This window comes from Astyanax mexicanus, chromosome 11, assembly GCF_023375975.1.
Source record: "Astyanax mexicanus isolate ESR-SI-001 chromosome 11, AstMex3_surface, whole genome shotgun sequence".
NCBI lineage: Eukaryota > Metazoa > Chordata > Actinopteri > Characiformes > Acestrorhamphidae > Astyanax > Astyanax mexicanus.
Genome location: NC_064418.1, coordinates 37,375,898 through 37,488,458, shown reverse-complemented (window position 1 = coordinate 37,488,458; position 112,561 = coordinate 37,375,898). Strand labels below are relative to the sequence as shown.

At 39.0% G+C, this 112,561-nt stretch overlaps 4 protein-coding genes across 9 annotated transcripts; 2 read left to right on the top strand and 2 right to left on the bottom strand.

The window, feature by feature from the left end:
• Positions 1–26,329: 26,329 nt before the first annotated feature.
• Positions 26,330–35,791, top strand: ihha (Indian hedgehog signaling molecule a). The gene is made up of 3 exons (XM_007259944.4): positions 26,330–26,719; positions 29,601–29,862; positions 33,624–35,791. The coding sequence occupies exons 1-3, from the start codon at positions 26,420–26,422 to the stop codon at positions 34,301–34,303; spliced, it is 1,242 nt and encodes a 413-aa protein (XP_007260006.3). The 5' UTR covers positions 26,330–26,419; the 3' UTR covers positions 34,304–35,791.
• On the bottom strand, positions 35,498–44,868 carry slc23a3 (solute carrier family 23 member 3). The gene is made up of 12 exons (XM_007259945.4): positions 44,521–44,868; positions 43,153–43,289; positions 42,854–42,924; positions 42,503–42,576; positions 42,090–42,271; positions 40,391–40,490; positions 40,041–40,242; positions 38,068–38,321; positions 37,618–37,723; positions 37,323–37,490; positions 37,090–37,185; positions 35,498–36,328 (listed from the first exon to the last, which is right to left on the bottom strand). The coding sequence occupies exons 1-12, from the start codon at positions 44,659–44,661 to the stop codon at positions 36,090–36,092; spliced, it is 1,770 nt and encodes a 589-aa protein (XP_007260007.3). The 5' UTR covers positions 44,662–44,868; the 3' UTR covers positions 35,498–36,089.
• Positions 44,869–48,993: 4,125 nt separating this feature from the next.
• On the bottom strand, positions 48,994–69,550 carry LOC103039763 (myc box-dependent-interacting protein 1). 5 transcript variants are annotated; one of them, XM_022680223.2, is made up of 20 exons: positions 69,259–69,550; positions 64,737–64,817; positions 64,411–64,465; positions 64,225–64,319; positions 62,432–62,527; positions 62,212–62,322; positions 61,943–62,035; positions 61,756–61,841; positions 60,671–60,746; positions 60,525–60,580; positions 60,282–60,326; positions 59,651–59,717; positions 58,238–58,360; positions 58,047–58,133; positions 57,838–57,855; positions 53,348–53,761; positions 52,980–53,018; positions 52,794–52,856; positions 52,536–52,637; positions 48,994–51,877 (listed from the first exon to the last, which is right to left on the bottom strand). In XM_022680223.2, the coding sequence occupies exons 1-20, from the start codon at positions 69,343–69,345 to the stop codon at positions 51,776–51,778; spliced, it is 1,896 nt and encodes a 631-aa protein (XP_022535944.2). In that variant the 5' UTR covers positions 69,346–69,550; the 3' UTR covers positions 48,994–51,775. The 5 variants fall into 5 exon arrangements, with proteins under 5 accessions (XP_022535944.2, XP_022535945.2, XP_022535947.2 ...); XM_022680224.2 differs by having other exon boundaries at positions 53,348–53,758; XM_022680226.2 differs by lacking the exon at positions 60,282–60,326.
• Positions 69,551–72,188: 2,638 nt separating this feature from the next.
• On the top strand, positions 72,189–107,225 carry tmem198a (transmembrane protein 198a). Of its 2 annotated transcripts, none has more exons than XM_022680229.2 (5): positions 72,189–72,646; positions 98,500–98,803; positions 101,197–101,772; positions 104,472–104,743; positions 105,327–107,225. In XM_022680229.2, exons 2-5 carry the CDS (start codon positions 98,635–98,637, stop codon positions 105,477–105,479), a joined length of 1,170 nt encoding a protein of 389 aa, XP_022535950.2. In that variant the 5' UTR covers positions 72,189–72,646; positions 98,500–98,634; the 3' UTR covers positions 105,480–107,225. The 2 variants fall into 2 exon arrangements, with proteins under 2 accessions (XP_022535950.2, XP_007260001.3); XM_007259939.4 differs by having other exon boundaries at positions 72,189–72,649.
• Positions 107,226–112,561: the final 5,336 nt, after the last annotated feature.

Below are 112,561 nucleotides of genomic sequence, written 5' to 3'. Positions count from 1 at the left end.
GAACCGAAAAAAAGAGTGATAGCATAAAAAGCGAGACACATTTCAAAGTAGCATAAGATCTGTATTCTTCAGATAATGTTTAAAAAAAATGAAGACATTATACAATCTCTAATCTTCTCTCCAGATACATATTTAACAAAACAGACTGAAATGCAGCCATTGTCTTTCCTAAGAACCCCCTGAAAGAAAAACAATTATTTTATAGAGGGACCAGACAGAGTATTTATTTCATGCAAAAGGAGTACAATGGACAGATTCTTAGAAAGCTGATAGTTTCAAGTTTTTGGTTCTGTAATTATCTGTAAAGCATGTACAAGGGGTTTAATGGATCTATAAATAAAAGAATATGTCTTTGTGAACACAAAGAAACATTTTTTAATTCAGTCGCTGTTTGTGTTGCCATGGTTCTATGCAGTACCTTCTCTTTTTCTCTCTTCTCATCTCAGTATATTGATCTAGCATGAGTGAACAGTTTACAGATTTCCTTCTTTAGTATATTCTATACCCCCACATGTTCCATTTAAATTAAATTTCAGTGTAAATGTGTTATCAGGACATTTTTACTGGGAAATACAGTTTTTTCTGCAGAATCATTCAACCTCTCTTTTCAGTGTTAAATGGGTGAAAAGTATATATATATATATAAGGAAATCGGTAGTGCAGTGACGTCAGTGTTCTGTCCTATTTGCTAGAGTACACTCTTTTAGCCAACTTAGTTTGCTCTTCTTTAAACAAACACTAACTGTTATGTAATTCATGAAATAACTACTATCTGCGTTCAGCCTGGCCGGTTTTCTCTCCTGAAAGTCGAAACATTAGGATTTTTTCTTGTTGCTGGCAGATACCCAAACTTCCCTTTACAGTACAAACGCAGATATCTAGAGGAGTATAATGTTATTACCTATTATGAGAACTGTATCATAAGAGCACATTATAAGAAGTATCACAGAATTATTTTTTTTTTTAGGCAGCGATAAGAAATTGTCTAGCTTTTAGTAGCTTTATGTATTTAAAATCATATTAAATTCCTATAAATCTTTCTTGATCCCCCCAAAAAATTAGATGTTTTGCAATTTTCACTAATAACAGCTTGTCTAATTTTGTTTATGCTCGAACAAAAAAATCCACTGCTTTGACCTTAGTTCAGCCATAACTCCCCTGAAATGCTGTTAAAAAGGTAATGGTTGTACAGTGATTAAGGTAATCTGATTGTTGTGGGCTAAAGTCCTAGCAAGACTAGCCAGAACTTTGACCCCTTATGAAAAACAGCAATTACACTATTATTGCCCCTCGGCTGGGGCCTTCAGACAGGGCTGGTTAACAGAGAAGTCTTGTAAAAAAAAAAAAAAAAAAAAAAAAAAAGGTTGCTTTTGCTTTAGGATTTGTTGAAACTTTTTATTTATAAATGCAAGTACAATTAAGTTTAATTATGTGAATGTCATGCTTAGTATTAAATTAATTTGAATAAACGGGCATGTTGTTAAAGGAGGCAGGATTGCTATTTTCAAACGAATGTTAAAGTGTATAATAAGTCTCCAGACATTGAGAAATTGATAAATGATACCCCTTTGTGTCAGTAGCAATAAACTGCAGTCTATTCTGTCAATCTAGCTTACAGTACATTCCTATAAATGGACTACATATGTGAATGTGAGAGCTATTCACAGTCGTTTGAAAACCGAGTGCGGGGTGCATTTCACAGTGTATAATGAGTTCAGAGTGTGAGTTGAGGTGAGCCGAAGGATTTGGGTTTGTAGGCGAGTGTCCTGGCAGAGAAACAGCTGTGGACTGGCAGCTCCTAACGCATGTGTCCTACATTATCTAATGGCAGTCCTGCTCACTGTTCTAAGTACTGTTACAGTGAGTTGCGTTCTGTGCGCCCTGCTTCTCTTTTTGCTTCACTCTCTTCCAACGGGAAGCTTGTTGACAAATTAAGACGTGTCATTTCAGTTTAAAGTGCAGTGCATGGATTGCAGCAAGCATTCTTTGAGCACATAGCAACACACATACACACAGTCTCAGCGTATAATAAGCACTGTCCCGGCTGTGCGGTTTGTGTTTCCACCATGTGCAATCGTGGAGAAGCCACATGAAAAGGCCTCGGTATTAAAGGACAAGTCTTGGTTGGGAGGGATTTTGTCATGCAACAAGAGTGTGTTTTTCACTCTTTTCTCAACTTTTTGGAGAAATTCAGCCACCGCCGCATTCGGCAGGCAAACCGCACTTTTCTGCCTCTCCAAAGACCCTCACCACCGGAAAGGCTTTTTTATTGCCCACTGCTTTCAATTAAGGGCTCATTATGTAAAACAGTTTAGTCACTGGAAAACACCTGTTTTAAGTATGTTGCCTATTTTGCAATATAAGGACTGATAAATACATATTAATGATTTGGACATTATTATCATTTCAAAGGATCTGTTAACTTAAATGTTAAGTTAACTGGTCATCAGTTTGTGGCTTTTTCTCATTTTTTACAGATGTTTGATCTTGACTTTTTTCAACCTTGAGCAACCTTGAACATATGAAGGTATGTATGTTTCTATCATAGCAATTATTTGTGTTTTTGCAAATTAACTCATACATTCATCAGCAAATCTTGTATTTTCTTTTTAGTAGAAACACTGAATTCATCTTCACACACTCCCACTCTTACCATCATTTGTTTGATCATAGAACTTTAATCTTTAAACTCGATTCTTAATAAATGTGCTATCTATCAATCAATCAATCAATCAGTCTGTCCACCCACCCATCAATCAATCCATCCCCTCATTCCTCCATCTATCGCCACCTGCTGCCTATAGCACTTCAAACAGGCGAGAAAGACAGAAGTGCATGAAGACAAGAAGGATCCATTATTACAGAGAATCCCAGAATAGACATCTTTTTATTACAAGCCGGTCCAGTGGTGGTGGTGAGGAAATTACAGGGAGCTCTTCTCACACATAAAAAAGGTCGCAATGCTGAAACCAGGAACCTCAATAAAGGCTGGATTAGAAAATCTTTAGTTTTTACTCCCCCCACTTTTTCTTGAGAAAAAAAAATCATCATTTTTTTTCCCTCTCTTCAGAGTTTTGTTTTATGTTGAGCTGCAGCAAGCTGTTTTGTGGCTTCTCTCTCAAGCCTGTGGTAGGAAAATACGCTCACTTGTGGTCAGCTGGGATGCCACTCCTGAACTTAACATCTGTTGAGAAGAAGATGTTGAAAGGGACGGAGACATGGCATGAAAAAAGCTGCTAATCTCGTGTTCAGATTTTCAAATTTGTGTCATGTGTTGAGTTGGAGGACAAAAACGGCATCCTCGGGCTGACTCGGAGTGAGGAAAGATCACTGGGTCTTTAGATCTTGGAGCTCTTCATGGTTCCATCTTTCTGTGGCAGACAAGTGACATCAAAGAACTGACAAGGAGAAAGAGCTAGTAAGTGGTTCTTCACCCGAGATATGCGTCCTCTCCTTGATTGGGCTTTGAGTTGCTCCATAAATAGCTGGTCGTCTACATGCAGTAATATGCAACATGTGTAGCTTCAGCTTTAAGTGAGCCAAGCGACTTCATCTGAGGCTTTTTGTGGGCATTAGTCAGACTTGAAATACTTTACCTGGAATATGTCCTCTAGCTAGTTCTAAGTTACAAGTGTGGTGTGGTAATCTTTCGTCAGACAGAGTGGCATTCAGAGAGAGCGGCGTGCCACAGAGGCTCCAGGTAAAGATGCTGCTCTGGCTCTGATCTGAGAGCGGTGTCTTACGGGAAGCCTAACACTAACCATCACGTCAGAAACCACTAAACAGGCCTCAGATCAGCCAGCAGCACAAGGCAGCGTCTACCACCACCGCTGCTGCCACAGTCTGGCGGTAGTGCTGGGCATTGTGGGCCACTCCCTACATGCTGCTAATTGGTGTAATCACTGCAGTAATGAAGTATAGCGGTTTCTCCAAGTGTGATTACAGGTCGTCAGCTCCCAGAGGAAATGAGGGGTTGGGGAGCAGAAGAATTCTCTGTGATATGCATGGGTGTTGTTGCACTTTTACGGGACGTGCGAGCGAGGCGTGTGCTGTTGTTTTGACGCTGCTGCTGATGGTGGCCACTGTCAGGCATTCTGTGGGGAAGTAAACAAATCGTTCTGTGCGGCTGCAGACGGCCTTTGATATCCACCAGCTTCTTTGTTCGAGTTCTTATCTCAGGGCATAAGACTCTGCCACTTTCTACAGGATGTTGCGCCTGTGTGTGCGTAAGTGATGAAATTACATCCGAATAAAGGAACACAATTGGGAAGTGCCACAAATGGCACCATGTCCAGTCCAGACTACACTCATAAAGATAACAGCACTTCAAAGAATTCTTTTCGTTAGAACGTTTAGTTACATAAAGATCCACGCTTGTAGTTGAGCAGGTTTTCTGTGAAGCATCTTTAGACCTTTAAATAGTTCTTCACACTCACACATCACTACTATAAACATGTTTTTAAGAATGCATGAGTTCACTAATAAAGCGCACAGTAAACCTGAGTATTGTTTGATATCATACCAAATCTCTCCAACCAAAATCTGAGAACTGGAGCTTTAATTACACTGTCCAATTTAGTGTTCAAAAATTAAAGTACTTTATTATTAACCCATATAATTAATGAATCCATCGGCCATTATCCTCCTCTAAGGGTCAAGCAACTGGCCTTTCATGGACTTTTCCATGTTGCCATTTTCATTGCTGGCATTTAACCTATTCAGAGGAATCAGTGAGTCAGATGTAGGCACATCTATTTCCAGTTGCTCTAATGTGGTGTCATCTCTGTTTATTTTTCTGAGCCTCACTTTTCTCTGGCAATTCTGAATTACCTTTAGTATGTGAGGATGATAAAACCTAGCCTCATTCTACAGACCTTAACACAAACACCTAGCTACATTTAGGACAGCTTACTGACCAATGTTTTTACATGCAGATGATGAAATAGGACATTCACCATCAAAGCCCACTGTGTGGTATTTCTGGAGAATAATTTTCCTCCATCTAAAATGCAGAAAAAGGCGTCTTGTTTGCAGGTTGTTTGCTATGGTCAGCTTGTCCTCAAGTGAAGAAGAACAAGCTAAGTCTTCTGTGTGCTCCCTTCCGACCCGGCGTCAACCCCACACTCCCTCTACCCTCAGACTGCGGGACCTAAATAGGAACAATATAGACCTTATGGTGGAATCAATGCACATTGGGGGAGGGAGAAAGAGGGAGGGGAAAAGAGAGAGAGAGAGAGAGAGAGAGAGAGAAGAGGCGGTAAGGAAGTGATTCATAGTCTTTATGGTTGTCGAACGTGTTTATGAGGACAGCATTATGAGAAGTTCAGCTGAACTGTAATTGCCTGATAAATCAGTTGTCAGGCTGTGCTGCGTCAGTGACAACGCTGAACCAAAAAGCCTTTCAGAAGAAACTAAACCACTCAAAATAAATTCATACTAACTTTAGGGTACAGTAACACAGTACAAGTGATTCAACATTCACTTGCTATCATTTTTCTGTTCAGTAAATGATTGTATTGATTTTTATTTCCCTATAACCATATTTCAGAATTTTGCTATGCCATTGCCACCCCTACCTCCAGCTCAAGGGCCATGGGTGGCAATAGTTTCGCCACAGTTTAATAGCTTTAGTGTTCTCTTTAACTACACCAGAGTGTGCTACTTATCTACAACCATTCACACTGAATCATCAGCTTAGAGTGACTCTGTAAAATGGGGTACTTCATGTGGTTACAAGCAATTTAACAGGTTTTATTCACCTCACATAAACACTTTGAAAGTTTGGTTAATTTGAACCATTTCATTAAGTTGATTAAAACCAGTTAAATTGCTAGCTGCTACCAGATACCACATGTTGCCACTTCAGAAGGCTGAGTCAGTGTAGGTCTTGTGAACTAAGAGATAAAAAGAGCTAACACTTTAGATAATAGCTGAACAAGATATGTATAATTGTATATTTAAAATGCTTGCCAAATCATGTCGAACACCCCTTCTAATGAATGTGTTCAGCTGTTCCTAAAACAGATGAACAAATCCACACACATAGGTTGGCAAAAAAAATGGACTCTCTGGAGTAGAACCTATTGGTACCCTGTCTAATGACAGACCTGTAAAGCATGTGTGTTTCATCCCATACTTTTGGGATGAGTTAGGATGTTGGGGAAGAGGTGGAGTGATGATCATTCAACATTCTGACCTCACTAATGCTCCTGTCGCTGAATAAAACCAAATCCTCACAGAAATGCTAAAATATATAGTAGCAACCTTTCATGGACTGTAGTGATAATCACTTTTTAATACCCTTGATTTCAGCAGAAACTATAAATGAGCATTTCTATCCATATATAGTGTGTATATTGAATGTAAACATCTGAAGAAAAAAAAGTCTGATAACTGACTCTTATATTTCACAGTTTTTAATAGAAATATAGTAGTGAGTCAGAGCAGTAGTGGCTCAATGGTTAACCCTCACTGCTCCCCAGATGCCACAGTGAAGGCTGCCCACCCCTCTGGGCACATGTGTTCACTACAATCTGTGTGTACATGTGTTTGTGTTCTCACTAGTGTGTATGTGAATATTCATGGACGTGATAAAAGCAAAGGCCAGGTTTAACTGTGTTTCCAGCAGAAGTATGGTGAATATGGTGGCTCTCTGGGCCTACCAGGGGTGGAGCTAATCAGAGATAGTCTTTGTCTTTTTTTAGTCATTTTGGTGACTAACATTTTTTTTTTTACGTTCAAATGCATCAGTTCAGCCTGTACTGCTGTCATTATGTTAAAGAGGGGGTGTGTCTTAGTGCTCTCCCAGTGGCAGACCCAACTAAGTTTAAATATAATACATACTGTACATTTATTTTGAGCTCCATTGCTTTGTCCATGTGTGGGAGTCTCCAACATTGAATGTTGATATAACTTTTCTGTTTGGACATGAAAGTTTTAGCCAGATACTGCCAGTCAGGATCATTACCTTCCACTGCGCTGTCCACTATAGGTGGTAATGACTTATTTGATATATTCCCAGTATAAATGTGCCACTGTTGATTGAGCACAGCGTTATAAATAGAATGAACCATCCATTTTTCCACTACTGGGCCTTGCCATGAGCACGTTGGCCAGTGTTTAACCTCATTCACAAGATAGTACCTCACAACTTATAGAGGCGTGGATATTCCCATTCAGCTTCTGTGGTAACAATTCATCTGTTATCCCATGACTTTTGGCATGTCAGTGTAATTTGTGAACAAAAACAATATTTAAATAAAAAGTTAATACATTACCCAACTAAGGTGATGCAGTAATGAATGAGCTTTATAAATGTGGAGTAAATTCACCTTCACACCTTCCTCTGCATGTTTAGCGAATGTAGGAATAGATTCCTAGGAAATTGTGCTTTCTGTCTATCTTAGGCCTTCTAGTGGCGATGCTTCATGCTGCAAAGGTCAATATTGACCCATAGGTAATTATAACTCCCTCAGCACGACAGGCCTACCATCAACAGCTAGGTGTGTAAGCCGTCTGATTTGGATAACCTGATCAAGGGAGACTGAGATTTAATTTTGTTTCAATCAATATTTATCCCTCACCGCTGAGCTGCTGACCCCTGCTTTACTCTCTTGGTAAATTAGGAAAATATAAGAACTAAGAAATATTAAAAAACTGCTTGCAAAAACGATGCCTTTTCATTTTCTGTAAGATTGGGGCACTATATTATCTGTGAGATCCCACTGTCTTTATATTGTAAGAATATTACCCTGCTTGTGCTTCCTTCAGTGTTCACACTCTCTCAGATGCAGAGTCTATGAAGAGGAGCAGAGCTTTCGTTGCATTTTCTCTTTTTTCTGCCTTGTCAATCAATGGGGAAAAAGTAGTTAAATCTCTCTGTTAGCCATACATGTAATTACAGCTTGCCAAAATGTTACTAAATATGCCCTCGCTGGGTTTCTGGTTTTGTTTTTTCCTCCCCTTTCGCCTTTTGAAGGAGCTCTAATTGGTGGAGACAGTGTGTCAGGATTAGAGGCTGAGAGTTTTAAACCCCAACACCCCCCGAAACCACACAGTACCCCCTGCTCCCCCTGCTCAGAGCGCCAGGCTTGTACTGCCGTCTTTGTGAAGGCTGTACGGGGGCTGTTTGTGTTCACTGTGGTCGGCCTCTCAGCACCTACCCAAACGCAGCAGCAAATATACCCCTACTCCCACTGTACAGGCAGGTATCTTGGACAATCTTTCCACACTTTATTCAACCAGACTTTTGACTTTCGCTTTTACACTGACTAGACCTTCTTCCAGGTACAAAACAGCAGCTCTCTTCAAGCTGTTTATCACCATCACACCATTTACCCGATTTGCGCACTGACCAGTTCACTGACGGCAAGACAAAAAAGGCAAACATGTACAGAATTGTCCATTTCAGTCGGTATACATGTGTATTTGTACAATAATCTGTGTGTTCTTAAACGTCTTAGTGGCAAAGAGTTGGTGAGTTGGTGACCACAAGAGGTTCATGTGTCATTAAGTCTCTGAAGTCAGAGCGCTCAGTACTGTGTGGTTTAACCCATAAATGCATAGGTGTTTTGCCAAATGTTTGCACATGCCTTGACTCATATGGTGACCATATACTGGTTTTCAGAAAAGAGGACAAAACAGGACACTGGGGACTCACAGACGTCCACTGTAGTTGGGATGCTGTGGCTGGAGGACTTCATGAAGGCCTAAATTGTGGGATCGAGGCAATGTTGATATATACACCCTACATAACCTAAATTCATAATCATTCAGTTTCTTTCAACTCATGTTGTACAACTAAGAAAAAAAATAAACATAGAATTATTATTTCTATACCAAAATATAAACATACATACGTCATTTAACAAAATATCACAGTTTCACTGGACAATGTGTGTGTCATTTACACACTAATTACTTATACTAATTTAGTGTTAAATATAAAATATGTATTATAGATTAAAGTATTAAAGTTGAGTATACTCAGATATCCAAGATACATATTATGGATAGGATGGACAATATTATTATCCAACAATGCAATGCAAAATGCATAGCGAAGAGCTACTTACAAAAAAGCTGAATGACAATGCGACTGCAGCGGCATTGGTGGAAGAACTTTCACGTATGTAGGCATAACTTTCTGTTAGTAAAAAATTGGTTAGTACATTTAAATGTTGTATGCTAAGTAACCTGCACAAACTGCACTCTAAAGATTAGTAAAGTTGCAAGAAAAAGTATGTGAACCCTTTAGGATTACTTGGATTTCTGCATAAATTGGTCATTAAATGTGTTCTAATCTTCATCTAAGTCACAACAATAGACAAACAACTCTGCTTAAACTAAAACCACACCAAAGAATTATATGTTTGCATGGTTTTATTTAAGTGAGTGACAGATTTATTTAGAGTTTTACACCAGGAGCATCCTGATTAATATCTCATAATGCTAAGGTTTGTCAGTGTGCTCTGTGGGTTGGTTATTTTCTTATCATGATTTGTCTGTATTTGTGTTTACTAGACCTATCAGTGTTTGATAAGGGCAGGATTTACCTTAGTTCTATCTATTTTTCTTAGTGTTTCAATTCATTTTTATTGTGCAGCTCTTTTGCAGAAAGAAAACAGGGAATATAAAAATAGAGAGTAAATAGGCCATTGATATGTCCTTAAGAGACTGTCCTAGAACATCTTCATCCTGGTGGTTTGGTAAATTGGAGAAAAGCATTTATGTTCTTTTTGGTTAGCAATGGTGTGTGCAGTGCTATTCTGCCACGGATTCCATTCTTTCCCAGTGTTTTCCTGATAGTTGAGTCATAAACACTGGCAAGAGAGACTTGCAGTTCTTTACATGTTGTTCTTGGGTTCCTTGTCACTTCCGAGATGATTTTTTCCGGCTTGGTCTTGGAGAGGCTTTGAGAACACATACACTTCTGGGAAGATTAACTACTGTTCAAAATATTCGCCATTTAGACAATATGGCTCTGATTGTAGTTTGGTGAAGCCCTAAAGCCTTAGATATGGTTTTGTAACATTTTCCAGACTGAGAGCTGTCCACAGTCCTTTTTGAGGTCTTCAGAAATCTCTCTTCTTTGTGGCATGTTGTGCATGACTGGACAACTAAGTACAGATTTAGATTGGACAGGGTTAGCTAAATCAAGGCTGGTTGTTAACTGAAGCACTCACTCTGGTTACTGATCACTGATTACCTTATCTTTTTCACATACACAAAATAAGTCACTGCACATCAGAATTTTTTTTTAAATATTGTTTTATCTTTGATTAGACACAGATGCTGTTTACTATCAAGAACTATATATACAGAATGGGGGGGGGAGAGACCACTTAATGATGATGTTTTTCAAATTGAAAACCTCTGGAATAAAATCAAGAGGAAGATGGATGTTCACAAGCCATCAAACCAAGCTGAACTGCTTGAATTGTTGCACCAGGAGTGGCATAAAGTTATCCATGGAGGAGAACATGCCAAGATGCATGAAAACTGTGATTAAAAAACAGGGTTATTCCACCAAATATTGATTTCTGAACTCTTAAAACTTTATAAATATGAACTTGTTTTCTTTGCACTATTTGAGGTCTGAAAGCTCCGCATCTTTTTTGTTATTTCAGCCATTTCTCATTTCCTTCAAATAAATGCTCTAAATGACAATTTTATTTTTCAATTTGGGAGAAATGTTGTCCCAAATGTCTAAACAAAAGTTTGTAACATTGCGGTATTCAGCCAAAAGAGCACTAGTCTTCAGTAAGATATTAAAGATCAGAAAGATATTTAAAGAATATATAACCTGTGTGTTCACTGTGTATGCCAATAACAAACCAAGGAAATGTTATGCTATATATTTCCCACTGTCAAATACTTAAAACTAATTGATAAGCCAGTAATTTGGCCATATTTGCTAATGATATGAGATGTGCAGGTAATTGGTTCAAACCAAATGACCTTCAAGGTATCAAGACAAACTGATAAGATCTGGTAATAATGAAAATACTAATTGTCAACAACACTGAAATGAGCACAGACAACAGGAAGTCCTCTTATATGTAAGTCAGTTTAGTGGTGGCACCCTCCATCTCTGATGTCATGTATGGCAGATCTGTAGGTGCAGGACAGGTGTATGAGTGCAATCAATCAGAGTCTTTCATCACCTCCTGCTGCCAGCGGTGTCGACTCAGCGGCCGCTCCGTGTGAGGGGGGTGCTGTGCTGCTGGTGCACTTCTGCCTCCTCCACTTCACTCACTTCCTGCCCCAGGAGCACGGCCTAAGCAAACACGGCAACACAAAAGCCTCACAGAGCTACAGCCAGTGAGCCAAACGCAGAACAGTGTGTAGACCTCAAGTCCTCTGTACTGTCATAGTTCCACCACTGAGGCCTCTTGTGACACGAGAGTTTGAAGGAGCACCAATGACCTATACAAATGACCTTGGCTGCTAATCGACCGTGCTATAAGTTTTTGTATCAAAAATAGAAATAAACATTGTAAACTTTCTATATACAATGAGAAGAAAGAGGGCTGTTGCCTCAGGGCACACAATATAGTGTTGAAACCTACTGTCCTTTGCTATGTGATCAACAGCACGGCTCTCCATTAGATCATGGACTCGTACGCTGACCATTTGTTTGGGGCAATGTTCAGTAAAATTCAATGAAACAATATGAGCAATCAGTAAAATCTTTGAGAGCAAGCTACCACAATTGTGCGCTTGGCACAATAAACATATGAACAATAACGGAGCATGTTTGAGTGTTAGGGTGTAAAGGCCGCTTGTGCCCGCTGCCCTACAGGGCCGACCCCCTGCTGAGAGCATGGAGCCATGCCTCTTTGTGAGGGCAGACAGAATTTCCCACATCCATCTATCAGGCTCAGCACAAGTTCTGATCCTGATCTTCAAGTTCTTCAACAACGGTGGGCATAAAGCCCCTTCACTCAAGTGAAACAGGCTAATGCTGCAAATGAGTCATTTGAAGGTTCTGATTTTACTTGTTTCAGATATATCTATATATTTCTGACATGATGTACTTAGTCCAACCCTTGTGAAATGGAAGTGTACATAAGAGCATTAAAAGAATCTTCAAATTAGGTAAAGAATAATAAAATTGCATTTTCAATTTAATATACTTAAATACACATTAAATGTTCTTTCTCTGTATTTCCATAACATGTAATTTTTATTTAAAGCAACATACTTAAAATTATACATTGTGTTGAGAGAAAATATATATAGTGGCAATAAATACTGCTTTAAGAGCCCTTTAGTGTATGTTTTTTTACACAATATGTGCATCAATACGCAAAGTAGTACATTTACAATATACTTTGAGTTTATTAAAATAGTGTGAAAATGTTTTTTTTCAGGTTAGCTTTACAGGTCTCGCCACCCAATGGTGAAAAACATGGTGACACCCCTGTTCCCTACTAGTGTCGCATAATGTGCCGTATAATCCGGTGCGCCTCGTGTATGAAAATGGACCAGAAAATAGACATTTATTGATAGTCTGCCTAATTATTTTTTATAAGTTTACTCTTAATGTAATCGGAACATTGGGATCTAACGACTATTTAGCAGTCAGAACACAAAATTAACCACTGTCTCACAACAATCTTTACCTGTAAACTTTACATATTTACATATTTTTTTACACCCATAAATTACATTATGTGGATGTTCTTTAAATTTGATGTACACGTACATCTCATTTACAAATCTTGTTCTTTTTTCAGCAGCTTTAAAGTAAAACATTTTTGGGGAACTAAAAGTGGTTTCTATGGCATTTTTCAAATTAAAGTTGCATTGAAGATGCATAAACATTAAAACTGAATATACAGTACACTGTTTTGATAACATGAAATATAAAAAAACATAATTAGCTCAGAGTTTCTGTGTTTTTCTTGCTGGGTCTTGGGTACAGTAAAAGTGTTACAGTCTGTACAGTACTAATTAACTGGCCCTGTATATGACTTTGGCGCCATGATCTTAGTAACAGAGGGGTGCGGCAGCATCTCACTCACTTCTGTCTCTTTTTCACTCCTATTTTTTCTTCCTAGCTGTGTTGCAATAGGGTTCAGTGGACTTGGAGCTGTGAAGGGATCCAGGAATGAAAGGCTAATGGAGGTTATTCGCCCGGCCGGCTTTAGCTCTCTCTCTCTCTCTCACTGTCTCAGTCTACCTCCCTTACCCTTTCTCTCCCTCCCGTTTCCTCTGCCCTCTTCCACGCTTCCCCTTTATTCAGGTAAAACATTTACAGGCACTCAGTCAATAAATGTTTAAGCTGTTTGTCATGTGAACTTGTGCAGGTAATGCAAAACCTGCCCCTTTGTGGAGCTGTGGAAAGGTCCAGACAGAGGAACGATTTCATAAGAAACAAGGAACACACAGATGTCCCAACACTTTTGTCCATCTAGTGTATATTCAATTTGTGTGGAATTTCTGAGTGAATAAGTCTTGAGGAATGTTCTTGTGTGTAGAACATTTAATTAGCAAGTATCTAGTATGTAGAATTTTTTTTATAAATTAATGATTTCATTCTCTTATCTGATTTGTCCTGCCCAGAGCCTTCCCTGATTCTTCAGGCATAAGGTAGGATTACTGTATTTTGGTATAACACACATTCATTCACATACTCATGAGGGCAAATAAATCTGGCCGGTTCATCTACCATTTATTCTATAAATATGGAGAAAACCCAGAGATAAACTGGTAACAGCAGTCCAGGAGAGTCCAGGCCAGGACTTATGTATCATGACAGGGGGTCCAATTCAGTATATCACCATATACTGCGATACTGTAAGAAAGTCAATGTATTACTATAATCAAAGCAAATTTAAAGAAAACTGCCATAGTAAAAATACAAAGTGTCCTATTTATAAAAATCTGAGTATAATGTTATAGCGTATATATCGTTTCCACCACCTGTATCACTAAGAATGTATCTGAACAGTGCTATACAAAAGGTTTTGTGTGTCCAATGCCAGGAGTGAACTCCTACCTTTAAGCTGGGTTAGATCTGGCCTGGTACACTTCGGCACAGCTGGACATGGAGCTGACCAGAGTTTCTATCTGGCCTTTAGACCACATAAAGTTAGAGCATTCTCTCTAGTGCTCTCTCTCTCTCTCTCTCTCTCTCTCATACACACACACACACACACACACACACACACACACACACATCTACTCTAAAAATACCAAGCGCAGCAAATACAGGGATTATATAAAAGCTCAAGAGCACAAATATATAAATATAAAGTACATAATGAATTTATTGATATTTGCTTTTTCAGAGTTGAGGGAGTGGCGTAGCAGTGGTGGACCAGAGCGGCCCTGGCACTCTTTAAAGTGGTACGCTGGGCTGTGGGAATGTGCGCTTTTGGGTCGCAGCGCCGAGCGATGGAGAGGAATCCTGGCTCTTACTCACAAAACATCTCCGATTGCTCTGCTTGCCCATTCAGACTATACCTTTCATTTCCAGAACTTTCCATAACACACCAGCCACCATATTAAGTGTCAGGTTATTTCTGCACTTCCTCTCCAGCACTCTTTCCATCTCTTGACCTTTCTCCGTTTCACTCACTCTCTTTCTTTTTGATTCTTTTGCCTCTTTTTCTCTCTTCCTCTTGCTCTCATTCTTCTCCTTTCAATTTACAGAAGTCTAATTTATGTTCAGGAAGGGTGTTTCTGAGGGGATAGAGGACATGCTGATTAAAGCTGAGGAGACAATGGCATTAGTCACTATTATTCCCACTGATTAGGAAGCCAAAGCAGTGAATTCTGTTATTCACCTCAGAAGTATTAAATCTAGCGTGATTGAGCTCCGGCTGTTGACGCGTCAAAGCTGAGAAGATCAGAGAGCCGTGTTTTGGTTTCGGTGCATCTGGACACTGCTCTCTGATTGCGCTTGTCTGCTTTAAATCACTATTGATGACAAATTGGGGCTGAGGTGGGGCCCTTAGCACACGCTAGCTGGGGCCAGCGGCAGCCACTGGTTTCAGCGGCTGCATGGGAGTTGCCATTATTACTTCCTTCAGATTTTAATCTTTTGTGAACATGAAGTTTGTTCAATGAGTCCCCTCCACTTTCCTTCCTACGCTGAATTCAACTTTCAATTGTCCACATTCTGAGTCCACGCTGAAACCCTCCACCCATGACTATATGTGGAAATAAAGTTCAGATCCCTATTAGTAGATATCCTCGATAGGGAGTGAACGTTCTCCGCTCTCTGTCTCTCTCTGAGTAACAGCTCTATTCTGTGTGATTCTGAGCTGATGAATTAGTTTTACTTTTTAATTTACTGACGTTAATTTATGATGTTAGCCTAAGTAAATTACTGTAGTGTTAATTCTGTGTGGTTGTTCAATTCCGAGCCATTTTTCCTTAAGTGCCTGGTGAAGTGGTTGAGTGATAATTTCCTTTTCACAAATTCTGCAGCTCTGAATATAACTCTGCTGGGATGGAAATCAATAAATCAAAGCTGTGTTAGCAGAGTAAATATTACCTTACTGTAAATATCCTGACCAGTGTCATTGCTGTAACTCAGCCCTTGTGGGCCTCCTTTCCTCACCTCTTCATAAGCTGATAGATCTACGGTCTGATTTAAACATAATAACACATATGTGTGTAATGTGCATCTACGAGTACACATGCATGAGCCGTGAAGACAGACAAGCTGTCAGCAATGAATCACACTGTGGTTTCTGGATGATTTAAGCGCCTTCCTGAGTCCAGCCTACAGTCAGTCTGCTTCTTCTTTAAGAAATCTTCCAGAGTTCCCTTTGGTGATGTGTGAGCATGCATTCATTGCTGTGTGGTATTTTTGTCCATTATGGTGCTAGGTGAGCACGTCTGTGGCGTGCCGGTGTTTACCCGTGGTCAGGCTCCGCTATACTGCGTCTGCTGTGAGACCACTGCTACATATAGGTAAGGCAGGGAGTGAGGGGACCTGAAGACAGACGCGAGCGAGGCTAAAATTAGGGCCAGATAAAGGGCCTTCTATGTTTCAGGGCTACGGCCATAAACAAAATATCAGCGTCTGAATGACCATCATGCGCATTACCTAATGAACTAGCGTAGCAGTGTAGGTTCACTACAGAGCTGGAATTAACTCAGGCCTCAACTTCTCCTACACTGCTGAACTGAACCGGTCATTGCTTAACTTCTGATGACCACTTTCTCATTCAGGTCTCACCATCTGTCAGCCACTGTAACTCATCCCATATACAACTTCCTGCCAGTTCGTAGGCAAAGAGCGAGAGAGAGAGAATGGGTCGTGCGTGTCCATGTCGTATGGGTTTTGTCTCGTGATCCACTGTGGGATGCCGCTGTCACCCCGGCTGTGGCTAGCTGCTCTGGTGCTGCTGCAGGCTTCAAAGGCTGCAGGCCTGCCCACAGCCCTAATTAGAGGGTCCCTGCCCAGAGCTGGGGACAAGCTAGCGGAAAGTGTGCGCAAGTGCACACACTACGCTTCGGTAGCAGCGGGCCGACATGGGCCGTAGGAGAAGGGAGGAGTATCGACCTCATCACATCTGTACCATGATTCTCGTAGTCTCTCTCTCTCTCCCTCTCTCTCTTTTCTCTTCTTTTCCTACATATGACACTGCACCTTAGATCTATCTCCTTTCCCTGTGCATTGTCTGTGAAGGCAGTTTAGGACAGATGAGAAAAGCATATTCATTATAGTTTCACTATCAATGTTTTTTCTAACTATAAGGTACACCGAATTATAAGACATTATTAAAATACATTTTTTCTCGTCTCTTTTTATACATAAGGTACACCAGATTATAAGACGCATTATGCAACACTAGTAAGAAACAGGAGTGTTGCCATGTTTTCCTTCTAATTCAGCAGGTCTTGTTGCTGGGTGGTGGTTGTAACTAAGTTAAGTAAAGCTAAGTTAAGTAAACAAAACTGTAATTCTTAAAAAAAACATTTATTTTAAAATCAAACAAGCTCTGAATGTTAATCTACACAAATTTCTCTCCTGAAAACTGTTTATTTGGGTGAGTAAAGTGCTTCTGTTTATTTACAGTAAGCTTACATTTCCAGATTTCCACTAGCATTAGCATTAGCGACTAACGGCTAAATGCCACCTGACAGCACTACACTGAGGAAACCTGAGTGTTCCACTAAGCCAGGGCTGGTGTTTATTCCTGTGTAGTTTTTAACACGGTAAACAAGCACACTACAGTCCGATATACTCACCTCTGAACTGTGAATAAGCTAGCGCTTAGCGTGGTTAGTTGCTAATGCTAATACTGCTCCAGCAGGGCTAGCCGGGGTTAGCAGCAGGCTACAGGCCAATAATACTCACCTCTGAATGGCAAAAGAGCTAGTGCTTAGTGGGATTAGCAGCTAATGCTAATACTGCTCCAGCCTCAGTGCAGGTGATCTAAACTGAAACTCCTGTATAATGATGTAGTAGTATCTCTTTACTGCCCCCCCTAGTGTCCATCCTTTAGTCTTTGCTCAATATCTGTTATCAGATTAAAGGTCTCCTCACACTATTTACAATTTTTCAGATTAAAATTTTTTTACATAGTTAGTGGGACTTTCAAACCAAAGCTGATGCATTTTTATCTAAACACTTACCTCTTGTGATCTGTAAATTGAACAAAAAATATTTTTAGTTCTGTTTTTTTTGCTTTCTATCTGCTCATGTTTTTTGTTTAATTTTGTTATCTCATTCTAAAAAATATGCCTTGGATATTTTCATATGCCTTTTTAACATCATCCAAAAACAAAAAGACAAATTAACAAACCAAAAAACATTAATATTATACCTAAATCAAAATAAAATTGTAATAGCTGTTATATATTTTTAATAGTGTCAATTTTAATAGCTTTCCAAGATGGTGGTTGCCTTCACTGAACTCATTTCCATGATTCAGGGCTCATCCCCAGTTGGGAAGTGATAAGATATTCACTATAATATAAAGTTAACTGCTTATTAAAGAAAGCTATGAGCTATACATTTTGCATAGTTGTTTAATCTTATTATTGAGTTTTATTTAGTTTTCTGCCTGCATTTTAATTAGCAAAATAGCCCATGGAAATAAGTAGAAATGCTCTACAATTTTCTGTCTTTTTAATTGTCTAAATGTTAAATTAAGATTGTTTGTAGTCGGTTCTACTGCTGGACTGTAAAAAAAAACTTTTATTGTGGTTATTTCTGCATCTGCAGCGCCCTCCCAGGTTTAACTGTGCTATAGGTGTGGATGATGTGTCCGTGTACTTTCGTATGCAGAAAATTACAATATGCAGATCAGTCAGTCAATAATGTTATTAATATTGATATTTTTTATATATTAATATTATTATTACCTTCTGCATTTTGTGGTCAGTGTGTTGCTGGTTGTAACTTGTGGCCATGCTAAAGCTAATTATTCTCTGACATCTTAATACTCATTTGTTTGGCCTGAAACAGTGAATTGATTGGTCAGCCACATCTCTACACATAATTGCAACCTACAAAGTTTTTGTAAATTATTTTTTTTCCCCACTATATCACGCAAATAAGAAACTCAAACACAAAGAGAATAAAATAAAAATGCTTTATTTTAAATGACCAGAATGCTTTGTTTATAATTTAAGGTTGCAACCTCAAACGATTGCTCTGAAACACACATGTCCCTTTTTCTCATTCCTTTTTAGCAGTATTGTGGATGAAAAACAACAATGGAAATAAGCATTTATTGTGCTTATTAAGTGCTTATCTGTGTTTTAATCCTTAATGATTTAAAGTGAATAATGCCTGTTGTTTAGGGTATATACCTTTAAATAAAAAAAATAATAATAAATTCAATTCAATTCTAGGTTTAGCATCTAGGTTTAGGTCTAGGTTCTAGGTCTAGGTTTATTCCAGTGCAACCATACAACAACATTACAAAGTGTCAATTGCAATAGTGGACATGTACACTGTTTAAAGCATATCCATCTTAACAGTCAATTAATAATAAGACAGATAATAGGTCCTTTAGAGTAGAACATGTGGTTCTTTTATAGCGCAGGTCCAAAGAAGCTTTTTTGAGGCCCTTAATTGTTTGACTGAAGTTAACGTCATTGCTCCCAAATGAACTGTCAATAAACTCCAAGACAAAACAACACATTCATATATTCCTTTCCAGTGTCTGTGTGACCTCTGACAGCTCCACAAGCTATCATCTCCTTCCTTTCCAGCAAAGCGTCCTGCTCCGTAATCAGGCATTGTTCCCTGGGGGAGGAGGGGGTGTTTATGTCAACGTCGGGCCCTTCCGTTTTGATGTTACCTCGGTTTTCTAGCTGTTTGACCATATTGTCACAGCCTATTTAAAGGAAATAGGCTGTTAGCCAGCACACAGCTGGCAGAGCCAGCAGTGGTGTAGTAAAATATAAATATAATAAGAACGTTTTTGAGCTGGTGAATCCATTCTGAGCAGTGAAACATCACCACAGCAACCACAGCTGTGGCATGCGTGCAGGAAAGAAAAAATAAAAACAGACCAGGCATCTGAAGCCTGAGAGAGGGAGCTAGCAGAGGCTGAGAACAGTGATGTGTAGCATGTGCCTCAGGTTTGTTGTTATTGTTGTCATTAGTGTAGCCTGCTTCACTACTAGTGGCATCTGAAGTTGCTAATCCGCTATCACATGCTATTTTCATTACATTATTTTCATTATTTGCAGGCATGATGACTCTTTCTGACGTCATATTTATTATACAGTCATTATGCAATCATCAGCGATTGTGCATCTGTTTACCCATGACTCTAAACAAAAAACCTAGTTCAGTTTCCCTGAAATCATTGAAAGAAATAGAATACAACCAGTTAAGGCCCAGTCCAAAACCAAGTGCCTACACTGCAAAGCTGAACAAATCATCTTATTAACGGTCTTTAATTTAGCTGTAAGAAATAGAGACTCAAGCCACTGGAGGTGAGGGAGGATTTTTGGGTAACCAGAGGAAAAAGTGAAGGTGGTGCTGAAGGTACAGCAGCAGAAAGAGAAAGCGAGGGGGCAGCTCCCACAGGCTGCCATTGATGCATTGAGTTATTCAGGGCTCTGGACTTTAGGCCTCAATTACAGCCATTTGGCAGGAGCACTAACGCAGAGAGACGCGGCTGTGGCAAGTCCGGTCCGCGCTGCCCGACCCTGTGCTCGTCCCCTGGGCAGTGCTTTGTTTTTTTAGCAGGCGGCTAGCTCAGGACGCTTTTAGCCTCTGCTTTTAGACGTCTTTGGTATTATTTTTTCCCTGCTCGCTCCAACTGCAACGGCCTCAACCACTCAGGGCACTGGAGTGCTTTGCGGAGGGAACGGAGTGATCAGTCACTGACGGTGTGCAGCGATCTGTACGCATGGATTCTATGACATCGCTGAGCTCAGCTCCAACCAAAACAAGGGAACCTCTTCTGCCCTCGGTTTCAGGGCAGTTGTTTAGAATGGACATGTGAGCCAGCCTAAACTGTGATGCAGACTGAGTGCAGACTGGAACTCACTTGGACCTCTAAAGACGCCCAAAGATTATGTGTAAAAAAGGGGCCTGACCTAAATGATGGATATTCTCAATGACTTGAAGAAAAAGTAAAAGAGGAAAGCCTGGGATCCAGGCAGCAAACAGAGAGAGGGAGGGAAAATAAAGGGTTTATCATTTAGTCTGAGGGTTCTGCCCCTCTTCCCTCGAGGTTGTTGGGGACAGCAGGAAGTGGTGAGGGTAAAGAAGAAAAAAACAGCAGCTATTACCTTGAAGAGAGGGAAAAGGCCGTTTCAAACACCGAATCCCACCGCAGTCCACAAGAACGCCATTCCTGCAGGACGAAAACAACTAAAAACAGAGTTGTTTACCAGTTAATAGCAGAAAAACACCAATTTGCCTATGCTTGCTCTCTCTCTCGCCCTTCTCTTTCTCCTCCTCCTCCTCTTCCACTCCCCTCACTGCTCCCTCTCTTTTCCCCGTTGTACCCTTTGTTGGTTAGTTCCGTGGGTAGCCCTGGTGCCCATGTGAGAGCCCAGTGGACCCAGAACGCTCGCCCCACTGACAGCAGATGAAAGGCAGCATGGCTGGCATTATTTGAAAGGCACCCATCTCCTTCTGTTTTGGCCCCGGTGTCCTCTTATTTCACAGGGGCAAATTAATAACTCCGCTACATCAATGGACTTGTGCTAAAAGGGCCTGGGCTGGTGTCTCAGCCACCACCATCACCCCAGCCTGAGGATGCAGCGCTGCCTTTAAGGCCGTGGGCTCTTCTCTTGAGGGCAGAAGGGATTTCTGACTGGGATCCGACCACTTCTGAAGCATTGTCAACAGCCAAGTTCAATAGGCAGGCCGGCAACGAGCCATGTCTTTATTTACAACCCTCAAAGCGAAGAAGACACGCTCCGTGGGATCCACACGCTCTGTAATTGTGTCTCTGTGATCTCCAGATTGGAGCTGCAAAACAAGTCCATGCTCTCGCTGCATTCCATGCGTGCATATGAAGTTTCTCTCACTTCACCCACCTCCAGCTGAGGGATGCTTCAGAGTGGTCCTCTCCTGCCTCTCTGAGTGATGCTGGAGACTCTGGAGCTATTCACCTGAGTCAATTGAACGTTTGATATCTGGCAAATAATATCAGGCTCATTAACCTGGTGACAGAGAGTGTGAGAGAACATGAAAGCATGAATTTATAATCGACTGAATAAGTGAACGGGTGATTAAGCAGACATGCATTCAGGCAATCATGCGTAAATGAGAGCACCCTCTTTTTCTTACCTGATACTTTAGCTCTCTGTTCCAAATGAGGACATGCAGACCTTTCCAGGCCTGAAATACTTTATTATTTACCTGTGCAAATAATAAAAATATAAATCAACCCCAGACCCCCAAACATCTGTAAAATTTGCTTTTGAAATGGGCACAAAACCACAAGCTACTTTCTGGCAAATATTTGAGAAGCTAATTTGGAAGACGTGGGGCTGTTTGTCTTCCTCGGTTCTTAGAAAAATAGAGCTAACAGAGTGCAAGTGTCACAGATCGAGCCTTTCTTGAGGCTCTTGCCGCTGGCTGACCGACGTGCAGAACCATCCACACAGGCCGCACAGTCCTCCATCTGTGTAAGTGGAGCATCCTCTCTCTTTCTGTCTGCCTCTCTATCTCGCTCTCTCTGTCTTGCTCTCTGCAGTCGAAAAAAAGCGCTGCTCCTTGTGAAAGGCTTCTCCTAATTATACTCTGCCCTCTCCCCTTACCTGCTCCATCCGCAATTAGAACAGTGGAGCCCTCAGGAGAGTCCCACCGCTGCCCATCACCTCGGCACAGCATGCCGCACACTGCAGCCCTGAGCTTCTTAATGGGGTGGAAAGATAAAACTAGGCCTTGTTGTATATATATATATATATGTGTGTGTGTGTGTGGTGTGTGTGTGTATGTGTGTGTGTGTAGCAGATCTTGTGTGACAGAATTATACATTCAGTCCCAGAAATCCTCACCTCAATTAAATGTTTCAAATAGCATTGGTGATTATACATGTCTGGCCAGTTCAATTCCCATTTCGCTAGAATATTTCATTAAAATCTATACATGCTTCTTAAGCATTTACAGGATCCCATTCTGGGGTGGGTATTTGGATGTGTAGGGTCCACAGTTATGTTAAACCTGAACAAAGAGTCTAAAATGACCAGAGATTGAGGTAATGCCCAAACAGCACATAACATACAGTACTAACATCTAACATCTAAAATTCTAATCATTTTCTGAGGGTTTACAATTATTGGGGTCAATCTTACCCTAATAAATACTGAAAAGGTTAACCTAGAACTCAAAGTTAATATTTTTGAGGATAACAGGAGGGTAAAACTACTGCAAACAAATGTATAGCAAACGGGTTCTATAGTTTAGAAGTGTAAAAACAGGTTGTTTGACAATAGTTGCAGCTCAAATGGGTAAATGGTTCTTGGTTAAATATTTTTTCTGATATAATTAGTATTAGTAGTTGTAGACGTAGTTTCTCATTTGTGAAACAACCATGTGGAAAAATACATATTGTAGTCGTGGAAAAGATGTAAATTTGTTTTAGAAGGGTCAAATTATTGGCATGCATCAAACAGAGAAAACATCTAAATAGATTTCTAAAACGACTAAAATCAGGTTAAAAACTGTCCAACGCATTTTTAAAAAGTGGAAGGACAGTGGAAAGCATCATCTTCAAGGGTGGAATGTGGTCAGAAAAAAATTGTGACCTTGAATGATCATGATTGGCGATCACTTAAACGCTGGTGAAATCAAATCATAGAAAAACAACATTAACTCAGGAATATGTTTAATAGTAAAAGTAAAAGCATTTTTACACAAACAATGCAAAGGGAACTTAAAGGATGTGTATTCTTAAGAAAGTCACTTATTAGTGAGGCTAAATAATGGCACAAAGGTATACGTTCAGTAATGTTATTTGCCCAAAAAATGAAATCAGTTGACTACCTGAATATACAACTAGGCTATTCAATCAATAATTGTTTTATTTCCTGATGGCACGGGCATAATCCAAGATGACAATGCCAGGATACATGGGGCTCAGATTGTGAAAGAGTGGTTCAGGAAGCATAAGATCATAATTTTTACACATGGAGTGACCACCACTGGGTCCAGACATGAACTCCATGAGAACCTTTGGGATGTGCTGGAGAAGATTTTGCGCAGTTGTCTAAATCTCTCATCATCAATACAACATCCTGGGGAAAAATAAAGGCAACTCTGGTCAGATATAATGTTGTGACATTGCAGAAGGTTGTCGAAATGATGCCACAGTGAATGCATGCTGCAATCAAAGCTAAAGAAGGTCCAATGCAATAATAGAGTGACCTTTTTTGGCCAGGCTGTGTATAATGAAGTATAGTGAAGTTCTGTGGCAGGCATGGCAGTAAACGGAATCCGGCATTGCAGGATCACAGGGCACACAGGGTCATATAATATAAAGTTTTAAAGATGCCAATCACACAGCTGATAAAATAGCCAGTACCTCCCACTTTTGTGCCCAACAGGCAAATATATCATTAATGTTAACTTGACTGGCTATACAGTGACATGCCAAAAGTCATGGGGCAGGTGAATAGTAATGTGTTTTATGGAAGCTAAAGAATGAAAGAATGCTGCACTGACCTGCAGGATATGCATGTGGATCCTCTTCTATACAAAGACAATACCAGTCAGATGCCACCAGTCATGATCATTACAACCCACTATGCTGTCTGCTTTGACATATTTTCATTACACATGTGACACTCGGGATCCTGCACAACTAAGAAATTGAATGTCATACATTTGACACTCATTATCTAGCCTCAATCAAACTTTCAAATTCACACTTGTGTGATCATTTAAATAACATACATGACATGTCAGTGTATTGTTACTTGGAAAATAAGATTTATAACAGCTGACACTACATACAGTGAGTGAGTAGTGTCCCACCTTAATTACTGTGCAAGTCACTTTGGATAAAAGCATAAGATTTAGGTAGGCCTTTGCACTTGATTACCATCATGTCCCAAAAAACATTAATTTAAACTTAATTTAATTTTAACAAACTGCCCCTTACAGTGTGCCATAATTTATTGATGTGTGGACCAATAGAAAGTCTCCAAAATGATCTGAAATCGTTTTGAATTGAAGTTTTATCTCTCTTCTGTAAAGTTGTGGATTTGGATATACTTGTTTTTCATCAGACAGCGATGGTATGCATGTCAGCGATGATCCTAGTTAGGTCAGTAATTGGACCAGGAAGAGTAAATATGGGCTCCCTCTGGGTTGTTTACTGTACATGGGGCCTTGATAAAACCAATATAAGACAAATGTGTTCTGTAGTGATGGGGCTTGGAGCATATGTCCACCTGAAACCCATCCTAGCTCATTGTTTTCTGTCATGGTGGCAGGGCAAGTGTATCACACAACACTTGTGAAAGTCCTTGAGCAAGGCTAACACTTTATTCAATGACCTGTGTAAACTGATTCTATCCTGCAGGCACGTAACAGTATTAGACGTTAACCTGATGTAAAATTTCTGTCATATGAGGTCACGACCAACATTCAACCTAAAATTAACGTCTATTGACATTGGTGGCCAGCTGGGTAACTTGATCAGTTGTGAGAGTGCTTGATTAAAGTAGCAGAAAACAAAACCACCTTCCTTGTGGTAGACTAGGTCTTAATTCACTGGCTGAGCATTCCCACCACTTTACACCAATAAGAGTCTTGGTTGAAACTCCTACCTTTGCATTGCCTACACAACACATAACTGTAAGACACCTTGGGTAAGACTTCTAACACTTTATTCACCTACGTGTGTAAACTGATTCTAATGTAAGTCACTCTGGATAAAAGTGTCAACTGTAAATGCAAGCATTGTAAGAAGTGGTTAATTAGAGTAGTGGATAACACTGCTTTCCTTGTGGTAGTCTAGGGATTGACTCACTGGCTGAGCGTGTCCACAACCCTACACCTGTAAGAGTCTCGGACAAGACTTATAACACTACCTGTGTAACTGGATAAATAATAATTATCAAATGTAAATGTGAGAATTTCTACTTGATTAATTGATGATGAATTGTAAGAAATGGTTTACTAAAGTAGTGGAAAATAACACCACCTTCCTTGTGGTAGACTGAGTGGGGCTCGTGTACCTGTGTAACTGGATGTCTGTATGTGTGGACACGTGCGCGGTGTATGTTTGGGTTTGTATGTATGCATGTATTACCTATTGCCTTTCTATAAATGTAAGTGGTGCCTGTGTGTTATCTGGAACACGTTACCTGTGTGTATGTGTGTGTTCGTGTGTGTGTCACTGCACCTCTCCGCACCACTGACCTGCTCCGCGCGCTCCCGCGGGTAGGAGTGGCACGCGCGCGGGCAGGAAGTTGGTAGCCGGCAGGGCGCGGCCCTCTCACGCGCCAGCTGCGCTCCTGCGATCCCCTTCACTCCGCTGCTGGAGAGGACGCACCAGAGCGCGCCACAGAGCGCACGCACTCACACACACATACACTCATACACACACACATGCACTCATACACGTGCACGCGCTTCCACGCCACACCGCCTCCCTTGGTCTAAATAAACGCGCTCTCCTGCGGCTCGCGCTCAGTTCCTTCTGCGCGCTCGGCGCCTCTGGACCGGCGTTTCGTTTTAGGGTTTTGTTGCATGCTGCACGCGCTGCGACGCGCCGCTTTTACGCACCGACGATGACGCGGAGTGAGGAGACCAAGGAGGATTAAAGCGTGCGTCCTGCACCCCTGACAGTTCCTGAACCCCGCATTACCCGGTTTAAAGGGGGTTGTGGGGGGAGACCGGTAGCTCCGGGAGGGGAGTGAAGGACAGGAGGGCAGGGTGGGGGGGACAGGAGCAGGAGGAGCTGGAGGAGGTGGCGGTGGAGGTGCAGGCTGAGACCCGCCGCACCGTGGAGCTCCGGGCGGCATGCGGCTCCCCGCGCTACTGGGGCTCCTCGCCTCGTGCGCTTTACTGCTCGCCCCCGCCGCCCAAGCGTGCGGCCCCGGGAGGGGATACGGAAAGCGGAGGACCCCCAAGAAGCTGACGCCCCTCAGCCTTAAGCAGTTCAGCCCCAACGTGGCCGAGAAGACGCTGGGGGCCAGCGGTAGGGTGGAGGGCAAGATCACCAGAAACTCGGAGCGCTTTAAGGAGCTCACCCCCAACTACAACCCCGACATCATCTTCAAGGATGAGGAGAACACGGGCGCGGACAGGCTCATGACGCAGGTAAGAGAAGGTCCAGACACCGGGAGTCAGTCAGTGCTTCCAGTAAAGCAGCGTCACAACTGCTGCTGTTCGCCCTTTGCTCCCAGTTCATGCCTCTATTGATCTCCACAGACACCTGATTTGCTCTGATTTCTCTGTCTATTTTGCTCGATTGCTCTATTGCTCTATAGCACTGCTGTCATAAATTGCTGGACCCACTGTTTTGTTATCTTCTGCACCGTCCTGCATCATTGTCGTGTCTTCTTGTCATTTAAATGTATGTGTTGATGTGTCTCCTGAACTTAAGCACCTGCTCTAGCTTCTTCACTCATTCCCACCTCTCACCTCACTTTTACAGTATTATGCTCTTTATGACTTTATTATGTTGTTTTATTATGGCTTTCTTAGATTCTTAATTTCTTCACTTCTTCACTTCACTAAAATGATAATGTTTTGATTACTGAAATATAGCCAATCAGCTCAGTCAGTTCTTGTCAACAGAAGTAAACTAAACAGCAGTCAATTGTGACCCAAGTGAATATGTGTTAAGCCTGATTGAACTAATATCTATGTGGATATGATTATATTTTAGGTCATCTTACGTTTTTTGTCCTAAACTGAGTTGGCAAAGTATGAATTAAAGGAGTAAAATGAGTAAATGAGTCAAGCTAAAGTGAGAGATAAAGTGCAAGATAATTAGGTTCAAAAAGCAGGTCTGAGGTGTAATAACAGGAGTTCTGGCCCATAGAAGAGCCTAGCGGGGACCAGTGAAGGATAAAGGGCAGTGGGTTAAACAGTGAGTTCCCATGCAAGACCGAAGCTGAGAAACAGTGATGAAACAACTGCAAATATGACTTATCAGCTTATCAGAGTTATTTACAACTAATCCATAAACACTCCATAAGTGGACAACACCAATGACCATGTGTGCGCCGCCAGGAAACGAGTGATCTCTCAGACTCTTAACAAACAGACATGGTGCTGTTCAGACCAGCGTATTGAAAACAGATTGATCGACATGACTGTGTGGTTTGAACCTGAGCTGTTACAGCCTTCTGATTCCCACAACACCTGATCCCTGTTCACACACATACCTAAAAATAAAAGTGATGCCCTGGTTTCATAACGAAGCGTGTTTGTTATAGAGATGTGAAATATGTTGTAGAGTGATATTTCAGTTGGTCAAGAGCCTTTGTATGAAGTTGAATGTTCTTTAGACGTTGTTTAAAAAGTTTTTACACTCTTTATCTCTATTACATACAGGTTTTTCACTAAACCATAATTGGTGGCTTTATGATACTGCTTACATTGTATTTTCCATTGTGGTCGCTTGTGATGCAAATGATAAATGATTAATAAAGTGTTGAAAGTATATAATGCTAATTTATTGAATTAGGTGAACCATAGTTTCGATCTGACACAGTAAGAAAAAAGCTTTCTACCCTAATATATTAGGTTTATGCATTTATTAGTGTAATATAAATGAAAAATCAACACATCCAAAATGATTTTCTCAAATACATCATATGTCATACTTATGTGATAGATATTTAATTCATTGTGAGCATTTCTTGACATTTTAGTCTATATTTACTGACTTAAAAGAACAGGGGTTTCATATTTTATATTTATACTTATATTTATAATAATTTATATATATATATATATATATATATATATATATATATATATATATATATATATATATATATATAAAATATAGTTTTATCTCCTTACACTTTTGAAAAGATTTTAGTACTAAATAAGGAACACTAAAGCACCTTACATACATAGACCTAGGGGCCATAAATCCTTTTACGATTACGAGAACACATAATAGCAGAATGCTTTGTGTTTATTTTCTTGGTATAACACATAATAAACAGTGCTGGAAATAACAGGCCACTATATTTGTGTTCTGTGTTTTGGCAGTGAAAACTTGTTTCCATAAGGAAAATGGTGACTGTCACAAGCAAAAAAAAAAAAAGTATTTTAGCTTTTTAAAGCATGGTGAATGAGGTTAAATGACACATGAATGAGGGTGGATCTCCTTCAACCATATAGAAACATTTTGTGGCGTAAAATAGTTTTTTTTCTGGCTTAGACAGTCTTTATGACTTGCTGAGAGAATTGTGAAAGGAAGTTCACATACTATAGAAATAGCTTGCATTATACATAAAATACAACATAATTACTGTATAAGTTTATTTGTCTATTAGTCTTTTGTGCTAAAGCTAGGGGGCTACTGTTTTTAAATAAGTTTGCCGTCTCGTCTTCTGCATAACTTTTGTGATACAAGTTCTGTATGTTTTATCTGTCCTCTTCTAACTTTGATCCCATAGCGCTGTTCCTCTCTAAAGGGAAAGCTACATTCTTTGTGTTGCTATGATCATGAACTTTGGCCGTCTCTGGCAGTGACCTTTTGCACTTTAACGATTACCTGTTGATCGCATGTCTGCATTTTTTGCAGTGTGACTGTTGTGACTGTCTTTTTTTCTGCTGCAACTTTCCCTCCACTTGCTTGTTTGGTTGCTACAGTTGTGCCATTCATTGGTATTACTGATTAAAATAGTTCTAATGTTAAATGTGTATTTTATTTCCCAATTGGAGAACAACATAGTACTCATTTGGGTAGTTTCTTAGATAGGGATTAAGCCTTGTCTTGGACTATACAGCACTTTGAATTGAGATTTTCCATTGAAAGAAAAACATAGTCTAGAAATAGTCTTAATCTCTGGCCCATTACCTTCACCACTGGTTGTGTGTTTGTAATTTTGGAAACTCTTCTGTTTTATAGGCCTAGTTTATTCTACAGGAGGCTACATTTTGTCTTAGTGGTGACACAGCAGGTCTGCAGTGTTCTAATTTTGACTAACTCTGACCTTAACTCTTTCTTCTGCAGCGCTGTAAGGACAAGCTGAACTCCCTGGCTATCTCCGTCATGAACATGTGGCCAGGCGTGAAGCTGAGAGTCACTGAGGGCTGGGATGAAGATGGAAATCACTTTGATGACTCTCTGCACTATGAAGGCAGAGCGGTGGACATCACCACCTCTGACCGCGACCGTAACAAGTACGGCATGCTGGCCCGGCTGGCGGTGGAGGCCGGTTTCGACTGGGTCTACTATGAGTCCAAAGCACACGTTCATTGCAGCGTGAAGTCAGGTAAGAAACAAGACTAAAACTGTATGCTGGAGCACAGTTCTAAACAAGTTAGTCCAAAGTGTCGGGTGCAGATACTATTGATCCAGGTTTATTACCTTCTCATAGTAGTACACTTTCTTCCTCACAACTACAGCGAGTATACCCACTGGATGAGACATAAGCTAAAGGGAGTCTGCTTTTAGTTAAAAAGCATCCTTTATTTTATTGCTTTTAGGTTACAGTTCAAAAGTTAAATGAATATTCCAAATGATTTGTAGTTTTTACCATTGAGTTTTATACTAAAATCTCTCAAAAACTAGACTTTGTTGCTGAAACACTTTAATTTGTAAATCTGTATATTAGTATACAGTAAATCAGCTACACATTAGCTATGGTGATATTTACACACAGACAAACTAAAACATTCTGAAATATCTTATATGTTTTTTATTTTCATTTTTTATCATTATTAGATGACTGTTTATGGTATTCACACTGTAGGAATGTAGTTACAGAACCTACATTACTATGTTTGGATGGAGGAGATTAATATATTTTGCATAAAAATATATTATTTTTTAAATATATTAGTATATATCAGCTTTAAATGAGCTATGCTGAAATTTACACATTCTGACAATTTTCTGAAATGTTTTTCATTTAGATTTTTTATCCTTATTAGATGATTGCTTGGTATTCATATTGTAGTAATGTAGTTACAGAATCTACATTACTATGTTTGGATGGTGTAGATTCATATATTTATTTGTTTGTTTGCCTAAAACATATATATTAAAATCTATTTATTTTGAGACTAGTACTGTCTCTTAAGTCAGTAGGTTGGCTATTCCAGTAATGTTTTACATTCGTTTTAGTTAGTTAGCCTAAAAATGTGAAAAATGGGAAAAAAAATTGAGTCTAGTCTTATAACAATAACTATATTGATATTATGTCCTAAAGACATCTTATCCTGACTAGTAAACCAGTAAACTACATTGGCCAACCTGTGTAGTGCGATTCAAATGAAAGTTGCTCTGGAAGAGAGCATTATCAAAGTTTTTTCTTATGTTATTTTTTTTATCGTATATTTACAACTATAGAACATTAGAAGCCAAATATCAAGATCAGATTTCAGATGATGTTTACAGCATGAATAATTGACATCTATAAAACTGCACGGTTGAATTTTTACGTTTGTTGATGTCCATCTGGGCTAAAACTCCACAAGCCATTTTAGAAGATGCTCATATTGATCACAGGTGCTCAGAGGTGTGGCTCTGCAGTAATGGTCCAGGAGGCTCAGGTGTGTCCTGATGTGGAGACTGTGGTCAGTTGTGTGGTCAGTTCTCATTAGCTGAGGTGAGATAAGTGGGAGACTTGGGCGGCAGGTTGATGACCAGGTAGCAGACCACATCATTAGACCATAAACCACTACCTGTACTGATGTCATCTGGGAGCAAATTACAGACCCGGATAGAGAGAGTGGAGTTCTTTTTTTTTCTGTTCTTTGTTTTTGCCCTTTCCTATTCCTACGTGGTCTCTGTTATCTGAACCCTTTTATAGTTCAGCTGTAGTGTTTTGCTGGAGATGTTGGCCCGATCTTTAAGTTTGTCAGGAAGCAGAAGCGACCGAAGAAACCTTCCATTTCCCCATCGTTTCCATCATGTTTATTTTTGTGTATTTTTGTCAGTGGAATGTGGGTTTTGCTCAATTCATTCAGCAAAAATGTCGCGTTAGTACATTCTGGACTCACACTACTCATACACACACACACACACATAGAAAAAGCTGACCCTATAACCTCTGGCTTTTTTTGTCTTAGCACACCACTCGAGTCTAAGAAAGTGTCAGATTTGGGCCCCCGCTGAGGAATGGGACTTCTGTGTGGCTGTTGTGAAGCACTTTTTTGTTATCGCTCTGATATGAAGTGCAAACACTGGCAAGACCTGTTGTCTGCGCCTACCTTATCAAAGTCCTTTATAGGTGTGTTCTTCAGCCCAGGGTGCAGCACTGCTGCTGCATGGCTGGGTATTTGATTAAATGATACTTGATTAATGTGAAATTGAATTTGTATGAAACGGCTTTGGTGGTCGGAAGCTTGGTCGTGATTCGGAGATCGGCAGATTAGATATGAAATAGGAAGCATTTGTCTCATGCGTGCAGTTCAAGCGCATTCCTGTGAAGCTCTTAGCTCTTTGTAGTGGTTGAAACCGAGTTTCATAGTGTGTACCTTTAGGTTTTAGAATGTAGGTGTGGCAAGGGCAGAGAACAGAGAGAGAGAGAGAGAGGAAGAGAGAGAGAGAGACCTCGGCCGACTATTCAAAAGTAGAGCAGGTTACTAAAGTGCTTTGAGATGATTAACCCGCTCCTTTGTTTCCAGACGGTAATTCTGTTTTTCCCTTTCTCAGATCTCTTATCTCAGCCATGTCTTATCACCTGGCCTTGGTACTCACCTTTCCCAAATATTTGTGTTGGACTCTACAGAGACTTGAGACTCTCATTCCAGGCCCTATAGCGTCTTACAGAGCCCGAACGGGTCCCTTCTGCCGGAGGAAAAAAAAAAGCAGAGCTCAGGCTCAGACCTGTGGTTATTTATTAGCTTATATTGTATTTTTACGTGGCGACTCGAGTCGAGTGAAGAGAGAAAACTAATTAGCTGTACGAATGGCGCTTAAAGTGTTTGCTTGCACACAAAGTTGTTTTGCCACTGTGGCGGACGCTCAGATTTATTGGTGTTTTACGTTTATGTTTACAATGAGGGAGAAAAGGAAGAGAAAAAGAGGGGGACAAACTATACGTGTGAGCTGAGAATATATACAGCATATGTAGGGGAAAGGAGACACAAATAAATCATGGGTTTATACATAGAGGTGTAACATATCAGATCCTATACTATAATAACAATATTGTTTGAATTTTTGAAATGATAAAAAAAATCTATATAGTGATAATAGCAGTATTTTGTTTGAAAGCACTCTATTTTGTATTTGGTTTGCTATGTACTGTGTTTTAAGTTTTTTTATGTATAATTTTGCAGTTCATATGCATGGATTAAATATTCTGCACTTAAATAAATAAATAAATCTTTCAGTTGTGATACATTATTTTTATGAAAATGTAACAATTTACCGGTTATATTTATACTACATAAACCTTTTTTAAAACCTTTATTTTGATGCAGTATATATATTCAATTATTCAATTTAATAACATAGCGTTTTTAGTTTTTAGAAAGACTATTGCTACCATAAAAATACCTTAAATTATTGTGATCACACTCCTACTTCCATAGACACGCTTTAACATTTAACATTGTTTTTTAGTAAAACGCTTTGTCAAACACTGTAGTGTGCTGTTAGTACAATTACGGTTCACTGTTTATTTATTTGTTTGTTTTTCGACATTTTTTGTTTTTGTCTTTAACAGGTGTGATTACTCATTTTAATTTTGGCTTTAAAAAAAATTAAAATAAATTATTATTTTGTCTTTTTGGAATGTCAGAATAAATTAAATGTCTTTAGTCAGAGGAGCTAACCCTGTTTAAGAAACAGAAAGCACTCACATCAATGACTATTACACAACTACAGATAAAAGGCTGCAATTTCTTTGGGTTGATTTAGTTTAGCAATAAACAACAAAGTGTAACAATTTTATCATAATAAATTATATGAATTAATGCAAATATGCCAATGAATAACTTGTTCAAATGAATATAATGTATACTGTACACTGTAAAGTTGCTCAGATGAGTTATATTCTGTCTCTTTCTCCCCCTGTCTCAGAACACTCTGTGGCTGCGAAGACAGGCGGCTGCTTCCCCGGAGGCGCTCTGGTCACTCTGGAGGACGGGAGCAGGAAGGCCATGCGTGAACTGCAGCCCGGAGAGCGAGTGCTGGCCTCGGTCCAGAGCGACGGCAGTGGTCAGCTCCTCTACAGCGAGGTCATCGCTTTCCTGGACCGCAGCCCTGTGGCCCGGCAGCAGTTTTGCACGGTAGAGACGGACTCTGGGGCCACGCTGAGCCTGACCGCCACACACCTGTTGTTTGTGGCTGAAGGAAACTGCTCGGGGCCCGCAGCTGCCGGCCGGCTCAGGACTGTGTTTGCCAGCCAGGTGCGGCCGGGCCAGTGCGTGGTTTCGACACTGGGGGCGGGTCTAGAAGGGCACCTGTCCCGGGTCAGCAGGGTGAAGATGCGGGAGGACATGGGAGTGTTTGCTCCGCTGACCAGCCACGGCACAGTGGTGGTTAATGACATTGTCTCCTCCTGTTACGCGGCCACAGACCAGTTCCGTCTGGCTCACTGGGCTTTCGGGCCGCTCAGAGCTCTCCATAGCTGGGGAGGGCCGATGGGCCACCAGGTTGAGGGAGTGCACTGGTACTCCTCACTGCTGCACTGGGTGGGGAGCAAAGTTCTTGACCCGAAGCACTTCCACCCATGGGGCATGATGGGTATGGACCGATGAGAGAAAGAGGACAGTGCATGTTGGAAGCAAAAAAAGAGACTAGAAAGAATCCACAGCATGGAATGGAGAACAGTATGAGAACAATAAAAAAATAAGCGATAAAAGAAGGTAGAGTAATGGTTCTAAAACAAGAAGAAGAAGAAGAAGAAGAAGGAGAAGAAGGAGAAGAAGTTCTGAAATGAAGGACAGAGTATCTTCTCACTCAACAAGACTATATTTCCTTTAAAGACTTGAAGGAAGCAGTAATTTTGTCGTTTTTTCCTCCCTTGGAGAATGGTGTTAATGGACGCCAACGTCAAAAATTCAAAAACCCATCTGTAACAAAATTCAATGCAACACTATTTAATGGAAAAATGGGTTTCTTTTACTGCCTACACACTGGAACATAATCGTTAAACACTCACAAACTCACAAACACGCACACACATTCATTTACATGCACCTAGGCCTGTCACGATAATTACATTATCAATTGATCATACAATAATAAATGGACACAAGAAGTCTAGCTGACCTCAATATTGCCTATTTTTTTTTATTTACATATTTGTTTACATATTTTATCGAGTTGTGCACCATCTAACATGTAGAAAAAACATGCAGCGCTTAAAATTTAATGCTCTTTAAGAATCACCATTATATCAATGGCAAAACATTGGCTTAAACTGAAAATACCAGAGAGTATAGTAGAAAAAATAGTTATCGTGACAGACCTACAGTACATGCATCACACAACATTTTTCTAGTGAATGAGGTAATGCAGCAGGTTTAAACTGCTCAGGTAAGCAGTGACTCAGCCTTAGCCTGTCTGATACTGTAGGTGTTCGAGTAGGATGAAGTTTATGGTTATATGGAGAGGAAGGATGGCAGGAATGGGGCACTCACATACACACAGACAAATTATTTCTGAAGAAAAGCTCTGTTATCTTTGGATAAGGCATTTTAACCATCAGAGTCAGAAATCAGAAAAATCCTGTTCTCAGCAGTCAACCGTTCCATATGTTATTTGTTACGTACTGTTCTTACTCTCATTTAGTCTCTCAGATTCTCAGTTCAGATTTAATCTTGGACCCATTGATGCTGTCAACGTTTCACGTTTCTTGCTGAAAAAGTTCTCTCTGTAACTTCATTAAGTATTTAATGTTCATGGTCATGTTGTACACTGTATTTCTACATATAGCATACACAAGGGGGTAAAACACACGCCAGTACACACAGTACTTTATTAGAGTTATTTAATGAAAATACTGAAATATATGATGTTATTCACTTAGTAAAACCATTACTTCAGTGAACAGCCTTATGTTATGCCATACAGTCTGTATTCCCGATGTATGCTTTATGGATTAATACTCCATATACAATCTGACTTGCTGTATTTACCTTTTTATTTTGTGGCATTATTCACTTTTTACCAGAAAGATGTCAGAAATTATATAATAAAATTATTTAAAGATCTATTTTTCAAAATTAAACAATATGGAAATACCTTGTTCCACTCCTTTTCTTTATTCTTGCTGTGGTTAAAGTGAGCTTTTTTCTTTAAAAAAATTGCCTTCTTTGGGGTCCATGCTACATTAAAGAAGACACACATTAAAGAAGTACAGAGTCTCTACAGACATAAGAAATGTAACTCAATTGTAACTCGGTTCTTAGTCTGGCTTGACCAGCCAGTAAATGTGATCACTCAAGGCTCATGTGCAAAATTGCTGCATTATGTCCATTATGTCCATTTTATATTGAAACTTATATATACAGTCTGAGTGGATATTCCATGCTTCATCTGTTACTGGGGCAATAAGGTGGACGTCTCTGGAGATGTTACCCTGGTTTTCTGCACGTCTGAGCTCCTGCAGGCACAGAAAGGTACGATTCGGAGTGCAGACAAGCCCATCACTCTTCTCACAACTTCTGGTGGACTGTACACGGCCTCCTGGCTTTGGCTGGCTCCTTCAAGCTGATCAGCGAGTGAATAAATCATCTTAGTGCTCTGATCTTGCTCCAAACCCCTCTCAGACAGGGTCCCTAGATGACAAGGAAGTATTATAAGAGACATTATAACCAGTCTTGTACTAAAACAGTACTAAAACAGTCAGCATAATTAGCTTTATAAATATATTTTCTTTTTTTTCGTGGACAGTGTACCATATCCATAAGATCAGTGGGTAACTGATCCCAGTTCCTGCCATCCTTCCATTAGTGGTGGATCAGTGGTTGGAACACTGGTTTACTAATTCTATTAATCTTCATACTCCACAAATGCTTAAACTGAGATCAACATTATGGGATTACCCTGTAGACCCTTAAATTAACACAGCGTTTATCGACACTGTCAACAACTCTAAGAGAGTAATCTAGCTTAAAAAAAAACAGTTAGCACTGTGTTGAAGCCTCTAGCTTCTTATAAAAAGCTGCTGAGACCAGCTGCTGTGTCTGTTAGCTTCAAGGCATTAAATTGACTGATTATCGTGGCTAACCCACAATTCTAGGCTTCATAACTCAAGATAATATCTTAGCAAACAGTAAGACTTACTCTTACTCTAAGGCAAGTGTGAACAACTGTCAGCGAGTAATCCAGCTTGGATTTCTGAGACAGTTATCATTGCAATTGTTGCAATGACTAGATCGTACTGGTGTGCATATATATATATATATATATATATATATATATATATATATATATATATGTTCACTGCACAGATAAATATAAATATAAAGGAAGATATAAAGGTGGAGGCCAAATTCCATCTGCGTCCATCACAAATTGAGAATTTAACTGTCTTTACCTGAAACTGTGTGTTCCAGAAAGAAGGCCAGGACGCCAACCACAAGCACAGGCAGCATCAGACAAGACTGCAGAAATACATCCAAACCGGGTACACCTAAATGTGGAAACATCCAGAACATTTAGATCCAGTACGAATGTATTCCCTCCCACACACTCAGAAGGCAGTGAACAAACAAACTGCATTACATCACAACTGTGTACTGTTAAAATCTAAAGGCTTTCACATCATACCTGTGTTGATGAAGCCAGGTCGGATACTGAACCAGTGGAGCAGCACTAGAGACATGAACACAGTGAAGCCTGTGTTGAAAAGGTTGCGTCCTGAGTCCACGTCTGTGTACTGGAGGTATGTTATTCCTGTCCCCGCAGCCACAGTGTAGGTCACACTCAGTACAGCACCTGGCCAGATATAAAAGGTGCAAAACAGCAGCTAAAGTTAGATACGCAGTGCAGTACAAAGCCCTACAGGCCACAGGCTGAACATAAGGAGATGGAGGGAGACCAAGCAAGAGAAGAAGAAGGTCACCGTGAATAGCCAGAGGAATTGAGGTAAGCAGCTGAGTCAGTCGCAGAAACACACCCAGAACCAACAGCATCACTCCGGCAAGCTGCACACTGCCCCGAGACCCACACTGAGAGAAAGAAAGACAGAGAGAAAGAGAGAAAGAAAACTACATAAGCATAGAGAAAGACTGCATGAGCAAAAACAAGCAGCCAATGCATGCTAAATAGGGCTGTATGATAAATTGTATTTTATTGCAGCTACATGGCTCAGAACTGATGGATAAGACAGGATAAGGCAAGGTTATTATTCACTTTCTGGGAAAAAAAAAACTGTGAGTAAAAAGTTCATGTTCAGCTGAACCATTGCATTATAACAGGAAACTGGGATGGGCGAGGTAGAAATCACTTAAAAGATAAAAGCCCAGATTAAACGAGGAGATACTGTAAGTGTGAGTTGAGACATTGATCCTACCTGGCTGAGCCCAAGTGTGCAGGCATTTGCCACACTGCTGCAAAGCCCCACTGGCGCTCCCATCAGGCCAGCTAGGACACTTCCCAGCCCCTCCACGCTTAGCCCTCTGTTACAGGCCTGTGCTGGAGGTGTGGGAGCTTTCAGGAGCCGGGCGGCGAGCACATACACTGCCTGTGAACTGATGGAGGAGGACAAGCCTGCGGCGACTCCTGCTGCAATGCTTCGGCCAGACAGCAGGGGGAGCCCTAGATCTCCTAGATCATGTAAAGGACATGTAGGGTCATCACACACGCTCATTACTTACTGTATTATTATACTTATTTATATATTTATACTTTTTCACCTGAAATTGTAACTACCACCCTTAGACCACACTTGGTACTCTGGTCTCCTTCCCTGAAAGCTGTTTATAGGGTAGAGCTAACAGTGCCATGGGAGATCTCAGAAGAAGAAGCCTATGAGCTCAAGAAACTGTGCTACACAGAACAAGCAGCAGATGCTCAACAAAGAGGTTGGAAAGCAAAAGTTTGTTTGGTTGAGGTGGGATGCAGAGGTGTTGTGGCCACTTCTACTAAAAGGCTGTTGAAAGATCTAGGCATCCATAGCCAGTCTCTGATGGGCTCCACTATGATCACTAGATCGCCGGTTCGTATCCTGTTCATGCAGCTTGCCATCGCCTACCGGAGCCCTAAGAAAGCACAATTGACCTTGCTCTTTCTGGGTGAGTAGATGGGGCTTTCTCCCCTCATCACTTCAAAGGGTGACATCCGCAGCACGAGGCGTCTGTGAGCAGATGTATCAGAACCGAGTCGCAGCGCTTTCCTCCAAGCGCGCTGTGATGCTACTCCTCAATGTTCAAAAAGAGGCGGTAGCTGACTTCACATGTATCGGAGGAATGTTCTAGTCTTTATTCTTCTGGTATCTAGGCATCACTAGTGATAGGGGGAGTCCTAATGAGTTGGTTGGGTAATTGGCCATGTAAATTGGGGAGAAAATGGGGAAAAATTTAAAATGAAATTATATATAAAAAAATCAGTCTCTGAAGTGGCCGAAAGAAGCAGCCAGTGGATATAGATCAAGCGAAAGGACCCTTGTTGGGCGCAAAGAGCGTCTACATGACCCATTTATTGTCATTTAGAGCATTTATTTGCAGTAAATGAGAAATCATATAATGCCAAGGAAACAAGTTCATATTTATAAACTTTTAGGGGTTTATGAATAAACAAACACTTTGGTGGAATAACCCTGTTTTTTTATCACAGTTTTTTATGCATGGCATGTTCTTCTCCATCAGTCGTACACACTGCTTTTGGATAATTTTATGCCACTTCTGGTGCCAAAATTCAAGCAGTTCAGTTTGGTTTGATGGCTTGTGATAATCATTTTCTTCTTGATTATATTCCAGAGGTTTTCAATTTGGTAAAATCAAAGAAACTTTTAAATTTTAAGTGGTTTCTTATTTTTGTCCAAAGCTGTATGTCCACTAGATTGGTGTAGAAAAGCAGACTGTTTCCCTGTTTCTGTTGTCATTTGTCGGCACCGCTCCACAACATTTATATCTAGTCAGTTGCAAGCATTAACACTGATCTGGTAGCAGTGGGTCAAGAATAGCCTGTCACCCAAAACATATCCAGACAAGACCTGTTCTGTTATGAGAAAGTGACCAGTGATGAATGAATTGCTAGAGGATAGCCAATAATCCCTGCATTTCAAAAGATGGGATATAATCTGATGTAACTGTTCACCAGTAAAGTGCATCAAAGCACAAAGCTAAGAATAAAAAGTTATGCATTTATGCAAACTCGATCAATAGACAAAATCGACCCTACATTTTTTCCAAGCTTAGTAGAAAAGCAAGAAACATCTCAGTTTAGTTAAAATTTAGTAAAACACAAGAGCTTACACTATTCCAAACACTCATCTTCCAGCTAAAACAACCGCTCTGAGCTCTGAGCTTCTAAAGGAGCTTTTACCTGGTACAGGCAGAATGAGCCATGGTGTGGTGGAATCTGTAAAGAGCAGTCTAGACGAGTTCAGAATACCCCTTTTCTCGGTTTGGCTTGCATTAAACCTAGTATTCTCTAAAAGCAGTTCAGGCACTGAGTGAGGACTGATGTGGCCGTAGTAGAAAAGAGCAAGAAACACAGCCCACACCAACAGCACAGACAGCAGCACCTGTGCAAAGGCAAAAAAATGCATAAACATGAGAGGTGCTAACAGCTAGTATCCTCTGCAGGACAATATTTAAACTTTCTAACCTGTAACTTCATGCCAAAAACACGAGATATAATTTGTACAGTTGATTGTAAAAGGTTGGACTCACTGAGAGCATGCTGAAGATGGGACACTGTGGGAATTTCAGGCAGGCAGGGAGAAAGCAGAAGCGCAGGTGCTGAGACAGAAACACCAGTAGAACCACAGTCCTGAAAACAGAGATACGTACAGTATATAATTAGTATTTTAAGAAAGTCTGTTTTATACACCTAATGATGGAGTTGGACTATTCTAAATAATGTAAATCTCTGTAAATGAAACATTCTTGTTGTGAAAACCTGAAATTTAACATAATCATCATTGGCATAATTTTCAGTTATTGGTTAAACCCAAGTCTCTGTGCACATATAATGTAAAAAAACAACACCTTTTAGATCAAAGTGTGTTTAAAAAAATATTTTTTTATGGTTGTAATTCAAAAAAATCACAGGGGTTCTGGCCACAGCAGCAAGAGGCGGGACCTTTCTGGTGACATCATCACAAAGCCTCATTGTTCTAAATGTGTGACCAATAGGCTACTAAGAAAAAGGTCTTAATAAAAAAGAGGACCCATCCTGCCTTAAATGCACCCTATTCTGTAAACTGTCATTACCCTATTATCTTTAAAAATAGTTAAAAAGTATCTTTTTTAACATCATTTAAATATTTTATTTTCAAAAAACTAATACAATATATATTGAATTATTGTTAATTATATTGTCCAAAGGTTTAGATGATAAAATAAACACCTAGTTTTTAAACTATGTATATTTTTTTGACATTACTTTTTTCCATTGACTTACTTGTAGCAATCCCTGTGCTGATGTAAAATATTTTTCTAACATAGTTTACTCATGAATGCCTCATTGTGATGTGCAGTGCTGCAGCACAGGCTGCCAGCAGGGGGGCTGATAGACAAAAGAAGAAATGGTAGAATTGGACTTTAAAAATCCAACTCCCAGAATCCCTGGTGGTGATTAGTGCCAACCTGCTGCACCTGTGCAACACTCTATATAAACCCCAGTCAAAGCAGGCTTCTCTGTTTCACCTTTGTAGAGGGATACCCGGTAACAGTGGGTAAAAGAAAAGCAAAAATTAAAAAGAAAAAAGAAGAAAAGAAAAGACAAAGAGACAAAAGAAAAAAGAACAAAGAGAAAGAAAAGAAGAAAAAAACAACACATGAGAGAGAAAAGAAAACAAACTACCAAGACAAGAAGTAAAAGAAGAGGGCTGAGCCACGCTAAGTCACTTTTTGAGTTTGATTGTGTTTTAGTTTGGTTTCTTTGGAGTTGAAATCTAGCTTTTGTTTGTCTGTGGCATGAATGCCACTTCCTTTGTTCTGTTTCCCCTCTTTTTTCTACACCTCTTCTGAGGTGTTTGTTTTCCCACTCATTCTCCAGTCTCCCCTGTGTAGAATCATGGTGTGGAATGTTGCACAAGCACAAGAACTTTCAAAAGAAGTGACAAATAAATAAAAGACTTATTACAGCATATTCATATAAGTAAATAATTTAATTTATTAATATATAGATATAATTATATTAATTATAAACATATATAATTAAATTGAAATCTTTTTGTTTTTTTGCACCAAAATCTACACCAACCTTAACAATCACTTTTTTTAAGGTAAGTATAAGAGATTAATATGTTTTTTAATATAATGCCATGCTACACTGATGTACTTATAATATACATAATATAAATTAAGTATTATTGTCTCTCATGAACCTAACAGAGGCAAAGTTTTCAGATATTCTGGCACTTACAGCAGAGCAAGGCCCCAGTGGTCCGAACACAGCAGAGCCGCCTCTCTGTAGACGGAGAAGCCCAGCATGCAGAGCACAGGGGTCAGCACCAGTGGACCACAGCAGCCTAGCAAAGCTCCACCCACACCAGACCAACCCACCAACAGCTGTACCAGCCCTGCTACCACAGCCATGCCCTGGAACTGGAACACACACACACAGCAATGAAGGTACACAGACACATAACACATACAGTCGATCTGATCTCCTGGTTTGGTATATATGCAGTATTTATATACAGAACAGCATTAATATGCCAGACTATTTGCAGCATGTCAGTTCATGCAGAAGAGAAAGCAGTGGTGAGAAAGAGAGAGATAGAGATAGTAAGGGGGTGGTCTGAGTGTTCAGGACCACGGACAGCAGTGCAGTACCTCTCTAACTGGGTGTGTTGGGCCCTCAATTTCATTTGATTTCTCACACTGCCCTCTGCAGACTGCTGGAGTCCCTACAGGAGATCAGATCCAGTGTTGGGTGTTACTGTTAGTGTTTATTTTTTTACTCTTAGTGTTAATTTAACACTAACAATGTTGATTTAACGCTGGTGAATTTACTGTGAATGATATCATGAAACTGTGATACTGTTATTGGTGTCGGTTTCACAGAAATTCACAACCAATATTCTCCAGCAATATTCTTTATTTAATTATAGCAATCCCCACATGAAGAAATGAAGCTGTAACTTTTGGTTAATGTTATGTGCATAGAAACAGAGCCTCACAAACCTGTCTGTGCAGAAAGCAGGACTAAGGCAGGAACCAGAAAGTCCAAAGATGGAGCCTGGACCAGTGGTAAACTAAAAATGAAGCAGATCAGAGTTGTAATTAAATGCAGATAATTCTGTTACGGCTTTGTTGTGGATGGTTTAAATGACTTTATCCTTATTAACTATAGTTGTTCTTTGTTGCCGTTAATGCTATTATTATTGCTTTAATGGTTTTGCAGCATTGTTTTCATTGGAGTGATGTCAATAAAACTGCCCTGAATCTGAATCAGAGAAAAAGAGAGGGTGGAGAGATTTTACCGTGTTCCAAAATAACTCTGCAGGAGTGTACAAATTCCTGAGTTAAAAAACACAGATCCTGCCATTCGTTCCCTCTCAGCTTCCTCCACCAACGCCCCCACCACCAGCGCACACAGAGAGGCCTGCACCAGAACATGCTGCACACAGAGAGAGAAAGAGAGATTGAGGAAGGTGATTATTATTAAACCCTCCAGTAAAGCAATGTAATTGTTAAGCTGTTTCAAAACATGGCTTTAACAACTTGAAAAACAATAAAAAAAATTTATTTAATTTGACCAAGTTTCAGCACAAAATCAGTCAGCAAGTCAGTGAGTCATTACTGTCACACCTTAACCCGTGTCCGTCTTGTGTTTCTTTTTCTGCTTCTGTCTTCCTTTCTCTTGTCTTGTGTTCCTAGCTATGTGCTCTGTAAGCACATGGCCTTATTTTCTTATTATCCTGTCTCTGCCTTAGCCCCGCCTTTCTCATTTGTAACCCTGCCCTCTCGTTACTTCCCCAAGGTGTCCCTTGTCTGTGTATAAATACTCCATGTGTTCCTTTGTTCTCTGTCGTGCTTTTTCTTCGACCCTGTTGTGTTCTACCCTGCTTTATTGTGAGACTGATGTTAGTTTGCACCTCCGTCCTGCTGTATTGTGTAAGTTTCCGGTTTGGTTTCTTTAGTTTGTTTGTTTCTTTGTTTGTTTTATACTCTTTGGTTTTTTTTTGTTCAGTTTGTTGACTTGCGTTTGCATCCTGCTTCTGAATTGTTAGAATTACAGGTCTCTACCTGACTTCAGTTTCAAACTAAAATAAGAGTTTGGGTGACAATAATACATAATACAGTATTTTTAGGTTTTGTGTTTTTTATTTATATGATAAAATAGTCCTCCATGATTCAACTCCCATACCAAAAACAGCACTGGATGAGCAAAATGTTTAAGGAGGTTGATTAGATTAGTTCTTATCCAGAATATGGCAAAAACAATATACACTTTGCTGGTCAAGCTGCATTTTTTGCCAGCTTGATTCAAAATCCACTTGTGTAAAATATTTCACAAATTGATAGTTTAAAATAAAATAAAAAATCATATAACTTAGTGTTTCTGTCATGTGTACCCAAATGTTTGTGAGGTTTTGTGAAGAATGTGACTTCTATGCACTGTTGATTCAGAGCCATTTGCAGCATGTTGGGGGTCTGATGCATTAGCTGCAAAAAAAAAAAAACACTGTACTATACAGTATAGCCTGTAAATAATAATATAAACCATCAAAAAATAAAAACTGTGCAGAGCTTTGTAGGTCAATTATTACCAGAATACAAAAAAAAACATGCTGAGAGAATTTTTTTATATGTACCCAGAACAAAAGTGCCACTCCTAAAAATCCTACCTGCAGAGCCAGAGCGATGTTCAGCAGAAATGGAGGACTGTAGAGCACTCTGAGTCTATTTAGTCTGTTTGCTTCTCCCACATCCTCAGAGTCCTGCTGACCACATATATCCATCCGCTTCTGTCTGTCCAGTGCCACCATTTCCTCCTCAGCTTTGTCTCTTAGCTTTCCCACTTTTTTCTTCTTCTTCTTCAAAGCTGTAAAACACAATTTCTTCACCTTCTTCTTTCTTTTTCTACTTTCTTCTTCCTTAAAGACATGCTCTAGCCTTTTCTGCAGTTCAGCCCTCACTCAGAAGAGTTTCTTTCCTCCCTCTCGCCTTCACACCATTTGTGTGGTTCTAAATCATAAGCTGACCTTTGACTCCAGCTTGTGAAACAGTAAGCAGCTGGTGATTGATAGGTGGAGTTTTCTATTTAATCATTATCTCATTGTCTAAAAATAACAGTGAAAGATTACGTAAAGACAGTAGCTTTTAGGATCATGTGGCCCTGGAGAGTCTGAGGGAGTTTCTGCTACTGTAAGCAGAGTGGGTACACGGTACACGGTAAAGTACTGCCTGTATATAAATAACAGTGTTATATATTAGACTTACTCAATTTAACCACTTTAAAATAAGGCTCCTTTATAAAAGGTATTTAAATAGTTTACCAAGGAGTTTATTATTGATTGTTTATTAGATTATAAAGCATTAATAAGCAGTTACAACATACACATGATTTCACATTCATTTATTCTGTTAAATCTCAGATCTAACAGTAGTAGATGCTTATCTTACTTTTCCATCAATCAGCATTAACATTTATGTTAATAACTTTATTTATTTAACTGTAATAACATATTAAACAACTAAACTGACTTTCTATATTCTTTTTTTTGGATATGTTAAAAAAGTTTTTTTCACTGTTGTTTTTTTCTATTTACAGTTGTGGTCAAAAGTTTACATACACTTGTAAAAAAACATAATGTTATGGCTGTCTTGAGTTTTCAATAAGTTCTACAACTCTTATTTTTCTGTGATAGAGTGATCGGAACACATACATGTTTGTCACAAAAAACAGTCATAAAATTTGGTTCTTTCATAAATTTATTATGGGTCTGCTGAAAATGTCACCAAATCTGCTGGGTCAAAAATATACATACAGCAACATTAGTATTTGGTTACATGTCCCTTGGCCATTTTCACGGCAACTAGGCGCTTTTGGTAGTCATCCACAAGCTCCTGGCAAGCTTCAGGTCGAATGTTTGACCACTCTTCTTGACAGAATTGGTGCAGTTCAGCTAAATGTGATGGTTTTCTTGCATGAACCCGTTTCTTTAGCACTGTCCACATGTTCTCAATGGGGTTTAAGTCAGGACTTTGGGAAGGCCATTCTAAAACCTTAATTCTAGCCTGGTTTAGCCATTCCTTTACCACTTTTGATGTGTGTTTTGGGTCATTGTCTTGTTGGAACACCCAACTGCGCCCAAGACCCAACCTTCGGGCTGATGGTTTTAAGTTTTCCTGCAGAATTTGGAGGTAATCCTTCTTCTTCATTATCCCATTTACTTTCTGCAAAGAACCAGTTCCACTGGCAGCAAAACATCCCCAGAGCATAATACTACCACCACCATGCTTGACAGTAGGCATGGTGTTCCTGGGATTAAAGGCCTCACCTTTTCTCCTCCAAACATATTGCTGGGTGTTGTGGCCAAACAGCTCAATTTTTGTTTCGTCTGACCAGAGAACTTTCCTCCAGAAGGTTTTATCTTTGTCCATGTGATCAGCAGCAAACTTCAGCCGAGTCTTAAGGTGCCTTTTCTGGAGCAAGGGCTTCTTTCTTGCACGGCAGCCTCTCAGTCCATGGCGATGTAAAACACGCCTGTGACACCTGTGTTCCATCAGCTTCCAAATCCTTGCAGACCTGCTTCTTGGTGATTCTTGGTTGACTCTTGACCATCCTGACCAATCTCCTCTCGGCAGCATGTGATAGCTTGCGTTTTCTTCCTGATCGTGGCAGTGACACAACTGTTCCATGCACTTTATACTTGCGTATAATTGTCTGCACAGTTGCTCTTGGGACCTGTAGCTGCTTTGAAATGGCTCCAAGTGACTTCCCTGACTTGTTCAAGTCAATAATTCGCTTTTTCAGATCCACACTGAGTTCCTTTGACTTTCCCATTGTAGCTTTTGTAGCTGAGTCTAATCACTGGGTCAAATGAGCCCTATTTAAATGGGCTCATGAGAAGTCAACAGCTGTAGTCAATCAGAATCACTTACAAGAAGTGAAGAGGCCATGACATGAAGCTAATTTGATTGACACAACTCGCTACATCACCAAAATTGACAAATTTTGTTGCTGTATGTATATTTTTGACCCAGCAGATTTGGTGACATTTTCAGCAGACCCATAATAAATTTATGAAAGAACCAAATTTTATGACTGTTTTTTGTGACAAACATGTATGTGTTCCGATCACTCTATCACAGAAAAATAAGAGTTGTAGAACTTATTGAAAACTCAAGACAGCCATAACATTATGTTTTTTTACAAGTGTATGTAAACTTTTGACCACAACTGTATATGTTTATTACGTGCTTATTAATATTTTTAAAGTACAACTTAATCTATAATCATTAATAAACTCTTTTATAAACGATTTAAATGTTTTTTAAAGGAGCCTTACAGTATTTTAAAGTGGTACCTATTTGAGTACTACATTTGAGTGTAGTGTTCAAAAGGTATAGTGCTAGGGTTGAGCAATGCAATACTGTAAACAATGATATATAAAAACCTAATAAAATACAATATACTGTACAAGATAATATTTTTGAATATAACATGTTTGAGGACACCACTTCTAATGAATGCATTCTTCTACTAATAAATGCACCCATTTCTGCCACAGATGGGCACACATGAACAGCTTATCAAATTCCTGACCTGTAGTGAACTATAGCTATAAAATAGGACTCTCTGGAGCAGATATCATCATACCATCCAAGACATTCACTAGATGCAATCAAATCGTCACAGCAATGCTCCAAAATTGAGACGAAGGCCTTCTCTAGACAGTTAAAACAGTTACTCCAACACAAGTAGAATAAACTCGGTATATAACACAAACACTATTAAATACAGTGTATTTTATACATACAGTATATGTAATATTGTGTAGTCACCTATTAAAAGAAACATATAAAAAGTGTTAGAATATATTTTGTTCAACATTTTACAGGCTGTGCTGCATACAACATAATGAAATAGATTAAGTAATTTTGTTGTAATGATCCAGGCGGTTGTCAATATTTTAGTACTTAATGTGACATGTTAAAAACATGTATCAGTGAATGTATTATGATAATGCTAAGATATCTTTATCATGCTAAATCCTCCTACTTGTTTTTGATAGTTTTATCTTTTTTTGATCACATTTTATATTTAATCACACTAGTGCAACTGACCACTTCCTGCTCTTTCTTAAAGGAGTGGGCAGAATGCCATGTTGCTTCAGCTCCAGGGCAAAAAGCATTAAGATGCTTTTGTTGAATACACAGTGAGAGCAGTTGGAAACATTAAAGAAGCAGCACTAAATCATCAACGAGACATATACTCAGTCCCACTAGTGATTCTACTGACTAGTTTCTTTATTTTATTAGAGACACCTAAAATTACATGTATATGATGTGTATCTTGTTTTTTACAGTCTCTGGACAGTACAATAACATTCTTCTATTTACATGTCCCAGTCAATCCAGTCAATATTAGCAGATTCTTGAGAACAATGTTCAAAAATCAGTGAGAAAGTTGAAGTTGAACCGGGGCTGGATACTTCTGTTGGGTGCACAAATTTGAGCACCTGTCTATTTTTTTTTGTTTATTTATTTTTACTGTTCAAATATTACTGTATGATATACAGCTCTGAAAAAAATAAGAGACCACTTAAAAATCAAGAGTTTCTTTAATTTTACCAACTTGAAAACCTCTGGAATATAATCAAGAGGAATGTGGATGTTTACAGCAATCAAACCAATTAAAGTTATCCAAAAGCAGTGTAGGACTGGTGGAGGAGAACATGTCAAGATGCATGAAAACTGTGATTAAAAAATAGGGTTATTCCACCTAGACTCTTAAAACTTTATTAATATGAACTTGTTTTCTTTGCATTATTTGAGGTCTGACAGCTTTTCTGCAAAAAAAATCTCTAAATAAAAATAATTTATTTGGAATTTGGAAGAAATGTTGTCCGTAGTTTATTTTACATTTACATTCAAACATATACCTATAAATAGCAAAATCAGAGAAACCCACTGAAGTGGTCTCAATTGTTTTCAGAGCTGTATTTAACTGAAACTGCTGACCAGAACAACCAATGATTTATCTATAACCTAATACTCTGTGACCAATAATCAAGCACTCTATTCTAACCAGTAAATCACCACTGCCCACATCCAATATATGTTATAAAAAAAAAAAACTTAGAAAAGTTGAACCAGGTTTAAACCAATGTTTATTAGCATTGATCTGACAGTAGGGTGCACGGCTGAAGAATAGGAACACTCATGGCTTATAGAGGCTTATGGTGGGCCTGGACCTCCAACCCACCTCAGCAAGAGAACATAAATAAATACACCAACACACTGTACATGAGGTTAAGCATGCCTCGGTCACATTCACACAATGGCCACACATATACTGTAGATTTGTTCAGAGAATATTACACATCTTCATCAGTGAAGCTCCACATAATGACACCATGTTCACATTTACAAGTGCACTGGCACAAAAACAGAAGCAAGTATACTCTCGTTATGCTGAAGTACAGGAGGGAAAAGTGTTCTTCCGCCCACTCAGTTTATTTACTAAGATCTAATCAAATCTTATCAACTAGAGCTATATCAAGTGTGTTAATTACTCACTTTTTTGCCTTTAAACACAAGTAATTTCATTTGCAGTGAAGGATACAAAAACAAACACACAAAAAACCTGCATGGTTGGATGAAACTCTTCCATGCTGGACCACATGAGAAGTGTCTCATTAAAGAAAAACAAAATAAGAGACAAAAATAAGCACAGGAATGGGCCTAGTTTATCTCCCCTCTTCATGGACCATGTCACCATACGGAAGGTTAAAGTTCATGTTAGCAGATACAGTAACACACAAGAGAAGTTAAGTTAAGTTAAGTTAAGCTTCCAATAGAACACGTGAAAAGAATCAACAAAGAACCAAAGCACAAGATACTCAGTATTCCTGTAGATTGTTTAGAAATTCAGTCAAGAATCCAGTCCATGGCACATAGGAGTTTTTTTTATACTATAAACACTCATCACTGTCTCCTCAACCCTCATTTGTCTCACAATGTACAAAAATAAAACTATAAATACAGTGTAACAGGATTCAATAAATATTATGCATATTCCTGGTTGTGGCTGAAAGTTGCACCATCGGAGGGAGAGCAGTTACTCAGCACAATTTGACAAAAAGCTTCCTCTTCCAATCACAACATGTCAATATCTTAGATACATCTTTAAGAACATGGTGGCAGAAGACATTATTGCATAATTACACATTTGGAGGAAATAGGTATTATAGGTATTCGCAGGTATTCAGTGTATTACAATAAATAATGGAATTATTTATACAATTTTGTGTTTTTACCCTCTGGAGTCTGAGACTTAATCAAATAACTATATATGTATTAACTATACCAAATGTAAGGGTGAAACTGAATATATTTTGGTGTGTTGTGGGATCAAAGTAAGTAAAAAAAGGAATGGTTCAGTCTATGAGTCATGCTGCACGCTGCAAGTCAGGCCAGAAACATTTTGGTGCTTTAACATTGCTTTGTTTGTTTGCAGTAACTGTAAATATGTTTAATTTTAGCTGGAAAAAGAATATTAGCATTTTTTTTAGCATTCGTGTTGTTTCATACAAAAAAACACTTGATTAGATATCATGTTTAATTTGTAAGCTCCAAAACTGCAAATCCAAACTCAGTTCCCTCAAAAAATAATGGCAGACTTGAAGGCAGCATTAGGTTGCAAAATTTGATGGTTCATTCATTAAAACTTTAATATTTATATCAAAATGACTGATTCTCAGCTGCAGCAGATTAACTTATTCTCTCTAAGCTGTAGACGCAATGGATGTCGTCAGACTACCTTGGACGTGCATGAAAGGCTTCAGATTCCAGAGGGTTAATAAGCACTACATAGCAAGGAAACTGAGAAAAATAAATAATAGAATATAACAAACAGCACAACATCTCTGAACACATTTACATTGTCTACACAATAAATAAGTGGAGGGCCAGGCTGGGCACAGTGTTAATGCTTAGTGTTCTCTGTAATCCTGAGCAAAATACTGTATATGTTCTTAAGTGTACAGAAGAGCTGCATATGCGTCAGTGGCTGTATGAATACATTTCAGTGTTTGTGTGTTTTTGTTTTTTTGTTGGTTACAATGTGACACATTTACTGTGAAAGTAAGTCTGCAGGATGGAGTGTGTGAGTGTTCTGGTATATTGGTATATTGTTATTTTGTTGATATAGTGAATAGTGTCTGTACTATATTTAAAACACAGATAATGTTCAGATATAGCATTAAGTTGGGGGTGCCTTCCATTTCATTTTCATACCTCTTTTAAACATTTAAATCTATTACACTGCAGATACAAAGATGATGTCCTATGCACTCCTTTTCCTTAGCTGTGACATGATTACTGTAAAATTGTTCAAAGAGCATCATGCAGCTTGTTTTATTCCGCTGTTAAACATTAAACTACATTACCAGGAGTTTCTATTATACTTTTATAAAGCTATGGGTTTTGTATATTAATCTAGCTATTCTACACGGCTTCACTGCTTAAAGTATTTTCAGATTAATAAAAAGGGCCCGAGGGCACGGAATGACAGCCTGTTAAGTTGTAGAAGGATATGTTTAAAGTCTGACTATTTTACAGGCTGGCACACCAATATTATGCCTCCCAGAGACTTAATTTACTCAAAGAACAGGCAAAGTTAAACTTAATACACCAGCAAAGTCTCACAGCCACACAACAGAAACACTGTAAACAAAAATCCACTGACAATACAACCAACCATCCTCCACTGCAAACATCCCTCAAGTACTCGAAGCATGTCGTGTTCTGCAGAGGCCGCCTGCTCCCCTCTAATATTGTCTCACAGAACATCCATGCATTTGAAGGTGAAGCAAGGTATCATGGAGGAAGAACAAAGGATGAAAACTGACAGTCAAGGTCACATCACGGCGCTCACATTTTCTGTGTGAAGTTTTCGGGGAACACGCCTTTTTTGCTGAGATCTTTCTTCTCAATCCAGTCCACCTCTCTCACCCCCATCAACCAGCCTTCATCCTGCAAGATCACACAAATAAAAACTGTTAGATGATGTCTGAAATATATTAGCCTTGTGTTTAATACTGCACTGGTGAATGAACTGACATCTAGCTCATAGGCCATGGTCATGATAATTACATTATGGACTAAGCAGACAAGACAACATGGCTTTAATCAATTTTTGTTGGTTTCCATATTGCCTATTGAGTTTACAAAGCCAAATAATAAAATAGTGGTTTTATTTTATGTATGATTAATTTAGGATATTTGAAATTCTGAATATTTCAGATTAATGCCTTCAGGAAAAAAAGCACTAATATTAAATTTTAATTAAAACATAACAGCTTGTATAAATGGCTTCTGAGGTTGGTCTCCATCACCTTGTTTCAGACATGACTTATGACTCATATGGCTCATGGTATATATGGTATATATGGTCTAATTGTTGGTACAAGATTATTCTTCTTCTCCTGCTGTAGTATTTTGATTTACTGACCTCATGTCTCTTTTTACATCATTTTACATCCAAACATTTAAAGAAATGTAGGATTTTTTTTCTTGCTCTTGGTCTCCCCCTAGAGTCAGGTGGTGTAATACCAACCTAAGCCAACCCTAGGCACATTACAAAAGTCATGTCATGATGTCAAATTCATAAGATCAGAGGATGAGTAATGACCTGCTCATCTGCGTTATCAAAAGTCACCACAAGCACAGTGTCTCCCGCCTTCATCTCTAACTCATCTGTGTCGTTAGCAGCATAGTCGTGCATTGTTTGGACCTACAGTAAACAAATAGGGGACAGAAACATTTAAATCAGACACACTGAACAGCCTTTATGTTGACTTTATGTTGTATATGACACCACAACACATACAAAAATAAAAAACACTATTTACAGTATCTATAAATGCTTGTTTGAGCCTAATGGACTCACTTTGTACAGGAAGCCTGGCGGCATCTCCACTTCTGTGCTTCCATTTGTCGCTTCTGCTGCTGTCTACACGTGAACAGGAGATAAAAATTAAACAGGAAAAATCTTAAATATGGCATAGGTTGAATTAGAAATGAAATAATGATAGCAGTGTGAAATTGTGTGCATGTAGAGTTGTAAAACACTTACTGCAGGTGGCTCTGCTGTGACTGCTGCACTTTCTGCTGCCTGAAAACACATACAGAGGAGGAAAAGGGGGAGAAATGGAATAAGAGAGACAGTGAGACAGAAAGAGAGTGGAAAGGAGAAGGACAAAGAGAACAGACCAACAACAAAGGAAAAAATACAAAAATAAATTACTACACTCAAACATGCTTATTTCAACCTACTATACCAACTACTACTACTCTTACTACTACAACTACTGTTACTAGCATGTCCCAAAAGCCATGCTAAGTGCCTTTGTGCCTAATAGTTGGTGCCCGCAGCAGCATGCCTTCAGTCAAGCTCTTCAAGAGCCAGCCAAGGCATGGGCACAGCCTCAGCTAGAACAATACCTGAGCCCCTTTACTGTCCAAACCCTGATCGCGCACTGGCTGGGACCCGTCATCGTCCCAAGTCGGCTCTGCAGCAGGAGCACGCACTGGCTGGGACCCGTCATCGTCCCAAGTCGGCTCCGCAGCAGGAGCACGCACTGGCTGGGACCCGTCATCGTCCCAAGTCCGCTCTGCAGCAGGAGCACGCACTGGCTGGGACCCGTCATCGTCCCAAGTCGGCTCCGCATCAGCAGCACGCACTGGCTTGCTGCCATCATCATCCCAGGAAGAATAGGCAGGTGCAGCACGCACTGGTTGACTACCATCATCATCCCAAGAAGGCTGGCTAGCGGCATCACCCAAATCAGTGCGCTTAGGCTGGCTACCATCATCGTCCCATGTCTGAGCTGCTTCAGCTTGGCCCTCTGCTTGCTGCTTGAAGGGAAGGGAGGGAGGTGGGAGTGAGGGCAGTGTGGTGGTGGGTAGTAATGGTAGGAGGGCATATGGGAGCCGGGGGGGGGTGGCATGGCCGGGTGTCATTCACAAGGGCCAGTGAGGGAGGAGCGAGGGCCGGGAGAGTGTGATAGAGGTGAGCATTTGACCATAGATTCATATATATCCATATAAATATATATGAATGCTGCCTTTTTAAAAAACAAAGGGTTAGTTAAGAATTTAAAGGTGACTAACTTTAACACTGTTAAATATAAAGGTGCTTCAACTGGTTCTGTCAACAATATCATAATATCAGAAAAACTATAGAGAGACACTTTTGTAATAGAGATTGAAGAACATTTAAACATCTCCAGGGGCATAGCTAGTCCTTTTTTGTGGTGCTCACACATGTACTAAATTTTTTTTTAACAAAAAAAAGTGTGTCTAGATAAACTATAGAATTAAATTAAAATATTAAAGTATCTAACAGAATTTTAAGAGCTAAAAACAAGTCTTCCCTAGTTTTGTCTCCGCACTGCCATGTGCTCCGATGTAACACTGTAACACTTGTCCCGTTTACATAATAGTTTGTGTGTCAGGCGTTTTCACGCCAGCACTATTTGGTCCGGTTAAAACGAACTCTGGTCCGTTTGTAACTGCGGTTCGATTGAGCAGGTGTGAAAACAGTAATCGCACTCGGGTGCGGATCAAAAGAACCGGACCGAGACCAGCTAGAGGAGGTGGTCTTGGTCCGGTACCAAACGAACTCTGGAGCGGTTCGCTTGTGGTGAGAACGTGATCCGGTCTCGATCGGATCCAGCTATTAAATATAAGCCATTTATTTGAACTAAACTGCTGATAAAGCAAGCACAGTTTAAACTGATATATTAGCCAGATAACGCTAATTACCACAGCTGTGAACAGTGTCCATGCACGCGCCGTCTGCGCTGCGTTCACGGCTCACAGCCGCGTGACTCTGTTTATTATGTATAAAACACTGTAGTCAGGTTTCCATCCAAACCTTTCGAAAAAAGAATGCGCAATTTCCAAATTTCGGCAGAAAAAAATGCGAATTAAGCCGTGTTTCCATTCACTACAGTTATGCGAATAAACTTTAGATAACGTGGGAGAGGACGCCAAACAAGCATGGAGAGGTTTGATTCTGTTTTTGCTCTGATACGTCATTTTTTATGCGAAAAACCCTTTTCCATCCAGTTTTTCCGAATTTTGGCGATGCGATATTCTAACTTTTCCACCCCCTCCTAGCGTAAAAATCGTTTTGCGATATTTGGGGCTTTTTTCGAATTTTTGACTTTTTCCATCCAGCTTTTTTCATGCGCATTTTCAAAATGCGCAAAAACTTGGTGGATGGAAAACCCTCTTGTGTTTGAAAGTGCAGCGTTTCAGCGTTCAGTGTTAAAGCACAGATATTTGCGCTGGAACACAAAATCTTCTCTCTGTATTTATTTTTTCTTATATTTATATTTAATGTACTCCCGTGTCAGACAGCTCTGACCAATCAGAGGACAGAGGCTGCTCGCGTGGTTTATTGATGCGCATTTTGGTGCGTTTACATTTATGCCTATGTGAAACCAGACCGAACAGAGCGAGAAAACGCTCCAAGTAAACGTACTCATTCACTGATTCGGACCAAAGAAACGAACTACAGAAAAATAACAAACTACTACTGATTGCAGCCTGCAAAAGGGCGGAGTTGGACGTCCAGCCAGTCCAGTCCCACCCACTTTGTCCACGCCACGCCTGGTAAGTCTCGCAAGCTCGTAGTGTACACACAGTATATAAGCCGGACGACGCAGCGCATTATATTTAAAGTCCGCTAACTGCCCTGTACATTGTTTACTTCCGTTTAGAAGCGGAGCTAAGACATGACGCTAACAAAGTGGGCGGAGCTGGACAACTCCGCCTTCCTGCAGGCTGCAGTCAGTTCCCTCTCAAAATAACCGGAAAAGCAGGAAAAAAGAGCCGTGGATACAGCTGCTTCAGGACGAGCATGTTCGTTTGGCGAATTTGAACTAACCTAGAATAATGTGCCTGAAGTTGCTGCTGCTGGTATAAAAAACACAATAGCAGCAGCACTACTATGGAGACAAAATTTATCTGTTCATTCATTTTATCCTTATCCTGGAAAAGCTTTTCACCGAATGATCCACCCGCTGAATTGTCAACACGCCAACGTCAGACGCATGTCCTTCTAAAACCAATCAGCGTCAGGTTAGGGAAAACGCATCGATACGTAAGTGATGATGAAAGGATGTAGGAGTATCACACAAAGGTCTGTGGTGCGCTCCCTAAACTGCAGTGTGAAAACAAAAATAAGCGGAACCAAATATATGCAATGTAGCAATGTAGACCACGGTCCGGACTTCCAGGTGTGAAGCACCCTTAGATGCATTTGCAGCTTTGCAGAACATGAAAGATTCTGAATCAATTAACAAATTACAAAAATAATTTTTTAGACGTTATCGTAGAACGTAATGATGACAGTACGCAAAACACGGAACTCAGCAGAGCGGAAGCATTGCGCCCGGACAGTCTGTGCTGCGCACATAACAAAGACGCGAGATGGAGGAGCGGCAAATTCGAATGCTGGCCCAGTAACCGCGCTCAGTCGCTCACTGGACCGTCGTGCGCTGCGCGGAGGTCGCGGGAAGTACCGCGCTCAGTCGTTTGCCGGGCCGGCGTGCGCTGCGGGGAGGTCGCGGTGGAGTAACCGTGATCAGTTGCTCACTGGGCCGTCGTGCATCGCTGGGAAGTAAGTTACCGCGCTCAGTCGCTCGCCGCAGGCCCAACACGACCAAAGCTGAATCACGGAGTCACTCAAGAAACCAGGTACTACCTCTCTAACTTGTGACGCGTGGACTTCTATTGCTACAGAATCCATGTTTTTCATAAGAACTTGCACATTAGCATTCACTAGCAAGTAGTAAGTACATTTGCATTACCACACATGATGTCACTGTGGTCTATTTAGCATTTATTTTCGTATGACAGCTGGTTTTATTATTGTTTAGCTTTAACATTAACAAAAATCTGGAAGCAAAGCCCTCCACAGAGTATATCTTGGCTAATTGCAGCAAAAAGAAGTGACCCAGCATTTTGACGCTCCTGTCTGGAGATGTTAATTTAGATACATTGTTTTTGTATGGAGGCTGTTTGTTGATTTGGTATATTTTGTCTGAGGAATTTCATGCTCAATATTTAGTCTTAAGTCTTGGAATCTTTATTTTTATATAAGGGAGGCTTTTAAGTTATTAGCTATTCAAAATATGCTTAAGTGTACAAACATATTTTTTTTTTAGATCTGCTGACAGATGCTGCAGGTGCACTTTTTTTCCCCACGTTTTTATTTCTTTGTTCGGTTCTTTGGAATGTGTGCTCTCTTTGCCATATTGCTTTCATTTGATTTAATATAAATATAAAATAAAATGGAGCTTTAAAATGGAAATAAAATCGAAGTTAATTCATTATGAATTGCTACAGATAATGTACTACCAAGATGCATCGTTTTACAATCGCATCGCAGACGTAAGGTGCTTGGAGTTTCCCCACCCCTAGTTCATTGGGTGCTAAAATTCTGATCCTCTGCATATCTCTACTATGAACATTAATCTTTGTAGAAACAAATGCAGTTCTTCTATGTCATTATGCAGAAAACATTGTAAAGCATTTTAAAGAGTGTGGAATCAATTATATTATATTTTAATATAATATTCAAACATCAGGTTTTGGTCATATAAACTCAATTTTATCAAAATAAAAGTTTAGTGTTTAATTAACACAGAAAAAAATACTGTAGATATATCACTACGTTGTAATTAGTGCCTACAGTCACATTTTGGAAAATGGTTTTAAATCTTACCAAATAGATCAAATATTGAATAAAAAAGGATATGTAATAACACACTAAATACTTGCCTAATGTTAAATATTTACACCCCTAAGCATCACTTTTTATCACATAAAAACACATCAGTCACTACCAGGTGAAAGAGTAGCAGCAATAAAGTCCAGCTGCAAGACTCTGACAAAGAACAGATAAAGTAAAGAAGACTCACCTCCCAAGAATCCCAGTTCTTCAGTGAACCACAGTGATGAGCAGATTTCACAAATGAACAATGAGAAAATACATAAAGATGAGACGAATGAACAAGTGAAACATACTTATGCTGTGTTGTTATTATGAAGACAGAGCAACAACATTCAAACATGTCCAACAAAAAATGGGTCTTTTGAAACCTTTCAGGCAGTAAAACAGAAAACACACCGGCGGATTGTTTGCCACTGGCGTGGTAGCAGCATGAAATGAATCCAGGTCCATATCCAGAAGATTACTAGTGGCTGGTTCATTATACTGCAGGAGGACAGAGAAAGAATAGTATCAAAATGTAGAATATCAATTACATTATTGCAAAAGGTTATAGTTTTAATGAGCTTTAAACTTTGTTAAAAACTGACTTCTGTTGGGGACGTAACACTGATGCCTGGAGTAGCAGCCTCATCAAATAGGTTAATGATGTTCTCCTGCTTCAGATCCTTGGATGGAGTGACTTTCGGAGGTGGAGGAACAGCAGGTCTCAGCTGCAAACACATAAAAAAACACACTTACTTTATGCCTTTATAACTGAGTCTAGAAAGTGCTTGCATGCTTTTTTTGTAAAAAGCTTAAAAAAAAAAAAAAAGGAGACAACATGAGTGAAAACCACCTTTGGCTCTATAAAAAAACATTTAATGCTTTAATTCTGCTGAAGCTGTAGTGTACAACTGATTAACATTGACATTAATTTAGATACCCTTCTCTGTGTTTTATTTAGAACTGAGAAAAACATACAAATCTGGCAAATGTTTTGAGTTTTTGTGTTTTATTCTATTTCAAACACAGACATATTCGTGTCTGTGGTCTGCGAAGCGGCTATAGTCACATTAAAATCCTCATTAACCAATCACAATTTGTTTCAGATAATCCATGGTGTTATTGCCAATATTTAATTAGTTTATCATGAAAACTCACATCACGATAAAATTAAGAATACAAGTAAAATACAGTTCATGAGTTTACTTTAAGAAGGCGGCGTCCGGTAATCACATTCTATGTTGTAAACAGTGTTTTTATTAAGCTTTTAAAGTTATTAATGCTTCGTTTTGTGGAGCTACTTTGAGCCTGGATAACAGGTAAAAAGCGATTTATCAACAGGGACAAGAATATGCCCGATATCATTCATTCTAAAGCATGTTTGAAATAAAAAACTACTGGATCTCGGAAATCTGTGGGAGAACAAAGGTGGACTATTCAACAAAGTTTAGTACTCTTTATCACGTTTTACTACACTAAAAGTTTATTTTACACCGGTCTTCTTTAAGGCTAAAATATTATTCTGATTATTATTCTGTGAATGTAGCCCAAATGTGGTTCTTGTATGACACCTTAATTTTAGGGCTGTCAACATTAAAACACAAATGCATGGAATTTTTGTGTAACTTTTTAACGCAAATTAATTACGCCACCAGGTTTGACCACCACTTTTGCTGTTATCTACCTCGCCCCACCCTATGATTTACTGAAATGAATCGTGGTGCATGAAGGGTGCTGCCACAAGTCCCTTCACCAATGTACCTGGCACTCATGGACCTGCTGCACTGCCACCACTATAACCAATATAAATATAATTCAATTTTACATTTCTTACATTCATTATTTTATTTATATTTAAATATTCACTACAAAAACTTGTATCTTAATCACAGTTAATCGCAGAATATTTTCCTGATTAATCAGGAATTGACACCACTACTTTTAAAAGCGTAAGCAGAGAGACTGAGGTGGCCAATGTAAGCCCCTTTAAATAGAATCTCTAGTTTTATTATTCTTACCTTAGATGGAGATTTTGGAATGGCTGGTGGTCCTCCTGGGCTCAGCGTGTGATTGGCATCTTGTGGTCTTTCCCAAGTAAAACAAACAGCAGATACATTAATTTTATGTCTATGATATTCCGTCATGACGGAGCTCTTGCTGTCATGCTTGTTTTAAGGCCCCACTCAGGACCAGCTGCTTTGCACTGCAAGCCTCAACCTCAGCAGGCAGTTCTTACTCATTAGCCTACACTGGAGAATTACCAGTCTAGAACTTTATGCATCTACATGAAGACAAAACAACTTTTATTCATGCAAAGACCCTCAGACACACTTGCTCCTTATGCAAACTCATTCTATACATGCATGATTCTGGGTGCACTTATATAGAGTAGACTGTAAAATGCCACTGATTTAAACAAAACATTAAGTGAGTGTAAAGGAACTACAAGCTTATGGGCAGTAGACTGTGTCAATACAGTTTTCACCTCAAACAAGACACACTGCTGTCCAGGTGGGCAGCAGGAGGAAGCACGCAAAAGCCTCCATTAAGAGAGAAAGCACACACATACATACAAAGCACGCATACACACACACTCAAACATCCTCAAAAACACACCCACACACAGCACTACAGGGCTGCCATTGTTACCTCCTTTGCGCTGTTGACGTTGTCCCCCCTCGGTTACCTGCTTTTCTGTGAGAGTGGTTTTGGCGTTCATTTATTTGTTTACTTATTTATTTTTTATGTATTTACAGGCTAGTCATGCTTGCGTCTGTTCTGAGACGCATCTACTAAAGGAAGTAAAAGCTTATAAAAGCTGAGAAGGTAATATTCAGACTTCAGATGTGAACTGATCATCACAGCAAACAAATAATAAAATATATGACTAACCTGGACATGTCTTGATTCTCCAGTGTCACCAATATATCATTCATATTTTGGCTCAGCTGCAAGAATAAAATTAATATTATTCAATACATTTCTTTAACTTACAAGGGCAGACAGGACAGCGAACTTGGTGATGGTGACAGACTTACCTTTCCTATTTCCCTGTGAAACTTCTCTTCCAGGCCAGACACACTCTGGAAAGTGTTGACATAGAAGCCAACACGACTGGATTGGAGAGAAGTTAAAAAAAAAAAAAAAATCAATAGAATTTCCAAAGATACCTCACATGTTGTCCAGATATAAGTGTCATTGGCATTATGTTCCAAAACAAAACACAGCCGTCTATATACAGTTTGTGAAAAAAAATAGTCCTTGTTTTTTTTTTTATAAGACACAAGAACATATTAAACAAGTGTGCAAGGAAAAAAAAATCAAGAAAGGAAAAAAGTTTGCCAGTTGATTTTCTGCTTCTTACACTTTATATCAAACTTGTCTCCTTCTCTAATAATAAAGAAAAATGCGACCTGGTGAAAATCGTATGCAATAACATCTCCAACATCTTTGCATATTGTGCCATTTCACCCAACACTAATTATTACATCACGGTACCGTATTACTTTTTTGCTGTTTTTAGCAAAAGACAAATTCACACTGTTCTCATTTCCCGTTATATATGCAGTAGAGACAGATTATACCTGTCCAGTATTATAAATTTTACTTTAGTCCTGGATAAATGGAGATATTTGGAGTGCATTATTAGTATCATGACATTCTGGATCATTGACTTCTGTTACAAATCTGTATTTTTCAGTTATTCAGTTTCAGTTATTCATTATTCAGTTAGGGGTGTGTCATATCATATTGTATGCAATAATAAAATTAAAAATTTCAAAATTTCATTTTGTTGCAGTAGTGTATTCTTGAAATATTTTTTTGATTCAGTGTTTTCTCATATCGCTAAGAGATATTGTGATATTATTTTAGGGCCACATCGCCCACCCCTAGTTAACTCCACTTAGTTCAGGATATTATTACTGATGATTTGGAATCTAACGTAACAAAGACATCCTCCAAACCAGATAAATACATGGCACTAGTCATATAGGCAGTTTCCATTTGAGCAGGCCAAGCTGCTTATAACATTTATGTTTTGTCTTCTGTTACAATAAATTATTATCATACAACATTGTTGCACAAAGATTCATAAAAAAACAACAGAGACAGAAGATTTTACCTGTTCCAGAGGGATGGTAACTCCTCCTGAAGATCAACATTAATATCTTCAAACACCTTCTGTGCTCTCTCTAACTCCTCCTCTGCCTGAACACAAGAATATGTACACACACACTGGTTAGGGGGACGCAGCAGTGGCAGACAGTGAAGTAAAGGCCTAAACTACGAAGAAAAATATATTTAATTACCTGACACCTGGACAGGTTGGTCTGAGCAACATTATGAGCAGAAAGGATCCCCTGTGCCCATCCTGGAGTGGCCCTCTCCAGTAAAGACGTTGGCTATTAAAAAAAGATAAAGAAGTGAAAGATAAAGAAGCTTGCTATTGTCCTCAAAAACTCCTGCACATTATGTTTATAATCAAACCGTATGAACATTATCTGTCTGGCTAAACTGTACTTCTAGTCCTGCTTGCACACATGCAATAAAAAAGCACTAACTGTCCAGCCACAGTTACCTTAGTAATCTTGATGCCGCCCTCCTTCTTCTTGCCCTTGTTTACAGCAGCAAAGGTGTGGCGAGCACTGTCGAAGTCCACCAGTTTCCTGTCTCGCTTCGCTATACGGGCCTTTAAAATGGATTTTCAGTTTCAGTAAACACACCCAAACACATGAATGCAGCCATAATTCAATAATTGTAATGTGTTAAGCATTTAATATAAATAATATCACATTTACCCTAATATCTGGAAACTGGCCCAAGTAAGTGTCCATGGAGATCAAGGCATGATCCACCAGTTTTTGGTGAAAGTCTGTCCATAGAAGATCTGAGTCCTGCAGAGGACAATGATATGTGTTCCATGAAAATACATCAAACAATCCCTAACTGTGTGTGTGGAATCTAGACTGCATATCAGAGTGGACTGGAAAGAAGCAGCTGATTGCCAAGATTTTATAGTAGTTATTTGATGGTATTTAAAGGGGTAATGGCAATGATAAGGTGAGAGCCAGCTGTGAGTAAGCTGATAGACGTGTTTCTGATGAAAGTTAAGCTCAGTTGCTGGGTGCGCTCCTGGTACAGAGACAGGTGGAAGGCTTGTCATCAAGAATTATGTGTGGGGGTTGGGCTATCACATGGTCTTGCCTTCTCTCTCTACTGCACATGCTCTGGCTTCAATTGTGCTTAAACTGTGCAAGCGCTAGCAGGGTGGCTTTAAAATGTCACAGTAGGAAAGAATAGGAATGTGCTGTCCACTAGGGGTGTGCCATATCTCATCATATGCAACAATATCATCAACATTTTTGAATATTGTGAACAATATTATACCTTGAAATATTGTGCCATATTACCCACCTCGAATTATCACATCAGGGTATTACGTTTTTGCTGTTTTTAGCAAAAATAAAATTCCCTGTTCTCATTTTCCACAATATATCTTCTAGAGACAGATTATATTTATCCAGTATGATTTATTTATTTTAATCCTGGATATATGGAGAGTATATTATTAGTATCATGACATTCTGGATCATTGACTTCTGTTACAAGTAAAATTCTTGTTTTTTTTTAATATCTCAATTAGGGGTGTGCCATATCATATTGTATAATATAGTAAAATTTAATTTTCCTTTTGTTGCAGTAGTGTATTCTTGAAATATATTTATTTGTATTCAGTGTTTGTTATATCTGCAAAAGTATTGTTATCGCAAACATACCATGAAATATTGTGATATTATTTTAGGGGCATATCGCTCACCCCTACTGTCCACTCCTTTACACAGTATAAATGGTAGATATAGATTATACTCAAACACCTAAACCAGAATCTATGCAAAGTAAATTTTAGTAAACACATTCTATGACACTACAGCTAACTATACTAAGTGTCTACATCTAATGTACCAGTAGTGTACGTTGATGCTTGGCTATACTACACTCTTTAGAATAAAGAGGCTTCAAATGGTCTTTTGAACCACATTTGTTTCCTTAAAAAAAAACATTTGTAAAAAGCTGGGAGAAAAAAAAAAACTAAAGAGATGCATATGTCTTGTACTTTACTGAACCTAAACTGGCTATTTTATGCCTAGGCTCAAAGAACCATTTGGAACATCTTTATTTTTAAGAGTCTAGCATTAAATCTTCATTTCAAAAGTACTACATATGTAATTTCCATAACTGTATGGAAAGCATAAAAGAGGAAATGATCAGTGATCAAACAGACTGTTTCTACATTGAAGTCTAATTGCTCTTAACATTCACAATCTTGTAGCCTAAAGCCTTGAATTACCTCCCAACTGTCCTGTCATTCCTGTAGGGCATTTCTAACATTCCATTCAGAAAGAAAAGAAATCAGAGAAAACAACAAAAAAAACAGACTAGATGTTTAGGGAATCACAAAACAGCAATAACATCAAAATGAGAAAAACACAAAATGATTAAATGAAAAACAAAGGCTATGGGGCAGAAAAAGATGAGACTAACACTGTATCATTCCCACACTAATGATGAAAATAATCAGAAAAATAATAACCTCAATAACAGAATCCATTTCATCTTTGCCATACCACTCCGGCTCATACATGTCCCCCAGGCACTCCTGGAGGCGCTTGGAGGACTCATGCATTGCTGTTAAAAAACAAAGAGAAATACATCAGCAATGAAACAACTTAGAACCAGCCAGAGTATGAAACAGTTGACTTCAAATAGATGAATGTACCTTTTACAGCAGCCAAATAGGCTCGCAGGTCTTTCTGCAGTTTGGTGCCCTCAACCTTGAAGAAAGAATCATGAACATTGGGGTGAAACACAGAGATAGTAAAACAAAGCATGTATGTACAGCAAAAAGCAAATAAAATCAGATTATTCTGCTTTAATGTTTACAATGGCTGTTTTACCCAAACCCAGATTAACCCTAAACCGAGACTAAAAGTATTTTCAACTACATTCACGGTTGACACAGCAATTTAGTCTAGATATAGATATAGGTAAGACTAGATTTAGATTTAATCCTTGTCAATCAAACAAAGCCCAATGCATTCCCACCAGTTGTTTGTTGAAGTTAATGACTCCTTCTTCAAATGCAAGATCCTTCGTTTCATCTGCTTTTCCAAGCTTCTGCATAACCTGAAAAAAAACAAGAAGCTTACTACCCAAAAAGCAAACTACAGAATTTAATTGGATAAGACACCCTATAATCATAACACTGTCAATCTGTCAAATTTAATTTCTATATATGTAGTATGCAAACAGCTCTGCATTTACAGTATTCTGGACAATTGCTTAGCATTCAGCTAAGCTAAGAGGGATTCAAAACCATACAGAGTTTCCACATTAGTCTGACTCTTTAATGAGCTGGTATGTTGACTGGTTTTTTTGAGGCTCATCTGCTCCACCATCAAAAATTCATGCTTTCAAAGACATATTATATATTAGCTGCCAAGGCAGACTGCACTGCTTGGCCTCTACATAAATATAAGGTTGTTTCAAAGTGAAGAACCCTTTATAGAAAGCCTAAAGTCTGTGTTTCGAGTGATTTTAAGGACACTACTGATGTGTCCTTCCAGGCCCTTGGTTACCCACAGATCAGTATACAATGCAAATTGTTTATGTATTTCTATAAAAAATGAAAAAGGACCCCAGCAGTCACACTGAGGTGTTTTAGAGCTATAGCAACATTGTGGTGTCAGATTCACTACCAGCCATATATACAGCTCTGGAAAAAATTAAGAGACCACTTCAGTTTCTGAATCAGTTTCTCTGATTTTGCTATTTATCAACATTGTTGTTTTATTCTACAAACTACAGACATAATTTCTCCCAAATTCCAAATAAACATTTAGAGCATTTATTTTCAGAAAATGAGAAATGGCTGAAATAACAAAAAAGACAGAACTTTCAGACCTCAGATAATGCAAAGAAACAAGTTCATATTTATAAAGTTTTAAGAGTTCAGAAATTAATATTTGGTGGAATAACCCTTGTTTTTAATTACAGTTTTTATGCATCTTTGCATGTTCTCCTCCACCAGTCTTACACACTGCTTTTGGATAACTTAATACCACTCCTGTGGCAAAAATTTAAGCAGTTCAGCTTGGTTTGATGGCTTGTGATCATCCATTTTCCTCTTCATTATATTCCAGAGGTTTTCAATGGGGAAAAATAGAAACTCATAATTTTTAAGTGGTCTATAACAATTAGTCCCAAAGTTGGGAAATGTACAACCTCCTCCTTTAACCCATCCATCCAGTAAACATACATAATATTACACACTGTTATATTGTATAACACATGCCCGAAGCTGTGGCCAGCCAGTGAGGTTTAAGGGCCTTGCTTAAGGACCCAAACTGGCGGCTCTCTTAACCTTGATATCGAACCCATAACCTTGTTGATGGCTTAGTGCTGTAACCACTGAGCCACCAAACACTACAGTCTAAAAAAATGAAAAGTGAAGTTGTACTGATGTTAGAGAGATTTTTTTTAAATCTTCCTTGTCTGTCTAATTTGTTAGTTTTGGCTGTGAGCTAAAAATCTATATTTACAAGTTCAGAGAAGAATTTGTGTCAACCAGTATCTTAAAATGATTAATGGTGGCCTTTACATAAGCCGTCACTTAATGCATGCTTCACAAGCACTAATTAACCAAAACCTACATCCAATCCATAGACACAGTGTAGCTAATGTAGGCTGCATAGAAACTGTAACACTGATACATTGCCATCAATAGAATGCTGCTGTAACTCTAGCAGGTACTATGCCAGTAAGCAGTCAGATAACATCTGTTCAGGAGCTTATTTTACAGGTATTTTGTAAAGACCATAAAGGGCTAAATTTCCAGACCACAGAAACAAACACTAACAGCAGTCCAACAAGGGACGGGAGCTTTTGCCCAGGGGTACTTGTTTTGTTTTCTGCAATGTCCACACCTGACAATACTCCTGCCTATAGCCATCTGTTACAACAATGGACCATTTGGATGACAAAAGGAATAAGTATATGTGTAAAATGGTCACGCAGAATGCAGGTCAATCTTGTATATTTGTTTTGCATGTTTATATTTTCTATATTTAGGTTGTTTATGTTAAGATAATCCATTAATACATTTAGACAAACACAACATGCAAAACCTCCAAAAATCCTTTTTGCATGCTAATTCTATAGTGTGTAAAGCTTTGACTAATCAATAATTGTTTATACATGTGCTATTAGCAGTGTACCTGTCCACCTAGCTGCTCTGTCAGTACTCTAAGCTGCTGTACTCATTACTTACACTGCTCACTTTGTTTACATGACATATGAGATGCCGGTTACAAACCTGATCTACCTCAACATACTATACCTCACCATACTGAACACTTCCATTAATATGAATAATCGCCCAATTATAATCCATGGGGTACCTATTTACTACAGTTTACTGTTAGTATAGTAACATTACTGCACTTTAATCACACATGTGCATAACTGTATTTACTGGATGTATTGTCAGCTGAGCTTATTGTCTGTGTATCTTGTGTTTGCCTACTGCCTTTGCTCTATTGTCCCGTGTCCTTGATCTACTGCTGCGCTGGAGATCTAGTCTAACAGTGTTTTGTTGATACAACTCTGTATCATAACAAAAACAATAACGTTGAACTGAATTGAATAAGTTGATATTTAGACCTCTATTTATTAATGGTGTTTAGGATGCACCACTATTCTTCAATGAATTTTATGTGGCTAAAAACAATAAGCAAAAAGAATGAACAATTACGTTTTGTGGATTTGCTCAAAACGCAACCAAAGAGGATTAAAACAATATTCTGTTTTAATAAATCATTAAAACTGTAGATTTTAACATGCTTTTTAATGAAATAAAAATATATTAGTAACATGCAAAAAAAAAGATATATATATATATATATATATTTAGTGATTATTTCTACAGTATTGCTACTATAAACTAATAATCTATATTATCCCACTTGTTATTTACACACTACACTTACCTCACCCTCACTTGCAGCTGAAATGTAAGGGCATGCAATATGTAATATGTTTGTTTTTGATTAAAAAAAATTATAAATTGTAGCTTAGTACATGTTTTTTAATGAAATAAAATATAGCAATTTAGGCTATTCAATACACACAACTGTAAAAATTTTAATAAAAACATTTGGACATAAATTCTGGTGCATCCTGAATCCTGATGGACTTTCACTCATCAGTGTGTTCTTCCGCTCAGGTGTATTAGGCAGATGGCTTATTATGCATTCTGAACACAGCAAAGAGAAGCCACACTGTTGCTATATTGGAACCACCCCATTTAGAAAATCAATAACCTAAAAAATCAGGGCCACTGTAGAAAAAGACCAATCAATGGAAAGTGACAGTGGGGACAGCCCTTCTAGGAATTGTTTTCTGGTGGAGTGGTGGGACTAATGTATGTACTGTAGCCTTCAGCAGAGCTAGAGAACTATCTTCCCTCTTTAATATGTAAATATATACTTGTTTGTAATGTGAATATTTAATATATTAATAATTATATTAATAATTATATATATTCAAAAATAAAATGTTTTCAATTTCAGTGCATCCTTATTTTAATCTGAATCATATGCAGACATATAATATCTGAAACATATTATAATCCAGATATACTGGGCCTACTTTATATTTGCTGTCTGACTGATATCTTGTTGAAAATAATGTTTGAATGATTTGAATATCCAAAGAAATTATACATTTCGTAGGTAGCTAATAACCTAGGTGCATCTCAGGCCAACATATGATTGATAAAATGCAGAAACACCCGGAATTCACCAATTTCTCTGTGATCATTCTTGTTTCCTTACAATCTGACTGCTTATTATTGATACGTACTACAATACTAATAATATGAGCTATTAGTTTATATTATCATTCTTGTTTTTTTTTAACACACTGCACTTACCTCTTACTCACTAGTAGCTGAAATGTAAGTGGATGCAAGGATGCAATATTCATCTTTCAATCTACACTGTGTGAGATCTGTGCTAAGGCTAACACTGAACACTAACTGAATACAACAAAACGATGCAAAACTGAACTAAGAAAATGGTCAGGATTGGTTTTACTGGTTGTAGTCTGTGTGTGTTTAATTTTTTTCTCCTAGTTCACCACAGGCCCTCCCATAAGGTGCACTGTGCACAGGGCCTGCATGCAGAAGCAGCTGGCCTGCAGTGGGGATGTGCTGCTGGGACTGAGCAGGGCTCACTGTAGTGGCTGGATGGACGTGTGTTTCAGCACCATGGACTGGGGTCTGTGTGTGTGAGAGCAGGGTGAGACTGGATGGAGCTGGGCCTGCGCAGTAGCTCAGGCTTCGTCAGCTTTATCCCCCACTTACTGCAATGTGAAATACAACCATATTTCCTCTCCTGCTAAACCAGCAGCCGCATTAGCAGCAGCAGCAGCAGCAGGATGATGATCCTCATCATCAGCAGAAATCATCAGCAGACCATCAGTCCTGAGAGCTGGCACACGTCCAGTTACACGAGGAGCATCAGCCATTATAATAAAATTAATGAAAATAATAAAAGAGGTGTCTTACCTTCTCCTGAGCCCGGGTTAATTTCTTCTGCACATTGCTCGCTATCTTCCCCGCAGATACCCCCTTCCCCATCGGCAGCTCGGCCATTTTGTCTCGCTTTTTTACCCCGTAAACGCTGGTTTACAGTGTGGAATCTCTACCACATTAGGGGGACAGGTCTCAGGGTTATCCGCGGCGGTTCTCTGCGCTGTGGTTCCGCGCGCTGTTAGTTTCAGTAATGATAATATTCTCAGCAGAAGGTGAAGCTGCGCGGAGCTCGGAGATGCGCGGTGAGCGACAGCAGCGTCATCTTAAAGACACAGCGCATCATTCAGCCTTCAGCCTGGCCTTCTACACCTACAGCCCATAAGAATACATTTCCTTATTTTAAATAATCGATTAAACATATACAGCTCTAATTTTGCTATTTATAGGTATATTTTTTAGTAAATTGTTGTTTTATTCTATAAACTACGGACAATATTTCTCCCAAATTCCAAATAAAACTATCGTTATTTAGAGCATTTATTTGCAGAAGATAAGAAATGGCTGAACTAACAAAAAGATGCAGAGCTTTCATAACTCAAATAATGCAAAGAAAACAAGTTCATATTCATAAAGGTTTAAGAGTTCAGATATCAATATTTGGTGGAATAACCCTGTTTTTTAACGCATATTACATATTGGCATGTTCTCCTCCACCAGTCTTACACCCTGCTTTCAGATAATTTTTTGCCACTACTCATGCAAAACAAGTTCAGTTTGGTTTGATGGCTTGTTGTCATTCATCTTCTGGATTATATTCCAGAGGTTTTTAGTTTGGAAAAATCAGAGAAACGCATAATTTTTTTTCCAGAGCTGTGTGTATATATTTATAAATCTATACATTTATACAATATATATATATATATATATATATATATATATATATATATATATATATATATATATATACATATTTTTATGTTGATATAAAAACTACATACTGTCATACTGTAGGTCCGTTCATTTTGAGGAAATAAAAATGAATGTATATATTGTTTAAGTTTTTTACTCGTCTCGTTCCTAATCAGCGTAAAAAAAACAATTGAACAAAACAAGTCCAATTAAAAGCCTGAATGGTTTTAATGACTGCTTAAATATTATAATATTTAAATGTACTTCATAGATGCCAGTATATTTTAGTAAATAAAAATTAATGTATGTATATTTTATATTTTTTAAATTCTGATAAGACCAGTCTATGATTTCATTTTCACATTTTCTTTCATAGTATTCTTATACTTCATATATGCAAATTAATTTTAAGCAAAAAAAAAATATTTTCATTTACATTATTTTTCAAGTTCTGATTAGATCAGTCAACATTTTCATATTAATACTTTTTTTATTGTGAAATTAGTCTTTATTGTATTCTTCCATAGATGTTCATTTATTTTGATTACATAAAATCACAGATATTAATTTAAAATCATCATCTTGATTAGGGCATATATATCTATTCTATTTGCCTATTTTCTTTTTCATACTAAAACTTACTCACTAAAAGCTTTCAGTCTAGGCTCTCACTATTTTTTTAAGTAAATAAAAAAAATAATGTTTTCATTATTTAAATCTAGATTAGGTCTATCTATATTTTCACTTTTTTGCTAAAACTTAATTTTTTGTGTACAATCCCATAGAGAACCATGAATTTTCAGACCTACCTAATTAGCACATTTCGCGTTCTGATAAGGTGATATTGGACAATACCTAAATGTTGCATTTACATCGTTTTACCACACGAGGGAGACAGAATCTCAACATTACGGATGTTTTTTTTTTCTAAAATGCTGGTTGGTACCAAGATACTGTGCAAAACAGGCAGGATTCCAAACCATTAGGATAAATAAACAGAAACACAAAATAAACTCACATTCATTTAATAGTTTATTTTTGGAAATTTAATTGTCCACCAATGCAAGATAATAAATTCTTCTGAGATCCTGTGGGGAGCTCAGTTTCAGAAAATGTTCTCGATGAATGACAGAGAATGGTCCTCTTAGTGTGTATAAAATACATATTTATACTGGAATACATTTTATTATCACTGCTGAATTGAATGCTTACAATAGCTTATTTTAGCTCTTCTAAAATGTCCTATTTGGATTACATCCAAAGATTTCTTGTGCTTACAACACTATTTATACACTTGTGCTTATGAATATAAATATGACAGATTTCTTTAAAAGATCATTGCCTGATGTAAACTGATGAACATGATGCTGTCACAGGCCTCCAGTATATAAAACAATGAGCTTTGTTAATAACAATCTCCCCCAACAAACCCATTTTTATGTAAATATTTTTTTGAATACTATACTTGATGGATAATGAAAAAAATAGACACACCAATCTGCCATAACATTAAAACCAATCACTTATTAGCAGACCCTTTATGTTTTGTAATGTAATCCGTGAGTTGGGACGTTTGGATTGGATTTTGTTTTTTTCCAGCACAACCTACAAATGCTTAATTAAAGCAGCGATATCCACTTAAAACTTCTTTTTATACCCCTGATTTTGAAGAACATATACGCATGTTACCACAGTGATACGTGGTTAGGAGTGGGCACACTGTGTGGGTAGTTATGTATGGCTCTGGTAGGGCTGTGTGACGGTGGAGGCCTAAATAGAGTGTGAGAAGTAACTAATAATTTTCATTTATTTTTAACTGTTAATACAGGCGACACTAAATGGTTACCATTAGTATAAATATGAAAAGACAAAAAAATACATCAAAACAAGTCCAGTCAAAAGACTGAATAGTTCTTATTCTTTATTTATTAATTATTATTAATTAATGTCTGTTTAAATATAAACGCACCTTTTTGATAATGTGAAAAAAAAAATCTCACGCTGTGTGTGTGTGTGTGTGTGTGTAGTCTGTGCTGCTGCGCCCCCTGCTCTCTGTAATGGTACAGTCCAAACAAAGCCTAGAGCGGGTGAAAAGCTGAACCGAGCTGGATCTGCTGGACTAAACTGAGCCCAGATAACCGAGATTACAGCGCTGAGAGACACTGACCAGCGGGAATGACCAGAACCCGAGCAGAACCCGAGCATGCCTGAGAACAAGCAGAAATACTTATGGTCTGGTTTAAACCAATGGTAGCGCTTCTGTTCTCCAGCACAGGAGCAGCAGCAGTAGTGGTGAGGAGAAATTCACCTGTTATGAATATCCAGAGTGGAAATGGCCGTTAAACTCAGCCTGTGTTCTGGTGTTCACTGATGGAGACAGAGATTTGAGCTTTGTGGAGGATGCTGAGCTTATTTACAGCCTTTAGACTCGAGTAGTTTCTATATTGAGGGAACTCGAACTCCTGAATGAACCGTGGAGCAGCAGCAGCAGGAGGAGGAGGAGGAGGAGGAGGTGGTAAGTTTTTTTTTTTTTTTTTTTTTTATGTTTGGGCTCAAAACAGAACAATACACAACTCAATACAGAGCATTCAGTCTTTTTTTATAAGGATACACCCTGGAAAACGTGGGAAATGTTGTGTTAAAGCATCTACATTGTAAATCTAATGAGGTTGTGATGGGATGGGACACTGAGTTCCATTCTATATTAGGAATTAAAAGACAAATAATGGTTATAATGTGGGTCAAATAGCATTTTTCATTAATAGACCACACCTGCATGGCTTCACATCAGTCGTATCGTCCGTTTTTCATCTAAAAATGCCACTAGAAGCACTTGAAGACGACGTGCTATTGTTCTCAGCTCTCTCAGCCTCTGAGTCCTTTTGTTTCCTCCCTCTGTGTATCTCTATTGGCTCTCACTGTTTTGGTCTGTTTTCATTCAGCAGCTTGAATAACGGTTGGCCAGCCCTTTGTATTGTATAAAAAAATCATCAGTGAATAGCAATCAGACATGTAGCTGTGTGTGTAATTATTTAATGGGTAGTAATTATGAATAAGCCCTGTAAATATCATGTAATATTTTTAACCCCTTTATACGAGATGATATTCCCTTGGAAAACAAGTGGAAAGAGCTAATGTAATGTCACGTGGTCCGGATGACAGAAGCTGCTGTTTCTTTTTATGAGAAATGGGAGACATTTATACACGGCTGTGGGTTTATTACACTTTAAACTGAACGTTATGTTTCAGATGGCTTCCTGTGATTTGTGAACTGTACACCAGCTCACATGCAAGTAAGTACACAGTGTTCACAAACCAGCTGGACTGTCTCATAGTGAAGAGCCAAGATTGCTTTGTGTTGATGTGTAGAGATGCTACAGTTATGAACGTCCCAATATTTTTTGATGATCTATTGTCTATTAAATAATTACAATAAACAATATTATTGTTTTATTATATGCCACTGATATAAGCTAATCATATTAAAAATAATAGAACACATTTTTAAAGCACATTGAACCATAAATTTAGATATTACAGATATTTGTTTCATTAGAATTAAATAAAAATGCACAAATATCCTAAATACATAAAACAGACAAAAAAAAAAAACATTGTAAACAAAGTTGACATAACAGTTTTTTTCACATAAATGAGATTTTTTATACAAAGAAAAATATTATAGACATTGACAAAGTAAGCAAAAATGATTGAGAGTATGTATTAGGGGTGGGCGATGTGGCCCTACAATAATATCATGATATTTCATGGTATTTTTGTGATAACAATACTCTTGGCGATTCTTAAAAAAAAAATTAAGAATACACTACTGCAACAAAATGAAAATTAAATTGCATAGGATATAATATGGCACACCCCTAGCTGAGATATTAAAATATTAACTATTTTTTATTAGATTTGTAACAGAATGGAATGATCCATTTATCCATATATCCAGGATTAAAGAAAAATAAATGATACTGGACATATATAATATGTCTCTATAATCTGTCTCTATATAATGATTAATGAGAACAGTGTAATTTTTTTTTTGTTGCTAAAAACAGCAAAACATTTGTAGCAACCTAATATGATAATTAGAGGTGGGTGATATGGCATGATATTTCAGGGTATAATATCATTCACGATATTCAAAAAAGTTTTTTTAAATAATGTGACATACCTTGCCACAGTACTACTACTTCTACTCTGAAACTGTATTTAACACTTTGGAAATCGAACCATGATATGATGTTTTGCTTAAAACACACTATCGTAATCTTTCAAATTAACTGCTTAATAAGATAAATTATTTAAGATGAAAACTAAAACACTAGAAAGGAACTATTCTACACTGAAGGATGGATCACACAGCTCAAATTATATAATGCATTTTGATCACATTATTCCGGCTTCTGTTGGCTAAAGTATCAGAGCTGGGGAGTCACACTTTCCTCTGAGTGTGCTGGCTGCCTAGTGATGCTGCATCAGCAGCAGAATAAAAAGAGGTGGTCACTGAGGGGGTGAATACAAATGATTTGGAGTGCTCACCCTCCTGGTGTTGGGGGCAATAATGGAGGATTGGGTGGAGGATATGTGGCCTTCCAAGACTAAGAAGGAACGGGGCTAAATTTAGAAATAATTTATTTAAAAAATAGAAACTGTGAATATTCCTTTGGTGTCAAGCAGTAAAAAATTGCAGGATTAATTGAATTTTCCGTACATGACAATAAGAGTCAGGGTATTTCACACTTCTACAGTGAACTTACAATTAAAATGTTGAAACCTTATATTTTGAAGTATTGCTATATCAAATATGATTTCGTCTACTGATAGATTTTTTTGCTCATTACTGCTATTAAACCAGTGCCATCTCATTTTTACAAGTATTAAAACATTTGGATAAAATGTTTTTGCACAGTTAAATACATCTTTTGTAAGTTTTTGTAAAAGGGTTCTAGCAGTGTTCATTCAAGAAAATAGTCCTAGTATTTAGCAGTAGGGTGTCACTGTCTCTCCATTCTGACTGAATCAGCACAAGACTGAGTCACTCCTGTAGAGCTTTTGAGTGAGAAGTGTTAATGACATTCTGTTCAAGCACTTTTTACATTTCACACTTGCTTTCTAACTGCAAATTGACATGAAGTGGATAAGAGTAAAAAGATCAAGCAGAGTGTGTACCCTGTGGCATGTGAGGGTGCCAATCTTGGCTTCAGGTGGTTGTCATGTAATACTTACATGTATTAAACAGTAAAAGGTGGATTTGCAAGTAATTGAAAGGTCAGATAACTGTTTCGCACTCCAGTTTTCTCTGGGAAAATGATGACGGAGATGCTGTGGCGGGATCGCATTTCATCTGGTAGTTGTAAGCGAGTCTTTGGGGGAAAAAGTTCAGACACTGTTTGATTTCCTCAATCTTGTCATACTTGAGAAGCATGAGACCCAGCCATGAATAATTAAAGAGCATGTACTTGATCTGCAGACATTTCTCGGCACAAAACAGTGCAAATTAAATTACAGAGGAGACACAGTTGCATTTACAAGATTTAAAAGCTTTTGTGCTGCTCATTTTTATTGACCAGCAAAATGCCTGAGGGAATGTGTGCAGGATTAGGATAGAGATGTCCAACATCCCCTCTGTGATGAAATTATAAACACATCTTTACTGTAACTCTACTCTTAAATAAGCGGAAATTGCGCACTCCTGGTTATGGTGGAGGTGCTGGGCTGCTTTTTGGAAAAAGATGCATATCCCAAATTCTAAGATTAAAAGATGCTTTTTGGTATTCTTTTCAATTAGAAAAAAAGCTATGTAGAACAAAACATCTTTAAATAATTAGCTGCACATTAATATTTTTTTAGTAAAATCGTGTTCTCTGTCTTACAATAAAAAAAATAGGTGCACTCATTGTTCAGTTATAAACACAGCTTGTGTAATGTTCACAGAAAAGCAATGCCAAAAAACAGCTATAAATAAGCCAATAGGTCTGTGTGTATACACATCACGATACAGGGGGTAAATTTTAATATATATATTGTGGTTTTACCACACCAAAAAATTAACCACTGTCTGGCACCAATCTTTACATATAAACTAATAATGTAAAAAAAAATATATATAGTGTTTTTGAAAAGGACACAGTATTGCTAGACATAACTGTGATACTTTTATATATTTTTATATATATATATTTATTTTCATACACCCTTAGTCACCCAATGCATGGCTGGATCATCCATTCTTCACCCTGATCCCTGAGGCACGGTGCACCCCACGTTTTAGTGGCTTTTCCTGCTTCCAAATGCGAAAGCTCTTTTTAGAGTTGCAGGGGATGTGTTAAAGCAGGAAATCCACTAAAATGTGCAGGGTGCCTTTAGGACTAGGATTAAAACTCTTTTGTATGAAGAACATTTCGGCTAGTGATTAAGCACCATTGCCTTAGAGATGAATGGGAGTGGTGTTTGAAATCCTGATCATCCAATTTTATTACCTAACCTAACAAACATTTTTTTATGTTATTTAATTTTTTTATAGCGTCTTTTTTATAACCCAAAAATGCTTACAATCAACTCTCTAAACAATTACCTGCTCTCAGCACACATGTAGTGAAAAGTGACATCTAATTGCAAACAGCATACTCTCAACCGGAAACAACCACATTGACCCAGGATGGATTGGCAATCCATATCTGGGAAGACCGCCATAAACACATTTACTAACATGCATGAACACTCACTCACACACACCAGAGATGTTTAGAGTAACCAAATTAGCTGATCTCCATGTTTTTGGCCCGTGTGAGGGAACTGGGGTATCCAGTAAAAACCCACATGGACAATTTTACAACATCTTAGCCTTCTTAGTGTAGCAGATGCCAAACTCTTGGTTACAACCCTTGACCTTAGAAGAAATATTAGATGAGCAGGTGTTTACAAACTTTTGAACATGCCAAGGATAAGAAATGAGAAATCCCCGATTAGGGAGACACGTGCATTGTTCAAATCTGGAAATAAACATGTTTTGCTTTTTTGAGTCTGGGAGTTGTACCAAAGCATGAACTCATTCAGTGTTCCATTGTTGGCCCCATTACCCCAATATGCTCATAAAACATGTGCTCTTATGATGAGATGCAGATGTGTGGACACCAAAGCTAGCGTGGTGGTAGTAGTGGTGTGAACTGGTGGGGAGTGGTTGGGGAAATGATGATGAGGGTGAAGCTGAAGCTGATTGAGATCCAGCCAGCGTCTTGTATAATGAAAGCAGTTATGTAATAATGTGGCTATGAAGGCGGCGGCAGTGTTCCTCTGAGGGACCGTCCAACTGAGTTACGCTACAGCAGACCAAACATTTTCATATCTCATCTGAGATCAAAACAGAGTGAGAGTGAGAGCGTGGAGAGGAGAAAGGGAGGGTCGGAGTGAGAGAGAGATGTTAGCGGAGAAAGTGAGATAATGTGGTTGGACACGAGCAGGCTAAAGTGAAAAATAGAATACAAGGGAGATTGGGGGGATAGCAGGAAAGACACAAGGGAGTAAAGTAGAGAACGTGAGAACGAGACGGAGCGGAGGGGCCAGTGTGAGAGAGGGAAAGTCAGTGTTAATCCCATTATCCCTGTCAGTGCTGTCCTACCCACCAGCTACAGCTCCTCCATGTGGATTGTGTTCTGGGGGGCAGCTAGTGGATTGAGCTGGATTTGGTCTCAGTGGCCCTGATTTAGAGAGCGCTTAAGAAACATGCTGCTGCTACTTCCATGATTAATTGCTCTCATTATAAATCTTCATTAGAGTCTGTTCCAAATCACATTATTATTATTATGGCTTTTGCTGGCAATTAAATGACTAATCAAGCAATCTACATATTATTTGGGCAGTTTATTGAGTAAACAGAGCTTTTTTTAAAAAGGCCAAATGAGATTAATGAACTTTAATTGATCAATAACATAGCGTGTATAATTTTGTTTATAAAAACTCCAGATTGTCCTAATTGAAAAATAAAAATCTCCTTAAACTCATAAAAAATGAATATACACACAATTTGGACAAAAGTTTGTATAATTATATTCAATAATTGAATGGTCTTCTGAAATCAGAGTGTTCCTTTTATCCTGCATTTGTTGGTATAACTGTTGCTACTGTCCTGTACTAAATAGGGCAGCAATTAACTATTATTTTGGTAGATGACTAATCTGATGACTTCTGCCATGTTCTTCATCTTTAAAAAAACATTAGTAGCAACTGATCATAAGATTTGAAAGCCATTTAAAATGTCACTTTTGGAGTTGTAAACTGTGTAAACTGTGTTATTCATCTCCCATTGCAATTCTGCAATTCTGTACCCAGCACTTGTGTAATGTGGTACTGTTACAAATTAACGATTAGTCGACAATGAAATTTGTAGTCAACAAATTTAAATAGTCGACATTGGTTGATTATATCGACTAATTGTTGCAGCCCTAGTACTGGAAAGCTTTCTACTAGACTCCTCATATTGCTTCGAGGATTTGATTGCATTCAGTGACAGTGAAAATAAGAGTAAGTGAATAAAATGAGATTGAATTAATAATAATAATTAAATTATATTAATCATTAGTAAAAATATGTTATATTTGTTTAAAAGTCACTGTAGTATTTCTACAGTAGGACCCTTCAGTACTGATTGGCAGACATTTAAAAAGATGTGACAGTTAACAACACATTAAATTATACAGTGTTTTGTGTTGTAATGCAAAACCTTTGTCCTAAACCGGATAAAAATACACAGTGTCTACAAATAACAAGACAATGCTTCTAATTAGTTAATTAATTCACTTGTTGATAACACAGAAGATCAACTGTGCGCACAGCTTATATAACTTCCATTGAAACACACTGCCCAATACAATGGGACTGTGCCTTAGTTCACCATGCCCGATTCTTTATATAGGCTTGAGGTGTGCAAAACCCTCTAGCACTGGGTTTTGGAGCTTTGTATCTGTGTTCTCTGGAGTAAAAAAAGCTTCATCTGATACACCGCATTAACATCTAGCGTAACATCTTCCAAGAAGAGCAGAGGTTGTTTCTGTAGCACTCCTTTGTTTTAAAACCTTCAAATTGGGTTGCGCAATATGTTGTTTTAGCATTGACCTTGCAATGGGCACATCACAGGATGTGTGGTGTCATGTAAGGAATATCTAAATCATTAAATATAAAACATATGATGCTACATTACAGTTTGATTGATGCAAAAGTAAAATTCACACTTCTCATTTCTATGACATATCTTACAGAGGGAGAGACTAAATCGGGCTAATATAATTTAATTATTTCACACTAATCTTTGGTACACAGAGGAAAATGTTAATATCGTGACATTTGGATTGTTCACATTTGGGCAAATCTGCTGACAATTTTGTAATATGTGGGTATATATATATGTATATATATATATATATACATATATATATATACATATGTATATATATATATATATATATACATATATATATACTAAAAGATATAGCAATATTATTCCCCCCCCCCCAATATTGTGTAATCCTAAATTTGATCATATAATCCTGAAGTACATTTTCCTAATGTAATGTCATGTAATTTCTATTCAGAATGCAGTGTAGTCCAAGCTGTCCAAGGTTTAATCTCTGTCCTGAAAGCCAAACTGTAATGTAATTTGTAATCCAAATCAGAGTTTTGATTTAGATAAAAAAAGAGGATACCAGTGTGTCCAGTTAAGGGCACTATGTGTAGTTCTTCACACATCTGTGTTGAATGTGTCGTGGTGTCAAAATCCACTCTGACTGCTCAGATGGATTATGGATGGTTTAGAGCTGACTCATAAGAGTATCCACCATCCTGGGAGCCGTAGATGTCCTTGGCACTGCATCTGAAGACTCTGCCACATGTTGTTGAATGTGATATAACAGGGGACATGCTTGGTGGTTCGTCCAGGTCTGCGTATTACTGAGCATTCAGAATGTGTCCGTAGTGAATACTTTTGGAACAGTTTTCAGGATGAAGAGGAAGTCATGCCTCGGAATAAATTGCAGAGAGTTGTCTATTAAAATCCCATTTAGTCTATGCCTAGGCTTAGTCTGCGCCTTGAAAGTAAGCCTTTTATGTCTAATGGCTCTGAGCCATGCCTTTGAAAAGTGTAGTGGAGAATCAATGCACCCAAGCTATGCACTCTCATCTCATATGGTAGTGAATGCAAGTACTTTTAAGTTTATTGAGTGTTGGGAGAAATTTCTCTTCATTGCAGGCAGAATCAATTGCCTTATTTATTTGTCCTTCATTTTAAAAGAAGTTTTCAGTCCTCGTTGTCTCTCTTTTTAAACTATAGTCTCCACACAAACGCACTGCAATCGCCCTGTTTGTGGCTTCAGCGTCTTGAGCATTGAGGTCAATCATCCAACAACTGGCACGGCATGTATGTGTATAGTGGCTGACCCTTGTGCTGGTTTGTGTTCTTCATGTTGGAATTGGCCAGAGAGCGAAGCCTTAATCTGAGTAAAGCCTATTTGGCTCCCTGTCTTCCTCTCAGCTCCGTGCAGCTATTCGCTTCAGCTGAGATGATGCCTCCAGCTGTTCTTCAGTGGGAGAATCTAAACAAACTGTTCTGATGCGTACTTGGCTTTTAAACTCCACTGCCCAGTGTGTGGGTTTGGGTTAATGTCAGAGACGTAATGTGGTGGATCGTGAGCGGTGAGGGAAACAGCAGTGTGGGAATGCAATGCTGCATTGATCTGAATGAGAGAGATTCTGCTTCATTACTTCATACTGTAAGAATAGATATGAAATGTGATGTGGCAGGCTGGCACAACTGGGAAACAAAATGAAAACAGGATGTACTCATTAGTGGGTAAGGTGTTCGTAGGGCTGCATGATATTGGGGAAAAAATATGGCGTCATATCAAAGTCAAAATTTGAGGGTGCAAAAATACCAGGTAAAAAAAAAACAAACCTGTGTTTAACATTTTGCGTGTGTAAATTTACTTTTTACGAGCGCAAATGTGAAACACGCTAAACCAAACAGCAAACCCATTGAATGCAAACTGCGAAGTGCGATATTTGTTGCGTTTTGTTTGAATTTTAAGCTAGCTAACTTTCCTGCTGTTCTTCTTTCACGCACTCCTCCGGCTGTGGGTAATAGGCGGTCAGTCACAAACCCCGAAGATATCGGCCAATAGCATTTGCTGAGAGAGGTGACCCGGACCCCGCCCCCAAACTGTCAAAACCACCCCTTTTTACACTCTAGCGCAAAACCCTCGCTCGAGCCAAAAGTGTCGTTGCATGCAATTCCCATAGCACACAAAGACAAGTGTGAATTTGAGAGAAAAAAAAACAGAGAGAAATTAAAATGAAGCTAGGCAGCGATATTTTTTTTTTTTGCTTGCTAGTTTCATATTTGGGCTTGCGAAAAGTAAATTTACACACACAAAATGTTAACACACGCAGGTTAATTTTTTCACCTGATATTTTTGTGCCCCTGACTTTTTACATTGATGTGACGCCATAGAAAAAAATTACCACAAGTCAAACTTTGAATGTTGTTATGATATTATAAGTTATGTCTGTGTATTGAAGACTTTGGGCAAATATAATCTGTATCTGCTAAATATGTGATTGAAAATGTAAATCATATGAATTTTGCTTTCGTATCACCCAAATTGCATCATGTTGAATTTTATTTAATTTGCCTTACATGACATTATACATACATATAGCAGTGTAAATAGGGCATATGCACATATTGCAATTGCAACTATGCTTAAACAATATATTGTGCAGCCCTAGTTTTTGTATTATAGTAATAGATGTCTTCTCGTGTTGACACGGTACAAAATAATTTTTCTAGTTATAATGGTTCTAATAGTCAGTCATTCCAGTGTTGTCTGTATTAATATAATGCTTAATGAATTTTTTTTTGTTATGTTAGATTGTTCTGAGCTTCATTAAACTGACCTGTGTCTGATTGAGGTCACAGAGAGACGCTATGTTGTACCAGTGCATAAGCGATGAACCTCTCACAATAACAGCAAGTTGTTGCAAAGAGGTATCATTACATTCCATTGAAAAGTCCATGTGTGACCACTTATTATTGGAGTCTAGCAGTCAGCATTTGTCTCAGTTTGAGTGGACAATCTCAAACTCAATCTCAATCTCAAAGACTTTCGTGTTTTTTTACTGCGGGTTTATTATCTCAATGCGTCTTCACCAGCTTGAGGCCTTGACTGTACTTTTTTCTGCTTGCACGTTGAAAGGTTGAAATGTGCCGATGAGAGCTGTGCATTACATCAGCAAAAGAAAAAATAATTGCTACAGTATGAGAGAAAGAGACTTGGCTTGTTCTGGCTTTCTTCAACTCTCTGCTCTATCACTTAGAGGCTGCAATATGGTTTACAACATTTTATCAACCTGTTGTCCTGAGTCCTGTGCTGGATTTAGATGTTTTAAACCTGTGACCTTTTACTTGCAGGCATCTACCACATGTTCCGCTGTGTCTCAGTGGGAGAGCAATGGAGAAATGGAGGTGCTTTTGATATTTAATGCAAAACAAACATTCCCCTCCTCTCAGTGCTCAATCAGAAGCCCTGCCCCCCAAATTCATGCACATTGTGGCTCGGCAAACTGTAACTGCTACTAATCAAACAAGTATAAGTGATTAATTATACCAAACATGAGTAAATATGCAAAAACTTTTGAGCAGAAATAAAGTTAACATATTAATACCTTTTAAAGGTCTCCTTCCGCTAAAATAATTTTTCTTGTTCTTTGTGAAATAAAATAGGTCTTTCTGAGTTGTATATGCATGCTGTTTATAAAACTGTACCTTAATCTTTATTATCTGCAGTAGCTAGTAAAAGAAACTATTCAGAAAAATGATTTGATGAGGAAAAGCACTGTGTCTATGTGTACTCCTTGGCTCGCGACACACAGGCAGAGCTGAAGCTGACACAGTCACAATTAAGCGCTAGGAACAGCATGGCAAATTTGTTCCAGTTATTTGTGCAAACAATATAATAAGTATTATATAAGCCTTGCCCAGTAATACAGAGCTAAAGAACAAACGGTCTATGGAAAACCACCACCTCTGTGTGTTTACATAGGATCTCCGGTGGATTTTTTGTTTTACAAAACTCTAAGATTAGGTCAGCGGCATTACACATGCTTAGCAGGGCATTACACATGTTGTAAAGTAACATATACCATTGCACAAAACTGGTATTACTGTAAAAATGTCTGTTAGCCATGGGCTGTTAGCCAATCAGAAGCGATATCACAATAAAAGCACTGTTATACTGGATCACTGGACCACTTTTTTCACAAACATCAGCTTACATGGCATTCATTCATTCTAGAGACCACAACTAGACATTTTAAAATGAATGAAAAAACGGTGGAATGAGACCTTTTAATGTTCTAATCTTTCATTGTTCTAAAATCTCTGAAAACACGTCATCAATGTTTCCACATGCTAAAAAAAAGAAACATTTGTTAAAAAAGAAACACAGCAATACTTTTTTTCTGTGTGTTAGAAAGCTCCTGTGGATTTTGAATGAGGCACACAGAAGCAGCTAAAAGCATGCTAACTGCTTGCTAATAGCGCCCCCTGCTGACCGCAAATCAAGTGTGTTCGTCACAAAGTTACTGTAATCATGAAGGTTAAATTATCCAATCATCCAATGCCAAGGTGATGTTGACTTAAAAAAAAACACTTAATAATTTACAATAAAATGGTAATGGAATGAAATAGGAAATTTATAATTCCTTTTACAGAAATATTAACATTTAGCCCATCCATGTACTGTAAGTAGTGTTTTAGTGTCCTGCCTTATCTGTGTGCCTCCTCCCTCCTCCTTCAGCTTTTACAATTGTCCTGCGTGACTCCCCCCGCTCCCCTCCGGCTTGTCTTCCCCTGCACTCTTCCCTTCTGCTCCAGTGGATGTCTGAGACACTAATCATAGCCAGGCCAAGAATAACTCAATAGAAGCTCTGTATCAGGCCCAGGAGCAGCCTGGGAAAATCACAAAATCATTTGATCCAGACACAAAGTCTGTGGCAGAGGTCACTCAGTCTCTTTCTGGGTGTATTTGAAATGTGTGTGAGTGTGTGACTGTGTGGGTGAGAGAAAGAGAGAGAGATGGAGGGAGAGAGATGTACCTGCATGTTAAAGAAAATGGAAAGAATGGCTCGTTTGTTAGCGCAAATTAACGCGGGGAAGAATAATTGCTCTCGTGGTTCATTGATTGCAGAATCTCCACACTTGTCAAAGCCCTGTTATCTGTGGTCTGCTGGAGAAAAGATCCTATTTCTACTAGGGAACGATCATTACCTCAGCCATGACTAAGAGCCTGGATGAAATGAGTGATGGATTGCTGCTTGCTGCCTCTGTTGCTGCTGTTGGTCTTCTAGTGTTTTGATTGTATTTTATTTTCTTTTCAATTTAAGAATCAGGAAAAATTCCGAAGTACATATTTGCTGTCTCCTCTCTCTTTCCTTCCTGCACTGTGTTTGGAGGCTGCTAAGGGCTCAGTGAGTTTAGTGGGGGTTCAAACTGAGGCCTCTCAGTTGGAAACTGTGCCAAGAGCGTCATCAAGCGCTCTCTGTTTCCTCTCCCACAGATGCGCTGCTTCGTTCAGTGTGCGCCGCTGAATTCAGGTCTATAGTAAAGGCTGGCTGACTGAACAATACAGGACTGATCTGAACTAGTGGGATCATATAGGTTCATTATGTGCACTGAGCGAGCATTCACTCCCCTGATGAAAATGACTGTGCTAATGGTGATTGCGCCTGTCAGCTATGAGATGGCTGATGAGACACAAACACACAATCACAGACGCACACTTTAGCATCCACGCTGCAGTGTGTTTGCCGAAGCAGTGATTATACTCGGAGCACCAAAATCCATGAACAATCTAGAAAGCCATACAGCGAGTTACACTGAGGCAGAGGGATGTGGATGTTGGGGGGCGGGGGTGAAGATTGTCACCAACAACTTCCTGATAGGAACATGCTGGTTATTGAAGAGCAGATAATTTCTCACACTGACAGTTTCTCTATATCCCCACTGACTCTCCTTATTAACTCTACATTTCTTCAGCTTTCACAACAGTTCGGACAGTTAAAGCAGAAAAATATTGAACTTGAAAGGGGTCTGCTAAAATTGAAAAACTGTTGTAAAGCAGCTTTTTAAACTTTAATCAACATGCTTCAGCAGGGTTGACCAAATATCAATAACTAAAGAAATATTACAGTGTAATACAAGCATATCAGAACAGACAATGCGTGTATTATTATTCTGTAAATCACAGACAGTATTCATTTTCCTTTTCTCTCAAACACACACAAACACACACACACACACACAACACACACTCGCACAAACACAAATGGGATACACTTCTAAGAGGTTTGTGCAGAAATCTTATTTGTCATGGATGAATTTAATAAAGCTGATGATGGCAGAAGATTCTGCTTCATTGTAGTACTTAACATGATTATATGTCTGCTTGATTATTGGTCAAATCTAAGGACTTCTCCATCAGTTAGTCAAAGAGAGATAATGTCAAGCTATAGCATCATCATCATCCATTGACTAGACTCTAAAGAAGAGACCTTTGGAAATACTTTAATGAGCAAAGTGATGAACATTGACTTTGAATAGGACTGTTATTTCTTTTATTTATTAGTGACTAGGGGTGTGACGAGACACTCATCTCACAAGATAAGACATTATATTGGGTTTACAAGGACATGTTTTTTTCATTTGAAACTCCCAAAATGCAAAACTGCAGGGTAATATGTCAGCGAGTACGGCTCTGCCTTTGGCCTCTACTGCGCATAATCTGGTTGCAAATTTGACAACATGGCAGACAATTTTCTATTAATTTCTTTTAACAAAATAGAATAGAATCATAGCCTCCATGTTTTCTACAGTGTATTGTGTTATACTGAGTAAATAAATACTCACTGCCTGCATAAGGAGTTTTTTTATCCACATTTTCACAGATCTATGAAAACTTGCATAGCACTGTCTGTGTTTTAATTTATCCAATGTTATGGTGCATCTATAACGCAAACAATCAAAGTAAAATGTACACGCCTCCAGATATGGACAATATATACCCGCTCATTACAATGCTGATCTCATGCAGGTCAGGAGAAGGGAAAGCCCATCCTGTGCTAATGGCATTTAGACCAGAAGCCCTAAACCAGATTAACAAGGTTTAACATAGCCTCAACCCTGTCCACTGAATCACTCAGCCTGACACACACACACACACGCTCACACTCACACTCACGCTCACACTCACACTCAGAAATACACATTATTTCTTTCTCCCCTGTTTCACACAGTCAGTCACACACATACACACTGAGAAAAACATTATTTTTTTCTCCCCTGTTTCACATAGTCACACACATACACACTGAGAAAAAGCATTATTTCTTTCTCCCTGTTTCACACAGTCACACACATACACACTGCATCTCTTAGTAATCTACTTTCGGCGACTTCACCTCCCTCACTCTGCCTCTCTTCAGGCTACCTCCGCTCTGCCAGAGAAACCTCCGCTGTGCTGACTGCAGCAAAATAAGGAAATGAATGGTTTATGAAGTTGCTCTTTTATCTTTGTTTCCCTTGAAGCCCCCAGACTGCCTCTGCTGTCTGCACTAATACTTGCAGTAAACCTGTTTTCTCAGAGTGCAGCAGTTCATTCCGAACGTTATTGGCAGTGGCTGAATTTCTGTGGTGATGATTTAGCCATTATTGTTTTTGTTTGTTCCCCCATTTTTTTCTAGTTTAATATTATTTATTTCTCCTGGAATTACATTTTTCTCACGCTTCTACTGATCTATGTCAGGGGTGTTCAAACTTTTTTTTCTTGGGGGCCAGAAGGAGAAATATATTTGAAGTCACGGGCCACAGACTCTGTAATAAAACAAATAATGAAATATACCACTTTAAATAATACATTTTACTGATTATTTTCGTTTACACACCATTTTACTTGACTTTATCTATCTTTGACAGTGTTGTGTAAACTAAGATTTTCAAATTGATGTTTCATTTCATGATGTCTCTTAATATTAAACTCCGTAATTACTGCAACTTTTAGACTCTTTTGCCCTTTTTCTGCGCTACAACTGAACTCTCTCGCCACTTGTAGACTCTTTGCGCACTCTCTCCGCTTTTAGACCCTTTGGCCCATTTTTTTACGCTACAACTGCGTGCCCTCTCCGCTTTTAGACTCTTTGGCACGTTTTTCTGCGCTACAATTGCGCACCCTCTCCGTTTTAGTCTCTTTGGCCCGGTTTTCTGCGCTACTGCGCACTCTCTTCGCTTCTAGACTCTTTGGCCCGTTTTTCTGCGCTACAACTGAACACTCTCTGCTTTTAGACTCTTTGCCCCTTTTTTCTGCGATACAACTGCGCACTCTCTCCGCTTTTAGGCTCTTTGTCCGTTTCTCTGCGCTACATCTTCACTATCGCCGCTTTTAGACTCTTTGGCCCGTTTCTGACACATAGCGTTCAAACTTTGAATCTCACATTATAAAAACCTGCTTAACAGCGGGCCAACTTTCATTCTATTTCTAAAATACCTCGCGGGCCACTCCAAAAAAGGAAACGGGCCGCAAATGGCCCACAAATGGCCCACGGGCCGTTATTTAGGACACCCCTGGTCTATGTAAATGGCATTCCAAGCCAGCTGAACATAACAGAATAGCTGAATAACTGTATAACAGTGCATTTCAGGACTTTTTTTTTTAACAAGTAGAAACTGAAGTACCTTCAACTGACCTTAAGGCTGGCGTGCTTTGAAGTGCTGTGAAGCAACTGATTCTGTAATAGTCCTTGGCATCAGTTACTTAGGTCTGAACTTGGCTCAGAGAGAAGAGATTTTTACTTTCTTTGCTGCTTTTTATGTTTTTGTTTGGCTGTAAGTTTGCACTTTTGAGAGCTTGCTAATCCATCATAAGAAGAACAAAGCTGCCACATTTACACTCCCATTGCGCTGCTGACTCACTTAGCCACGTAAATGAATTACTCCTGCAATTTTCACAAAACATGAGATCTCAAGAGATCTCAACAGCTCTGCACTCCCTAGTGCACAGGTCATGAAATAATGGCTTCTGTAACTAAAAAGTGCATTACATGCCCAATACTAATTCATGTGGGATTCAGTTTTAGAGAGGTGCTTAAAGCACCAGTGCTTGAAAGGTTAGGCCATTAATCTGATAAAATAGTTGTGTGTGTAAGAGTAAGCATGTGTCTGGTTTCTTGTTTGAGATTAGGCTCAGTCATACTCTGGTATAATGTCTAGTAATAATGTTTAATTCAGAACAAAATACACAAAATTTATTTGCTTTGTATATATATGCAAAAACATTAAAACCACTCATAAATAAAGCGAATAATGTTGATTCTCTTTTCTTGGATGCTAGAGAAATGGTCAGGCATGAATGCGTACTCATTTTGATGATATCTGGGTCAAAGCATCTTTAAAATGGAAAAGCTTGTGAGTTGCTTCAGGTCATATGTGGTGTGTAATTACCTGTATTTGTCTGAGAAGGGACAATACAAATCAGCAACAGGGTGTTGGGTGGCTAAGACTCATTGATGTATGAAGACAACAAATACTATTCCATCTGGGAGAACCAACAGAAGGGCAAGTGTGGTGCAGGAAAACCCCAGCAGCTTTGTCATTTTTACAAAATTTACAATAAAGTTTGCTGGCAAATCAGTCCAAGGGTCCAGTCACAGGCCGTGCACACGCTAACCACTTTCCACTGTCAGACATGCCTACTATGGGCAAACAACTGCATGCTTGTATGTTACTGTTTGTTGAAATATGTAGGTGTGACATACATAGGCTTAACTGCAATGAAACTAATGTTATTGAATTAGTTCTGAAATCTACTCTTTATTATGGACTATATATAATGAACATTGAAAAAACGACCAGCAGAGTCACTGCAAACGAAGAAACTGTATTGTATGGGCTCACGCTGTCTTAGTAAGTGAATGCTTATTGATTAGGCTATTGTTACTCTGGAACACATAGAACCACTAGACTTTGTGATGTACTGTTGCACTGTAAATTTCAGTTGCACTTCAGTAGTACAATACGCAAACCATTGACACTCAGCCTGTAATCAAGAGTATGCATGTTGAAAAAATAATTCTATTACATTGCAGTAAGGCATGCATTGTGTAAATGTGACTGTATGCATTGTGGCAAATTGGCGTTCTGTTAATTGGGATATCCAACGAAAACTACTTTTTGATTATCAGGGTCTGAAACACAGCACCAAATCAATACTTCATTCCAGCACGGTCGGGTCATGTGCCACACTGCTCTTGCCTCCCAGCTCTAGACTTGTTATAAGGTTATACAGCAAATATCACATTTTGAACCCAGTAACAGTGGCCATGTGCTTGCGTCAGCTATTCTAGCCACAAGAAGTACATTATTGACTTACAGTACAATATATGAACCTCAGTAAGTTTTTTAGATCTCAATATTGGCCATTGTGTTTACTTAACAACATGAGTTGGTGAATGTGAACGAGCCGATATGTCGACTTTTATTCATTTAAAACTGTGGGTTTCTTTTATTTATGTTATGTTATGAACAACTTTTTATTTGGGTAAATATAGCACTTTTGTTTATTTACAGTAAGCTTTGATACCAAATTTCTCCAGCACTACAGCTGGATCATTAGCATTGATGCTGCCCGACAGCGCTACACTGAGGAACCCTAAGTGTTCCAGTAAGCCAGGGCGATATTAACTAGCGGTTCATCACACATAGCAGGTTTTAACATAGTAAACATGCAGGCTACAGTCCGGTATACTCGCCTCTGCACGGTAAAAGAGCTAACTAGCGCTTGGCATGGTTAGCGGATAATGCTAATGCTGCTCCAGCAGTGCTAACCAGGGTTAGCTGCAGGCAACAGGCTAATAATACTCACCTTAGAACGGCAAAAGAGCTAGCGCTTAGCGGCTAATGCTAATACTGCCTTAGCCTCGGTACTGGAGAACTTAAATAAAACTCCTGTATAAAGCTGTAGCAGAGTTTCTTTACTGCTCCTTACAACCTGACTGGTAAAATTCATTCATAAGGAGCATTGGATTATAAGTAGTACTGACGATTTTTGGGAAAAAAATATGGATTAATGTATTTTCAGTTCGCCTTATAGTGTGAAAAATATGGTATATTGAAATATCTAATGCATAAGTACATCGATTTTCCTATTGATATCTCCCACTATAAATCACATATATATAAATATATATTGTCTCCAATGCTAAAATGATCTCATCGCATTACCGACAGGGAAAGAGAGCCTTTAAATTGGACACTGGAACATGATTTATTGTGTTTATTTGATCCCTGCTTATTGATCCTACTCTAAATGTATTCGAGCATATTTCTCTTTTCCACATTAGTTATATTTTCCATGACTTGCTCAGTACCATTTGCGTGTTATTGGACTTATCAGTGATTTGATATATTCACTGACTGTGGCCCCAAAGTGTTTCTTATGCGCTAAAAGTGTGGCAACAAGACATGATGGATGATCATGTTCGCTCAGGCTATGTGTGGTTGACGCTCTGTTTAACCTGGGCAGCACACACACACACACACACATACACAAACTGTCTGAGTTCACACACATATACACATGCACGTGCCTGCACACACGCACACACATACACACAGTGGTCTGGCCTCATTCTGCTGACATTCTCTCTGCGGGCCTCTCGGTGCCCCGTGTAAAATATTCATGTGGCTCTGCACGCTCAATAGGGCCCGTTGTGCTTTATCATGACTGACATGTCATCATGCTGCAGATGAGACCATGCTTCTCTCTAGCTGTGCCCTGCTGAGGACTAAAGAACTGCAATGGGTACAGCGCATTGGCGAGAGTGGTGATTAGCTTCTATAGAGAGAGCTGGAGTTCTGGAGAACGTGTCTGTTGGCTGCAGGGCTCGTCCAAGTCATGCCTAGGAGATTGCAGCCCAGGAAACAGCGCTGGAGTGAAATTCCTCCTTGTGCTTGTTCCTGCCCTGGGTGTTTGTATGGTTTAGCTGTCCTCCATTAGTGGGCTGGGCATCGGGCCAAATTGATTTGCGTTTTGCATGTTGTAACGTGAGCCTGTTGTGAATACAGCACCGCAGAAGCGCTGTTGGGCTGGCTGTTCATGGAACAAAATAATAAATAAATAAAAACAGGGCTTAATAAATTGACCTTATTTGCTTCCCACATTCCTTTCATCTGTCTTTCTCATTCCTTATCTTCTCTCAGGAAATGGCTTTTTCTCACATTTACTTTTACTTTATTTAATATTGTTTATATCTAATTTTCTTCCCAATTTAAAAGGCCAGTTAAGCAACCCTGTCAAATGAACTTCGCCTATAACAGATTTTATTTGCAGCTCTTAATGGAGAGTGTGATGCTTAAATTTTGAAAGACGCAGATTGAAGCACTTTCTGACCTTCACTCTCCAAGCACTGGTTGCATTGTTCGATAGGGAAAGTTCTAACTAGTGAACGGGCACTAGAAATGACAAAATATAAAACATAACATATAGGGAACGATATTGGAAAAAAAATTACATAGCATTTGTTTTTTTTTCCAATTATATATATTGCGATATTAAACAATGCAGGACCCATGACGTCACCAGCCCCACCCCCACCTACGCACTGTGTCACGTCAGAGTCAGCGCTTTTTCAGGTGATGACTCAAAACCAGAGGAAAACAGCAAACCAACAATAATTGGCCTTTTAAACTTGCCATTTAAATGGCCTTTTAAAAGGTAAATTAGAGTGTTTTTTTCTGGGATTAAAAGCATGGTTTTGGCTGTAACTGGAAATATCTGCATGAAACTGTGGGGAACTAAGGTGCACAGCTTTCGACAAGCTGTCTGCCGCTGTGTTCACAAGCACGTGCCAGGCCATGTGGAGGCCATGCGGTTACCTCGTGTTTATGCCCACTTCCCCTCCTCCTTGCACTTCTCAGGCAGCAACAGCCTGTTACTTATACAGACACAGATACACGCTGTGTATCTACTTCTTGTGTCATGAATAAAAACATTGCAACATCCTGCAGTGTGACTATTGCACATGCGCTCATCGCGAGGACGATGCTTATACGATAAATCATGCAGCCCTAATAACATCGCATGAAAAAAGATTTTAAACACTGCTGGAATGCTGAGGTTCATGCAAATATATGCAAATAAACAAACAAAAGTGTACTATAGTGACGTTACTATGATCTATAGACCGGGTTGAATCCTAGTTCTTGCTGCTTGCCATCTGCAGCCGGAGCCTTTAAAGAGCACAATTGACCTTGCGTTCTCAGGAGTTGGTAGAGGTGTTAAGATGGCATTCTTTCTCCTCATTACTTCTAGTTTGATGTTGGGTAACACAGGCATCTGTTAGCTAATGTACCAGAGCTGGAGTTCTGCACTTTCCTTTGAGAGATGCTGTTTTGGCAGCAGCTAGAGAGAAAGCAGTGTCGGACTTCACATGTATCGGAGGAGGAATTACTAGAGTTACTAGAAATAAGGGGAGATCATATGAATGGGCTTTGGGTAGTTGGCTTTCCAAATTGGGTAGAAAATATGGTGAAATTAGACAAAATATATAAATAATTCCCGCCACATTCCCTTTATCTCCCTTTCTCTATCTTTATCTTTGGCTCTGGCTTCTTCTCACATGCACACTCCTTATGGTGGGTTTGTTTACATGCCTAGGGTGTAGAAGGGCATGGGAGGGGGGAAGAGCTGAAAAGGATACTTCAATGCTGAAGAAATGCAAGATGGGATAAAGCATTCATTGGCTCCGGAGCTGTTGCCATGGTGGCAGGCCTTTCTCTTATTTGCAAAATGCTGTATAACCTGGAGCATCCCAGAATCCCTTGGTTGTTATGACAACAGACAGGAAGTGAGACACTGTTATGGTTATGTAAGATCTTTTTCTAAGATGCTTTCTTTTCCTTTATTTGCATTCATCTCCTCTAGAGGCCTTCGATAAATGCACTTTAGCTTTGAGCCTAGGCATCTCTTCTGACGCAGGACTGGCTCCCTTTTTTCACTGATCACTGAATAACCATAAATATGGCATTGGACACTCAAACCATTCCTGACTCTGAATCCATCAGAGAGTGGAGTAAACAAGACCAGTGGGGAAAAAAAGGTTGTTTCATAACAGTGGTTCAGTAAGCCAAATGTGAACCCAAGAACAGGTGCAGAACCAGTGTGGGTACAACATGGAGCACATACTTGGTTCAGAACAAAAGCCTGTCTTGGATCACTCACTCTGTTATGGTCATTCTCTTTCTGTCTTGGTGCCCAGTCTACCCTTGGCTTGGAGAGCCCCTTTTAAGTAATGTCAGTTTGTGCTCCTCCCCTGATTTGCACCAGCTGTCTGTAATCAGTGTAAAGAGTACTTGCACATGGCTAGAGTGAACAGCAGCTCTGCCTTTGTCTATACCACCGCAGTGTGTACTGTATAACGTCACTTTACAGTATAATCTTAATGAATCATGGCGACTAGCCTTCAGCCATTGATTGATATAGAATTTGAAATAAAATATGTGACAATATAAAAACATAGGTACTTTTGAGTCATGTTTATTCGAGATTAGTTTTAAAGGGGGGATGGAGAAATGCAGTTTTGCTATAATTATTTTTATGCTTATAAAATATTTGACTGATTTGCACAAGACAGGAATTCTTGGCACAAATGACTGAGGTTAGAGTGGTTACATGTTTTACACACTACTGTCACTTCCACCAGCATGTGCTAATAAGCAATCTTATGAGCCACTTTTAGAAATGATAAAACGTTATCTTTAAAATTAGCAGGTAGCTGTTTATAACACATTTGATGGCTATAGGATATGCTACAGAGTGACTTGCAAAGAAAACGTCCCGGATGTGATGAAATATGACCCATGTCAGTTTGCTCGGAGTTCAAATATGAACTCTAATACGACTTTTATTACAGAAAGTTGCTGCGATCAGACAAGATAAAAACCACTAAGACACTCTGGTAATAATTACATTAATATAAAACTAATCCAGTGCAAATATGCTTTGAAAAGAGAATACAGTAAAACAAAAAGCTTCACTTCTGTCTCCTGAGTGATTTAATGATCTCTGCATTGGCCCTGACTTCAGAAGATCACCAGTTTAGTCTCTGGTGATGTTTTGGGAACCTCAGAGGAGTCTGAGTGCATAATTGCCTTTATTCTGTTGAGGATGACTCTCCACCCACCTTTACCCTCCCTGCGTAGGTTGCATTATTTGATAGGAGAATTGCTCACTAGTGAATAAGAACTGGAAATGACCAAATGTGGGAAATATAAAACATACTTATAGATTATAATAAAGACCTTAACTCTGGTCAAACTGGAATGCTGAGGTACATGCAAATACATGCAAAAAGGCAGCACGTGAAATCTTCTCTTTCAGTAGAGAGCAAAACGAATGTTTGTCTGAAAAATTGCCAAATTTAATGTATGTTAGGGCCAGCCAGAGTCTGCACCTGCTAATGCCTTCCATTGGCACCTACTATTTTCCTTACTCTTATCCCATAACTTTTAGCATGTCGTAGCGTAGTTATCATTTATTATTTATTATTTTATATTAGGTATTAACTAGGTCATTATGATTTGAATTTACTTTGCAGTAGCATTACTACCATATTTTTTGCACTATAAGGTGCACTTAAGATCCTTTAATTTTCCCAATAATCATCAATGCACATTATAATCCAGTGCACCTTATGTATGAATTTTACCAGTCAGGTTGTAAGAAGCAGTAAAGCAACTCAGCTGAAGTACAGCGTTATACAGGAGTTTTAGTGAAGTTTTTCCAGCACTGAGACTTGAGACTGGCGCAGCATTAGCATTAGCCGCTAACTGCTAGCTCTTTTACAGTTCACAGGTGAGTATTATTGTCCTGTAGCCTACTGCTAAACACGGTTAGTACTGTTAGAGCAGCATTAGCACTAGGCGCTAACCACTAGCTCTTTTGCTGTTCAGAGGTGAGTTGGACTGTAGTCTGCACATTTACTATGTTAAAACAAGCTACGTGAGACGAACCGCTAGCTAATATTACCCTGGCTTACCAGGACAGTCAGGGTTCCTCAGTCTAGCTTTGTCAGGCAGCATTAGCCGCTAACTGCAGCTAGCCTTAGTGGAAATCTGTAAACCTCACTGAATCTTACTGAATTTGCAGAATTAGAAGTAATACATGGCGACACCCCTGTTCCTTAGTGTCGCATAGTGCACCTTATTATCCGGTGAGCCTTATGTATTAAAAAAAAAGACCAGAAAATAGATGTTCGTTGATGGTGTGCCTTATAATCTGGTGCGCCTTATAATCTGGTGCGCCATGTAGTGTGAAAAATACAATAAATAAAATACCACATGTAACTCCAATATTTGCCTGTTTGATACAAAAATTAAGAAAATCTCCATTTGGATGTTTAAAGCTACACTTCCAGCATGTTTGAGCTATGTTTAACAAATGAATGGACAAATACACTGTTACTGACCATAAATAAAATAACAGTCTCCTGTTAAATTTTGGTAATTAAACATATATATATATATATATATATATATATATATATATATATATATATATATATATATATATATATATATATATATATATATGAATGTTTTTCAAACATCAGACAGCTTTTGAACTCATTGACTTTATGTAAAGCAATATATATATATTTTCTGTACTGTCTGCCTCAAATAGAAGATTTTCTGAAATAAACAGACACTGCGAATGTGGCACCCCACAGAGCAGTAAGCTAATATTCAGGCAATGTTATTTATGTATGTGTATCACGCAATGCTGCCTCCCACTCTAGTTCGAATTATTGTGCTTCTAGTCTTTCACACTTCATTCTCACGCTGTTTTACTGGGCTGGGATGTGATGGTCACTACCCTGGGATATTATATGGGAAAATCTTTCAGAGAAAAAATAGTCTGTATAGCTTGTTGAACAGACATCTTGCTTCACCAGCCTGTGAACAGGTGGTTTGTAATACCAGGCATTTTTGGGAGTTAATGTTTTTTCGAGAACACATTTATAGATAAAAGCATAACGCTGCATAACTTTTGAGTTTATTGTAGCTTTTATCTTTTTGAAAGACAATATCTAAAAATAATGTTTATAGATTATATATTTTATTTTTGAATATTTTACAAACAAATAAGGGGAAACTTATAGATATGTTTAATATATGAGCATATAAGTTCACTCTGGTCCACAGTTGAAGCTGGAGGGGTGTTTTTAATGGTTTTCACATATGCCTTTTAGCATTGGTCCGTTCTCAAAACACTCCATGATCTAGATCAAAGAGAAATGGGAGAAGAAGCCTGAGAGCCATAATCTCAGTTTGTCTCATATCATTCTTCACATCTCTCACATTCACTTCATTTCATAATGCATTTCATCTGTGCCTTCTAACAGAGAGTAGAGTTACAGTGAAGATTAAACTCAACAAGATGGAGATGTGTTAGACACACTTCAGTCTATATGATCTGGCTGTGGAATATTGTAAATTGTTAGTGGCCTGAGATTACATGGGTTGTTTTGATGAAGTGGTCATTTACTGCATCACAAGAGCATTGCTTTAGTCTTGAAGTTATTAAAGTTATGCAAAATGGACTATTGAATAATATGAGCTTTAATGAATGTGAAACAGCTCTCATCTCTCTGTCTAATCAAAAACCTTTTTTTTATAATTTGAGCTGTAGCTGCTCTGTACTAGGGGTGCAAAGAATATCAGTATATCGAAGTATTGCTAATTAGCAATGTATAAACTGGTTTAATTTTTTATCAAATTAGACAAAAACCTCAACGTTTTGTAATGTTTGGCTCAAAAGTCACAAAAAACTTATGGCTACTGTGTCTTTGCAGATCTGCACAGTATTGCAGTGTATTCTAATATATTGAATTTTAACCCCTCTATAGTGATATGTATCGTATTGCCAATATGAACGTCCATTAAAAGTCAACAGAATTTTTGCTTTCTCCTGTGAAGTCACCATTTTGGAGAAACATGTTGTGCATTGCACAGTGACAGTGAGGTTTAGTCTATTTTGTCAGTGATTTAAAGTGCCTGAAGAGGCTTTTGTTCACTGAAGCAAAAAGATGTTAATGTATAATGCTGTGTCTCAGTTAAGTGTATTTTAACATATGTTAAAGAAGTCTGGCTTGTGTATATATTTGCTTAGGGTTATATAGAAAGAAAGAAATTCAAGTGAAAATTTAAAAATCTTCTCTGTACTGGCCAGTTAAATTTCACTCTATTGCTGTTGGATTTATCTTGAAGGGAAAGTCATTTGTCAGGAGTTGGCAGTGTCAGTCCGGTGATCACTATAATTAAAGTGGTTTTGCTGAAGCAAGCGTTGTGAAATAAAAGATTCACAGATGAATGGGTTTCCTATAAAACTCTTCAGATTTTAGGTGTCAAAAAAGATACTGTTCTTGCTGTTGGTCCTTCAGTGCGCTGCTACAGTTATAGCAAGAAATATTTCCTTTTCAGTAATTTAATACATACCCAACACAAAGCAATCAGTGCGGACAGTCAAGTGGAACAATAGAGCCAGAGCATCTCTATGAGGTCATTCTTAACAGTCCCTCGAAGCTCACTCTAAACCTTCCCTGGTGTCCTGTGGGACATGCTGAGAGCGGGCTGGAGAGGTTTGGAAATTTAAACATGTACTAGTGGGTTGATGGTAAAATTCTTGGTTGTAATATTAAGACAGTGCCACAGTAACCAGTAAAATGTCCTTTACCAGCAAGACAGCCATCCAAACTCATGATACAGTTGATCAATCCTGTTTTGTTTTTCAGCTCATTCCTTTTAGAAAACCCATTTTAATTTATATAGTTATTTTTAGGATGTTGAATTCAGATTATAGAAATTTCCTCCTGTATTATTAAAAAGAGACATGAAAACATGGACAGTTGTTTCAGCATTTTACTAATTGACTGTGTTTTCTAATACCACAGATATTTTATGATATGAGTGAGGTTAATATGGTTTAGGATGACTGTAGAGATCGTAGGATCCTTTTTGGTGCTGTGTCAATCTAAAACTGTTAATTTAATGGTTATTTTATGACACAACACAAATAGTAAGAATAAAAAAATAATGACATGACATTAATTCACACTTGTATGCAACTCAATAATAATTAAATAATAAATGATCATTCATTTTAATATGCTAATCTGGTTGTACAAAACATTGCCCTACTTAAGTGTTGTATAGATGACACATGACCACTTTTTCAATTACTTTTTTTTCTCCCCCCCCAGGTGGATCCATGTAGATGGGAAACTTGTCTTGATCCAGTCTCAACCACCTCACCCCATTCTTCACTTCATCCCCCTCATCTCCCTCTCTCCTTCTCATAAAGCTGTACCCCTTCTCCCCCTCCCCCATCGGTCATCATGACGTCCACGCCCCAGCTGCTGGCCTTTAAGCTGGCCCCACCCTCACAAGATGGCAGCATGGATCGCCCATTTAGCTGCGACGAGGAGATCGAGCGGCGATACGAGGTTGTCCCTTCTGTGGTTTGCTCCATGTGCTGCCTCTTCGGCATCATCTACTGCTTCTTTGGTAGGTGCCATACTATACTGGGGAAGTGGAGGACTGTTGAGTGATTAAAATTGCAGAGAAGGTCTGATTAGTTAGATTCTGATTAAAGCCAGGTCAAATTCCAAACAAGACCCATATTTCTTCTAAACTGAAAAAAAGGTATTTGATAATAAGTTTTAAACTGGATTTATTCAACTCAACATAAATACTGTGATTATCCAACATTTAAGTTGCATAAAGCCAGATCAAATGTATTTTTAAGTTTGTATTTTATAGTGCATGTGATATTTCACAGTTAGCAGAATATTCAGGTGGGAAATATTGTATAAGTGAACCTTTGTTTTATCCCTCAGCTTATTGTTAAAAAGTAAAAAGGTGAAACAAATTATCTCTGATTGTAATCAGGGTGTTGTAAGGACTGTAAAACATGACTTTTGAAGGCCAATAGGCTAATTCATCTGTATTTTCCTGAGTATATTTTCTTTCATATGTTTTTTGAGAAAAGCCCTAACAAAAAGTCAGTTAAATCACAGAATTCCCATTTATGAAAGTATTGGTGAATGACACAATCTCTGTAAAACAATTGCATTTTTGTGGGCTTAAAGAAGGAATGTAACAGTTTGTGAATGAGCCCCAATGTTTTTTTTATCATGGGTGGAGGTTGAGCAGAGGTGAAACATGAGTCAGAGTATTGATTTTACAGCCAGGAGATTGATGCAGCCATGGGATGTAGCAAAAAAAAACTCAGACATTTTAAAGGCCAACAAAAGTTCGATTTGATGGAAGATTGTGTACAAAAATAGTATTTTTTTTTTATTGAATATAATTAAATTGATATAAGACAGTCATTTCTGCTTAGCGTGATCTAATGGTATATATTCATGGTGTAGTTTAAGGTTGACTGATGTCTATATGTACTACTTAAAGCTTGCTCTATAGCAGCTTAGAGCTGGTAAATTAATTTTTAATTTTAAATTAATCTAAATTTTCGCAATATACATAGTTTAATTAATCTCAGTTCAGATCAGATTTGTAACATCGATTTGAAGTCACATTGCCCAGCACTTCTACCGCAACTTATAAATCAATGATGTGTGTTCTGTGGTTGTTTTTTTTTCTCGTCAGGGTTCACTGCTCAAAGCAGTACGCCTAATATTTTTGCATCGAAAAGCGAGTTCACTTAATAATTTTCTGAATTTGACAGCTGGACAGCGATGGCCAGTGCCTGTCCCTCTCTATTAGATAAGCTTCATCACTTTCACTGGACTGTGAAATTTGCTTTCATTCCCACTGAGAGAGAAGCTGAGTGAGTGTGAGGGAGAGAGACATCGAGGCCACTTCAGCTGTGACAAATAGCGGCTTATAGAGGCAGGCTCTCCGGCGGCATGCACACACTCGCTGCGCCTCGCCAAACACTGAGCACATAGGAACCTGTCAAACACACACATCAGGTGTTGACTGGGGTGGTAAAGGTTAGATAGCAGGGGAGAGACTGTTACGGGCCTGTTAACCTCTTTGGTTAACTCCAGCACCTTTTTTATTACACCTCTTCTATTTTTCCTTAGCTTGTGTTTTTTTTTTCTTCCCCCAGTTGAATGTGTGTAACCAACCGAGAAAAAATGAACGCTGGGGAATGATTTAGTGCACCATGATTCTTGAAATTTCCTTCAATTTGATTATATTATTTTGGAGTGATTCAGATTAATAATTTTTTTTCTTGCTTTTGAATCAAAAATCCTGCCAGTAGTGAAATGCACATGATTAGGGAAGTACCTTACTTTGGTGAAATTAAAGGCAAAGCACTTCAGGCCTTTTTGGTCCTGTCAATCATTTTTCAGACATTTTTCTATGTAATATGTTTCCTCAAGCGGCCCAGTGGACTAATGGTACTGTCACTAAGATCTAAGGATCACTGGTTCAAATCCCAGATTATGCTGTAAAAAATATCTTTTTACGTGTAGTATTGTGCATAAATTTGGCCAAAATAGTGAATACTTGATTACAGTACTATTTATAATAATTTTGATGTGATAAAAATAAACTGTTTTAATTTCATTTGTACTGTCTGTGAACTGTAACTTGTAAATTAGTTTGTAAAGTCAACAAGCTGTCTCTTTAAAACAATGTTTTCAAATTATTTTGATGCATTACTCCAATCTCAGCATGCCACAACCTGCAGTGTGCAACTTTTATTAAGTGAACAGGAAAAAATCTTGCAAGAACTGCGAAGTCCTGATCTATTACTGTGTGTCCACTAAGGGAAGCTTAAAATGCAAATTACACTTCCCAACTGTAGGGGAAGCCTAGGAGCAAGAAATGCCAATTCTCCCATTAAATTTTTTTAATAAACTGAAATGCCAAAGAAACTTTTCTTGATGAATAATATTTACCTGCTCTTCCCCTTTTTTTTGCAGGCTATCGTTGTTTTAAGGCTGTGATGTTCCTGACCGGCCTGATGTTCGGCTCCATCATTATCTTCATGCTGTGTTACAAGGAGAGAGTAATGGACACACAGCTGAGCGTGGAGGCCAGCGTTGGCATCGGCCTGGGCATCGGCACGCTGTGTGGCCTGGTCACCATGCTGGTGAGGAGTGTGGGCCTCTTTATGGTGGGCTTGCTGCTGGGCCTGCTGGTAGCTCTGGCCTCGCTGGTTGTTCTGGAGGAGTTCTACCACCCGCGGACTGTGTGGCTGCCGCTGGGCGTGCTGCTGGGCTCGGGTATGCTGTTCGCCGTGCTCACACTGCAGTGGCAGCGCTGCTTCACCACCCTGTCCACCGCGGTCTTCGGTTCAGCTGTGGTCACTGTCACAGTGGACTACTTTGTGGAGCTGTTTGCGCTGACCCGCTACATCTACGAGAGGGTGAAGGTGGCGCCTGTTCGGTCCGTGTGCTGGTACACGTGGGTGGTGATGGGGGTGTGGCCCGTGCTTGCTGTGCTTGGTGTCCTCATCCAGTGGAAAGTTACAGCAGAAGGATACTCACACACAGAAGGTACTGGTTTTATTAAGTCACTGCATATCAATAATGTAGGGTACAGGTAAATATGTTTGTGGACACCCCTTCAAATCCAGAATTTCTACCTGTCTGTCTGTCCATCTGTCTGTCTATCTAAATAAATGCATTTAGCGACACACACACACAACTTGTCTGGTTTCTACAGAGATGTATTACCAATAGAAGTTTGTGGACACATGCTCAGACAGTGTTTCTTCCAACTTCAGATTTTTATTAAATTCATTGCCACTACAATACAGTAACAATCTAAGCTAACAAGCTCTTTTGAAAATGTCTGTCTGCTAGATTTAGGAAAATTGTTGTAAAATCTAATTCAATTGCATTTATCCACAAGAGCTTTAGGTTTGTTTTAATGTTGGATAATTACCTCTAGGTTGTGCATGGAGATCTTATGAGCTCATGTGCTGCTGTAGAATGTCCTGTTCTTATAGTGATGTGTGTATTTGAACACACTCAAAATTGGCTCAGAAGTAGAGGAATTTACTAATTAAAATAGGTGTTCACTATCTACAGTATTTATTACTTTAAATACCGTATATTCAACATATAAATATTCATTAATAATAATTTAAAAATTCTGCAGAAAGGAAAGTTTGGGAATCTAATGAGGCAGTGATAAAAACTCTTATCTTCTTCTCTATAGCAGAGCTGTACTTTCTAGGGCTGTACATTGGTGGGGTTGGATGCATTTCTAAGCATCAGTGATCAAATATTGGCACATTTTTTGACGTGGCTTCCCCAGGGCCTACGACTACTATTTCTACTCGTTATATAACACGCACTGAATTTCGCTGCTGGTTGTCCAGTGTGACTGGGCTGATGAACAGAGGTCTGGGATGACGCTCTATTTCTGGCTGTCCTACTTATCACTCCATGTGATGCTGGACCTGTGGAGAGCAGACTGGTTCCGCTGTGTCCCGCATACTGGCTTAGTCAAAGCCGCTGTGGGAAACACTGACCTGGATGTGGTGTCTGAGGACTTGTTCAGTTGCTGTATCACTGTAATTTCTGAGTGTGGACAAGAAATACCAGGTGAAGTGGTGGTTGTTTTGTTGGTTGTTTTGTTGATTTTGTGCAGCAGCAGTGGTCAGGCGATCAGTAAAGCAGGACCCAATACAATTATTTGATAATGTCTGATATTAAGGTTAAGGTTCTATGTGTATATGTAAACAAGGTGGGACATCTGTCAGTTAATAACAACCTTTAAAAAAATAAAACATTAGTAAAACGCTGCTTACCTGCAGGTCATAATGGTGATAAATCACCGGCCACCTTATTATCCTCACCTCGTTCCAAAAGTTCTGGATCATTCTAGAGCTCAATGCTCAGGCTGTTTTAACCCATGTCTGGCATTAGGCATAAAGCAAATAGGTTAACATTTGTCTCTTACAGATAAATTGTTCTCTACAGGAACAAGTTGTGTTTGTGTACATTTTTACATTTGTGAGTAGTGGATGCAAATTAAGAGTAGCTGAATGTAGAATGTGTTTACCAGAAGGGGTGTCTACAAACATTTGGGCATTGTGTTGATATTGTTGTTTTTCTCTCTTTCCCTCTTTTTCTCTTTTTTTTTACTCAACATCTTTTAACATTTTATGATGACATTTGGAAATGCTCTGAAATGACTCTTCTACAGTGATTTTCAATAAAAGTTGCAAGACAAAAAAGATCAATTGGCCAGTATTACAAAACACTGAATATTTTGTTAACTTAAAATATTTAAGATCAGTATTTGTGTATGCTGGGATTGGTTGGGCGTTTTGTCTCCAGTGGTGTGTGTGGAGAAACTGGAGCGTGAGGAGTTGTCAGTGCAGGGAACAGATGGGATGTCACCTGATGCAGTATTATTGTTGGATGTCTGGCTGGCACCTAGAGTCTTTCCTTCTGAGACAGCAGACATGGGAGCACAGCAAACCGATTCACAAGACAAAACAAAGGGACACACGCGATCTCTGAATCAAAGCGTGTGCGAGAGGCAACGAGGCTTCAGTGGTACTGGGGCAGTTGCCATAGTGACAAGCTGGGGCCCCTCTTTATAGGGGAGGAAAAGGGACATTGATGAGGGAGGGGGAGCGTGGGATAGGAGGGGCGTGTGTGTGTGTGTTCGTGTGTGTGTTAGAAAGAGAGAGCTCATTATGTGAATTCCCTGACAGATGGGGCCCGTAGCTGTCAAGACACAACAGAGTGACTGGAAGGACAGAAATAATCCGGCTGCCTCTAATAATGGCAAGGAACAGAATGCGAATGCTGATTTAGGCATGTGGAGCGGCAGAATGTGTCAAAACACTCAACGGTTTGTTTGGCATCAGGGTGGTGGATCAGTGGGCGTGATACAGGGAGCTTAGCATCTATTACTTTTCAGGAAAACTGTGAACAAGCAGACAGGATGTATGGATGAAAACGTGTCTGTGGTGGTTTTTGTCTGCATGAAGGGGAATTTGTGAATGTCTATGATGAACGAGCTGATCTTCACTTCAGTCTTTCTCCCTCCTTCTCCCTCTCCTTTATTTATGCCTAGCTCTTAACAGTATTTCTTTCTTTTTGGCACAATGAATGGATAATGAGCAAGCTGACTCCTTTCTCTTTCCCTCTCTCTAAATCTTTCTCTCTGTCACTCGCTCTCCCTTCTCCCTCTCTCCCTTGCTTTTTTTTTTTTTTTGGTCTTGCCTGTAAAGTGTTCATCAGTCACCAGCAGAGGCGAGTGCAGCTGATGAAGATCCGTCAGAAGGAGGAGAGAAGGGAGATCAGAAAGAAAAAGAAGAACACAAAGCCGCAGAAACCTCAGCAGCAGCAACAGCAGCAGCACAAGCAGAAGCCGAAGTACCACCACCCACCCCAGACTAACCCACACCCCACCAACCCCCCACCCAAGGCCCAGCAGCCAGAGCCCACCTATCGCAGGAAGCCCAACCCCATACGGCGCTACGACGGAGACGTGCTCTCCCCGGTAAAATCTCATCTCATCATCTATTCCATTGATTTGCTCCCATCACTCAGCAGGATGCTAGCAAGCATAGGTGTTTGTTGACTGACATCAAGGACTTGGCAGTTTCCACTGTTCTCCAATCGAGTTCAGCTGTCCAATGATGTTGTGTTAACGGCAGTTCAAAACAATGCATTTTGGCTTCACAAGAATTAGGAGAAAGCATGTGCCAGATTTTATCCTCCTCTGCTGGTAGAATTGAGTAATTGGGGAGCTAATGGACTGAAAATGCATACATACAATAAAAACAGTATTAAATCAACCAATTGAAATGCAGCAGTTTTTAATACAGATGATCAATTTCAAATCCATACTCAGTTTCTATGTCCTCTATATGACTTTAATATGATGTATTACTGTCAAAATGCTGTGTGGCACCTGCCTTTAAAAGCAGTGGCAGCAGCAATATGTCTTAAGGAAAATAAAGCATAAACTCTTTTCTACAGTTGGTATATTATTTAGAAAAAAATGACATTTACTTTAGAATCTTTAGTACAGATCTCACATGTAATCTCACTCTCTCCCTCTCTTCTTTTTTCTCTTTCAGAGCTACATTCAGCATTTCCGGGACAGAAATGTGGACAGGCGTGCATATTCTCATGGCAGGTTGATTAGTAGGTCCCATATGGTCGACATGGACTACGACTGTGGCTCTCAGGTGCCTCTGACAGCCCATACAGGCCCTGCGGCCAGAGTGTAACCCTGCCCCCTGCTGTTGAGGAGCGTTACATCCCAACTACATCTTCTCAAGCCCACAATAACTCCTCTGATTTGGAGGATGAAGGGAAAACATTATTTTATCCTGAAGATAAAATCCTCAAATACTATGGCCCTTTTCTGTTGTGTATAAGTGGCAAATTGGGCTCAGTTGTTTTTTTCTAAGAACCTTGTTCAGTACAATTCTGAGTGGTAGTAGTTTCCCCTCCTACGATGAATATATGTGCTGCTGCTCAGGGTGTGTGCATGGGTGCGTGTGTAAGTGTGTGTGTAACTCTCTGAGGCTTTTTTGGCCCATGGTCACACTGCGCTGTCTTCTGGAACAGGCAGAGTGGTCTCATTAGTAAGGAAGCCATTTTAAGGAGGGGACATAATTCAGACTGAGCATGGGACCAAAAGCAACGCGATATGTTTCCATCCTCATAAAGCATTTAATCTTCATACCTCTCTCTTCAGTTTGGAAGAGAAATACAGTATGAATAATTATGGTATGCACTCTGTCAACGACACTCTGATGTTTACAGCACAGAAAGGCCCATCGTAAACACTGATCTACATTCATTCATCAGGACTAACGGGCAGATTCTGTGAACTCTTAAAAGGAAGGCCTCTGTTCGTTCACTCAACGGCCATTCATGAAGCCTTTACTTCCAAGCATGCGCAGTAACTGTTGTAAAACTGATGTTGGTTCTCAGCCAATCTATCATGGAAGTGAAGCTTGTTTTAGTGCTAAATTATATTCAATACAGGTATAGCAGCTCTGTGGTGGTTTTATGATAATTTGACTACACTGGCTCCTCATTATGTCCCATAAGGCTTCGTTAAAAGCCTGAGACACTTGTTGGGGTGACTCCCATTAGAGCCGAAGGGGCTGAGGCAGCGGCAGAGCCCTAATGATGCAGGCAGAGCTGTGAACACTTGGGGACTTTTTTATACAGAAGATTAAAAAGTGTCCTTGTCTACTGTGAAGGTTTTGAAAGCAGCCAAGGTATCGATGGAAGATGTGAAGGAGATTTATAATGGTGGGCTAGCCACGTTAAACAGGGACTGCGTGTGTGTGTGTTCGAAAGAGATAGAAGAGAGTGAATGACTATCTGTGTGGGTGCAGGGTAGTAAAGGATAAAGTGTGTGTGTATATGGATAAGGGGTCAAAGTACTAATTTATCCTTTCTGAATTCAGCATTTGTTTACACCCACCCTCCTCCTCCCCCTCGTCTCTCTCTGGTGAATGAGTAAGAGTCTTGATTCTGATCTCTGAAAACAGCTAAAAGGCTCAGCCTCTCTGTTTACTGTGTCTTTACCTTGCCAGTGTCCATCAGGGGATTACCTGTTGCTCCTGTACATTTTGTACATTTAGCTGAATGCTGTACATATTCATACATGCTGTACCGTAATACTGCTAGTGTCGTCATCTGTCATGTTTTTGTGTTCGTGTTTCTTTTCCTAATCAATTATTGCTTAATTATGTCTGAATGCAGATTAAATGTCATCATGTGTCTGTTGGGGGTATTATTTATTTATAATTTATTTTTAAAGGTTTTTTGGCACTTTGTCTAAAAGCAGATTTTGGGTACTTTTGAAGTTGGCTGAAGGACATCAAGCAGAAAATACAAATTTGAGCCCATGATCTTTGTTTTATTATTATTATTATTATTATTATTATTATTATTATTATTATAACTGCATGTGTTTGTATAAACCTTGTTATGATAAAAGTGCTTCTAAATGCCTTGTCTTATTTGTATGTGTCTATGTGCTTGTGTTCCCTGTCTCTCTTCTATGTTAAATTCTGTGCCTGGCTGTTCGCATGGGCTGAAATGAGAACTTTGACATACATAGTGGTTGGAAGCGTTCCGCACTGTGTGTGGCAGTGACTCCGGGGCATGCATCAACTATAAAGGGAAAATGAGCTTGAGTGGGTTTGGATGCACAGTCATTTTTGTTCTATTGAAATTAAATGTGTGTTTCCCCTGCAGTGCCAGAATTCATTTGCGCCAAGGAAAATGAGAAATCACATTAAACTAAGCTTAATGTTCTTGCATCTGTTTGCAGTTATGAGAGGTGTGACACTAGATTCAGTTTTCTATCTTATCTGTTTTGCACGATAAACTGAATCTGCAGTTCTCATATTCTTTAAAAAAATAGTGTAGGAAGAAATCAAATGAACACGATTTATCAGTCACCCCAGATGCAGTAGCAGTGAACACACGTTGCTTATAAAAACTGGATTTAGACTGTTACCAATCTTATCTCGGTCAACACACGCCCTAAATGTCCCTCAGCCCACTCAAATGACATCCAGGTCTTCCTTTGTATTGTGTAGCAAATATATGTCATTTAGAGCTGTGCTTTTGCAGGGACATGCAATTTGTCTATGAAAACAAAACACACAAAAAGAAAAACTCAGAAGATCCAGATGGGGTTTAATTGTGAGCGTTAATATTGCCATTTCAGCAAATTGTTTTTTTTTTTTAACTTGTTAATGTTTAAGAGAATTCTTTTGATAGATTATTCATCTAAAATAAAACGTTGCCAAATATTTACTGAAATGAGATTGGTGACAGTCTTATTTACCTCGAAAGTCTGAGCTGGGAATGAGAACACCTGAACTGAAACATTCAGATAATTGTAAACTTTTCAAAACTATCTAAAAAGCAGTTGGATAACAACACTGGAGTGTTTTTTTGTAAATCTGACCAAAATATGCTCAACTTTTTTATGTCCTAGGTTTGCACGTTTAATGATACCAGATGATATAGCATTTTCCATATGTTGCACATCTAAACAAAATGTGTCCACAGATCGAAATTAGAAATTAATGTGTGTAGAACTGACTTAAAGGGGCATAAATAGATAGAAGTGCAATAAACTGTAAAATACAGTTGCTTTTTACTTTTTTTTTTATTTATTATTTTAAATCCCAATTATCTCCCCAATTTACAAGGCCAATTACCCAATCTACTCATTAGGACTCCCCCATCACTGGTGATGCCCCAACACCAGTAGGGTAAAGATTAGCACACGCCTCCTCCACATGTGAAGTCACATCCCCACAGCCATCTTTTGGAACTGCTGTTGATGTAGTATTGTCGAGTAGCATCACAGCACGCTCGGGGGAAACCTTTTTTAACACATGGATCCTAAAGGAAACTGCTGGTTGAGATTTTTTTTTAGATAGAATAGACTTTAGAGAGGATTTGACCGTTCCCATAAAAACGCTTCACAGATATGCAGAGAAAATCTGCAGTGTTTTCCATCGTCCCTCAGTCGCCTCAGACAGCAGGGCTGTGGGAATGATTCTCTTTCATGTTCATGTGCTCTGAGGTGGTCTAGCTTCTGCTGATGAGAGGATGTAGCCGGTTTTTAGCGTGATTACACACTTCCAATTACAGCCCGATGTTCAACACCCTGCTGCTAATTGGCCCATGCTCTCTGGGGGGACGCGTCTAGACAGATAGCTGTCAGAAAGAGAGAGAGAGAGAAAAAGAGGAGCTCTGACCCCTGTTCCTGCTTAGTATACAGTGTTACAAAAATGGTTTTGTCACCCAAAACGAGTTGAGAGAAAGTGGCTGTGGTTGTTACCTACCCAGATATCTGGCATATATCACTCCACTGGCAGCATACCTCCACTGGTCCACCCCAGACCACCTAGGCACTAGGTAATAGCCCTGCTTGTGAGGCCTATTTCGTATTCTTTAATGTTATCTGAACAAATAACTAATATTAGCAATAAGCAAACAAGCTACTGTCAGACTGGGTACAGCTGTGTTGCTTTTATCAAGAGGCTTTATATAGAGCTGCTCCAGTAAACCTGGTAAAGACAATAGTAAACAGACATATGCCCCCCTCCCTCTTTAAAACAGTAAGTTAACTAGCTTTTCTCAGAAAAAGTAGCTTGTTTATTATTATTTAAAATTTTAATTCAATTATATAATTTAATATAATGCCCTGGACAAGCTAGACAACCAGTATGACCAAGCTGGACTAAGCAATTTGACCAGCTAGCCACTATCTTCACTCACTACCCTTTTCTCACCTGGGTATCTAATGTTCAGTTGGCCCTACACCTGCTGCTATATTGCTTTCATGTCCTATGTAGCTGCTTTCAGTGGTTCACAGGGGTTAGCAACATAGGGTGTGATGCATAGTGTGTTGTGACATTCTTTCTGTCATTAATATTTATGAGATTTGTGCTACAGTAGCTCTTCCCCTGGGAGAATCTAAATGCTCATCTCAAGTTCCAAGTGCCAAGAAACACCTAGCTCCTCCCACGTTCTGGAACAAAGTGTTATGGACAGATGAATCTAAAGTGGGGCTTTTTGCCTGATGGTCCCATTGTGTTCATCAGGCATCTAATACTGAAGAGGTATTTTAAGTATTTTTCACACTATAAGGCTCACCAAATTATTAAAAGGTGCATTATATGACACTAGTAAGGAACAGGGGTGTTGTCATGTTTTCTGCTGGGTGGCAATACCTGTAAAGCTAAGCTACATTAAGTAAAAAAAATATGGAATTCTTAAAAAAAATATCTTTTAAAAGTCAAATGGGCACTGCATGTTAATCTACATAAATTTCTCTCCTGAAAACTGTTTATTTGGGTGAGTAAAGCTCTTCTGTTTATTTACTGTAAACTTAGATTTCCAGATTTCCACTAAAGCTAGCCACGGTTAGCAGCTAATAACGCCCGACAGCGCTACACTGAGGAACCCTGAGTGTTCCGGTAAGGCAGTGTGATGTTAGCTAGCGGTTCGTCATATGTTGCTTGTTTTAATACAGCAAACACACAGGCTACAGGCCAATAATCCCACCTGTGAACAGAGAAAGAGCTAGAGCTTAGTAGAGCTTAGATCGGGCCTAAAAAATCCGACCCAACCCAGCCCAAGCCCGTGTACGTTTTGCCCGAGCCCGACCCAACCCGAACAATAAACTGTCCTTATGAGCCCGACCCAACCCGCCCCATAAACTGGCTGTTTTCGGGCTGTTTGAATGAGCGAAATATGATCAGAATTATGTTAATTAACACTGAAACATAGAAGCATAGAACTATTATTTAATTAAAATTATTTTTAAGAACAGCTACACACAATGCTGCAAGTCAAACACGGAGTTCACGTGTGAGAGAGAGAGAGACAGAGAGAAAGAGTGAGTGAGAGAGACAGAGAGAAAGAGGGAGAGATTTGCGTGTATGAGCTACTTACAGGTAAAGGTTCTCACATACTGTATCTCCTGTTTCTCTTTAACCACCTCGTGCTCATATTCTAGTCCCACACATAATTCTGCAGCTCACTCAGTGTTTTTGTCGTATTTTGCGGCTAGCGCGAGCGCTTACAACTAACACCGCGGACCGTGAGGTGCCGCCGCGCTGACGCTGTTGCGCCGAATCCGACTCCCTGCTGTAGAACTGCGGGAGTGAAAACAGCGCTTATACATTAAGTAGTTGTTTCACTTTCAGTTTTCGTTATTTGGTTCGGCTCAGACTATTTTCTGGAGCCCGACCCGGCCCAAGGAATGTGGTGGGAAATCTCGGCCCGAACCTCGGGTCAGGTCGGGTTCGGGCAGACAATCAGACGGGCAGTTAGTGCGTAACGCACATACGTAATTAGCAGCCTACTACAGTCCAGTAATAGCTACTCACCACTGAATGGCAAAGCCTTTTATTGGAATGGCTTTACTGCTCTTTTCAACCTGACTGGTAAAATTCATACATAAGGCACACTGGTGATTTTAAAAGGATTGTTAAACTGATATCAGTAAGTTTTGGGATTTGGGGGATTGAGGGCCCTCTCTGGTGAGAATGTGTAATTGCACCGAGCATGCGGAAGAATCGTTTTAAACGGCGGGTGTGATGCGGTCTTCTTTCAGAGCGGATGAATCTGATTCCAGGTTACGTTCAGCCAGAGTGGCCAGGTTCGCGGTTTTCCCGCCTAATTGGGCTTGTTTAAAAATCCAGTCGCGGGTGAAAATTCAGGGGTTGCGGGGCGCGCTTTTTTACCGCGGCTGCCAACACAACAAAACATACAACAAAAAGACACTTAAATCAATCTCAAATGAATAAACCAGGAGGTATAAAGGACTGCATGAAAAGGAGAGCTGGAGAGAGGGAGTGAGAGCAAGAGAGAGCGACAGAAATTAGTTAAGTAAAAGTCGTTTTTGTTCTAATTACGTTTCTATTAAATGTTGACTGGGATAAAATAACTAATAAAATACTAATGTTACAATATTATTAATGACTAAGATAAATAGCAATACTGATAATAAATCCCTTATTAACACAATACTAAGTTGTATACTCATAGTTGTTTTGCATTTGCTTCAAACGTGTGACAGACATATACTGGGCTTGTTTTAGCTTCTGAAAGGCAGGTTTTAGACTGACTTTGGGCTGGATATTTTTGTTGGACCTGGCAACCCTGCGTTCAGCCAGAGAGAGAGCGAGATGGAGCTAGAGCAAGCGCTTAGAGCGAAAAGAGTCTTCAGATGATGTAAGAGAGTTATTATATACGGTTCTCAGTTTTGTCAGTGTAAACACTGTATATTAGTTAAAATATTTTTAATTCAGATGCTTATTGTGATTTTTAGTTTAGGGTAAAAGCGTTTCTAATGCAGGTTAATGTAAATAAATTGCAGTGTAAAATAGTATTCTATGCTGTAAAGTACGGTGGCCGAGAAAGCCCAACGCAGTGCAAATTGAAAAGTGCTGCAAAAGCACAAAACACATCCATCAAAATTACAACACAGGTGCAGCAAATAGACAAACGCGCTGCAAATAGAAAAACGCGCTGCAAATACAACCACAACACAACGGAAGTGAGTCACAACACGGAAAACGGAATTTTCCCGGGGGACCTTAACAGATGCTGTACCAGCTAAGCTGTGTCTTCAGTAACGTCTCGGACTTCACTATGTGTACAAAGGACAATAAGTGGCAAACAAGGCGTTTTGTGAAGCAGAACTTTTAATAATATGCACACAACCGTGGTAATCACAGGTAATAAACATAACTTACTTTTCAGAAGCTTGTTTGCCACTTATTGTCCTTTGTATACAGCTGGTACAGCATCT

What these genes read in the sequence shown, in the direction of transcription:
- ihha (XM_007259944.4), top strand. Translation starts at nt 26,420, where the DNA reads ATGCGGCTCCCCGCGCTACTGGGGCTCCTCGCCTCGTGCGCTTTACTG. An exon ending in CGGACAGGCTCATGACGCAG is followed by an intron (nt 26,720 to 29,600) that starts GTAAGAGAAGGT and finishes TTTCTTCTGCAG; the next exon opens with CGCTGTAAGGACAAGCTGAA. An exon ending in TCATTGCAGCGTGAAGTCAG is followed by an intron (nt 29,863 to 33,623) that starts GTAAGAAACAAG and finishes CCCCTGTCTCAG; the next exon opens with AACACTCTGTGGCTGCGAAG.
- slc23a3 (XM_007259945.4), bottom strand. Translation starts at nt 44,661, where the DNA reads ATGGTGGCACTGGACAGACAGAAGCGGATGGATATATGTGGTCAGCAG. An exon ending in GCTCATTCTGCCTGTACCAG is followed by an intron (nt 38,322 to 40,040) that starts GTAAAAGCTCCT and finishes TACATGATCTAG; the next exon opens with GAGATCTAGGGCTCCCCCTG. An exon ending in AATTCCTCTGGCTATTCACG is followed by an intron (nt 37,491 to 37,617) that starts GTGACCTTCTTC and finishes ATATCTGGCCAG; the next exon opens with GTGCTGTACTGAGTGTGACC.
- LOC103039763 (XM_022680223.2), bottom strand. Translation starts at nt 69,345, where the DNA reads ATGGCCGAGCTGCCGATGGGGAAGGGGGTATCTGCGGGGAAGATAGCG. An exon ending in TTCACAGGGAAATAGGAAAG is followed by an intron (nt 60,581 to 60,670) that starts GTAAGTCTGTCA and finishes TTATTCTTGCAG; the next exon opens with CTGAGCCAAAATATGAATGA. An exon ending in TTCCAAAATCTCCATCTAAG is followed by an intron (nt 58,361 to 59,650) that starts GTAAGAATAATA and finishes ATGTGTTTGCAG; the next exon opens with CTGAGACCTGCTGTTCCTCC.
- tmem198a (XM_022680229.2), top strand. Translation starts at nt 98,635, where the DNA reads ATGACGTCCACGCCCCAGCTGCTGGCCTTTAAGCTGGCCCCACCCTCA. An exon ending in CATCATCTACTGCTTCTTTG is followed by an intron (nt 98,804 to 101,196) that starts GTAGGTGCCATA and finishes TTTTTTTTGCAG; the next exon opens with GCTATCGTTGTTTTAAGGCT. An exon ending in ACGGAGACGTGCTCTCCCCG is followed by an intron (nt 104,744 to 105,326) that starts GTAAAATCTCAT and finishes TTTCTCTTTCAG; the next exon opens with AGCTACATTCAGCATTTCCG.